This window comes from Vicugna pacos, chromosome 10 (assembly GCF_048564905.1).
Source record: "Vicugna pacos chromosome 10, VicPac4, whole genome shotgun sequence".
Lineage (NCBI taxonomy): Eukaryota > Metazoa > Chordata > Mammalia > Artiodactyla > Camelidae > Vicugna > Vicugna pacos.
The window spans coordinates 33,942,004-34,057,183 of record NC_132996.1 but is presented as its reverse complement, the minus strand read 5'-3'; the positions used below and the strand labels follow the sequence as shown (position 1 = coordinate 34,057,183).

Here is a 115,180-nt window from a genome sequence, read left to right as displayed (position 1 = left end):
GACCCAGGAGAGCCCTCTTTACTGCAGCACAGCCCACCGTCCCAATTCAGATTGGTGACCCAGCAGGGGTGACAGAGAAGCCAGGAAGCTCTGAGGCATTGCACAGGGAGTCCTTCCAGTCTGCGCCAGAGGGGCAGCTTCTGGGTATGCACCCCGCCCCACTGCTTTCTGCCCCTCCAGGCTCTCTGCTGGAAGGTGAGCCGTCTCCATAAAAGGCCTTTCCTGCCCTGGAGAAGGCCCAGCGAGTGAGGAGTTGTCATGCTTCTGGCATTGCCGACCAAGTGGACTTAGAACTGGAAGGGAAGGAATTGACGTTCCTGACTGCCTTTTCTTGAGGCTAAGACTGCCCAGGGCGGCGGCTCCAAGGCAAGGCTTAGCTGGCTTTACATACACTGCTTCTTTGTTCCCCCTGATTTACCTTGGGCCTAAAGTAGCTTGAGGGAGCCCCAGAAATGGCAATGCAGTTTTCCCCCACAGAGATCTCCACTTATTGAGGGATGAGACAAACGTTGGGACTTTATTACTGAACAGGCTGATAAGGGAGGGTAGGGCTGAGGTATACGGCAAAGGACTTCCTCATACTAAAGTCCAGAAGTGAATGGACTGGCCACCCCAACCACTGCAGCACTGGACACCCCCAGACCCTCCCACTGAGCCCTGCCTTGTTCACCCCTAAGAGAAAAGGGGCAGAGCTGCACATACCCATTTCCTTGTCCCAAACACACCGGCCAAGGAAGAAGCCAGGAGGGTGGTACTGACTTGTCCTCTACGCAGAAGGGAACAACAAAAGTGGGGAATAAATGTTGCCTCCAACAGCCTCCTGCCTACTTTGCCAAATCCTACCCAGCCTTCCACACTCAGCTCCTGGGCCTTCCTTTGTGACTCTGGTGCATGTCAGTGGCTTGTGTTCCACTGAAGCATAAGATCTTCAGGGGCCACAGCAGTCTTCTTCATCTACACAGTGGCTCAGGGTGTAGGCACTGTGACTCTGCCATTTACTGGCTGTGTGGCTTTGTACAAGTTACTTAACCTCTGCTTATGGGCCTTAACTTCCTTTTCTGTTAACGGTGCAATAGTACTGCCTATCTCACAGGGGGCTGTAAAGGTTATTTGAGATAATTTTTGGAACTGTGCCAGGGCTATAGTTTTGATGATGATGATGATAATGGTGATGATGGTGATGGTTATGATGGTGGTGATGGTGGTGATAGTTATGATGAGGGTGAAGCAGAAAATGATGATGATGCTGATGATGAGGAGAAGGAGGAGGAGGATGGTGATGATGAGGATGGTGATGATGATGATGGTGTTGCCAATATTTGGCAAAGGCCCATTCACAGAAGGGGATAAAATGGAATAAAAGGTAATGCCCTGCCCTGGCTCCCTGACAGGAGCAGCCTGGCTCCCACAAGGGCTCTGAGAGCCTCCCACCCTCTTCTGCCTCCTTCCCTGATAGCAGGCCATACCAGGGCCCCGGGCTCACAAGGACTCATGTATCCCAGGGATCAGCAAACATGGCAATTAAAGATGAGGACATCTCAAAGGACATGGCCCCTGACCTGCTGGTCCACCTTTCCTGGACTAGAGATGAGCTTTGAGATCCCCATCACCTATGTGTGATGACATTGGCCAAGACACAGAGACCCAGAACGCCTATCCCAAAGTCCCAAAGTCTGCTCCCTGCTAAGAAGCCCCAGGGTCCCAGAATGGGATTGCTGAAACCCAGATCCCTCACTGATCTCAAGGACTGGGGGTCGCAGGGAGCCTCCTGTGGAAGCAGCTGTAATGGCAGCACATTTCCCTGACAGAGTCTGTGAAGTTGATTTCCACAACAGGAAAGCCGGAGACCTGGGAACCAAATGTGAGACACAGGCCGGCCTGGTCCCACCCTGGCCCCAACCCTAGACCAACCCAACCCAGGACCTCGCCTAGGCCTGAGGCTACTGAGCCAGGCCCAGTACCAAACTCCCTCCCTCTCAGGCTCAGGCAGACTCCTGGGCCTGAGGGGTGGTCAGGGATGGGTCCCACAAGCCCAGAATCACCAGGCGATTAAACTTGCTTCTTATGGTGGCCCCGAGAGTTATAAACAAGCAGCCCTGACATATGGGTCATTCCTGAGATTCCTGCTTCATTGCTTTTAAAGGCCCCTTGGTGGTAAAGAATTTCAAAGCTGCTAACTTCATAGTATATTAAAGTGGAATAAATTCCTCTGAATGGTCCTCCGGTGAGAACCAGTGCTTAGAAAATTCCTCTAGACTTCCTCTTGAAGGACCCAAGACTGACCTCTGGTGGTCTCTAAGACCAGCCGAAGCCCAGCCTTTCCCATGTCCATCCTTGAGACTCTTGCCTCTTTCTGGCTCCCTCTCTCCCTGTCTCTCTGTCTTTCTGTCTCTCTCTCTCTCAGTTTTGGTGCTTTGTTCTCTCCTTCTGTACATATCTGTTTATATGTGTCTTTCTCTCTGTGTCTCCCTCTCTTCTCCCCATGAGACTCCCAACCCCTTAGAAACATTGGTGTAATAGGATTTTAGAATAAGACTCTTGCCTTAGTTTCAGCCAAGGTACCAATATGTAAGGAAGTAAATCAGGAGATACCAGATACCAAAATGAGTGTAAGATAGAACTCCCCCAATATGCAAATTTACTAAGGAAATAGTCTCCAGAACTTGTTCCACAACCTTTTAGACTCCCTTAGTCAGTTTCAAAAGGAAGTTGTCCTCACTAACCTTTCCAGCTTCCTTTGCATTACACGCCCATTCTCCCTGTGTTGTACTGACGGCAGACCACTCACCTCTGCGCCCCAGCGGGCTGGAGGCTGTCAGGCCTCTGTGCCTGGGTTTATTCTGCCTTTTCTCCTTAGAATACCATCCTCTATCTTGCTTCTCGTAATCCTGTTTGTCCTTTAAAGCCAACCTCAAATGCCTGTCCTTCCTAAAGCCATCCCTGCTCCCCCGGGGATGAACTACCCTCCTCTGAGCTCCCACCTGGGCTTTTACCATAGTTCTGTTCTTCGCACCTGATATCAGAGGCTGTGTGTGCACACGTGTCTCCCCTATCAGCCTCTGAGATCCTCGGGCTTGGGCTTCCTCTGGGTCACGCCTAGCAGAGCATAAAGACATTGGTTGATGCTTGGTGAATGAGTTAGGGAGTGGATCCAATTGGCAGCAGTATTCCATAATATGTATGAACCACAGTTTTCTTAACCATTCACCTGTTGAATACTGGGTTGATTCTAGTTTTTGGCTATTACAATTAAAGCTGCTGTAAATATTTTGTGCACTGGCTTTTGGGAGAACATGTCTTCATTTCTCTGGGATAAATGCTCAAAGGTGCAATTGCTGAGTTGTGTACTAGTTGCATTTTATTTTTAAGAAGCTGTCAAACTGTTTTCCAGAGTGGTTGTACCATTATTTTGGCATTGTATGTATTCAAATTGGAGTATTTGATTTTTTTGATAATGCTGAACAATATTTATTTACATGGAGAGATGTTCTCAATACATATTGCTAAGTAAATAAGAAAATTAAGAAACCACGTGTATAGTGCAATTCTTTTTGTTCAGTTGTTTTTATTGAAGTATAGTCAGTTTACGATGTGTTAATTTCTGGTGTACCACTTAGTGATTCAGTTGTACATATATACATATATATATATTCCTTTTCATATTCTTTTTCATTATAGGTTATTACAAACTATTGAATATAGTTCCCTGTGCTATATAGTAGGTCCTTGTTGTCTATCTATTTTGTATATAGTAGTTAGTATCTTCAAATCCTGATTTTTTACTGTTGAGTTTTGAGAGCTCTTTATGTATTGTAGATACTAGTCTTTTGTCAGATATGTGGTTTGCAAATATCTTTTCCTAATCTATAGCTTCTTTTTTCATCCTCTTCACATAAGCTTTCATGGAAAAAAAGGTTTATAATTTTGATGAGGTCTAATTTATCCATTTTATCTTTTTTTTATGATTTTATTTTATTGAAGTATGTACAATATTATGTACGTTACAGGTGTAGAATAAAGTGATTCACAATTTTTAAAGGTTATACTTCCTTTAGAGCTAATTTATCCATTTTCAAATTATGCTTTTGGGGTGAAGTCTGAGAACTCTTTGCATAGCCCTAGATCCTCCAGATAGTCTCCTATGTTCCTTTCAAAAAGTTTTATAGTTTTATGTCCTACATTTGAGTTAGTTTTTTCCACTTTGAGTTAATTTTTGTATAAAGTATGAGACTGGTTGAGGTTCTTTTTTTTTTTTCGTCTATGGATGTCCAGTTGCTCCAGTACCATTCATTGAAAAGGCTATTTAACCTTTGTTCTAATCTAGGCTAAACTGAGGGTATTTGAGGTTTATAATCATCCCCCCATTTCTCTCCCGCCAACACATACAGGAATAAACAGCACAGATGTCAACAGTCAACACATATATTTATAGCTAGTTATTAGTCATCTAAATTAGTGACATTAAATCTTTTTTTCCAGAAAAAAAAAATTTGCAACACATGTCATAGTTAAAGGTCTAATATCCATAATACATAAGAAACTCTTAAAAATTGAGGACACAGGGACCCAACATCTGAGAGACAAATGGGCAAAATTCATGAACTGTTTACCCCCCCCCAAAAGATATACAATGGCCTTTAAACTTATGAGAAGTCATTCAACTCATAAAAAGAGAAATGCAAATTAAAACTACACTGAACTACCATTTATCATCTATCAAATTAGCAAAAATTTTGAAACTTGGCACCATATTGTGGTGGCAAGTCTAAGGAGAAATAAGCACTCTCACAGACTGCTGATAGGAAGGCAAAACGGTACAGCCTTAGGGAGGGGAATTTGGCAGTATTTAACAAAACTATATATGCATTTACCTTTCGTTGCAGAAATCCATTTCTAGGAATTTACTCTGAAAATATACCTTCAATAATACAAAGTGATATGTGCACAAGTTTATTTATTGCAACAGTATTCGTAATTGCAAAGTATTGGAAACAATTTAAATGTTCATACATAGGAGATGTATTGGATAAACTAAATTGTATCCACACAATGAAGTACTGTGCAATGGTAAAAGACAATAGTAATGGTCTTTACAAAGTGACATGGAGGGACTTCCAGAACTTATTTTATTAATTAAAAAAGTTGACTGCAAAAGGGCGTATATAGTCTTCTAACTTTCAGGGAGTAATAAGAGAGTAATACTTCAGTGAAAGTAACTTTTTATATAGTTTGGAGTTTGAAATCATGTTAACATTTTAAATACTTTTTAATAAAAATTAAGTCAAATCAATATAGATGTCAGTTTGAAAAGTCTAAAGTAGAATATAAACAGAAAAAAAATGAACCTAACTGTAATTTAAAAGAGTAACATACCTTAGTGAAGAGGGTAAAACGAGAACAAGCCCAAGTAACTTGAATGCAGTGCTTTGACTATGTGCCTTCAATATAAAGACCAAAGGGGTGGGGGGACCTGTGAATAAGTGATTCTCCTATAGGCTTGGTTCTTGCAGTGGTGCGGGTTAGCAATTCTGAAATCACTTTCTATGAAAAGTCGGATTGAGCAGATGTACAAATAGTTTGAAATGGTAGGAGCCAGGTCTCTCACTGTGAGATAGTTGTTACAAACATGGAGTGGGAGAAGTTTAGGCTGAACCCTATCATGTAGGATTGCAATTAGACGTATGAAATAGACAGACAGATAGCTCTATGTGTGTGTGTGTGTGTGTGTGTGTGTGTGTGTGTGTGTGTGTTCTAGATCTATAAGCTGAAAGGTCTTTGAAGCAATGAAAATGCCAGTAGCAATGAAAACACCAACTGCCCAAATCTTCTAAATATTATTTCTTATTGTAATATCAGGAACCAGAGTTCCTTGGAGAAATAACTGATTCTAAGATTGAGACCAGAAGAATCTAGAATATCTTGTCACAGAAAATAAGAAAGTGCTCAAAAAATTATAGAAACATATCAAAAAATATAGGAACCAACTTTAGGGGGCTCCCACTGGCCAAATGCAGGTCAATGTGAGCATCAAAATAAGTAGTGATAGCAATGACTTAGAACCCATTGAGTAAAATATGATCTATGAGTGTAGACTAGTATATTTCAATACATGACTAAATAAATGGGAGGTAAAGGAAAGAGCTCTTTTATAGAATCATGCTGACCAATTAATGTACAAAAAATGATGGAGTAAGAAAAAAGTCACCATTTTGCAATCATTAGGATAATAATAGATTCAAGTATCAATGGATACCAAAACTAGTGGGTGATAGTTTGATAAAGAATAGGGTGTGAGTGTGGGTAAGCTCAGTGATAGAGCACATGCTTAGCATGCACGAGGTCCTGGGTTCAATTCCCAGTACCACCATTAAAAAAAAAATAGAATAGGTATTTACATAGTTATAAAATATCTTTCTAAAAATTAATTACAAAGAGGAAAATGAGAACTTACAGTGAAGAAACCTAGAATACGCCACCTTCAGCAAGCAATGAAGGTTACCATCACCAATAAGGGAACAAAGCAACATCATGTCCCTTCCAGTACAAGGTTTGGAAAGGGACACAGATCATTTCTGTGACATTCAAGCTAAAAATGCATGATCTGAATCCTGTCACGAGGAAACACTATTCAAACCCAAATTGAAGGGTAGTTTACAAAATAACTGACCTGTACTCTTCAAAGATGTCAGGGTCATGAAAGATAAAAGACAAGGAAATATTCCAAATTAAGGAAGACTGGAGAGACATGACAAGTAAATGCTATGTGTGAATCTGGATCAGATCCTGGACCAGGAAATAAAAAGCTATAGACAATTGGCAAAATTTGAATTTGGACTGTGGATTGGATGACAGCATTTGTCCATGTTAAATTTCCCAATTTTGATAATTGTACTGTAGTACAAATGACAAATTACAAAATGTCCTTGTTCCTAAAAATATACACTGACCTATTAAGGGGTAAAGGAATGTAATTAATGCCTACTTACCCTCAGATATGTTTGTATTTAGAAAAAGAGAACAATGATTATGCAAATAGCGCAAAATGCTGACTCTTGGTGAATCTGGATGAAGGGTATATGGAAGTCCTTTGTACTATTGCAATTTTCTGTGGTTTAAAATTATATCAAAATTAAGAGTTTCAAAAAATATTTTTCCACCATTGGAATATTTTCTTAAATGAAATCCAATCTGGAAGCTCAATGTGTTCAATGTATAAACTCAGAGTTATTCTGAATGAAACAGGGATGTTGGATCCAGAGGTCTGCTCAGACCCCCTCCCACCCTGCATAGCATACTTGAAGTAAGACCTAGAGGCTTGGCTGTTCTCAGCCAGTCTGTCACCACCAGAGCACTGGATGTGCCTAAGGTGGCACCTCTGGTCTTATCCCTGTTCAGATTCTCTTCCCTGAGCACCTCTGCTCTCCAGCCTCCTCCAACCTGTGCTCTCCACGCTTATCTGCCTTTTCCTAATATTTATGCAAATATGTCACTTGCAGAGAATTCTCACCTCTGTGTCGATTACTGCCTACTGTCTGTGATGCTCAGAAATGGTCTTCCCCAACCCCACAGAGCTTCACTGCTGCTATTTCCACATCTGCCTCCAGCTGCAGCTGCCTGTGCCAAGGAGGAACTTCCGGAGGAAGGGAATGCCCTATGCTGACACCCTACCCCACCCCCAGCTCCCCTTGCCCCAGGAAAATAACTCTGACTGCTACAGTGGGACTCTCTGGCATCCAGCAAGGGAAAGATGTTTGCATTCGTTTCCTATGGCTGCTACACTAAATCACCACAAAGGTGGTGGCTTAAAACAACACAAATTTATTATTTTACAATTCTGGTAGTCAAAAATTCAAAATCAGTTTCACTGGACAGAAGTCAAGGTCCTGGCAGTGCTGTTTCCTTGGCTTGTGGTCCTGCCTTCAGTGTTCGAAGGGCATCACTCCAGTCTCTGTTTCCATCACCACCTCATCTTCTCTTCTGTCTAATCTCCCTCCTCCTCTCTTCTATAAAGCCACTTATGACTACCTTTAAGGCCCACCCAAAGAATCCAGGATACCTCTCCATCACAAGAGCCTTAACCAAGGCAAGGACCCTTTTGCCATGTAAGGTAACATTCACAGGTTCTAAGGATTGGGCTGTAGATAGCTTTGAGGGCCATTACTCAGCCTGCCACAGATACCTATATCACCACTATCCAGTAGCCTTTCCCTATTACTCAAATACCCCCAGTCTTCTTCCAGATTTATCGAGATATAATTGACATACAGCACTGTGTAAGTGTAAGGTGTACAACATAATGACTTGACTTACATTATGAAATGATTTCCACAATAAGTTCAGTAAATATCTATCATCTCATATAGATAACAACATTAAAGAAATAGAAAACATAAATGTTTTCCTAGTGATGGGAACTCTTAGGATTTACTCTCAATGACTTTCACATATAATGTACAGCAATGTTAATTATATTTATCATGTGTACATCGTATCCCCAGTACCCATTTATCTTATAACTGCAGGTTTGTACCTTTTGACTACCTTCATCCAATTCTCCCTTCCCTCACCTCCGCCTACCCCCGCCGCCAAAAATACCCCCAGTCTTAAGGATGATTTGCTATCTTTCGCTCAATTGTTTCCCCAAGTTTGCTGATTCAGGTTCAAAACTGCCCCTTTGCAATAGAGGCCGCCTTACTTTGACTGCTGGGCTCTGGTGCACCCCTTCCCTGTAGGTGAAGTTACAGAGCTTGTGTCTGCCCAGCTCTTGCAACACAACCTTTACGCACTGAACTGGGGAGCTGCCTTGGTCTCATACAGCAGTAGCCTGGGATGGAAGCCCCTGAAAGCAAAAGGAAAGAGGTTGAGCAGGAAGACTCTCTGCTAATTTTCCAGGGCTGTGGCTGGGGTGGGCTGAGGTCTCCCCCAGACACTCTCATCAGCAATAGCCACACATGTAAATCAAAAAGGCCCTGAGCCACGGTGTTCCTGGAGAATGAAAGGAGGAAAAGAACATCAGTTCATGCTTGGGCTCATTCTAAAATATATGGGAATGAAAACCTTTGGGGTGATGAATTTCCCTTTAATGCTGTCATATCTGTAGTCCTGAAGGTTTAACCTCTGAGTTTTGGCAATAAAACCGACATTATTTCTGCAAACTTGACACCAGATGCTTCCAGAGAGATATAGCTGAAGTGATAAAAATCTATTTAACAGATTTAGTGAAGCAAATACAAACTAATTAACAATTTTGGAATTGGGATTAAACACTAATTCTTTTAAACCATAAAAACTGGGATGAACAAAAGGAAAAACGTTCTCCCCCTGAATAACTCAAAGGAGCCATCTGTTTGTCATTGAGAAAATGGCCCAATTGATAGATTTTGAACAAATTCCGACATACTTTTATCTGGATTTGAATGCATGTGGACAGCCATCCCAGAAAGAAGGCACCTTACTTCCTGGCTAACATGACAATCTGGGCTTCCCCGAAGCTCCAGAAAACAAGTTATGTGCACTGACTCAGAAATGAGAAGATAAAGAATAAAGTGATATCTTTATAAATTCTGCTTGAGACGTTTGTTTCCAGCCATCAGGAAGGAAAGATGGCCTGAGGTTCCCTCTAACTTCACTGTGTGGCAGCCACTGATGGGACACAGCTCTCTGGCTGTGCCTTCAGAGCCGTCTTTCCACAAGGGTGAAGGGGCTTCACCTGCTGCTGTCCTGACACCTTCCAAATTAAATGAGGTCCCAGCTGAGACTGAACTTGCCATTCCTCCATCTCCCCACCGGGACACTCTCAGCCTCAGTAAGCAGGCTGATTCTAGATCATCGACCCTGTGTGCATCCCACCCTAATCGGGGTTGGGTGACAGGGGAGAATTCTGTTTGCTCTGGCCCCCAAATCACTGGATTAGTCTAACTGTTAACCCCACTGGGAGTGGCTCCTGAGAAGACCTCAGATCTGTTATGAACTACTTGAGGATGGGGAATTTGGGATTCTTTGTGCCTAGCCCAAAGGCATATTTAAGTACTCAATTAACAACAACAACAACAACAAGAAATTACAACTTACCGAGTGCCTATTATGTGCTGACACTGTGCTATCTCATTTAGTCCTCTCGACAGCATTATGAAATAGATACTATTATGATCCCTATTTTACAGATAAGAAAACTAAGTTCTAGAAAGATCGAGAAATTTATCTAAGGTCATACGACTCCTAAGTGTTAAGACAAAGTTAAAACTCAGGCTGTCTGATTCCAGAACTGACTACCACACATACCCTACTGTATGTGTGTACAAGAGCATTCATTCATTCACACCCCAATTCACGATAAAATATATTTGAGATTATTTTACAGAAATATAACCAGTGCAACTCAACTGCGACTACTGAGTTTCAGGAAAATAAGGATGGAAAAGTCACGCTGATAAGTGCATGGCGAGTTCAGATGAGGTTGGTAGCAGCACGTGGAGAGAAGTCTTAATTACCCCTTGAGGTTTGGTACTTGGACTCTTGGGGCAGGCAGAGCTATGAGAAACCAGCTCTGGGAAGCAAGACAAAGTCCGTCTTGGGCTATGGTTATGGTGACTACTGATGGGCTGGCCAAAGACTGTGGAGGGTGAGCTGCAGGTGAACAAACCCTGTCAATTAGACCTTGGGGATGGGCCGCATGGATCAGGTGTTACACTGCCTCAGTTTCTCCCAGGTGGGTCAGTGTTTGGAGGCTGAAAACAGCATGTCCAGTCACAACTCAGAATGCTTTACTGGGCTTGGGGGTTACCACTGCCAGTCACAGAGCAGTCCACATTCTTTTTCTGCCCATCTTGTAGAAGGCAACCAAGCTCACAGGTTTCTGGTAGTTGTTTGAAATTTCCTTGGTCAGAATTCCTTCCTGCCTCTGAAAGACCCTTTGTAACTAGAAACTATTCCAGAGGGCAGGTCTCTTGGGCCCTCCCCATGGCCGTTACCTAAAATTCTCCTGATGATGGACATACACATTCAAACACAGAAATGGTTGAAAAATTTTCAGACCAGGGTTTCCAGTCTACGTTTCTGGACAATGAGTGCCCAGATTCCACTGCATAAACCCCCTAATTCCGAGGCCCAGCACTCACTGTTAGAGGGGCCTGGCCGCACGCAGCCAGACACAGCATGATGGTCAAGGATCAAAACGCAAATGAGTCATTGAGCTGCCTCAGCTTCCCCAGGGAATCTGAGAGCAGACCTGCTTGGAGGATCTATTGATGAACGCAGACAGGAGCTGATTCGGACACCTGTGGCAGTCTAAGTCCCTGATTAGACTTCCCTCCATTTCCCACACTAGGGAGATAGTCATGCCATTGGGCTTTTCACGCTCGTGTTTCTCAAACAACAGCCTTGGGACACTTCCTCTGGGTTCATGAGTCTTGGACATTTTTTTTGTATTTTTATTTTGATGAAAATGTTTTAAAATAATCAATATGAGTATCTTGTGGATCAACTGGCTGACCAGCTCAAACCATAGAATGTCTATGTCAACAAGTAGGTTTGTGTCGATGACAGCATGGGGGTCAAATAGACCTGCTTTCACTGTCTCAGGCTAATGAAAAATGAGCAGGAGGGACTTCCACACAAATGATGTGGTCAGTGTCAAAATCAATATCCTCACTACATGCTGCAAAAACAAAGGTACCATGATGTTTATAATAGACAATATTTAGAATAGAGGAATGCTATCAGCTTTGTGGATTTATTTATACTTTATAAATTTGTAAAGGTTTATCTGAATGTTAATGTTCGTGCAGTGTTATTTATATTTAAATGTATATATTTTGGTTTTTAAGGAGATTATACCTAGGTTAATGTCTGTACATATTTAAGTTAATTATGATAATAAGATAATCTGTAGGCATTTTTTCTTTGAAGGGGATCTGTACATCATTTAAACTTGGAGCACTATTATTTTCTGAACACTACATTATTAATTTCTTTAATAGAGTGGACTTTTCCCTCTATTGGCCAGTGGATGTGGCAAATATTTTTGATTGGTCAGATTAATTTCTTTATTTTTTTATGGCCTCCTTGTTCACAGTCCTTTCCCCTGAAGAATGTATGGCTGAAGAAACTGCCCATCTGACCACTTTCACTGTTCTCAATAGGAACAGAAAGTTCTGAAAGGCCCTCAAGGCATGTCCTCATGGGCTAGTGTTTGGTCAGAGGTGCAGTGCAGAAGCCTTGCACCAGCTCTGGTAGGAGATCCAGCCAGGCAGCAGGACAGCCTTCACATGCATCCCCAGCCTTCATCCTCATCTCCTCCACCTGTACCACTGAAGACAGCACTGGCTCCGGAGCCAGGAGGCAGGAGGCTGGGAGGACAGACCCTGAAGCTGAGACTCCATTTACCCCAGCTCTGGAGGGATGAGGCCTGGGAGGCAGGAGCCAGACCAGTGAACTCACAGGTCAACAGCTGACTGCAGAGAAAACAAATTATTTCAGACATAATTGACTGTAGACAACAAAATACCAAGGCCATCTCAGTAAAACATCACATTGCCTCTGACTTGAGTTGACCTGAAGAAGAGAAGCAAGGATCCATTAGAAGAAATTGTTGAAATGTTGAGGCTTTGCCCTGAAGTCCCGTCCGTGGCCCTTTAAATGTGGGCAGCCTGCTCAGGGACAGTGCAGGGACCTGGGAAGGGGGTGCCAACAGGAAGGGGTGACAATCAAAGTCAGTAATGCCTATTCTGGGACACTTCTTAGGGCTGCTCCTGCTTATCTTGAAGCAAACACTCACAAGGTCCAAGAAGATACTGTGAGTGAAGGAGATGATCCAGCTCCAAGACACAGATACACTCGGTTTACGTATCAAACACACATGAATTTTTTTTTTAAATCTCACAAAGAAACATGCTTTCCACCATGTTGCATGAAACACACAACCCCTTTTTGGTCTACCTTTCATTAGTTTTGCTAAAGACATGGGTATAGGGAAATACCTCTCTATCACAAGGATAACAATAGTGCAAAAGTGATGCAAAAGATAATGGATACACAATTTAAAGTCAAGAGATGATTGGGAACGGGGATTGGGCTGAGCTGGAGAGCACGCGCTCTGTCTGCAGATAGCAGTAGTCTGTGAGGCTACCTTTTGCTTTGCTAAGGCAAATGTCAGTTCTGCTCAGCACAAGCTCCAGGAACCTTCAGAGGAACAAAGGATGATTGTTAAAGGGCCATCCATTCTTCAAATGTGGGCCAAGCACTGGCTGATTTAACCAGTTTGCTGCTGAGCTTTTTTTCTGTAATATGTTTACCAATTAACAACCTGTAACAGGTAATAGAGGAAGGTTCCTGATGCAGAACACTATTATGTGTCCAGCCACATGTAATGAGGCCATTCCCACATCTTGGCCAATGGCCCACACTAACACAGCCCTGCTGATGTGACTATAATGAATTCTATTAAATGAAAAACTCAACATAATGGCAACTATTAATACCTTCTAATATTAATAGAATGGCATTCATCTTATGTAATGGGATCTGTCTACTTAGCAGGCACTTCATTACACAGCTCTTCCCCAGTTTCTTTAAGTGTCTTCTCACCACACTGACCACTGACTGCTGGAGACGCTCCAGCTTGTCATCACTACTAAGGCGGGGACTGGAGGGCACGTGACAACACAGAAAAATTAGCCCCATTCAGGACTCTAGGGCTTTCCTCTTCTTACCTAGAACCTCATCCTTCAGATCTCAGTTTAGGTGCCACCTCCATCAGGAAGCCTGCCCTGCTTGTCTCCTGCACCTCAACAACAACAAGAACTGGATTAAGTGCTCTCCATCAAGGCTCCCCAGAACCGTTGGTTTGCCCATATCTGCCATCACCCTCTGTAGGCTCCTTCCAAGCAGGGTCCTGGCATCCCTGGACCAACGCATAGAAAGCATTCAAACAAATGTAAAAATAACTGAATGGATTATTAGATGGATTAATGGATAGAGTATGGGAAAGTGGGTGGATGGATGGATAAACAGAGGAACGGATGCCGTCTGACTTTTTAGAGGCTCTGCGTAGGGAAAGGCAGTTTTCCAATATATTTTAATACAGATCTCTCCACTAGGTGGCGCTCACAATTTTCCTAATTTTTGGTTTCTACAGAAAATTTTCAAAATCTCAGAATTGAAGCTGTCTTAGAATCATTATGCAGGTTTCACAGTCAATTTAACTTGTTTACCATGCTGTCTGTGTTTCTTGTTCCATCACATTTCACACAATTACAAACACATTCTTTCGCCTGGGACGTCAAGGCATTCTGTTTGGACATCGGATGGGCTGCTTTGTGGCTTGCCCGATCGCTGCAGGGTGTTAGGAACGAAGTGTGTCCCCAGATCGTGGAGGAAATGAAGGCATAGTTCTTCCATGACTCTATCCCCAACAACAAAGAGTCAGCAGAAAAATGAAACCTTGCCTTGAAACAGCCATTAACCTTTGGATCCATGAATTTTGGGCTTGGTAAAATAATCTCTTCCACTGTACAGTGCTTTATGCTATAAAAAGCAATTTCACATTACAGAAGCATTGTCTGAGCTCCTAAAAACTATGGCAGGCGCTTTAGGTGTATTATTCCCTTTTAACCCTCATACCAACCCTATGAGTTAGGTCTTAATACCTCCCACTTTACAGATAATAAAATGGAGGTTCAGAGGAGGGATGCCATTGGCCAGAATGATACAGGTGATAAGTGGGACCCTGGTTTGTCTTTACACTAATTTCCTCCCAATATTCCCTGGGACATAAGCCACTTCAGTGTCAAGGAAAGGGTATTAGGCAGAAAGGGGGAAATGGAATTGCACATATAACTCCCCAGGAGGTACGTATTATCCCCCTGTATTCAGGTGTGGACCTCCCCCTTGGAGCAGCTCCATAAGAAGAGTAATAATTACTATGTCCGTGTCCCCACAACAAGCCAGGCACAATGCCAAGTGCATTCTCATGCATCATTTCATTTCATCCCTATCTACTTCTGTGAAGAAGATATTATTATCCCATTTTACAGCAGAGGAAATTATAGCTCAGAGAGATTAAATGGGTCTATTTTATGTCACAGAGGACCCAAGGGCCGAGAATCAAACTCAGTTCTACCTGACTTCAAAGCTTTGTGGCACCCTGTGAAGTTGCCAAAGGCCACCTGAGTCGGGGCAGCTTGGGAATTCTAGGCAGAATTCTGGAGCTGCCTCTTTATCTGCTCCTATCCAACTGCCCATGTTCCCCAAACACTCTTCTGGGCCTTTGCACATTCTACTCCTCTGCCAAAAATGCCCTTCCCTACAGAGTCTACCTGGAAAGTTCCTACTCACTTTTCGAGACCTAGTTCAAATGTCATTTCTCCTATGGTGGCTTCTCAGCTGGCCTCCTCGCTAAACTTATATGCACATCCTCCTGCCAAGCCCACTGTCCTTCCTCTGAGCTCCACCACACACGCGCACACACACACGCACACACACACGTTCACCCTGTGGTTCTTTATAGAACAATACCCATCCCACTGCATGGTGTCAAGAACTGTGAAGGGGCTGAGATTTTCCCTACCAGCAAGCTAACTTGCTGTCCTCCACGTGCTCAGATGCTGGCAGAAGACATAGATTTTGTCTTCACCCTGCCTCCAGTATATCTAACAGGGACTTGCCTGTGGTAGGCGCCCCAGCAATGACTGCTGAATGACTGAAAGAATGAGTTCAAAGGAAGGCTTGAGGTCCAAATCTTTGAGGGTTTGTGGCATCATTGGCACATCTGTGTGGAAGTGAAGAAGGAAAGGGCAGTGAGGAGAAAGACATGCACAGCAACAGTGGATGGAGGCTGCAGATTTGGGAATGTTCCTGCACACAGACTAGTTAGAGGGCCATGTGTCTATGGGTAAGCACTGAAATTCCTAGCTAGAAATTCAGGAATCCCTGTGTATTCTTTAAAACACACACACACACACACACACACACACACACACACACACACACACACGGCTTACTCTATGCCAAACATAGGCTTGAAGAGCTTTCGGTACATTGACTATGGTCATTTTCATAGCCTTTGTGACTGCCTGGGGGAACTGAGTCAAATGTGGCAGGAGTGACCCTCCATGGCCTCAGAGGCCATGTGAGAAAAGGTCATGCAGCTTTGCCAGTTTCTCATGGGAAGCTTTGGAGCCTTTCGCCAGTAAGAAGCTTAACTACCCTGAGGCCACCAAGCGCACAGAGCACAGACAAAGAGAGATGCCTGAAAAACCCCTATTGTTTCAGATCCAGCTGCTGCGGTGCTCCCAGCCCCGACTTCAGACTGAGAGGAAGCTCCAGGGTGACCCCAGCTCCCTGCTGCCACCATGAGAGAAATTGGGAAGGGACCGTCCCGTGGAACCCTGTCTGCTCCCAGATTTCGAAGCAAAATAAATGACTCTTACTATTTTCTTAACCACTTTATTGAAATACCACTGACATACCAAAAGTGTAAATTCTTCATGTACACAGCTTGACATGTCCAGAAATAAGTATATACCCGTGAAACCGCCATCACAATCTACGCATAAATGTCTCCATCACTTTCCAAAGCTTCCTCCCACCCTCATTATTGTTATCAATCATTAGTGCGTAGTAAAAACACAACATAACACCTACCTTCCTAACAAACTTTTCAGTGCACAGTAATGTTAACTGTAGGCTAAAGTTACTCAGTAGATGCCTAGGGTTTATCCATCTCGTAAAGCTGGTGTGTGTCCTTTGACTAAAGCCTCCCTGCTTCCTCCAGCCGCCAGCCTCTGGCAGCCGTCACTTCAGTCTCTGCTTTCGTGAGTTTGACTGTTTTAGACTCCTCATACAGGTGGTTTCGTGGAACATTTGTCTTTCTGTCTTGGCTTATTTCATTTAGCATAACATCCTCCAGGTTTATCCGTGTCATTCCAAATTGCAAATCCACTCAGCATTATCTTTTTGAGATTTATGGAATTGATACATGTATCTGTAGTTCATCCACTTTAATTGCAGAATGGCATTTCATTTCACGAATAAACCACCGTTTATACAGCACAGTTACGTAAACAACCTAAAGAGGGACAATGTGGTGATTTCCACTTTTCCTCTATTCTTACCAGTGCTGTAATAGACAACCTGGTACACACCTCCTTGCCCACAAGTGTGTGAACTTGTCTAGGGTATGTTCTTAGGAGTGGAGTAGCTGGTCCAAGGGCAAACGTGTGATTAATTATCTTCTGTTCACCCTTCCAGATACCACCCTCCACCCTTCTCATTCCTGCTGTGGATCCCAGGAAGCTGAATTACGTGGACTAATCAGCAGGCCCCCTTGCCTTCTGCCTCCTGTTGCATTTGGCCAGTGAAGAAGACTAATGAGAAATTGGAGAGGGGTGGAAAGTGAGGTCAAGGTATTTGTTCCCCCAGGTCCCTCCCCTGTGGGATTGCAGCCGTCTGGCTAGAGGTCACAGGCTGCCTTCTCCTCAAAGCCATCTCTGTCTCCAGATTCCAATAACCACTCCCTTTCAGGCCTGGGGATGGTAAGTTCCCACTAAGACTAGTTCCTGGGCACTACACTATTCCTTGTCCTTTTCCCGCACCATGTCCTTAAGTTTCTAAATAGCCCCATCATTAAACTCTCCTCAAATTATCGAGTTGGAGTGTGCTACCTCTTTCCAGCCAGGACACTGGCTGATACAACATGCAGCTTCAATTTTACAATCTGTAAACTGTTCCCTCAAGTGGCTGCATTAATTTGCACCCTCACGGATTTGTGTACAGGGTCCTACTGCCCCCCTTTCTCTCCAAAACTTGATGTGATTTGCTTTACAATGTTTGCCAATGAGGACGGCCCAGAGCATCTTGCTACGTGTTTATTGGTCTATAAGTTTCTTCATCTATAAGTTGCTTGCTTGTATTCTTTTCCCGATTTTCTGGCTTTTTCTTTTTCTTACCAATTTAAATGAGTCTTTTTGATATACTGAATTTTTCAATTTTACCTTTATTTTATTTTTTATTGAAGTATAGCTGATTAACAATGTTGTGTTAATTCTGGTGTACAGCATAGGGATTCAGTTATACATGTATATTCCTCTTCGTATTCTTTTTCATTATAGGTTATTACGAGATACTGAATATAGTTCCCTGTGTTATACAGTGTGACCTTGTTGTTTGTCTATTTTATATATAGTGGTTAGTATCTACAATCTCCAACTCGCAATTTATCCCTCTCCACCCCCTTTGCCCTCTGGTAACCATGAGTTTGTTTTCTATGTCTGTGATGATATACTGAATGTTAATTCAACTTGGACTGAAGAAAATCTCCCAATCTAGGTCTTGTCATTGCATTTGACTTATGGTATGGCTTTCAGTTTTAAGGTGGTCAACCTCGGCAATCTTTTTCTGGTTTTGCTTTTTCTAATTTATATAAGATATTGCTACCTAACCAAAAAACCTCAAAGATATTCTCTTGTATTTTCTTCCAAAAGTATCATAGTTTTGCTTTTCCATTTATCTCTTTAGCCTATCTGGAATATATTTTTGCATTTGGTGAAAGGTGGGGATGTAACTTTATTTTCCTATGTAAATAACTAATTGATTTATTGGTGGTCTCTCCTATCCTCACCAGTTTATTATGCCACATCGGCCGTGTACGCGGGGCTGCTTCTGGGCTCTCCTGTTGGTCTGCTTTTCTATCCCTCTCCCAATAACACGTGGTTTTTTATAAAAAGTCTGGATATCTAGTCACGTAATCTATAGCTCCCCCACCAAACCTGCTTCTTCTCCAAAATTACCTTTGGTCTGCTTCCGCTTGCGCCCTTTGGGGCTTTGACACTCTGTATCAGATCATGATGATTTTCTTCCGTTTCTAATTTTCTAATAATTTTAATAATGGCAACAATAAATTGGTAATTTATATTATAAATAATAGGTACTCTATTATATATAATCATAAATGATTTATAAATACATTCATAGGATACTTTTCTGCATTAAGAAAATCATATGAATTTTCTTTTAATTTGTCAATGAGGTGAATTACACCAAAAAATTCTCTCATATTGAACATTTATATTCCAGAGATAAACCCGACCTGGGTGTAGTATCTTTCTTAACACAACTGGTTTACCCAGGATTTGTGCATCTGTGTGAATAAGAGAGGTTACTCCATAATCTGTTTCTTGTTTTCTCCTTCTCTGTTTTTTGTTAACTAGCTCACAATGGTAACTTTCTCTCTTTGTGTATTATCTGAATTAGTTTCAGAGGGATTATATGATTTTTGAAGACTTCCTAGAACTCTCCTGTAAAAACATCTACGCCCAGTAGATTTGAATTAGATTATTAATTATTATTCTAGTTCATTTCACAGTTACAGGCCGCATCACGTATCCCGATTCTTGCTGAGTCACTTTTGGCATCATGCATTTTTCTAATTAACTATTTCACCAAAGTTTTCAAAAGCATTTTGTAGAGGAGCAGCTCTGCCATGGCTGCACGATGACCTTGCACATTTCCACGTGGGCCATATAGGCAAGGCTTCCCCAGGGTCTGACCCCTATCTCTGCACAACACCCTGGCGTCCTCCCAGGAACATGGCCAAGATAGGCAGTCTTGTGAGGAACCATCCCCTTCACTATCTTGCAGAGCACACCCTATTTTGTGAGAGGTTGCTGTGAGACAAGTTTTGCTGAATGAATGAAACTCAGACCTTCCATCTTCAAATCCAGTAGGCTTCCCTCGGTCCCATGCTACCTCCCTGTCATCACAGGAAGGACCGAGCCCACCTGGAGTATCTCACACCACCCAACAGCTCCTGAATCCCTGATCCTCCTCCGAGGTCAGGGTCTAGCTGCGGCTTTCGTCTGGGGGGCAGGGATTAAGGCCACATACATTGCTGTGTCCCTCTGTAGGCTGGGCCCAGCATCTGGCACAGGGCCAGGCACATCCCAGTTGCTCAGAAAGCCTGGGTGATGGAAATGGATTGGCTTTTTGACTTAAGGAGCCTCAGACACGGAACAGTGCTGACTCGAAAAACCACGGCTCCCACAGTGACTCATACATCAGGACCCTTTAATGGGGAATTATGGAAATGTGCTGCCTGGAGCTGTCTTAATTAAGAACAACCTGATCTTGATTGCAGCCTCTGAGAGCACTCTCCTCCACATCCTCCCCTCTCCTTTTCTCCTTGACATCTAGAGGCAGAATCCGGCTGCCTTTGACAAGGCTTTCCTTCTCCCAATCACATTGCTGACAGGCTTGGTTTGGAAACAGCTGAGCTAGCTGGGGATGGCCGCCTTCAGCCAGCATGAGGCTCCCTGGCGGGAAGCCTAAATCAGTAGTTAATAGAGACCTTGCTGCACCCGTGCTGCCCTAGCTCTTGGGAAAGGCTGGGGCTGAGGCTGGAAATAGGCTGAGGACAATCAGATGGGATGTTCTTCCCGGCATCCACTCTCCCCACCCCTATCCAGAGCTAATGTATCCTGGGGCCTGTATCCTAACCAGAGAATAAGGAAGGACTCTCTCTAGCCCCACCACCTCTCAACTCCAGCCCTCAACATTACGGCAGGATTGACCTGAATCTCCCAAAAGAGGAAGGGGCCACATACAAGGGGGCCACAGCAGAGGACTGGACTGTAGGAGGGCCTGGCTTCCCAAGCCAAGTTCCAAACCCTAGCCCAGAACCAGACACCACGTGACAGCTTCCTGTCAGCCCAGATCCCCTTACCCGGCCTCTCACAGGGGTCTCCATCACCAAGCTTGGTCCATTTGTTACATCTTCATTCAATGAACATTTACTAATGTGCGAGGTCTTGACACTCTGTGATTCCTTTCCTCCCCTACCCTCTCTCCAAACACACACACACACACACACACACACACACACACTATAATTTTAAAGTCAAGTATTTATTGAACTAATAAGAATTTTCAAAGAAGCTTTATCACCAGTTATGACTCACCTCTTAGTTGGTGGCTTTAGGTTTCTTTAGTCCTTTGCTTCTCCAGGGAGTAATTAATAAAGTGTAAACAATATTTAAATCACTTGGGAGCTCACTATGTAAAAGTTTTAGGGGTAAGCTTCTTATAATGATGTGGCCACTCCTTAAATCCTCTGTGGGCAAAACCTTTCCAAACAGGGGGAGCCTTGAATAGAAGTTCTACTTGAATGAATAGTGCCACTTAACGTCACCTGGCAGGACAAGATGGGGAATATTATGTATCCACTGTCCTTGATACATTCAGCTGCTCTAACTGGTTCTCAAGGGATACTGGGGCGCCTAGTCCCAGGAAACAGATCCCTCTTACCTGGAGCCCTGGCTCCATTTCTCCTACCTAACCCTTCCCAGTGGCTTCCTATTACCCAGATCAGTAATTCTCAGAGTATGGGTTGGGCCAGGAGTGTTACTATCACTGGGAACATAAAAGAGATGCAAATTCATAGGTTCCACACCAAGCCTACTAAGTCAGAAACCCTAAGGGTAGGGCCTCAGAATCTCTGGGGTTTTTACTTCTCTTTTTTCTCTTTTTTTTTGGGGGGGGGAGACAAGTAATTAGGTTGATTGGTTTGTTTGTTTGTTTGTTTATTTATTTATTTATTTATTTTTGGATGGAGGTGCTGGGAATTGAACCCAGGATCTCGTGCACCTTAAGCACACACTCTACCACTGAGCTATACCCTCCCCCTCCCGATCTCTGTTTAAGGAGCCCTCCAGGTAATTCTGAGGCATAAAGTTTGAAAACCAGATAGAGGCACACCTTTAGCAAGATCTGCGCAGCCCTCCACAGACACTGCTGGCCCACAGGAGCCTTTTTGCAAACTAGGAGAGACTCCTCTGGGAGGATGTAGCTATAAGCACATGTTTGCCGTGTGGAGCCAGAGCTGTATTTCAGCACCTCACCACCTTGGCAGGTGCCCTCCTAAAGCGAACAGCCCACAGTCATGCATGGAGACCCTGCCCCTGGGACCAGATCCTCCAGTCTATATCCTACCACTGGCCTCCTCATCCGTATGCTCCAGCATTTTACGGCTCCCTGAACGCATCCTGGTATTTCATGCTTCCTTCCTGCCTTTGCCCAAGCTATTCTCTCTACCTGGAATGCCTTTCCCCATTTTTCCACCTAGAAAACTACCACAACCTTTTAGCCTCAGCTTGTTCCTCTCCTCTTCCAGGAAGTATTTGCTGACTGCAGGAGTCCAATTCCATGCCTCTAGGCTCCTGTATCGTGTTATGTTCACCTCTCACATTGCCTTTGCCTGGCTGTATTTTAATTGCTGGTTTTCCTTCCATCCTCCTATAGAGCAGGATCTATGATTCATCTTTGTAGCCCAGTGTAAAATTAATCAACAGTAACCTCAATTAAATAGAATCAGGAGACCAGAAGGGGGAGCTCTCATGCCCTGCAATGACAGCAGAGCCCAGCAGAAAGAAGACTCTTCTTTCCTGGCAAGGACTCAGCCAATGAAATGCCCTGGACTCTTTGTTTACATAGCCCTCTCAACTTCTTTTCAGCTCTATAAAAGAGTTCTCCTTCCTTTTATGTGTGGGGACTTGCAGGTGTCTCGCCATGGTTGTAGACACTGAAGTGCAATTCTCTGCTGATCTGGGATAAACCCATCTTTGCTGGAGAAATATCTGGTGGTCTGTTTATTTGGGGTCAACAACAGTTATCAATGAATACCTGGCATGTTCATACAATGACAAAATACCGAAGGTCAATTCTGGGAGCCAGGGTTACAGTGAAGATCACATCAGACAGCTCAACCTCATGGAACTAATTCATAATTAAGGGAGGGAAGGGAGACTCAGGGCCCTCGCAAAATGATGGGAGGCAATTGCTCTTCTAAATGATTTGAAATGATTCAGAAGCTGCCTCAAAAGCAGGGTGACTTTCCACAGCTCTGGGAGGATGAAATACTGTCCTTTGCAGATTTACTTGTGAAGAAAAAAAAAAGCCTAGATGAGTCCTAAGTAGAAAAACATCCCTCATAGGGAGACCTGTCAGCCCGTGGGGCTTGGTTCAGCCCCAGCCACTGAAGAGCCATCTTATAGTCCAGAATGTTCAGTGCCTTCCCCATGGCAGCTGCAGCCAGGAGTGTGAACAGGGATAAAACCAGATTAGGAGGCTTGATGCCTCTCCTCCTTGTAATTAAGGCTGTAATCACTGTGTCAAGTCTCAAATCAGGTTGGCATGCCCCTCCTCAATTAGCAGCTCATCTAATTATAAGACATGAATTGCAAGTTTCTGCTCACTACAGAAATGCAGCAATGGGGTTCCTTGTGGAAGCCATTTGATTTCTGGATTCATTTCTACACCCAGGGAGGAATGGAGGAATAAAATAGTTCAGTTTATATGCAGAAAACATGAATTTTCTCAATGAAAAGAATAGGCTTGAAGGTAGAAGGAAGGAGGTATTGAAGAGGATATTGTGATCAAAGGGGAAATGCACTAAGGCGAGGCAGTGGGGATGGAGAGATCCTTCTAGACAGAGAGCCATTTGAGATGTAGAACTGGATGTGGGAGAGAGGGTGAGAGGAAGCAGGAGGGAGGTTAAGGGGTCTAGTCTGGAATCTGAATGCGCTGCAGGAATAGCTAGGACAGACATTCTGATAGATTTTATTAGCACAGTCCCCAGCCTGAGCCCAGGTCTGCGTGGGTGAACACACATGTTCACATGCACACACACAAGCTCCATCACCTTTACTGACGTGACTGTGCTGTAAAAGCCTCCCCCTTGGAAAGCTCACCAAGCTCAAAGACCCTCTCTGTAGTCTCAGCTTCTTCAATTTCTCTCTGTGATGACAAATTGTGATCCTTTGCTCCCTGATGCCAAAGAGCCACTCCTGGGGCAAGAAAGCAGATAATGTGGCCAACAGAAAGGAGAGAAAAGAAGCTCAATTATGGTGCTTATCCATGTGCTGAGAGAGGTCAGTTCTCATATCCTCACTAAAATTTGGAATGAACTCAGACATTCAGAACAGAGATTCATCAATACATGCATATACACTATGTGTAGACATACACATAGACTCCAACATGCAACACACACTCACAAATACAACATACACTGTATACGTACACACATGTACAGAGGCACTACAACATGCAACACACACACAATACATGCATATACACTATACGTGTATACATACATATAAAGAGATTCCAACATGAAACACACACATGTGTGCGCACACACACAGGCTTCCTCACTCACACATTCACATACAAACACAAAGAGAACGTGAAATTGCATACACAGACCCATCACACAACAAACAGGCACTCTCTGACAAATGCACATAAATACATTTATTCACTTAAAATAAAAGTTTGGAAACAATTATTCAAAAAATTAAAGCAAAAAAATAATTTGGTGCCAATTACCTGGATTTTTTTTTTTTTTTTTTAGTGAAGACTGAATTGTTTCCTTGGAATGCCCCGCCCACAATTCTGAACCCTCTCCAGCTATAAAACACCTTATATTTGCATGGTACATTTTACTTGTCAAAGGAAATTCACAGATGTGTTCTCCTTCACATCACACTGGGCTTTTTGGTTTGCAAGTTTTTTGTGACTTCCAAGTTCGTTTTGTGCTGGTTGCTGACTGTTAGTTAACAACTGAGCACTATCCCAGCCCCTCTGAGCTCTTCCTGTATCACCAGAAGCTGGAAAGCTAAAGACTACATTTCCCAGATTCCCGTGCGGGCAGGGTTCTAGTTTTGATTCCACCAATAAGAGACATTCCCGTGAGATTTGGAAGGTGGAAGAGAGACAGAAGCCATTCTCTCTCCTCAGACCCAGGCCGGCGGCGAGGTTCTGCACGTGCAGGCAGCGGGTCCTGCAGCGGCGGTCCCACCGCGCCCCGGGAATCACCCACGGCAGGGCTCCGGGCAGCTGAGGCCACCGGTAGTGGGGGGTTTTGGTAGTTTTTATAACTGATTTAAAGTTGTTTCTATTTTTAAGCAAAAAATAAAGGCACATTTGTGAAGTAGCTCACAGAATTGAAGGAGATAAGGAAGTAAGCAGTTTCAGGAGCCGCCAGGAGCAGTGGTGGGCTGGGTTCCCCAGGAAGCGGACTCTTAGATGGATATTAGCGTGGAGGGCGTTTGTTCAGAAGAGCTGTGGGAGGCAAGGAAGCAGGCCTGGCCGGAGGGAGAACCCGAGGTGTGAACCTGCCGCAGTGACAGAAGCCCCAGGCCCGGAGAGAGTTCTGAAGCCGCATGATCCTCCGGTGCTGGGGAGAGGACGCCCAGCCTTTGTTTATCAGTGGTCCTGAGTGGAGCCAAGGAAGCACGGCGTTAATAACCCACAAGGCAGCTCTTCAGCTGAGGCAGTCCCTGCAGAAGACGGGCAGCTCAGCCCTTTCTGCCAGCAGCTCCCAGGCAGCTGGAGGTAAACAGTCCTTCCCTCCTGTTACGGACTGGAAGTGTGTGCCCCCTAGCATTCATATGTTGAAGCCCTAATGCCCAGTGTGACTGTATTTGGAGACAGGGCCTGTGAGGAGATAATTAAGGTTAAATGAGGTCACAAGGTCACCAGTACAGTAGGGCTGGTGTCCTAATATGAAGAAGAAACACCAGATCTAATCTCTCTCTCCCTCCCTCCCCCACCTCCCTCTCCCTCTCTCTCCCTCTCTCTCTGCCTTGTGTAGACACAGTGAGAATGTGTCCATCTGCAAGCCAAGAGAGCCCTCCCCAGAACCTGACCACGTCAGCACCTTGATCTTGGACTTTCCCATCTCCAGAACTGTAAGAAAATTAATTTCTGTTGTTTAAGCCACTCAGTCTATGGTATTTTGTTATGACAGATCAAGCTGAGTAATACGATTCCTGAAGGAGAGTGTGGGCAGAACATGACAGGGTCCAACACAGGAGCTGAACCAGGGACCCAGTTACCATCTTTCTCTCTTTCTCTCTCTTCACTTTCCCCACTTCTGCTCTTTTCCCCCAAGTGAGAGAGATCATAGGCACCTCCAGCCCCTGTCCCTTCCACAACCATGATCCAAGAAAGAAGAGAGCTCTCTCTTAGGCTCCAGTTTGGAAAATCCCAGGAAAGGGCTCTGGTTCACCCAGACCACACCATATGCACTTTTCTAGACCAATCCTGGGGCCAGTGTAGTGGGGTACTATGACTAACTTTGCCTTTAGCCATACAGGCTAGATTTGTTATCAAAAGGCAAAGGAGTAAATAGAGATGCTGAGCAGGGAAATAAACCAGAAAAGACATCCTTTATTTTTACCAATTATTTGCTCAATCACATTTCAGTAATGCATGTGGCATCCAGCAAGTCTCTTCACCTCTCTGAGCTCTGCTCTCCTCATCTGTCCAGGGGAGATGGCGGTGGCTGCAGTGAAAATGAAGGGGAAAATGCATGTGACAGGCCTGCCTGACACAAGGCTGGCACACAGTAAATATCCAAAAAAAGGTAGCTTCCATGAAGATCTAGACACTGCTATAAGTAAACAGCATTTTGCATCTCAAACTTCTGAGCCAATTTTCAAAACACGGAGGAAAAGCAAAATCCCATCGAGGGTGATTGTATGTGCCCCAGATCCAGAAGCTCTTCAAGTTACCTGGAATGTACATTTTTCAGATAGGAAAACTGAAGCCCTAAGAAGTTAATAACTAGCCCTAGGTCTCCCAAAGAGAAGAGAGAGGGCCAGGATCAAGAACCCTGAACTCTAGCAATATGCCCAGGTACCCCTCAGTCAGCTGCCGCTCCACCCTGCCAGTGTCCCCACATACACCCTCACCTGGGACCCCGACTCATCCCAGCCCAGGGCTGCAGCCTCCCTTTTCTTTCTCCCAGACACCCAACCTGTATGGTCAAGCCCAGGGCTGCTCAGCAAGCGTCACTGAGCTGGAATTGAAACCCCATGGGGTATCTGGAAAGCAAGTGGGATATCTGAAAGTAATAAAACTCCCGACTGCTTGTTCATTTGGCACCCAGTGGGGGTAGCACAGACTCCTCTCATCGCTCTTTCTTAAGAATCAATAAAACGTTAGTGATGCATTTAGTAGAGATCAAACAAATGAAATTAGGTTTCTTTTTAAAACTTTTAAGGAACTGATACTTTGGTGCCATTCCTAAAAGTCACTCCAGGTCACTCTGATCCAACTTTTTGGTAACTGCGTTGCAACTTTTAAAGAACGAGTCTTGGTGTACTGACCGGAAAGAGGAGTATTCTGTTGGCCAGGAGAGATGTATGCAACAAGGAGGAAATATCATCATTTGCTGAGGCTTAAAGGATGGATGACTTAAGTGGTGGGGGTAGTGGGTGGGGGGCAGTATTGTAGGCAGGAAGAACCAGCGTGAGCAAAGATGTGAAAAGAAAGAAATAGATTTGTTTGCAACTGGCGGGACTGGATGGGACTGGATGGGAGTTTGGGGATCATTTTGGTGAGCCTCAGAGCTGGCCGGGGTCGGGGTAGGGCTGATCATAATGGCTAGCACTGCTCACAGGCTAAGGCAGAGGTCATGAGGCTGCAGACAAGGGCGTTTCAGAGTCAGAAACAATAGATTGAGAGACAAATTGCCTTCCTTGCTGCAGGAAGACAGGCCCAAGTTCAAATCTTATTACCTCCATCAACTTGATGTGAGTTTTTTTTCTATTATTGAAGTATAGTGAATATACAATGTTGTGTTAGTTTCTGGTATACAGCAAAGTGATTCAGTTATACATATATATATTCTTTTTCGTATTCTTTTCCACTGTAGTTTATTACAAGATATTGAATATAGTTCCCTATGCTATTCAGTAGGTCCTTATTATTTATCTATTTTATATGTAGTAGTTAGTATCTGCTAATCCCAAGCTTCTTATTTATCCCTCCCTCCCCTGGCCCCTTTGGTAACCATAAGTTTTTTTTTTTCTGTGTCTATGAGTCTGTTTCTATTTTGTAAATAAGTTTATTTGAATTGTATTTTAAATAAGTGATATCATATGATATTTGTCTTTCTCTGTCTGATTTACTTCACTTAGTATGATAATCTCTAGGTCCATTCATGTTGCTGCAAATGGCTGAGTAGTATTCCATTGTATAAATATGCCACATCTTCTTTATCCAGTCATCTGTTGGTGGACATTTAGGTTGCTTCCATGTCTTGGCTATTGTAAATAATGCTGCTATGAACATTGGGGTGCATGGATCTTTTCAAATTAGAGTTTTCTCCAGATATATGCTCAGGAGTGGGACTGCTGGATCATGTGGTAACTTTATTTTTAGTTTTTTTAAGGGACCTCCATACTGTTCTCCATCGTGACTATACCAGTTCATATTCCCACCAACAGTGTAGGAGGGTTCCCTTTTCTCCACACCCTCTCTAGCACTTACAATTTGTAGACTTTTTGATTATTGGCCATTCTGATTGGTGTGAAGTGATACCTCATATAGTTTTGGGTTTGATGGTGGTGGGGTGGTAATTAGGTTTATTTATACACTTTTTTTTTATTTTAATGGAGGTATCAGGGATTGAACCCAGGACCCTGTGCATGCTAAGCATGTGCTCTACCTCTGAGCTATACCTTCCCCCTCTATACCTCAAATAGTTTTGATTTGCATTTCTCTAATAATTAGCCATGTTGAGCATTTTTTCATATGCTTATTGGCCATCTGTATATCTTCTTTGGAGAAATGTCTGTTTAGGTCTTCTACCCATTTGTTTTTTGTTTGTTTTTTTGTTATTGAGTTGTATGAACTATTTATATAGTCTGGAAATTAACCCCTTGTTGGTTGCATCGTTTGCAGATACTTTCTCCCATTCTATAGGTTGTCTTTTTGTTTGTTTATGCTTTCCTTTGCTGTGCAAAAGCTTATAAGTTTTATTAGGTCCCATTGTTTACTTTTGTTTTTATTTCTATTGCCTCAGTAAATTAACCTAAGAAAACATTGCTACAATTTATGCCAGAGAATGTTTTGCCTGTATTCTCTTCTAGGAGTTTTATGGTGTCCTGTCTTATATTTAAGTCTTTACGACAGTTTGAGTTTATTTTTGTGTGTGGTGTGAGGGGGTGTTCTAACATCATTGATTTACATGCTGCTATCCAGCTTTCCCAACACCACTTGCTGAAAAGACTGTCTTTTCTCCACTGTATATTCTCGCCTCCTTCGTCAAAGATTAATTGACTGTAGGTGTGCAGATGTGAGATTTTAAACACATGTTTTTAACCCCTTGGTGAACCTCTGTTTTCTCAGGGGCTGGAGACAATATTACTTCTCCCCTTCGAGTTTACAAACTCAGTGCCTAACGGTACCAGGCAAGGAAAATAAATGACGTCTGAGAATAAAATAGCAAGGGATTGCATTCAACTTCTAATGCTAGAGGTAGACAAGCTCAAAATATTTTTTAAAACATTGTGCAAGCTAAACAAAACACACTTTTCCAGCATTTAACCAGCATCTAAGTTATTTTTTTAATCTTTTTTTTTTTGTATTGAAGTATTGTCACCGGCATGTAAATTCTTATTCATCAGACTCTTGTGAGAATTAAGTGAGATAACACATATCAAGTGCTTTGCATAGCAGAGAAGCTAAACAAAAATAGACATTCATTTATACGAAGTTCAAGAACAAGCTAAACTAATCTACAGTGATAGGAATCAGAAGAGCGTTTACCTGGGAGGAGGACGGGCATTGACTGTGAAGCATATAAGGCAGCCTTTGTGGTGTGTTGGAAATTGTTCATACCTTGTTCTGGGTTGGGAACGTGTCTGTAAACACATAGGAAAATTCACTGAGCTGTACACTTAAGCTTTGTGAACTTTGTTGCATTAAAGGTACACTTCAATCCAAAAGGAAATTTTAAAAGAGGTCCTTCCCAGAGTAATAAGTACTTGGTTATAAACTGGTCAATGGTTGTTATAGTTGTTATTATCATTATTACTTTTACCATTATTATGATGATTATGCCACAAAGTCAGTAAGCCAACTAAATGAGCAACAAACATTCACTAAAGACCCACGGTGTGCTGGGTGCTTTATGTCAGATTATGTTTTCTAAAAATGACCACACCAGTGTTTCTGTATGTAAGTATGTCTCCTTCCCGCATGCTTGTGCTACGGTGTGAGAGGTGGGTCCTGTGTCCCTTGTCATTGAATCTGGCCTGGGCTTGTGACACTCTCATACATAGAATGCCACAGACATGATGCAAAGTGACTTCTGAGATTGGGTCGTAAGAAGCACACGGCTTCTGCCTGGCTCTCTCTTGGAACATGTGCCTTGGAAGCCCTTCATGTAAAAAGTCTGGCTACCCTGAAGGCGCCACGCTGGAGACGTCACGTGGAGAGAGCACACAGAGAACAACGCAGGAGTGCTGACTCTACCAGCCCCTGGCTGTTCAAGTCTTCTTGGCCCAGGCCCCAGACACAGGAGTCAGTCAGCTTTTAAAATGACCCCAGACACCACCTGATGGCAACGTCATGAGAGACCCTGAGCCAGGACCACTCAGCCAAGCTGCTTCTCGATTCCTGACCCTCAGAAATTATAAGAGATAATAAGTGACTGTCATTGCTGTGGCCAGTAAGTTTTGGGGTGTCTGATCTGTATGAGCAGCAACAGACAAGCAATGGAAACTTTGGGGTCTGAAAGGTGTATGACGCTGTAACAAAAAAAAATTAAACATGAAACAGTGGCTTTGAGGGTAGAAGTTGGAAGTGTATTGAAGAAACTGTGGGATTTGATGGCCTTCAAGGAGGCTGTCCATGAGGACTTAAAGGAAACTAAGGAAGACCAGATTGGAAGATGGAGGAACAGAGATCTTTGTTAGATAGTGTGTTAGTCCGCTCGGGTTGCCGTAACAAAACACCACAGACTGAGTAGCTTAAACCACAGAAGTTTATTTCTTATAGTTCTGGAGGCTGGGGAGTCCAAGATCAAGGGGCCAGCCAATGCAGTTCCTGGTGGGAGTTCTCCTCCTGGCTTGCAGGCGTCCACATTCTCACGTGGCAGAGAAAGACACTCTGGTGTCTCTTCCTCTTCTTATAAGGGCACCAGTCTACAGATTAGGGCCCCACCCTTATGACCTCAAACTACTGTTATCACCTCTGCATAAGCCTGATCTCCAAACATGGTCACGTTGGGGCTTAGAGCTTCAATATATAAATCTGGACAGACAGAAGCCTTCAGCTCATAACATATAGAAAGGAAAATTTTAGCAACACTGTCTTCTGCGGTAAAAAGGAAAACAGAAAATGTACCAAATGAATTGGATGATCTAGCAAAGGAGATTTCAAGGTAGAATGTCAAAGATGTCACCTGGCCTCTTCCAGAGGCTTATAATCAAATGTGAAAAGAGAGAAAACATGTCAAAGGAAGGACCATTGAGCACAAAGCAGTCAAAACTTGCTGGGTTTGAAAATTAAGGTGTCTTACTCCTAGATTCTCCTGACAGGAAATGATGCTAAAATTTTAAAATGACCTCCCGGCAAAGATCAAATCTAGGGTACTGTCAGGATGCTGTGGTCTGAAGATGCAGCTGAGGGATTGAACATAAAACCCTGTATTAAGACCTTGGAAATATGTTAAGGTGGTGATGAAACCAGAAAAAAAAAAAAGTCCCTCATAGAGCCTCACCAGTAAGCAATGGAGCTTCTGGTGATCTTAAGTGTGGTGTGCCCTAACAGCCTGACAGGGAACTCAAGTTAGAAAAGGGCTTATGTCATTGATGTTTGTGGTTGTGACTTTTCTCTAAGGGAGCAAACACCAATAAGATTTATAGAAAACTCACAATGATTTTAAGATGATTGCATTGTCTGAAACACTGCCTATTTGGACAAAGAGATGCAGAGACAGTACAAAATGAAAATGGGTCTTTGGCCCTATCCAAACTATGAAAGAAAGGATGGCTCTGAGAGCTTCTGCCTCTGAACCCAGAGGTGGAGCCAAGAGCCATGGAGAACCGTTCCCAAGCAGCAGGGAAATTACCCATGTGCCCAGCAGAATTTCAGAATTGCTAAGAATTCCTGTGTACTCCCCATCCTTTTTTTGCTTTGTTTTGTTTTTATTTTTAACGAGAGGACCTATAATGATTGTCCTACGCCTGTCCCACCTTTGTATATTGGGTAGCGTGGAGATAATTTGTTTGGACCAAGAGGAACTGTACAGAGGAGTTGTGTTTGAGAAATTCACCCAACGAGCCTCATCTGAACCTGAACCTGATTAGATGACAAGCTAGATTCAGACATTCAGGTTGATGCTGTGATAGAATTAGACTTAGGGGACCCTGGAAAGGGGTGAGTGTATGTTCATATGAGAAATGTATGGCTCACCAGGAGCAGAAGGTAGACTGAGGTAGCCAACCTCCAATGACCCCTGCCTCCTGGTATTCTTGTCCTGGTACAGTCCCCTCTCCGACTGCATCAGGGCTGTGTGACCAACACAATACAGAGGTGATGAGGCTAGGTCATAAAGGGCCTAAAAGCATCTTCCTTGGGCTCAGGTCTTGGGCTCTGAGGGAAGCCAGCCCCCATGGTGTGAGGCCACTCACACATGCTGTGGAGAGGAACCGAGGCCTTGCCAATAGCCAGCACCAACTTGTGTGAGTGCACTGGCTTGAGGGTAGATCCTGCCGGTCCAGGCAAGCTATCAGATGAGGGCTGCCCAGCTGACATCTGCCCACAGCCTCCTAAGAGATCCTGAGCCAGAACCTTCCAGCCACGCTGCTCCAGAATTTCTGTCCCAGAGAAAGCATGAGAGAGAAAAAAAATGATTATTGTTGTTTTAAGTCACTAAGTTCCGGTGTGATTTGTTACACACTCAGAGATGATGAACACAACTCTATAGGGTATAATAAAAAAGAATCCGATGTAATCACTGGCCAGAGTACAAAGAAAATATGTAGACACAGAAGGACACACAGTGTCAGGCAGCATGATGTATCTCTCTCGTGGGTGTTGGTGCTGGGGATCAGGGGGTGACGTGTCGGGGAACAGCGAGACTTGGGGAGACAGTTTCACGAGGCGAGCTGGCTGTTTTAGATGGGAGTCTCTCCTTTCCGCCCTAAACCCTCTCAGGCCCTGGCTTTGTTGTTGCCAGGGAGGTCTTTCCCATTACACAGCTCTTGTGCATCCATCCGTCACCACGCGACAGAGGCAGGTCAGGGATCTCCAGCCCTGTTCCCAGAGGACTAAACTGAGAGTCCCATTGGGTAACTGGCTTCTCTGGGCCCTGCGCACTTTCTGTTCCCATAACAGCTCTCAGCAACTCAAGGCTGCCTTTGGCTGCCAAAGGAATCAAAGACTCCGAAGAGCTTCAAGGCTGAACCAGAAACACACACTCAGGGACCACATATAGAGGGATGCAGGCCCTCTGTTCTGAAGGGGACTCTCAGTGAGTAGTAACTGCCTGGCTGCCTTAGAGCAATCTTTCACTTTAATCTTTCTATTAAAATCTAGGCCTCAGGATGCTGAAGCTGAACTAATATCATCACCCAGATTATGTCCTTTTTTCCATGTGGCCTCAGGACTTTCTGGGTCTCTGAGGCTCTTCCATATTATGTGGGGTTCAACTGGCCAGACTCAAGGCTCCATGTGGCTCTGACATTGTAGAATTCATGAGCGTTCGGTGGGACCTTCAATCCTGATGTCGGCATACTAATACCAGGCCATTCCCATTTCGAGTCTCCAGTGTACAAAATCAGTACCAAACAGGAAACTGCAGGCAGTAATTTATTCTGCATTTTCCCACTATAGGACTTGCTTTATATACATTGCTACATGGACTCTAATAAAATATTAACCAGACAAAGAAGGTTTCCACCAGCTTCCCCAGCCCCTGACATACTCTCCCCTTTCTGCCAGACACTCCTGGGTAGGGGACCTCCCTGGGACTGCAGCTGTGATTAAGAATAACTGCAGAGAGCCAGGCAGGAGGTCGGTTGCGAAAACAACCAAGCCCGTAAAAGAAAATGGAATGACATAAAGGAAAGTGACACAATAGGAAGTGAAATAATAAAATGGCCAAGCCAGATTAATGTCAGAGGACTCTGCCTAACACCCACCCTTGGTGGGTCTCTGGGTCTTGGTGGTCGATATATCTAAGAGGAGGGAGACAAATTGGAATACCTTCCTATCCAGCTCTCCCAGCTGACTCGGCTACCCAGGCCCTGGGGCAGTAGGGTGACCCTGGCAAAACAGGAAGATAGAGTGGAGTCTGCATCGGCCACAGTCAATGCTGGTGCCTGGTCCACTGGGCTCGGCTCCGGGGACCCAGACAAGCGCCAGGCTGGCACTTTGTAGCAGCCGTTACCCATGACCCAGGAAGAAGGAAACCTCCACTCTTTCCTCGTTACAGCATCTCTGCAGTAGCACATAGGACCAGGAATAGCTAAAAAAACCAGAAACACAGTAATGAAAACTTGGTCATTTGAAGGCTAAAGTTTGATCCCCCGAAGCAGGAATGCCCGAGAGCTTTGGGTGAGGGAGGCGTCTGCTCTGAAACCAGGAAAAGACCAGTGTGGAGCCATGCAGGTGGTGAGCTGGCATAGGAAACAGAAATGGGCTGGCAGAATCTGCAGAGTCAGGACAAGGCAGGCTGCAGGGAACTGGATGGTGCTTGGGTCGCTCGTGTCTAAAGAGGTCAATGTCACCCTGAGGAGCCAGGGATGGCAGTTAGCACATGGCCCTCTCTGAAGTGGAGCCTCATATTGTGTGTGGTTGTGAGTACAATTATGATGAGGATAACTGAGTAAACGAAATGCAATGACTCTCTTCTTAGCTAAGCTGTTTGTAAGCTTAGCTAAGCTTGTAAATTCCTAAATAAAGGGTGTCTGTTGGTACCTCTGTGGGCACAGGCGAGGTGCACAGTGGCCCCTTGATTCTCATCAGGGACAGACTCAGGAAGCAGGTCCCCTGTCCCTTCCCAACCAGAGGAAAGAGAGCGAGCCTCTTTCTGCTCAAATATGTGAGCCTCTCCTCTCCCTTTGAATCCCCTTCGCACTCAGTGAGAGGCAGACCCAAAACAAGATCTCTTGTCTTGACTCCTAGTCCAGTGCTCTTTCCCCTGGGCCGTGAAGAAGCAGGACTCAGGGCCTGGGCTCAGAAACAAACACCAAATCCCCATCAAATCGAAGTGGAACATTGTGCACCAGAAACCCCATTTTCTGTCTCGCATCCCAAGCCTTCCCACTCTAGAGAACCACACACACACTTAAGTGTGCACACACAAGCCCCGCCCACTGCTAGGCGTCAGCACCCAGTGTGGATTGTGAGGTGAAGGTGTGAGAACGGAGCTATGGATTGGCCCGGGTCCCAGGAAACACAGGTGGAGTGCAGGAGGTAGGCAGCCTGGGACTTGGCCTGCCTGCAGGACAACAGAGTAAGTGGACACTCTGCCCCCTCCCAGGGATGCAGACGGCCCAGCCAAGCGCACACCATTCCCTGCCAGCCCATGATAGCTGTGTGGACAAAACTGCCCTTACTTATCACTAACCTGCCTCCTCTCTGACCTCATCCCCATCACTACCCCCACCCCCATTCCGATTCTAGCCCTGGAGGTATTGCTTTTGTACAAGGACTGTGACATCAGAGCCTCACCTCTCCCCTGTGAGCCAAGCTTAGCTTATCCCAAAGACCTCAAGGCACCCAGTATCCTCATCCTGCTTCAGTCCTGAAGATACCAACTCAGATCCCAGCCCCTTGGCCAGTGTCTGTGCAGGCCCAGCCGCCCCAGGCAAGGTGAAGACAATGGGACACTCCTATCCCCAACCCTGCACCCAGAGGACTAGGAGGCTGCAGTCTGAATAGACATTTCTCCAAAGAAGACAGACCTATGGTCAGTAAGCATGAAAAGATGCTCAACATCATTAGTTATTAGGGAGACGCAAATCGGAACATCACAGAGACACCACTTGACACCCATTAGGATGGCTGCTCTCAATAAAATAGAAAATAAGTGTTGGGGAGGATGTGGAGATGTTAGAAGCCTCACACGTTGCTGGTGGGAATGTAAAATAGTGCAGTCACTGGGGAGAACAGTTTGACAGTTCCTCAAAAAATTAAACGTAGATTTGCTGTATAATCTAACAATTCTACTCCGAGGTATATACCCACCTCTCCCAAGAACGATTGGAGTAGGCTGTATTGAGGAGGTGTATTTGGTGAAGACTTGAGGGACGTAAAGTTTCAAGCCATAGAAGTATCTGTGTGAGGAGCAATCGGGACAAAGGAAACAGAGCAAAGGCTCTGAGCAGAGGGTGCCCGCCATGCTGGAGAAACAGCGGGGAGGCCAGTGTATGTGTCAGAGTGAGAAAGGGAATCACCACACAGAGAGGTGAGAGGGCGGCCAGGCAGGTCACAAAGGGCCTGGAAGGGGCTGTAAGTTCTCTCCATTAGATAAACTTGCTCCAAGGCCCCAGGGCTCCCAGCCCCGGGCAACCCCTCTTGATTTTCCTGGACCCTCGGTGGGAACATCAAGGCAGGAATGCCTGCCCAGCCTGTTCTGCCAAATGGGGGCCATGGCGCTGTCTCAGGAATGGCTGCCGTGTGCCCTGGCACTGAACTTGGCAGCCTAGACCCAGGCTGGCAGTGTGGCCCTCACACGTGTGCCCATGGCCTCTTCTGCTTGGTCCCATCCCTCAGCAGGGCTCACTCTCCCTCTAGCTCAGCGTATTTCCCCATTGCTGGGCACAAAGGAGATGTGAAGTAAGGCACTGACTGTGGTCTGGGTTGTTGATGCTTCTTTCCCAGCCAATGCCATTACTGCTAATTGACCTTTATTGGGCCCCCCATCACTTGGAAACCCATTTCAGTTCCCAGTTGCTCTCTGTGCCTCTGGAAGGTAAAACATCACAGGCTTCTAGCTGAACAATAATTATCTTGGCATTACGAGGCCAACCGGGCTCTTCAGCATAGCCCATTCCCTCTCTCCTCTTCCCAGCTTGGGAAAAAAAAAATATGTGAATCAATGTAAGAAAGTCATTTATTCTTCACTTTACGGGCTGCACACCAGCTAGTTTGTCAAGGGCTTTTAAAAGCCACTCACATTCTGCTCAGAAGGTTGCTTTGTCTTTTCCTCAGCCATTGATTTTTGCATCTTATTAGGATTGTTCTGTGCTCCTAAGGAATTAATAACAAATTAGTCTATGAGCTACAGCTCAGCCAGCTGGGCTCACCTGGACAGCCAGTCTGGGCTTTCTTCCTTTCTATTTGGCGCCAGGAGAACGGAGGTGTCCCCAGGGATGGTGTCTGGACTGGAGTGCAGCCATGGGGTGCCTGGTCTTACTCTGCATGGCCCAGAAGGAATGGGGGCTTCTCTGGGCTTGATCTTGGAATCCTGAGGATGGAGTGTAGACCTCTGGAGGTAACAAGGGAATCTGCAGAGAATAGTCAAAGGATGTGGTTTTGGAGCCAGATAAACTTGAGTTTGAATCCAAATTTAACTGGTGACTGGCTCTGTGGCCTGGGAAGTTGTCCTGGTGTTTCAGGGCTATGGGGATCCCAAGAATGTCATAATAGATGGGCCGCTTATGCTAGGTCTGCAGCTCATGCTGGGTCTCAGCAGCAGGAAGGGCTAAGGAGAGTGATAAAGGAAGCTAAGGAAGAGCAAGTCTGGAGTTGAGGGCAGAGCCTGACTAGAGGACAGAGCCTGGAGTGGGAGAGCCGGAAATCCATATCTCAATGTCCTGACTGGGGTACCTGAATAGTCAGGTCCCATCCAGGATGGCTTCAGCATCCAAGAAGTTCTACATGGGCCCTTGAGTTCAGAGAAGGACTCTACCGGGTGGGGCGGGGACACTGTACTACATACAAGACAAGAAACAGCACAGTGGCTAAGAGCATGAGCTGGGGGAAAGACTTCCAGGGTCCAAATCTTGACACTTAGGCAAGTCTCTTAACGGATTGTGCCTCAGTTTCCTCATCTGTAAAATGGGTCTAATCATTGACCACCACCCCCTCCAGGGAGTTATCATTAAGATGAAAGAGTTAATATATATTGAGGACTTAGAAAAGTATGTGGTCCCTAGTAAGTGCTATAGAGGGTTAACTTAAAAAGAAAAATGCAGGCTTGCCTATCACAGAAAATTTAATCCCAGTTTCCTCTTCCTATCTGCTTGTAGTATGAGTTAAAAATTATGGATGGCTTTGCAAGCCCAGGATTCATCTCTAGTGCTTCCTTCTCCCCCACCACCAGCCAAAGCAATCTCCAAGTCTTTCTGTCCCTCCCACCACCAGCCCAGGCATGCCACCACCTCTCCTCCTCTTAACCAGCACCAGTCCAAACTGCTATCTGGTATCCCTATGTCTGGTCTCGTGTTCCCCAATCTACTCATCACATCTCCAGGAGAATGATCTTTATAGATCAAAAATCTGGTCCTACAGCCTACTTAAGCCATTCCATTGTCTACAGGAGTCATTGAAACTCTTTAGCGCACAAGGTCCTCAAGAAATTCCTGCAGCTTCATTTACTGCCCTCAGCCCCATGGGTGATAGTCCACCAACACTGAATTGCCTGTTGTCATCCACACACCACACACACACAACCACACACACACACACTCCATGCTTCATTTGTTCTGTTCTCCCTGCCTAAAATATCCTCCGAGCTTCCCGCACTTCCCCCAACCCACCCCTCATCTCAGCACTGCCACACCCTAACCCCACTAGCTAAACCCAGCTAGCACCGAGGACCCAGAACCACTTCCTCCTGGAATCCTTCCCTGAAGGCACCAGTTGGATTAGACATCTGTGTCCATTAGGATAATCCTAGATAACAAATAAATTCCTAAATTTAAGTGACTTAACACAATCAAAGTTTGTTTCTCATTCCAGGATAGGCTAATGTAGGTGTCCCTGGTCAGTGGGCCACTTTCCCTCATGTGGAAATTAGGGGCAAGTCTTTTGGCTCTATGACCCCTGGGGTCTCAGAGACTTCTGCACCCAGCTGATGGCAGGGGTAAGAGCAGCTGTAAGAGGCACACCTGCTTCTTCAAATCCCTGGCCCAAAGTGGTGCAGCTCACTCCACTCATCCCAGTGTGAGAATGAGTCACAAGGTCAGTCCCTGATGGGATCTGTCCCCTTGCCACGTGGTGGACAGCTGGCCCTTGCCACCTCAGGGTGACTTCTTGGCTCTCCCTTAGCTCCCTAGCCCTACATCCACCTCAGTTATCAAAATGTGTGGCTGTGATCTGTGCCCAGGCCATCTCCCCCAGCAGGTTGTGAGCTCCTGAGGGCAGGGGCCTCGTTCCTTTGCCCCTGTGGGGCCAGCACCTGGCACGGGTGCTTCGTCTTGTGTTGGATAAACAGAGGAGGAGCTGAGTCAGAACCAGCTCCGTGGCTGGGCGGGTGACCCTGCAGACAAAAGGTCCTCCCAGCAAGCAGCAGAGCTAGGCTGGGGAAGGCAGGGGCTGCCAGGACAGAGACTGAAGGGAGATCTTGCCAGGAAAACATAAAAGACTGAGATTTGGACCTTTGAAAGGTTTGCATCTTCATCTCCGTGATATTTCTTAGGGCAAAAGGAGCTCAAACTCTGAGAGGTCTGAAATGTGTCCTCTGTAGCTAACACTTACATGGAGCCCATACTATATACCAAGCACTCTTCTAAGTGCTGTGCGTGCATTAATTCATACATCCTTGCAGTAATGCCATTTTACAGATGAGGAAACGGATGCTCAGCTCAGAGAGGTTCAACGACACGTGATACTCTCTCTGCCGCTTCTGGGATCCCCCAGAAGCCCTAGGACACGGACAGTTTCAGCCTATCTTCCAGCATTTCTTCCATGGGAATTAGATCTGGGGAGGTAGAGATATTTGACACCCTGGGGCTTTCTTACCCAGATCTGAACCTCAGGGCTCAGATAAGAGGCTAGAGGCCTGAGAGCACATTTCCAAGATTATTCTTCACTTTGAATGTTAAGCATTTTGCAAACTAAGGAAGACGAAACTTCCACGTTGTTTAACATCTTACAGTATCCTTCGGTCAAATTAAAAAATAGTAGAGGTTGAAACCAAATAACAAATTGCACGGCTCCAAGCCCATCTCAACAGGACACTTCTGCAGAATTAACAGGGATAACACTATGACAGGAGGCTTATCTCTTCATACAACACCAGGGCTGAATACCCAGGGGCCAGCAGTGCAGAAACACGGCTCCAATCAGCCGGGCTTCCCGTCCCAACACCGGGCATTTCCTCAGTCTTAACTGGATTACAACCACAGCCCCTCCGGGAAATCACTGCTTCAGAATTGTTTTACACTGATGACGAGAGAAACGGCTGTAATTTATCAGTGTAGGAATATCCAATGATGAGGCCACTGAGTGATGACTGCAGCCTCCCGTCCTCAGTGGCATCAGTCTGGGCTCCGAGCTACACATCTGTCATAGCCGGGGCCTGCCAGGTGACAGCCATGGAAGAGTTGGCTTCCCTCCCCATCACCTCGGGAGGGCCCAGCAGCCCCGACCTCTAGCAGAAGCAGGTGCCTCTGAGGCCTCCTCCTAATGTGGGTGCAGGAAGAGCAGAGTATGAGCAACAACACCTGCTGACCCACACCCCCTCCAAGACGGCCACAGAAGTCACTCTTCCTCCTCGCTTTTCCCACAAGTGGGTGGAGTGGCCTGTGACAAGGTAAGGTGCTCAGACTTTGAAGCCAGGCGGGCCCAAGTTCAATACATGACTCCAGGACATCCTGGCTATGTAACCTGTAAGACACACTGGGGACAGAACCTTCCACAAGTGGAATGTACCAGGGAAAAAGCTAATGAGTGGAAAACAGCTGAATCGGTACAATAGCCATAAACCAACACTTACAGGAACTAACTGTTTTATGTGTATATTCACTCATTTTGAAAACAAGCCGACACAACGGGTGCTGTTATTATATCTACTCTACAGTTAAGGAAACTATGGCAAAGTAAGGTTAAGGAATTTAACGAAGGCCACCAGGCTGTGACTGGCAGACGTGGGATTGGCCCCAGCAGTCTGGTTCAAGGGTTGTGTGCCTAATATTTTATACTCCTTTTAACAAGTAGGACTGTTATCTGTGTCCCAGGCACTGCACTGTGTTGAATTCTTTATACATATTACATCATTTTATCCACACAAGACATTATCCCCCGTGTGCAGATGAGTAAACTGAGGCACAGAAAACATATGCACTTACCCAAGTTCACACCAGTTCTAAGTAGCAGAGCCAGGACTCAAATCCAGGACTTCTGGCACTGTCTGTGTACTGAGCCACTGTCTATAAATACTATGCAGCGATTCTCTGCTTACTTTATATGCACACTTGCATTTAATTAACCCTCCCATCAGCTCCTAAGGAAGGCACTATTATTTTTTTTAATTTAATTTTTTGTTGAAGTGTAGTTGATTTACAATGTTAGTTTCAGGTGTACAGCAAAGCAATTCAGTTATACATATACACACATATATATGTTTTCTTTTCAGATTGTTTTCCTTTATATGTTATTACAAGAAATTGAATCTAGTTCCCTGTGCTATAGTGTAGGTCCTTGTAGGAAGGTACAATTATTAACTCCATTTTATACATTGGGAAGGTGAAGATTATAGAGTCCAAGCAAATTACAGTCAGTAATTGAGGATCCAGGATTCAAATCCAGATGTTTTCTGGAACCCTCTATTTAACCCCTATAATGCAATAACTTCCTACTCTGATCCAATGCCTGTTCAGATAAAGAATGTGTGAATTTGAATTCACTTGACCTAAAGCATAAATAGAACTGCTTACCACCCAGTTTAAGCACCACCTCCTCCGAGATGGCCTCCCTCAATCCCCTGGCAGATGTCTTCTTCTCTTCTTCCTCTGTTTAACCACTGGGTTTTTTTTTTTCCTGGCTTTTGCACCCAAAGTAGCTCTTGATCACTTCTATGGACAGTTCTGCTGTGACTGGGAGCGATTCCCTGTGCAGAGGAGCCTATGTGCTCTGGCCTGGCCCAGACCTCACTGCTGTGACCCTGGAGAGCAGGGTCAGTGAACAGAGGGAAGGCAGCCCAGGACCAGAGGCCTTGTGAGAAGCAAGAACCACGAGGACAGGAAAAATAGACAAGGGACCACAACAGCAACATGTGGAGGCATGGAAAGCAATTAAATGAGTGCTCCCTGACTTGGCAGAGCTGAGGAAATTGGCAGCAGAGAAACCTGAGAATTAGCACCATAGTAAAAGACACAGAATTGAGGCCTCTGGGATATGGGAGAAGGAAGTAAAACAAGTTATATTGGTTGAGAATTATTTAAGAAACAGTTAGAACCCTAGATATGGCTTGCTTTGTTCTCAAAAAAAGACACTTCTTGAAAGCGTAGTTTTTCTCAGTGTTCTAATTTTTTTAAATTTTATATGCATATTTCAATCAAATATTTCTTTGTGTGCAAAATATATGTTTTACCTCCTTAAAATACCTAAAAGTTAGTTAAAAGCTACTTTTGTTTAATCTATACATGATGATTACATGCATCTAACATTGGTAATTTAATGGAACACATTCCTTGCCCAATGGATGTATATATTTTTAAAGAATAAGCAGAATTATATGATATGAAATGCTATGTAAAGTTTCCTATGTAAAAATATTATGTATAATACTATTAAAATAAATATCCCGTGCTTTAATCCAGTGATAAATCAATAAAGTTTTAAAAGGTTAAAAAAAAAAAGCCCCAGGCGACTGCCTTGCCCAGTCTAGAGAAGACTAGCGCTTATTCTCTGGAGGGGACAAAACAGAGGGTGAAGGACAGCAGAACCATTTGAAGACCCTGACACTACAGTGAACAAAGTGAACACAATGTCCAGAACGTTCAGGCTTCCATGTTTCTTGCCACGCTGGACTCCCAGAGCATCAGCAACCAGGCCTTTGCCTTCCAGGCAGGGGAGTGAAAGAGCCTATAAGAAGAATCTGGCTGGTTCAAGAGGAAGGACTTGTAAAAATAGATACTGAGGTTCCCCCTCAACCAATGGCACAGTGGGGCTACCCTACTGAAGAGCTCCCAGTTGACAGGCACCAGCTACCAGGTTTTTAGTCCTCTTAGTCCTAAACGTGAGCTGATATCAGAGGATTACCAGGAACCTCAGGAAAGTCTCCAGCGTGAAGGATAGAGGCCAAAAGAAACAAGAGGGACAGGGGAGCAACCTGAAGGAAACAGACAATATTAAAAATAATCCGAATATCCTCAGAGACATTTAAAAAAATACTTTACATCCATAAAGCAAGAACAGGGTGCTATAAAACGAGTGTGGGGCATTCAGAGAACAAGGGAGAGCTCCAGGGAACTAGAAACATGAGAGCAGAAATGAGAAACTCAAAAGAGGGTTGAAGAGCTGAGGAAATCTCCCGGAAAGATGGAAAAAGAAGAAAATAAGCTGAGATCATTAAAGAACCAGTTCAGTGGGTCCCAACATCTGAGTAACAGGAATACCAGAAACAGAACATCAGAAATCCGACACCAATGCAACACTTTTCCAGCTTTGTAGTCTGCGTTTCCAGATGGAAAGGGCCACTAAGTGCCCGGAGACATGGATAAAAGTACCCTAACCAACTCATATCAATGCCGTATTTCAAAATGCAGGGAACAAAGAGAAGAGGCTACAAGTTTCCAGGAGGAAAAATAAAGAACTAGATTGCATACACAGAATTGGGAGTTAGAGATTTCAGACTTCTCAGAAATAACTCCAGTAGCTAGAAGGCAGTAGAATCATGCCTTCAAAACACTGAGGGAAAAGAATGTTCTGTTGGGCAAGGTCTCAAAAAATGTGTGTCCCACATCCCATTTCTCAGGAAGCTACTGACAATGTGGTTTTCCCAAATTAGAGCATAAACCCAAAAAGAGGAAGAATGGAATGCCAGAAACGGGAGACCCAGTGCAGGAGCGAGGCCAAAGGGGTGGAGAGAGATCTTAGGATGTCAGCTGAGCACCAGTCAGGGAAGGCAACCTGCACCAGCTGTTTGGAAGCCATGAAAACTCCTTAAAGGAGACAAATTGATGGAATATCTGGTGTGAATGAAAGGAATAGTGGACAACCTTTGGAGAGTTTGAGAGGACAGGAAGATGGAAGGGTGTATGTGTTTGGTGGCACAATAGAAAGAAAGTGGGCTAAATCCGCATTTTTTTTATAATGGGAAGTCAATCACTGATGCCTAAAACAAACCCACTCCCCAAAATTAAGAAACAGCAATACAAGTATATTGTTGGAAATAAGGTGATAAGGACCAGAAGACATATAGAGAAGATGAACATGGTTGCCTCTGTGGAGGGGGAAATGGAGAGGTGCCTGGAAGCTGATTTTTGCCTTAACAAACCTTGTAGAACTAGTTGAGTCTTTAAACGGTGTGCATTGTAATCCTGACAAAAATTAAAACTTAAAAAATTACAGTTTTCCCTGGCTTTGGAATGGAAACTGAAGAGAACAGAAGGGTGATGTCTGAAAGAACTCCAGCCCTTTCATGCTTTGATGATGAAATAAATAACTGTAATCATATTGCTGCACTTTTGCACCACCTTAGAATTTATTCACTCATTTATTCAACAAATATTGGTCAGGGTCCCACTGGATGAAAGCAGTTTTACAACCATTACCTCTGATGACCTGGCTTTGGAAATTAGATGGAAGTAACATGGGTTCCTAGCTCCCTCTTTCGTCAAGTTGATGCAGGGGCCACCCACTTCCCTGGGAGGAAGATGGTAGGTTCTGGACGTGTGATGCCAAGAAGTAGAAGAAACAGGCTCCTCTGAGCTGCTGTGGATGCTCCTCTGGTATGTCTAAAATGAGACATCTCACCACCCAAGGGTTAGCTTCCTTCCAAACTAATTCTTGTCCACAAGATAAACTCATATTTCTCCTATTAGTGGGGGGGGGGGGCATGAGAGAACAGAGTGGAATGAGGAAATGTGTCTGTTCTCCATTTTTCAGAATATTTGTGACTTAGAAAAGGGAATGTCATTGAAGTTCTACACCCTCTCTAGTGAGTAGAGAGGAACCTACACCATGTACATTTGGGTCATATGAAGTATGCCCTCCCTGAGCATCTTCTGCTCACTGTAAGCCACCAGAAATTTTGGAAAGCTCTCCCGTCCCCTCCACAGGGAGCCTGCATCACCTCCTCTACTTGGGAAGCAGCTGTGACTTCCTTGGCGATGTCATCTTCCATGGGAGAAGTGTCTAAGCTATTGGCCAAGGTGTGGCTTCAACTGCCTCAGGATTAAGGTGCATGAAGGCAAGACCAATGACTCCTCGTGCAAAGAAGGGTCACCAGGCAACAGAGTCAGCTCCTCTACCACAGAGGAAGAGAGGAAAGAAGGAAGGGAGAGTGGTAGGTTCGAAGTAAAGACAGTTAGGCGCTCTCCCTCTGCTGCCTATTTAATATCACGCTTGACTATCAGTCACTCCTCTTCATTATAGACTCCCAGAGCCACAGCCAAGACAGAGGGGGACTACAACACTTGCCCGTTGTAAAAGGTGCATTTCAGAGCCAAAAGATGCGCTTATATTCTATTTTAGCATCAGCAGTGAAAAGCAAATAACTTAGGGCATGACAACCAAGAAATAAGAAGAGAGATCTAATGTTTCCATAGAGAAGCAAATATGTGCACTTATTAATATCCTGAAACCAATGTTGCCATGAATAGTTCCTTCTCCTTTTATCCCACGCCTTTTGTCTAACACAGTGATATATTGCCACCCTTTCAAAACCCTGACACAGATGACATTGAAGCAAATTATTTACCTCGGCCAGATTTCTCAGTTGAAATGGAGATAGCTGATGTGTACATTTTTCCATCTAATTAACATTCCACGGTCTGAATAGCTCTTATCGTGCCCTGGGTCCCCTGTGAATGGGTGAATAGATAGAAAGATCCATAAACAGCTTGGCTTGCATAGAATGAGATTTTTCTTTGGACAAAGAGAAAATGGAATGAATCATTGTCATCTGGATGGGAGCAGTCATCAGAGACTAGCACACAAGCACTCTCTCCCCTGTGTACACAACACAAGTGTGTTACGTAGCACCAGCAGCCATCTCCAGGGGATCTTGGCCCACTCCCCATCTCTGCACTTGGCCATGTAATTTTTTTCACCCAGGTGTTTGTTGGTATTTGTTTGCTTGGTGTGGTAGTTTCCAAAATATGTGCCAGGTTGTTTTTTTTTTTTTTTGGATACTTCTCCACTCAAGAAGTGTAGATTAATTCTCCTCCCCTTAGACATAGTGACTCATTTTGAACAAATAGATGGTGTGTCACTTCTCAGACTAGATCAAAAAGTGCATTCCACTCTCACTGTCTCCCTCTCCAATCACTCACTCTGGGGAAGCCCAGTTGCCATTACAAGAAGCAATGCTATATAAGACTCATGCAGCCCTATAGAGGGAAACTGAGGCCTCTTGCCAACAGCCATGTGAGTAAACTATCCTGAAAGTGGATCGCCAGCCCCAGACGAGCCTTCAGATGAGACCACAGCCCTAGCTGACTTCGTGAGTGTAACGTTGGGAGAGACCCTGAGCCAGAACCACCAAGCAAAGCCATTCCCAATCACCTGACTCTCAGAAATTGTGTGATACAATAAATGTTTGTTGCTTCAAGCTGCTAAATTTTGGGGGTAATCTGCCATGAAGCAATAGTGAACTAATACACTCTGTGGCTTCTCTTGACTCTCATCACATATTTACAGGAAAAAAATTTTTCTTCCAAATATTCAAAGACCAAAATGACTGCAGCCTCCCCAGCAAGACTCCAAAGCCACTACAAAGTGAGGCTGAGGGGATCAGAAGTGTGCTCAGGCCTTCAAGAAGCTAGCCAGATCCCTGGAACTACACAGCTTGCTGGAGAAGGAAACAGAAGAACTGAAGGAAAATGTCAAGAACGTGCCTCAGGCCACCCATTACTCATGCCCTCCTTCCTCAGTGCATCCTCCAGGTACTGTCTTACCTCTCACGGAGTTCACTGTGCTCATCAGCTGTACACATACACATGTGCTTGGCCCCCTGCCTCGCTCCTTGTACACTGGGCTTCCCCCAGATACCAAAGCACCTGGCCACACTGCTGCTGACACCTGCAGACTCTGGCCCATGCCAGGTCCTGAGCCAACGCAGGACAGGCAGTGTCAGAGGTCCCTCAGTGCTTTCAAAGCAAGCTGGGCGTGGCAATCCCCATCAGCAGTGTGACTACAAATTAGCAGAATGGTTAAAGTTCTCTGTTTCAGAGCTAGACAGGAATGAGTTTGACTCCAGAATCCACTGTTGCCTACCTGATTGACCTTGTACAAAATAAGTAATACTTGGGTTCCTCCTCTGTCAAATGGGAGCATAATACTACCGATCTCCAATAGGATTACATGAAATCTACATAACCTCTTAATCCAGGGCCTGACATTTTGCTCAAAAAATGTTGCTATTAAGACCAGGAGTAGGAGGGTTGATATCACAGCTTAGAACCCCTTCCTAGCCCCATCAGTTACTTCCTTCCATCTCGTAAATTCTGGAGATTCCTCATACCTGATACGGGTGGCTTGTTTGGGGGTTTTCCCCTACTATTTTGCCCATTCTTTCCTGGTTTCTGTCAGCTCTGATCCTGGCTTCTGGCTTCTGGCTCCTGCCCGGACTCGCAGCCCGTTCCCAGGCCTCTGTCGTGCCTTGTCCTTGCTGGTATCTGCCCACATCCACCCTTGGACACCTTGCCTCACCCTGGCCAGCCCCAGCTAGTCTAGGGGAGATGAAGAAGAGCTCACCACCCAGACCACAGCACATTTCTACGCATCTTCAAGAGGCTTCCTGTCTGCTTTGTCTTTAGGAGGAAAGAAGGAATCTAGTCACCTCCCTTCGTGTAGGGCACTGCCTATTCTGGGGAAAGTCTGCTGAGGTCACTTAAATACCTGCTTAATTACTTCACTGCCACTCTCCCAGCTAAGCTGTCCTAGCAACGCCTAGCAACCAGTCCCTGTCATCAGCTGCTTCTGGAAGAGAATTCTTCTGTTTTATAAATAGTCTTTATTTGGTAGCCTTGGTTCAGAAAAGAGTAAGTTAAATAAAACTCCAAATGACAGGTAAGCCAATTCCATGTCATCCTCTTTACTTGGTTTTGCCTCCATTTTCCTGCGTGGGCCTAGTGGCACCCCTCCAGGGCCAAGTGTTCCCATTCAGAGACGGGTAGAGGCAGTACCAGGCAGTGTTTCAGAGCACATCTTTAGAGTCAGATGGACGTTCTAGCTCTGTGACATTGGACATATAATTTAACCTTGCTGGGCCTCAGTTTCTTCATCTGTAAAATGGGAGTGATCATGCACAGTGCCTGGCAGAGAGGACATCTTCCGTGCTGGGTGCTATGATTAAAAAGAATCTTAGATGTGAAAACAACAGCCATCTTTCCAGATGACACTACCGCAGAGCCAGTCAGTCTGGTTATCACGTGATTGTGAAATGCAGACAGTCTGCCTCTGGGGTTATGCAGACCGTGCCCCTCACCCTCCTGCCTGGTCCCCTAGCTGCCTCCCATCCTCTTGTGTGCTATCTCTGCTCCTTCCATGACCTCTATGAGAGCAAGAGTTTTTGTCTGTTCTTCACTACTGCATGCCAACACAGTGCTCGACGTGGAACAGTGTTCAGTAAATATTTGTCTGATGAATGAGTGTTTGCAGAGTACTATCTTATGCATACAGGTTCCCTTAGGAATTTCAAGTGCTAGTATGTGGGAATTCCTGGATCCCTAGCCTTATACATCTTAAATATACACCAGCCCCTAATAGCTGCCATGCTTTGTCTCTGTATACAGCCAGGACTAACCAAAACCCCAGATGTAGTATCTCAGACCGTCCTAAGTGCTGATTTCATTGCCAAGACTGTCTTCTGAGGATATAGATCACAAACTTGTTCCTCTGTAATTAAAGTTACAACCACAAGGAGAAAGCTAAAATGAAATGCAGATTGTCAAGACCTGGTGTGAACTATAAGGCAGGAGCGAAAGGAGGTGTCCTCAGCGTGCTGTCCTGACTTTGTTTCTTTCTCTAACCTGGTGGATCTGTCCTAAGCTGAGAGTCTAGTGGGAGAGAGGGAAGAGATGTCCAGACTGAGAGGAGGGAGCTTGTCCAGGGTGTGAAGAGGATGCAGGGCCAGGGCCAGAGCCTGCCAGCACCTGGGATCAAGAAACCAGGACTCTAAAGGAGGCCAGAGAATCTAAGCCATGTATTTGGAGGAAGCAGAGAGAAAAACCACAAGTGGGGGTAACAACAGATTTGTTGCCCAAGTGATCTGGATAGTGTAAGCGACTCCCTCCAGCAGATTCCAAGGATCTTCCAAACAGGCATGTTTGGAGGGCCCAAGCTCCATCTCCCCAGCCTGGGTCTTCTGCTAGAAATCAGAAGATTTTTATAAATACAGAGGCAGCTTATGAGCCCACCAGGGCCAACCTCTTGTGATCTAGCCCATGTCCTTCCAAACACTCATTTTGGAAGCAAAACTGAGAGGATCCCAGAGGGGTACACCAATTGGAAGGGCTGCCAGGGCCCCTGCACCACCTGAGGGTGATCCTCGCCGACCTCTACTAAGGGTCACGACACAGAGGGGAAGTTTGTTCTGCCATTCCCAGTACCTGGGTTCCTTGTACGTGGTCCAGGAAGCAGCCTCTCCCAGACGCAGGCAGAATGGAGACCCTGCCGCTCGAGGTCCATAGTAGACATGGATCAGGCTGAGCTGAACATCGAAGATTCTGCAGCACCTGTGCCCATCTTTTCTGCCAACCTCTTTAGAACCCAGGCTTTGTCTCCTAGAGTCACCACCTGTGAGACCATCCCGTGGAGAGCCTTATTTATAAAACTGTGAAACTGAGATTTAGAAAGGAGGCATGACTTCCATGTCACACATCAAATCCATGGGCAAGCTGGGACTAGGACACAGGGCTCCGGACTTCTGGTCCTAGGTTTTCTTTCCACTGCTTCCAGACCCCGACTAAGTCTCCCAGGACCTGACAAAGCATTCCCTGCTCTTAGTGACCAGGAATGTATTAGGTGCACGTCTACTCTCATCTGCAGCCTCTCCAGGGGCAGCTAGTAGAGTGGCGAAAGCGTGAGATTGTTGAAAGGCTTGATTTAGTGCCCAGCACAACATCTCACTAGCTGTGTGATGTAAGCCACTCACTTAACCTCTCTGATCCGCAGTGGGAATAACTGCAAAGTGGGAGCAACACTAACAGCTGTACTTCATGAAGTTGTTTAGAGGACTCAACGAAAACTGTATGAAAATGCTCTATATTTTCGAAAGTAATATACATGTCTCCTACAGTGTCGGTGGGAATGTAAATTGGTGCAGCCATTATGGAAAACAGTATGGTTATTCCTTAAAAAACTGAAAATAGACTTACCCTCTGATCCAGCAATCCCACTCCTGAGCATACATCTGGAGGAAACTAATTTGAAAAGTTACATGCACCCCAATATTCATAGAAGCACTATTTACAATAGCCAAGACATGGAAGCAACCTAAATGCCCATTGATAGATGACTGGATAAAGAAGTTGTAGTGTATGTGTATATATAATTGAATACTACTCAGCCATAAAAAAGAATAAAATAATGCATTTGCAGCAACATGGATGGACCTGGAGATTGTCATACTAAGTAAAGTAAGTCAGAAAGAAAAATAAAAATACCATATGATATCAATTATATGTGGAATCTTAAAAAAAAGGCACAAATGAACTTATTTACAAAGCAAAAACAGACTCACAGACATAGAAAACAAACTTACGGTTACCAGGAGGAAAAGGAGTGGGTAGAGGGCTAAAGTGGGAGTTCGGGATTTGCAGATACTAACTACTATATATTAAACAGATAAACAACAAAGTCTTACTGTGTAACACAGGGAACTATATTCAGTACCCTGTAATAGCCTATAATGAAAAAGAATATGAAAAGAATAACTGAATCACTACACTGTAAACCTGAAACTAACACATTGTAAACTATACTTCAATAAAAAATTAACATATATATAATTTTTCTTATTTTCTTCCCCATGTTTTTCAATGTTTTCCAGATTATCCACAATATTAATTTCAAAGGAAAAAATAAATTATATAGAGCTTTAAAAAAGAAAAAAATTTTTGAAGAAATGGTACATTTTACCTATCAAATTGGCAAAGCTTTCATTTCTCACTCTGACGTTGAAGGGTATATGGAGATGAGCACTGTCATGCACTGCTAGCAGGAGAACAAATTGGAGCTAGCTTTCTGGAAAATTATTTGGCAACAGGCATTGAGAGGCTTAAAAATAGTTTATACCTCTTGACCCAGTAAATCCACTTCTCAGCATCTAGGTAAAGGAAATTATTAGCTCGGCAGTTAAAAATAATAAGGCAGTCTGTAGCAGAATTTTTCTTTAACATACCTGAAAACTAGAAACAATCTAAATGTTGCCCAGTGAGAAATGATTAAATAACTTATGATACTCCTTACAATAAAATATCAGAAAGCCCCTAAAAGTCACCTTTTCAAAGAATCTTTAATGAACTGAGCAAATATTCATCATATATTAAAAAGTAAGTCAAACAGAATATTACACTGCATATGTCATAAAATTCCATTTTTTAAACACAGAGGGGAGACAGAGAAAGAAAAACTCACAAAAACATTAACAGCAATCTCTCTGGATGATGAGATATAAATATTTATAAATTTTTCTGCATTTTAAAATTAATTACAATGAGCTTGTTTTCTCTTACCACTAGAAAATGCTGTTACAAATCATTAAGTAAATATTTAAAGTTGTATGTTTTTGTCGCCATGGTAGCTACTGTTTACACTTACCTGTATCAGACCCTCTCTCGTTAGCGGTTAGAAGTTTTTGTTAACTTTGTGTGTCTAACTGGTTAGTGTGTTTGCTGCCGCTGCTTTCCACTCCCAAATTCCCCATCTTACATTTTTGTTTTGATTCATTTTTATGTAATTTGGAAAAAATTTTGGAGTCATTTTTATAGAAAAGGCACTCAAGTGGTACCTTTTCTTAGCCTTTGGAGATCAGGGAATGTTGTCGTGGATTGATGACAATGTGGCTGGGTGTCTTAGTTCTTCGGGTAGCTATAATAAAATATCATAGACAGGGTGGCTTATAAACAACAGAAATTTATTTCTCACAGCTCTGGAGGTAGGAAGTCCAAGATCAAGATTCCATGTCTGGTGAGGGCTCACTTCCTTGTTCATACACCCTCACATGGTAGAAGGTGGGAGGGAGCTCTCTGGGATCTCCTTATAAGGGCACAAATCTCATTCTTGAGGGCTCCACTCTCAGGACCTAAGTACCTTCCAAAGGTCCCACCTCCAAATACCACCACACTGAGGATTAGGTTTCAATATATGAATTGGGGGTGGAGGACCCACATGCAGTTTATAGCATTAGGTAAGAGTTCTCTATTTGTGTAGGCATTCTACCACTGACTTCTCAAAGTTATTGTTTCAGAGAAGAAATCTAACGTTAGTCAGATTCCTCTAAAAGTATCCCTAGTTTTTCAGCTTATTTGCTTCTGGGACTCCTACATCCTTGAAACTAAATTATTTTTACAACTGTTACTGACTCAGAAACACAGGTGTCGGGAATCAAAGCAACAGCCAAAGTCCAGCTCAAGTGAGTAAGCTTTCACTGAAGGGTTCTGCACCGTGCAGTCATCTACATTCCAGAGTTCAGACTCACCTCTTCTCGCCGAAACAGCCTCCATCCTACCGTTCCACTTACCCTCCTCCTACCCAACTCCTAGCAGAATCAAGGTTCAAAAACTGATGTGTGTCTTCACACTTTACTATCACACCCTGATGCAATTACACAGACACACACACACAGAGTTTGGGGATGTCAGCATTATTCTGCACACACAAAGAAAATGTGATTTTACAACATACCCGTCTCTACATCATGCTTTTCTCACCTATCTGAATCTCTCTAGGTCAACTGGCACAGAGAGAACTCACTTTTTTCTAGGCTGCATAATGATTCAGTTATGAGTATGTGACAATTTGGTCAACAATCCCTAGACTGATGGATATTTAGGTTATTCTTATTTGTAGCTTTGTTTTATCATTGTTGTTTCTTACCACAACAAGAATGCTGCAATAAACACACTTGTAGACACAATCTTATTTCTTGGGCTTCTCATTTCTACAAGATAGATCTCCAGAAATGAAACTGTTGCATCATGAGCATGTTTTTTTTCCCTTCTGTAAGTGCTTTTAGCAATTCACAATTCCACCAGTAATATAAGAGTGCCCTTTACCCAGCAAAAAACCTCTGCTAAGTATTCCCTCTGTTTTTTTCCCAGCATGGTGCTTGAGGTATTATCTCATTGTCCCTTCGATTTGCATTTCCCTAACATCTTTCACATTGTATTTAGATTTCTTCTTGGATGAGTTATCTATTTATATCCTTTGCCTATTTTCCAACTGGGATATTTATCAGTTTGTAGAGGTATTTAAATATTTTAACATTAATCCTTTATCTGTTTTATATGCTGCAGCTTTTTCCCAGTCTGTCAATCGTCTTTTGTCTTCCTTAATGAAATATTTCCCCACATAATTTTCTAAAGTTTATGCAAGTAAATATGAATTTTTTTCCATTATAGCATCTGCATTTATTGTCTTGGTTTAAGATCTCCCAAGCCACCATTTTATAAGGATGTGGTCCTAAATTTTGTTCTTGTATTGTCTTGTCCATCTTTTACATTTAAATGCTGAATCCATCTGGAATTGATTTTAGTATGTGGAAGGAGTTAAAGTTCTCTCCATTTTCTTCTGGATGGGTAGGGTCAGTTGAACCAGCGCTGGCTTCAAAAGTGTGTTACATGTATAGTCACATAGGGCCTCACATTCATGACCCTGTGTGTCTAGTTTAATACTCAGTCCTTGCCATCTTGAAATTCTTGATAATTTGATCTTTCAGCTTGTGTTTTATAAGTGAATTCCAGTGGGGCAATGAGCAGGAGGTGTGGATCCCCAAGAGAGGGCACCCCTGCTCCACCCTCCCCCACTGATCTTCCTCATACCCCATCTGTTGGTAAAAGGCATGGTCGTCAGACAACAAGTTCTGGGCTCAGCATTCACCAATAATGCTGGGCAAATTTTATAACCAAACTAAGTTGCTTCATCTTCATCTGTAAAATGGGAAAATAATAGTACCTGCTTCCTAGGATTGTTGTGAGGAATAAGTGAGATAATGCATGTAAGTAGGATAAGTGGCAAGCACAGTCCATGACACACAATAAGCACTAAATATATATAAATTTATATATATATAAGTGTATGTATATATGGGCGTGGGTATACACCTCACATAAAAATGAGCTTGTGAGTGAAGTGAGCATTGTCTGCAGGACAGAACCCAGTAAGTCTTAAAATCCCTCAGTCTGGCAGATTCCACACACCTATGGCACTTGAAGCCCCCAAAGACGTTGCTTCAAGTCTAGAAACCAGACAATCAACAAACAGGAGGCCTCTTTTTCCCAAATCAAAGGAGGCTGCTCATCTCATTACCAGAAGTTCTGGAAAAGGTGCCCTCTCGCTGCCTAGCTTACTTGGCCCCAACTAATTAAGGGTCTGGCTGCTGCCCCGCCTCCTTCCTGGGTGGTTTGAGGCGGGGCATGTCTCAAGGAGGCCTCTGCTTGCACCCCCTCCACCACCCACTCCTCCCACTGGAAACAGGAGATGCTGAAGGATGTGCATCCCCCCTGCAGAGCCCAGACAGCTCAGAGGCCCCGCCCCGCCTCACTGTGGCCTGAGGGAAGAGCACCTGCTGGAACAGAGCAAACCCTTGTGACTGTCCCATTAAACTCGGAGCCTCCCAACTGGCTCCCTGGGGGACAATTTTTCTGGGTTAACTGGGGCCAGAGAGCAGAGCAGCAGGGAGAGGTAAGGGCCTTGTCTTCTTAAATGAAGATGCTTAACTAAAACCTTTGCCTTTGCCATCAGCCTGTCCCGGCTTTCCACACCAGCTGGGATCTTTTCCCATGTTCTACATGCATTGGTCCAGATCAGTGGTTTCCAGAACATCAGAATAACTTGGGGAGCTTGGACAAAACGAAATGCTTGGGTTCCGCCCAGGACTAACGGAACCGCCACCTCCAGGGGATGGAACTCAGGGAATCTGTGCTTTTTAGAAGCTCGTGAGGTGATTCCAACGCACAGTGAGGGTTACAATCGACTGTTCTAGACATTTGCTCATAGGTTTGCTGGGTCTTTCTGAAGGAAAGGAGCTGCTGAGTCGCAGACTGTCCCCACTCTTGGCCCTGCGTTCACGCACGCACACACTCGTGCACGCGCGCACCCAGTACAGGGAGCATAGGGAGGTACAGCTGAGCCAGGAGTTCAAGCCCCTCTTCCCAACCCCGCCCCACCCTGGTGAGTTTGGTCATGAGAACAAGAACTACCAGCTGTTCCAGTCCTTACTCTTTACTCAGCTCTCTTCAGAGAGACGAGTGCCTTTGATCTTCTCAGCTGCCTGTGAAGTCCTGATTACTATTCCCAGAAAACGTGAAAAGAGGCTCGTGAGGCTCGTGGTTGTCACAATGATGACACCTCCAAAGATGTCTGCATCTTAATCCCTAGAGTCTGGTGGTTTTGAAAATTCATATAAAACTTTTGAAAAACGTTTGCCATAAAAAGGCTTTGATTAAATAATTCCGTATCTGGGAGTCTATTCCAGGGGAAAAAATTTATAAGAACAAACATTAAAATCCTAATGAGCCAGAATATTTTTGTCACAGAGCTATTTATTTTAAGCAATTAAAACAAATTTCCAAAAATAAGAAAATGTTCAAGTATGGTATATATCCACTCAGTGGATCATGTAATCAATAAAAATGTTTGCTCAGACAATGTACTAATGTGGAAAATAGATTATGATATAATAATATCTAGTGAAAAACCAGGATTTCAAATTGTATAGACAGTATGATTGTAACTATGTAAAAACTTCCTTTAAAAAAGATGGACGTGCATTCATTATGTTTATCTTTCCATAGTTGAACCATGAGTTGTATTTTTCTTCTATTTATCTGAACTGTATTTTATTAATGCTTTATTAATGATATTATGGTGGGCTGAACAGTATAAATAAATATGATGGTAGACCCCCCCCAAAGATGTGCATGCCCTAATCCCCAGAATCTATGAATATGTTCTTACCTGATAAGAGGGACTTTGTGTGTGTGATTAAGGTAGGATCTAGATGTGGCATGTATTGTGGGTTATCCAGGTGAGCCCAGTGTAATCAGAAGTGTCCTTAAAAGAAAGAGGCAGGATCATCAGAGTCAGAAAAGGAGATGTGGTGGTGGAAGCAGGAATAAGAGCGATGTGCCTGGGAGCCAAGGATGCAAGCAGTCTCTAAAAGCGGGAAAAGGCAAGAAGTAGATGCTCCCCTAGCGCCTGCAGAAGGTACACAGCCTTTGATTTTAGCCCTGTAAGATCCATTTCAGACTTCTAACCTCCAAAATTATAAAATAATAAGCTTGTATTGGTTTAAGCCATGGGGTTTGTAGAAATTTGTTACAGCAGTAACAGGAAACTGATTCAAGACTGAAAGAGTTAAAAAAAAAAAAAACCCAAAGTTACACAGCTAGTCCCTGGAGGAGCTGAGACCAGAGCTCATTCTCCTCCTGCTCTAACATTCCAGGGGTCCCCAGAAGCCAAGAGCACCATACCAGGGGAGAAGGGACAGCTGCGCTGTGTGCGTGCACCCCTCCAGGGCGTGGACTGGTTGGTTATACCTCTGTCAGTCCTTGCTATTGGGTTGCCGCACTTCCTCCACAGCCCGCATCCTAGGGGTTGCGGGGTGCTGTATAGGGAAAAATAGAGGGACCAACTTGAATATAAGAGCATTTTCCTTTGGGATCCTCTGCTCCCCAGCCACCAATATCTTTACAGTAAATGACTATCCATAGCAACAAGGTCTGAATTCTAAAACAGATGAAAAGCTGACAATAAATATCTAAAAGCAGAGTGTGAGTTTTACCACTTTTAAAACTGCCTGCAATTGCTAAAAGGACTGAATTTCTTTTTAAAGAGAAACATTAGTCATGGAATTGTAGCATTTTAGAGCTGTGAACTTTGAATGCCTACTGCTTGGTGTTATTTATATATTTGGGTGCCCTACCATATTTCAGAAAGGTTTAACACACTCGTACTGCAAATGCCTTTCTAAGCAGCACTGTGTTGTGGATCAGAGGTGGAAACTGTAGATGTGCAGGGAAGAGTCCTTGCCTGGGAGAGAGAAACTCAGGACTCCAATTCCTAGCTCTGCTGCCAATTTGAGTATGATCTGAGTTCACTTCATTTCCTCCATGATGCTATAGTGGGAGGCACTACAGAGGAGAGGCTGAGTCAGAGATCTCGGCTACAAGCAACAGAAAGGACTCTGGCTAAATTAAGCAGAAGGGAATTTACTGCTCCTATTGAAGGATCAGAATCAAGGCAAGCTGGAATACCTGGCTTGAACTAGACCTGCTATGAACCTAAGGTAGCTAAGCCACCAAAACCCAAGCAACACTCCATACAGTGGCCCAGTCAGCAGGAGGCTGCTGTTGCCCCTAACAATCTCCCACCAATCCAGCTTATCCTTGCAACATTTGCTCCAGACTCTATGAAAATAATCAATCCCATTGGCTGAGCAAAGATTACGGCACATCCCACCTAACCCCCACCCGTCACCCGCTACCCACCCCCCAACATGGGCACCCAGTGGAAGAATTTAAGCTCTTTGGATTTTGGCTTTTAAAATGGGAGAGTACACCCAAATGTTCATAGCAGCACTATTTACAATAGCCAAGACATGGAGACAGCCTAAATTTTCCATCAATGGATGAATGGATAAAGAAGAGGTGGTATATTTATACAATGGAATACTACTCAGCCATAAAAACTGACAACATAACGCCATTTGCAGCAACATTGATGCTCCTGGAGAATGTCATTCCAAGTGAAGTAAGCCAGAAAGAGAAGGAAAAATACCATATGAGATCGCTCATATGTGGAATCTAAAAACGAAAACAAAAACAAACAAACAAAGCATAAATACAAAACAGAAACAGACTCATAGACATAGAATACAAACTTGTGGTTGCCAAGGGGGTGGAGGGTGGGAAGGGATAGACAGGATTTCAAAATTGTAGAATAGATAAACAAGATTATACTGTATACCACAGGGAAATATACACAAGATCTTATGGTAGCTCGCAGAAGAAAAAATGTGACAATGAATATATATATGTTCATGTATAACTGAAAAATTGTGCTCTACGCTGGAATTTGACACAACATTGTAAAGTGATTATAAATCAATAAAAAATGTTAAAATAAATAAATAAATAAATAAATAAATAAATAAATAATTATTTTAAAAATGGAAGAGTACAAGGGCAGACCATGTGAGGAAAGTAACACCTTTACAGTGCTGGTTCTCAAAGTGCGGTCTGGGGACCAGAAGCATCAGGGGCATCTGAGAACTTTTTAGAAACAGACATTTTCAGGCCCCATATCAGGTCTACTGAATCTGAAACTCTGGGGTGAGGCTCAGCAATCTGTTTCTACAAGCCCTCCAAGCAATCTTGATACACACCAGTTTGAGAACCATTGCCCTACAAGAGATCCAAATACTACATAAAAGGTTGAATGTTGGTCATCGTACCAAAAAATAACAATTGCTCAGTATATAGGTTAAAACCTAGAGTGTGGACCCAGATTGGCAAGGAAACTAAAGTAACATATTGGGGCAAAGGGCCACTTTAGCCTTTCTTCTTACTGATGTGTGATGTGGTGTGCTTGCAAACACAGCTTCAAAACAAATCCCCCACCCCTCCTTCCAACTGCATTGCTTCCCCTGTGCCCACCAACAAGAACTCTGGACCCTCCTGTTCTTCAGCCCCTACTCCAGCCTCCTTCCTGCCCTCCCTCACATTATTCAACCCAGGAAGAGACCCTCCTCTCTGCAAATCTAAAACCTTCCTGTCCCCTTCCTTCAGACAATCCTAATGAAATTTCAATGTCAGAACTGTACATTGGGACTCTTGGAAGCAAACAAACCACCATCCTCTGGCATTCTGTCCCCTCTGCCCTTCAGGCCATAGTGCACCTCTAGCTCCAGCAGCTAGAAGCTGGCTTTAGGGTCCTCTCAGCCAGGCAGAGACGGGAAGTCCGCGGTCTGGAAGGTTTAGACTGAGCTGGAGGGACACCATGTGGCCATACTCTGTATGACACATCAAGCCAGGAGGCTCTGTTCTGTATATGGTGTTTCGGAAGGACTATGAAACGATGACACTAAGGATATTCTTTTGAGAATAAAAAAAGACCGAAGTTCACCCACAGTCATGCTAACAAGATGATTTTTGTTTGTTCCTACTCTTAAGTATGTTCTGACGATTACAACCACAGCACCCACTCCATGAAGCATCCCTTTATTTTCCATAGATCTGATCATCAGCATTTTCCATGCTCATTCGAGGATTTTGCAGTCGTTCTCTTAAGTGACAGTCAATGTTAGTGCGACGAAATGGAATGAAAAGGCACTAAGTCGTCTGGTAGGCATGTGGTGAAGCGCCCCATGTCGGAGTGACACAGGCAGAGGTTCAAAACCCGGCTCTGCTGCTTACTGTGTGATCTCAGGCATGTTTCCTAACCCTTCTGTATCTCAATTTCCTCATCTCTGAAATGGGAGAGGTAGAGAATATTACCTACTGTATAGGGTTGTTATGAAAACGAAATAACAATGTGTGAGGAACACTTAACACGGGACCTGGCCACAGACTTGACATCAGCATCATTATCATTTTTAAATGTATCCCCATGGGAACCATCACAACTGAAATCAGCTGAAGACCTCTCTTGGCTGGGAGCCCTGAAATGGCAAGCCCATGAGTTGACTCATAGCTGGAAAACCATAAAATACGGCAGCCTAGACTTTAGAGACTAGAACCTTGGAGCAGGCAGATGGGATTCTGGGCTAGGTCCCAGGCCCTCACTCCTTAGCATCACTACCAAGCCACAAGTTCCTCGTCCGTCCCGCTTCTCCCAGTTGCTGCAGGCCCCAGGCGCCTCACCTACAAAGAAAAGAGGAGTTTACCTACCACCGCCTTGATCTAAAACACAATGTGCTCAGAAATGTAGAAACAAGCTTAGGATTCTCTCCAGGACACATTACCCTCATGAGGTCCTGGAGATTCATTTGAGGACAGCTTGACTTATAACTGCATAAAATCTGCCATGTTCCCCTGCCTAGAAATTTCTCGCTACAGGAAATCTTCTTGCTGCCAAGTGAGCCCCACTGAACAAAAGGAAACAGAAGGAAGAAAAACCCAGAGACCCTCTAGAAGAGGGTGTCAGGGGATTCTCTCTCGCCAGCATCCTCCAGGGCCAGAAAGCCATTTGGTGAACAAGTCTCCATGAGATCCCTACTGTGCATCAGGCCAGGGGCTAGAAGATAACTTCAATCCTGCCTCTCTCCTCCAGGACTCACTGTTTTGTAGGGCACAGGCAGTGGGGGAGACACAGACACATACGGCAACAATTCTGATAGTCTTCATAAGTCCTAGAATCCAGGAATGTTCAAGGTGCAGTGGGAAGAGAAGTGAGCCATTAATTCTGCTCTGAACAATCAGGGAGGGCTTCACAGAGGAGATGTCTTTTAAAGGTGGATGAGGTTACAGGCCGTAAGACTAAAGCAGGGCTGGATCCATTAGAAAGCTGTTTATTATACTGCACACAAAAAGGCCTGCACTAGGACAGGGCCTTGAGCTAGTGTGGAGGGAAGAGGTGCGTCAGAACTGCCTGAGGGAGCAAGTTAAAATACAGATTCCCAAGCCCTGCCTGAAGACCCAGATCTAGTAAGTTTGAGGAGGGGCCCAAGAATCTGATTATTTAGCAAGCCCCACCCCCAGGGTGATGCTCTAGCAGGTAATCCACATTCCCACCACTCTCCTTAACCCCACAACCATCCTAGTCCCCCTCTTTCTCAGGGCCTCTGTGGCCACTGCCTGGGAGCTTCCTCCCATTCTGCTCCCTTGGCAAATGCCTGCTTCTCCTTTAAGACGCAGCAGCTCAAACACTAATAGGTAAACCCTTTCAGATTGCTCTGTCCAGGCACCAAATTAGTCATTTATACAGATGGTTTCATTTAATCCTCAAAACAACCCTAAAGAGCAGGTCTCCTAATAAACCCCACTTTCCAGATGAAGAAATTAAGGCACGGAGAAGTTAAGTAAATGTCCCCCCCCCCCCCCCGCCCCCGACCCTGGTTGTGCGGCTGGGATGTGTGTTTGGTCTGTATCCTCCACTTTCAATGAGTGGCTGAGGCCATGTCTCTGTGGCCCTGGAGCCTGGGGCAGTACTCAGCACATTGCAGTTGCTTAGTAAATATTTGCAGAATAAATAAAAGAATAAACAAACACTACCTCCTTCCGTCTGTGACCTTCAGCCTCTGCCCTCCCCACTCCCACATCCTCTGCTCCAGGCTTGCCACCTCCAGGAAGTACTCAACAGCCCCTGAGCACAGCCTGCCCAGTTGTTGACTAAGTAACCAGAGGACCAAGGAATGTGCTTCCCCTCTTTGCTGAGCCTTTTTATTCGGTGGTGTGGGAGAAGAAACTCTCTTTCTCTCAACTGCCAGACTGGCCTCAGTCTCCTCCTCCCTGGGCTGCGTCCAAGCCTCTCCCACTTGGCCTCTCCCACGCAACGGCCTCCCCTCCCTCTCTTCCTCTCCCTCTGGCTCTGGCTCCTCACCCCACCTGCCTTTTCTGCTCCCCTCCCTGCATTCTTCCCCCTTCCCTTACCCCTGGTCTCCCTCTCATTTCAGCTTGGATTCCCCCCATTTTCCTTCTCTCCCCTACCTCATCTCCTTCCTCCTCTTTCCTCCCCACCCGACTCCTCCCTCCCTCCCCCGTCTCTCCCTCTCAGTCTCTGTTTGTGTGTCTCTCTTTGTGTCTGTCTCTCTCTCTGCTTCCCTCTCTGTCTTTCTGTTTCTCTCTCCTCTCTTCCCCTCTCTTTCCCGTCCTCCTCTTCTCCCCTCCCTTCAGGGCCCTGCCTCTCTCCCCTCCCGATCCAGCACCATTTCCTCTCTGGCCTCTCCCACACTCCCTGAAGGAGGTCAGCTGGCTGCACGGGCTCCCTCCTCTCGGCAGAGCCTCCAGGCCTGGGGCCTCCGGGCCCTCCCGAAGCCTCTCCGCTGGCACCCCTCAGGCCCCCTTTTCCTCTGAGTCCTCATTAGGGCCCTCTCCCCTGAGACCATCCCCCGCTTCCTCCTGAGGGCCACCTCCCCAGCCTGCTGGGGACTGTCCTCCCCAAGCCGCCCCAGCTCTGCCCCCCCAGCTCCCTGCACTGGGGAAAAGAGGGGGTGTGCTATTCCCGGGGCTGGGCCCTGGGTCCTGCCAGGCTGGGCCCTAGGCCCATGGTCCCCTACTTGCCCCCTCTGCTGCATTCAAGGAAACTGTAGAAATCCTGGAGCAGGATCCAAAAGGGCTGGTCCTGACTGGGAGCCACCAAGTGAGGGGCCCAGGAGCCTCCACACCTCACGTAGCCACCTTGTCTACGCTGCTTAACAGCCCTTCACACAGGCATCTTTGAGCCGCAGCCTTAGGCCTTCCCTGGCTTGTGGAGGCCAGGGGAAGTCCTGCCCCCCTGAGCAGAGAGGGGTGAGAAGGAGCAGTGGGGTGCATCCTGACCCGACTTGGGCTGCGGGGGCCAGCCGGGCTCTCTGAGAAGGGCAGAGGTGCAGGGAGTTCAGGACTGTTCCTCGGTGTCCTCAGAGCTGCCGGCAGAATTTGTTCCCAGGGCAGAAGCTGTCATGGTGACTCCAGTCTTTGAGGTGATGGGGGGTGCCCAGAGCCAGAGAGCATAGAGAACCAGCTGCGAGGCAAGAGGAGAGCTCCTACAGCCAGTACCCTAAAACCTTCAAGCCGTTCACTCTGTTCTCTTCAGTAAACACTCTGCTGAGAGCCCGATGTGTGCCAGATTCTGGGTACCAGAGATAAGCAAGACGTTGTCCTTGCCCTCCAGGGGCTGGTGGGAGAGGAAAACAAGTCAGCAGCAAATACAGTGTGGTCAATGCAGTCATAGAAATGGATAATTATGAAAGGAAACATTTATTGAGCATATATTAAATGCTGTAAACTGGCCTAAGCATTTTACCTGTTATTTTATTTCACTCCTCATCTGCTCAAAAGATATTATTATCTCCATTTTACAGATGAGGAAACTGAGGCTCAGTTATATAACCTAATTGCACAGCTTACAAATAGTGGAGCTAGGATTCCTAGACTGCCTAGTTGTCCCCAGATGACTACTCCCTACTGATATCAGGTAGTATGGGTAAACAGTTACCACCAGAGGTTGTTGAGGGTTGGGGTACAAGTGAGTAGAGTGGATGGGAAGGCTTCAGAGAGAAGGTGAGGCCTGCTGGGGTTTTGAAGGATGAATAGGAGCTCCCCTGGCAGCCAAAGAACACAAAGGCAATCCAGGCCAATGAATGGTGTGTGCAGTCTCCTTTGATTTGTTGCAAATTTTTTCTCTATGAATTGTTTTAAAGCTATTCAAATTCCAACAGACATTTATTTACTAAGCCCCTACTATGTGGGAAGTGCTTTTTTTTAAATTGAACTATAGTTGATTTATGATGTTAGTTTCAGGTGTACAGCATAATGATTCAATATTTTTGTAGACTATACTCCATTTAAAGTTACTATAAAATATTGGCTATTTTCCCTTTGCTATACAATAGGTCATTGTGGCTTTTTTGTTATCTATGTAGTAGTTTGTACCTTTTAATCCTCTGTCCCTAGTTTGCCCCTCCCCTAATCTCTCTCCCCACTGGTAACCACTAGTTTGTTCTCTATATCTGTGAGTCTGTGTCTGTTTTGTTACATTCATTCATTTATTTTTTAGATTCCACATATAAGTGATAACATACAGTATGTCTTTCTCTGTCTGACTTATTTCACTAAGCATAATACACTCTAGGCAGAATTTCATTCTTTTTTATGGCTGAGTAATATTCTATTGTATATGTATACCACATCTTTATTCATTCATCTGTTGATGGACACTTAGGTTGTTTCCGTATCTTGGAAATTATAAATATGCCACTATGAACGTTGGGGTGCATGTATCTTTCCAAATTAGTGTTTTTGTTTTCTTCAGATAAATACCCAGCAGTGAATTGTTGGATCTGTGGTAGTCTATTTTTAGTTTTTTGAGTAATGTTCATATTGTTTTTTTCATAGTGGCTGCAGCAATTTACAGTCCCACCAACAGTGTACAAGGGTTCCCTTTCTTCCACATCCTCGCTAACATTTGTTATTTGTAGACTTTTTGATGATAGCCTGTTCTGACCCGAGTGAAATGATATTTCATTGTGGTTTTGATTTGCATTTCTCTGATGATTAGTGATTTTGAGCATCTTTTCATGTGCCTGTTGGCCATCTGTGTATCTCTTTTGGAAAAATGTCTATTCAGGTCTTCTGCTCACTTTTTAATCATGTTGGTTTGTTTTTCTTTTTTTATATTGAGCTGTATGATCTGTTTTATATTTTGGAAATTAGTCCCTTATCAGCCATTATTTGCAAATAGTTTCTCCCATTCAGTAGGTTGTCCTTTCATTTGTTGATGATTTCCTCTGCTGGACAAAAGCTTTTAAGCTTAATCAGGTCCCATTTATTTATTTTTGCTTTTGTTTCCTTTACTTAAGAGATATATCCAAAAAAATATATTGCTATGATTTATGACAAAGAGTGTTCTTCCTAGGTTTTCCTCTAGCTTTATGTTTTCTGGCCTTATTTTTAGATCTTTAATTCACTTTAAGTTTATTTTTGTATATGGTTTAAGAATATGTTCTCATTTCATTCTTTCACATGTGGCTGTCCAGTTTTTCTGGCATCACTTATTGAAGAGACTATCTTTTCTCCATTGTATATTCTTGCCTCCTTTGTCTTAGATTAAGTGACTATAGTGTGTGGGTTTACTTCTGAGCTCTCTAATCTGTTCCATTGAACTATGTGTCTGTTTTTGTGCCACTACCATACTGTTTTGATGACTATAACTTTGTAGTATAGTCTGAAATCAGGGAGTGGGATACCTCCAGTTTGTTCTTCTTTCTCAAGATTGTTTGGGTTATTCGGGGTCTTCTGTGGTTCCATATAAATTTTAGGATTATTTACTTGTTCTAGCTCTGTGAAAATTGTCATGGGTATTTTGATAGGGAGTGCATTAAATCTGTAGTTTGCTTTGGGCAGAATGGGCATATTAACAATGTTAATTCTTCCAATCCATCTAATGAACTTTTAAAATCTGAATTTCTTGTCACTAAAAATTGCAAGTAACTTAGTTAATATTCAATTCAGAAATTTTCTTAAGATCCCAACATGAGTGGGCTCATTAAAAAAAATGTCAATTAGAACTTAACAGTAATACTAAAGACAAGTCTAAAGAGGGAAAAAAAAATCCCCATAATGCCACCATCCTAACACAGCTTTTTTAGTCACTCTGTTTGCTCCCAATTCTTACCAATAAATGCCTAAGCATTTAACATGAACACAATGGAAGAGAGTACCACTAATTTGCTCCATTAATGTGGCCAAGCAAATGTCAGTCTTTGATGGGATTTACGAACATCCTCTGAGTCGCTGTTTGTTCGTTAGCAAAATTTCTCGAATTCTCTGAGTCACTGTTTTTATGTAGGAGAAACAGTCAATATCTGTATGGAAGTCATTCATTTCTTGCTTTACAAAGAAGACACAGCCAGGGTACATGCCCTTGCTCCCATAAGAGACTGAGTCTTTACCTGGTGGCCGAGGCCCCAGCCTCCTTCTTGCTCCCCAAAGCTTACGCTAGTGTCAGGTAACCATGCCTCCCAAAACAACCCACCAAGTACACTCCTATTTCTGGCTCTTTGCTCTTCCCCTTCCCCACTGCCTCCAGTATCTTTCCTCGTCTCTCTGCTTTCCTCAGATGTTTTCAGCCTCCATTCTTAGGATCCAAATGAAGTCCCAATTTGTCAGTGAAGCTTTTTTCAGAATCCTCAGGGGTTCCTCCTGCCTCTGAGTCCTTCTAGTTCCAGCAATCAACACCACTCATTGCTTTACGCTGTTTTATCCTTTACAAACATGCTCCGTCTCCTAGAATCTGAAGATCTTAAAGGCAAGGGCTATATCTGATTTCTCCTCCCCTGCCTTCTGCCCAGAGCTGACACTTCACAAAATGTGTGTTGATTATGATGATGCTATTCTTATGTTATACAAAACTCCAGAATTTCTAGCCATAAGAAAAGAGTGAGGATTTGAAGTCAGAATAAGCCAGGTTCAAATCCTAGTGCCTCCATTTATTAATGATGTGACCTCGGGAAAGCTGCTGAACCTCTCTGGGCCTTAGTTTTCTCATCTGTAAAATGGGGGCAGTAACAGAGCTACTGGAAGGGTCTAATGAGGTAATACTTCGCACAATGTAAAAAGTGCTTAGTACATCATAAGCACTGAATGCATAGTTGATGCTATTCTTTTTTTTAACTACTAATAACAATGAAAAATAACAGGAGACTAGAGTTTGCAAAGAGATTTCAAAGAGCATTAGTTTAATCAAAATCATTATCCACCAACATCATGAAATTATCCATCAAAGAATTTCACATTAAAAACTGGTGACAATTCATTGGTTTCTAGGGACTTTGCACTTGAGTTGAATTCCATAGCTCTGAGATTTCACTATCCAGTGCCAAATGTCTGTGACCCCTGCTCAGAGTTACCAAGGATACCCTAATTTGAATAGTCATTATGTTGTTTCCATATCTCTGAATGACCCCCAAGCTAATTCCGTCTCCTAGAAAGTTGGAACTGGGAGTAACTCCAGCGACTGCCCCTTGTTCTACAGACAAGGAGTGGCAGCCCACACAGAGCCACCTGGCAGGTATGTGACAGCCAGAATTTTGAACCCCAATATCCCAACCTCCAGTTCAGAGCTCAGCATTTGCCACATCATGCTGACTCCTTGGAGAAAGAGCAGCTCTGGGAGACTTGTGACCTATTCACTAGGGGCACTGGGATTTGATCTCAGTGAATTTATTCCCATGAGCTCCACTGAGCGGCCATAGCTACAGTGGCTACTACTTAATTATTCCATTTTCTGATAGTGAGAATAGTTCCTGCACAAAGATGCTGAACAATAGCTACAATGTGCGTCTTCTCTCAAGCGTTCATGCTCAGTATTTGAATACAGCCTCTATGTTGGAACTCAAGTAACCTCACTGCTTTAAAAGGTAGGTCTGGGGACTATAATAGAGTCACCAAACCTCCTGGGATTCATACGTAGAGTCACTTGTGTGAGTGGAAGAAAGCAGGATTAAAAAAAAAAAGTTAGCATAGATGCATGCCATGCTCCTGGCACACTGTGGGCCCAAATATGTGGTGTTTCACTGCTATGGGTTCACCAAGGAGGAAAGCAAAGTAGGGAAACAGTGTTTGTTGAGTGAGTAACTGATTACCAACGGTGTAATTCACTAATCAGATGACAGATTGTAGGAGGTGCTGGCATGGAGAACTCACAGTAAAATCTACCCAGGGCTGCACCTTGCCTGAATCAAATTTTATAGTCATGACAGCCTCGTAAGGGCATTGGGCAGGAAGTGTCCATCCCTCCTGAGCAGAAATATGCTTTTTTTTGTTTGGGTTTTTGGTTGTTGTTGTTGTTAGTGGAAGTACTAGGGATTGAACCCAGGACCTCATGCATGCTGCTAGGCATGTGCTCTCACTAAGCTATACCCTCCCCCCAGCCATAACTCTTATCCAGAGACTCTGGCTCAGTGTGGCTTTATCACAAGTCTAGCCCTGACCTCCTCCCCACCCAGGTGACCTCAGAGCCTTTTACTCATGATTCATAGCCGAAACACATGACAATAACCCTGAGTGCCAGCGCCCTACACTGGCTGCCATCACAGAGTCTGGAACCCACCATGAAGCCCCCTCTAGAAACAGCGGTGTGTGCAATTCCCCTCAGGCTAACTTTCTGGGTTAGCGTTGCATCTACAGATACAGAGAGTCCCAGACAGGCCCATGGAGCACTTCCTGTGCACCAGGGACTTGGCTGAATGTTTGATAGGCATTATCTTATTCTTCCAATAGCCAAATGAGGATTTCATTTATTCTATTGTGTATGTGATTTCATTACATCCTATTGTGTACGTGAGGAAATGGAAATCAAAGATCAAGTAGCTGGTCTGAGGTCACACAGTGAACAGGTGGCAGGCTAGGATTGGGGCCCAGATGTGTCTGACTCCAAGCTTCTAGGCTCTGTGCTCTCCAGCAGCCTTTGTCACATGGTCCTTCATTGCTGAGGGACAGCACTGGGCACCTGTGTATGAAGACCAGGCAGGCAGGACTAGCGGCAGATGGAGCTGCTCTTAGCTGAGCTTCATTCAGCCATCTGCTCGTCCATCCAGCAGAGGGTGGTAACTACTGCAGGCGGCGGGGGGGTGGTTGCTGTGGCAGGAATCAACAGCACAGAGGTCCACTCCTTGGCAGGAGGACTTTGAAGACAAACAAGGACTTACTTTGGAGGCTGCTCAGTCTGCAGCCCACATGTGTTCACTTTGACCTGCAGAGGTCATCTTTACCAGGAACCTCAGGGCTGGACCTAATTGGCTTTTGAGTCCCAGATCATGTAAAGTCCAGAGCACAAGGCCAAGTGCCAGTGCTGTTGATCCCAGGCTAGATGTTTGTCCCAGGGAAACTTCAAAGTACAGTGGAGGAATCCAAAACTTCTCCTTCCCACCTGTCTGGAATTGCTTCTCGGCTACACCCTTGCATGACTCACTAGTAGCAATATTTCTGAGCGCTTATAATTCAAGTGCAAGTGCTTGGTGTTTCAGTTACCAGCTTAACCTGATCGAGAAGGGCTGGAAGGGCCTGAACAAGTTCTGCTTAGTAGACCCAACCACCCTCCAACACTCCTCATACCATCAATGATATTTTCTTCCTTCTGATGGGAAACCATTGGGATTAGAACATCACGGCTGCCCCTTGTGCTGAAGTCACACCAAGTCTGTGGGCACCCTTTCAGAAGACTGTACTTCTTGTAACCAAAGGAACATGTGGTGGATGCAGGATTTCTGTAATAACCTCTCTGTGTCCAAAAATTGTATTCACTTGTACTTTAAATATTCTTGTTAAGGATGGAAAAATATTTATAATATTAAATTGACTTACAATATTAAAAAAAATGTTTAAACTTAATTTCCAAATAATAAGGAAAGGCTTAAGTAAAATATGGTATGTTCACTCAATGGAATATTATGTAGTCAACAAAGATGTTTGCTTAGGCTATGTACTAACATGGAAAATGAACTACGGTATAATATTTAGTGGAAAAACAAGGTTTCAAATTGTATACACAGTATGATTATAACTATCTAAAACTGTTCATTTTTAAAAAGATGGAAGGAAATATTCATTATGTTTATCTTTCAGTGGTCAAACCATGAATTACGTTTTTCTTCTTTCCATTTTTCTGAACGGTATTCTATTAATACTCATGAGTGAATATTATGGTAGGCCAAATAGTATAAATGAGTAGTATTGTAGACTCCCCAAAGATGTCTGTATCCTTATCCCCAGAGCTGGTGAATATGTTAGCTTATACAGTAAAAGGGGCATTGTACATGTGATTAAATTAAGGATCTCAAGACAGGCCTGAATTATCTGGCCCAATGCAATCATAAAGGTCTTTTTAATTTAATTTAATTATTTATTTTTTATTGAAGTTTAGTTGATATACAATGATTCAGGTGTACAGCAAAATGATTCAGCTATACATACTTATGTATATATATAAAATAAAAAATTATTTTTCAGATTCATTTCCATTATATGTTATTACAAGATATTGAATATAGTTCACTGTGCTATACAGTAGGTCCTTGTTGTTTATATAGTACTGTGTATCTGTTAATCACAAATTCCTAAATTATTTATTATTATTATTCCAAATTCCCTGCCTTTTTCCTGTGGTAACCATAGTTTGTTTTCTATGTCTGTGAGTCTATCTCTATTTTGTAAATAAGTTCATTCGGATCATTTTTTTAGATTCCACATATAAATGATATCATATGATACTTGTCTTCCTGTGTCTGACTTACTTCATTTAGTATGATAATCTCTAGGTCCATCCATGTTGCTGCAGGTGGCAGGCTTTCATTCTTTTTTATGGCTGAGTAGTATTCCTTTGTGTACATATACCACATCTTTTTTATCCATTCATCTGTTGATGGACATTCAGGTTGCTAATCACATAGGTCCCTTATAAGAGGAAGACAGGAGTGTTAGAGAAGAAGGCAATGTGATGACAGAAGCAGGGGCTATAGTCATATCTGAAGATGCTTCACTGCAGGCTTTGAAGAGGAGAGGAAGGGACCCTGAGCCAAAGAACACAGGCCACCTCTAGAAGCTGGAAAAGGCAAGGAAACAGATTTTCCCCTAGAGCCTCCAGAAAAAACACAGCCCTGCTAACACCTTGATTTTAGGACTTCTGATCTCCAGAGCTGTGAGATAATACATTTGTGTTGCCTTAAGCCACTAAGTTATAGTTATTAGTTATTGCAGCAACAGGAAACAAATACAAATATATACCATTATTATGGTGGAAAAAAACATTTTTGGGTTAAAACTGGCTTTATTTGATTAAAAGAAACTTTAAAGATAATGTGTGAGTTAATATTTGTAGTCCAGTAATATTACTTCATCATTTAGGTGTCACAAAATATAAAGTGCCATAGAGCTTTGTGTGTTTCTTATTAAGTTGTCTCAGTTTTCCACTCTCCCTGTCAACACGGAAATGCCTCACTACAGAGCAATAAACATTGGATTTGGGTTAAGTTGCTTAATAATGAAATCTAGTACACAAACGTCTGAGAAGCAGACAACAAGCAGCAGGAAGGAGCTGTTTAAAAAAAAAAGGAATGAAGTCAATGAATCATAAACAAAACACCTCCTGAGTTGAGCAACTTCAGATTTATGCAAACTCAACACTGCACAAAAATTTCCAAAAGGCACATAATACAATTTTAAAGAAAGAGAAACGTCTAATATAGTTAGTGGGCAATGGAAATACAGAACAGCTGTTATTATCTCCGCACTTGCTTCTGGCCTGTTCTCCCTTCAGTTCAGTGTCTTGTGCCATCTCAGCCTCCTGGTTTGATTTCATGTTGACCAGTCCTGCATCTGCTGCTCTGATCTTGGTGTTTCAGGTCACCCGGAGTGTCTGGTTCCTGGCCTTCGGCTCCCCCTTCAACATCCTCACCTTACACTCCAGATTTGCTCTGCCCATTTTCTACATTGGGCACTATTTCTGGTCTTAACCAGCTCACCTCTGAAGATCCAACCTCCAGTCTTGGGTTCTAGGAGACTATGTGGTGGGGGGTGGGTGTGAAGGGTGGATGAAGATGAGAAAGTGAACAACTTTAGACCAGTGGGCAAAATTATCTTTGAAATAGGGGAAGAAGAGAGAGGAATGAGGGAGAAGGGGAAGAAGAAATGGAAGGAGAGTAGGGAGGAGTGGGGGACACAGAAAGGGAAGAGAGAAGGAAAAATAGGGAACAGAACTGTATAACATAGAACAGTTACCAGTTACCTTAGGGGGAAAATACTGAGAAAGCTGTGGAAACCATTCCGTGACACACGATATGTTTTCATAAATCCTCATTTTAGGTAAATGGCTAACTAGCTGACTTGGCTTATGTGTGAACTGGCTTTCGTGAGTTGGCCTGTTTTCCAAGTGTGCCCTAGCACACACACACATGTACACCACGTGGCAGTTTCACACATCCCAAAGTGGGGGAACGGGCCTTGGGCCATCCTTGTGTGGAGACAGTCTGCTCAGATCCCCTAATTAGCTGGTTCTGCCGGCACTCATCAAGCTGCCTTCTCATTATAATGTGGCTTTTCGTGTAGATTTTCCCACCGGGAGAGGACAGGCTGACCCGCAAGTGGGCGTATTCTGGTCCCACTGGCAGTTACTCTGCATGGAAATTAACAAATCAGCGTTCTCTTGGGAATTTGACTTGCTTGTCCATTCTCCAGAGTCTAAAAAATATTTTTACTGCACTAAAAATAGCTGTGTCGGTGTTTTAGTTAAGGCAATTCAATGAAACCCAGTTTAGGTAGCATTAGCACGATGCAGGAATTTATTATAAGATGGTAGTGGTATGTCCCAGAACTCAAGGGCAGACAGGGCAGTTAGGACTAGACTCAGAAACAAGAAAGCAGTCAGACCCGAAGCTGCTGCCCTTGCTCTTGGTCTGCATCTCACATACCCGCAACTGCCCTCTTGTTCCTCACACTCTCAGGAAGCGTGGACCTCATTTCTGTTTTCCTCTTCACACCTGCTTCATTTTTTTTCGCTCTACAGATGGACTTCCTCCACGTCTCAGACATGCAGCAGAAGAAGGCTACCTCTCACCTGCCTCAGCACCAGCAACCAAAGGAGACAAGCATCTGTGAGTCCCAGTTCTAAATTCCTGTAAACAGAATCCAATTGGCCCAGTTCGGGTCAGGTATCCACACTGATCAAATCCTCTCTGACTGGTGAGGGGAGCTGGGAGCAGGAGGACAGGGTCTGCTCCATGAAGTTGAAAATAATTCCTAGAAGGAGAAGGAAAATTGTAGAATGGATGGGGCAAGCACCCCCAAACTGCCCCAAACTCACAGAATTTGGAATTTTTTATATTCTAAAATATGGCCATGTACCTCACATAACATCACACCCATAACCCACATCACACACACATGTAACACACAAAAATTCAAAACGTAAATGTAAGACCAGATACTCTTAAACTCTTAGAGGAAAACATTAGGCAGAAATTGCAGCAATATTTTTTTGGATCTGTCTCCTAGAGTAATGGAAATAAAAGCAAAAATAAACAAGTTGGACCTAATTAAACTTAAAAGTTTTGCACAGCAAAGGAAACCATAAACAAAAAGACAGCCTACAGAATGGGAGAAAGTATTTGCAATGTGACTGACAAGGGATTAATTTCCAAAATATACAAACAGCTCATACAGCTTAACGTCAGAAAAATAACCCAGTTAAAATGGGCAAAACACCCAAGTAGACATTTCCCCAAAGAAGACATACAGATGGCCAACAGGCATATGAAAAGATGCTCATCATCACTAATTACTAGAGAAATGCAAATCAAAACCACAGTAAGGTATCACCACACACCAGTCAGAATGGCCATCATTAAAAAGGCTACAAATAATAAACGCTGGAGAGGGTGTGGAGAAAAAAGAGCCTTCCTACACTGTTGGTGAGAATGTAAATTGGTGCAGCCAGTATGAAGAACAGTATGAAGGTTCTGTTAAAAACTAAAAACAGAGTTACTATATGATCCACTGATCCCACTCCTAGGCATAAATCAAGAGAAATCTCTAATTCAAAGAGATACATACACCCCAACGTTCATAGTAGCACTATTTACAACAGCCAACACATGGAAGCAACCTAAATGTCCATCAACAGATGAGTGGATAAAGAAAATGTGGTATGTATATACTATGAAATACTACTCAACCATAAAAAATGAAATAATGCAATTTACAGCTACATGAATGGACCTAGAAATTACCATACTAAGTGAAGTCAGAGAAAGACAAATATATGATCTCACTCATATGTGGAATCTTAAAAAAAAAATGAGACTAATGAACTTATTTATAAAACAGAAATAGACTCACAAATATAGAAAACAAACTTATGGTTATAAACAGGGAAAGGGGCAGGGGAAGGATAAATTAGAAGTTTAGTATTAACATATATGCACTACTATATAGAAAATAGATAAATAACAAGGACCTACTGTATAGCACGGGGAACTATATTCAATATCTTATAAACCTATAATGGAAAAGAATCTGAGAAACAATGTATATATATGTGTATGTACAAGAATGTATATATATGTATATATATACACATATATATATAACTGAATCACTTTGCTGTATACCTGAAACTAACACATTGTAAATCAACTATACTTCAATAAAAAAAAAATTACACCCCAGCACAGTTTAAAGCAGCTTCCCAGAATCAAATACATCAATATTTTTAGAATAAAAACATGAATATTCATACAAAATAGGAAAAGGATTGTAAATAGCCTCACACGAGTTCAGATTTTGCCTCCAAAGGAATTACAAAAGTGCTTTTAGTTTTCCGAGCTTCTGGATTTCAAAATTGCAGATGAGAGGTTCAGAATATACCACTCTGGGCTTGCAAAGCCAAGGACAGACCATAATGGTATCAAGGCACTTCCTCGTAGAGGCTCCCTAGGACCTTGCTCCTCCAGGTGTGGTCTCTGGACCAGCAGCATCAACGTCACCCGGGAGCTTGTTAGAAGTGCTAACTCTCAGGCCCCACCCCAGATCTACTGAATCAGAATTTGCATTTTAAAAAGATGCCCAGTGTCTTAGTTCATTCAGGCCACTATAACAAAGTACCATAAACTGGGGGGTTATAAACACCAGAAATTCATCACTCATAGTTCTGGAGTCTGGAAAGTCTAAGATCAAGGAACCAGCAAATTCATTGTCTGGTGATAGCCCACTTCCTGGTTCATAGACAGCTGTCTTTATGCTGTGTCCTGACATGCTGGAAGGGACCAGGGTGTTTTGTGGGGTCTCTTTTATAAGGGCATTGATCCCATTCATGAGGGTTTTACCCTCATGGCCTAAGAAACTCCAAAAGTCCCACTACATAATATCATCACCTTTGGGGTTAAGATTTCAGCATATGAATTTTAGAGGGACACCAACATTCAGCCCATAGCACCCCAGTACTTCACATGCATATTCAGGTTTGAGAAGCACTGCTCCAAGTGGCTGTCAGCCTCCCTAAGTCACCAGTCTTTGCATCTGTGCACATGAAGAGCGATTCACATTTGTGCAGTCATCCCTTCGTATGTGTTTTTTGAAAACAGCTTCATAGAAATATGTGCATCATTTTCACAGTTAACAAACCATGAGTTTTACAATAACAAAGAAGAAACAACCTTAACTCCAAATCTGGGCTGTACCACTCACCAGTCACCGGTCTCACTGGCTGCCACCCAACATCACTCAATGAACACTTCTCCCAGTGCTTGTATTTCAACACCTGGGTAGGAGCTTCTTTTTAACGAAACTGTACCGATCAGGGAATATTTGTATAATCCTTCATGACAGTGCGTCCAATACGATATGAAGCAGCTGGAGCTATAATTTAGAAATTACCCAATAAAGAGTGCAAGCAAGTGGGACACAGAGTAATGACCAGACATTCGTTCTCTTTGCTGCTGACACAGAGAATAGAACTTTCTAGAGGGGCATTCCATCCAGGGCCCACACCCAGAATGTTTTTGCAATTTGGTAACAGCTTTTCGACCTAATACCTTTTACCTTCGGCCCTATTGTTTCGGAATTCACAACAAAAATAAGAAAGGAGTGAGTAAATAGAATGATTTTCTCAAAAATAACAGATTTATTCATTAAATTTACTCTTAGGTTCTTTGGGAGTAGGAGGAACCTCCAAAACTCCAAAGAAAATTAGAAAGTTGTGAGCACAAAAATGCCCCTCGGACTATAACTGCTCCCTGCCTGCCAGAAGCAGCAAGAAGAAAATTATTATGGGAACAGGGGAGAGTACAGCCCAGCGGTAGAGCACGTGCTTAGCATGCACAAAGTCCTGGGTTCAATCCCCAGCACCTCCATTAAAAATAAATGAATAAAATAATAAATAAATAAGCCTAACTACCTACGCACTCCCAAAAAAGAATTCTTATAGGAACAAAATAGTAATATTGGCAGCTTTTAGGAAAACGCAGGCTGAATCATCTATTACCCAGATTATTTCAGCAACATCTTACATGAATTTCCTGCCTCCAGTATTATCTCCCTTAAACCCTTTCTTCACAATGCACCAAAAGTAATTTTCAGTCACTCCCTGCTTTACAATGAAACAAATGTATGTTTTTAAAAACCTCAATGCTCCCAATTCCCTACAAGAGAGATTCTTAATATGGACAAGGTTAAGGAATATATATAGGCTCTAAAATTATCTGTAAAATTTTGAGTGTATATATTTTTTTCACTAGGGAGTAGGTCCACGGCTTCCATTGGTTTTTCAAAGGAGTCTGTGAGCCCATAAAGAGTAAGGATTAATCTTCTGGTGATTCTGAACTATTTATAGTTTCCCAGGCCTTTTTGTGTGTGTGCTTATAACGTTTCCTCTGCTGAAATTTCTTTTATGAATGCACTGGATTGAATGTCTACCATGTGCTAGATGCTAGAAATACCACAGTGAACAAGCCAGAAGGACTCCTCTCACCATTTGGCATCGAGCTTTTGCTCATCCTTCAAGGCTTAGCTCAGCCTCACCGCCTCCAGGCAGGCTGAGGTATGCCTTCATTTTTGACCCCTTGACGTCCTGTACTTCTCTCTGACATTTTACAGGGACACCCTCTGTTTGCATGTCTTCTCCGCGGTTAACAACATGTGGGCTCAAGCTAGCTTTGAATAATACAGCTCCTGTGTACAATGAGAGTTCAATAAACATTTGTTGTACTGAAGAAAAAAAAAAAAGAGAGAGAGAAAGATAACGTTCAAGATTGATCCTTTTTCCCCTGGAATGGAAACAAATGGCCCATTCCCTACTGATTTCACAAGACTGTTGGAAAAGTCACAAAAAGTTAGAGACTATGATAAGACTCTATTCAGAATCAAGATGAATTTCACAGTTAATGCATCCTTCTACTAATCTCTGAGATCTGAGTCCACAGAAAAAAAGGCAAAGGTAATGGTTCTGCAAAACCATGTCAGTGGCTACAAAATGAGCCTTATCCTTGGAACCTGGTGTTGAAAAAGGACTGAAATCCCATATTTCCACACAATACAGATCCAAGAACAGTCTGGGATTCCGCAGAGTGTGTCCCTCCAGCTCCGTGGAGTGAGAACTCTGGGGCAAGACCTCTGCTTCCTTACTTCTCCCCTAGCCACGGCAGGTGACACTGTTCTTTAAAGGCACGGCATAGTAACCCTTAAACGACACTCGAGGTGCTTTCCTCTTTTGCATTTCCTTGTACTCTGTTTCTCCCCTGTGAGAATTGTGCGTGGCTCCAGAGAAGATTCGGATTGTTATACTGGAATACAAAGAGAAAGACTCCAAAATGGGTTGATGAAATCATTCAGGAGTAATAGCTGTGGGAACAACAACAAAAAAGCACTTTGCCAAAGCTAAGCTATTTGAGAGAAAAAAGGAGAGAAACTATTGAAATTCAAAAGGCAAACTGATAAGGGAATAAGTCATGATGGCTGTCCATTAACCAAAAAAAAAAAAGAAAGAAAAAAAAGGTGAGGATTCTACCGTAATTGTTAACCAAATATAATCAAGCTTTTAAAGTTAATTTCCAGCTTACAGGAAAAAAAAATATTAAAAAGGTAAGAGGGGTGAGGGTATAGCTCAGTGGTAGAGTGCATGGTCAACTAGATGAACCCAGGACCCCCATTAAAAAGACAAGTAAATAAACCTAATTACCTCCCCCAGCAAAAAAAAAAAAAAAAAAGTTAAATAACACCAAAAGGAAATGATCAGACAAATCAGAAGATGTGGCGTTCTACATGACAACTAGCCTGGCTCCTCAGATGCCAATGTAATTTAAAAGAAAAAAGTGAGGGAATTGCTTTAGAATAAGAGAGATTAAAAACCATGACAACAAAATGCAACACATTAACTCTGATTGGATCCTAGTTCTAAAGTATCAATTAAAAAGTCATGTTGGGGATAGTTGGGGAAATTTGAATATATAATTTAAATTAGATGCTATTAGCAAATTATTATTCATTTTCTTAGGTGTGATAATGGTATTATTATGTAGAAGAATAGCTTCTTAGGAGATGCATACTGAATACTGAAGTATTTAGGAGTGAAAAGTCTACAATTTGATGTGTCTCGTATATAAAACTTTCTATTAAAGTAAATATGGCAAAATGATAACAAGAGTTTAATCCAGATAATGAACATGCAAACATCACGGCTCTGCTCTCTCTCTTGTGAATGCTTGAAGATTTCTGTAACGAAGAGTTGAAAAATTCGATTGAAAAGAGAGCAGATGAAGCTCTAGTCCAACCAACCCCAAGGGTTGGAACTGGAATTTCCAATGGCTCAGGACACTTATAAACCCCACTGAGGGGAGGATAAGGATTTGAACAGGTCATACCCTCCAGTGCCTGTCCTTGAGTAGGGCTGAATGGAACCGTTCTGAGATTTCTCCTGAGATCAGGCATTGTTAAAACCCACCAACATGACTTGTAGAAATACCCAAACACGTTCCTGAAGGAAACTAACATAGAGCGGCTCAAAAACAGCCTGTCACTTCTGAGCAAACACCCTTCAGTTCCCAGCAGCCAAGGACAACAATGGATGGAACATTGAGAGAAGTAGAAACCGCTAGTAGTGCCGCCATTCAGAAGTGGGGATTGATTTGACAAACTTCCACGCAGAGAAGTTATGTACTACAGGCTTCGAGGCTCTCTTGAATCCCATTTTCTCAGTGTCTTTTTGTTTTCGGAAAACGTGACTAAATCCAGAAAGCAGAATATAATGATGATGATGTCATCTGTTCTCAAAGTCCCTGAGTTTCATAAACGAGCCAAAAGTTAAGAGGCATGGTCGGTCCGTACTAGTAAATTGTCGCTCTGCTGGAAACAAACATTTTAAATTAAGAGAGATTAATAAATTGGTAATTTGTTGGAATAAACCACATCATCATTCTGTTATTAACAGATCATGTGTAACCTGAAGGTTCCTGACCCTGGCCAGCCAGGAGGAACAATTAGGGCTGCATTTGCATTAATATCTGAATCCCATTGGCTTGGCTCCCCTCCTTCAGTCAGTCAAGAATTGCAGTGTCTTACAAAGTTCTCCTCAGGACTTTCCAAAGTCTCTCAGGAGGGCTTACAGATGAACAGGAATAAGCTCAGGCCTCCCGACTAAAGTGTTTAGTCAATCAGGTCTTCTAATTTTCACACCTATGTCTTCCTCCCAGGGTGCTCTGGAGTCTCAAAGCTGCTCCCCTCAGGTGCCCGGTCCCCACTGCTGGGGCTGGCTTACCTTGCCAGCCTACATCTTTCCCTTTCAGAGAATTCTCCCGGAAGGGGCCAAATTGCCTTCCTGAAACATGGCTTTTGTCCGAACCCCTCAAACTATCAGCTGTGATTCACAATGCCTGAAGCCCCTTAGTGGACCCGGTTTCTTTCTTTGGAGTTCTTCCCTCCCCAGGTAGAACATCAGATACAAATTAACACCCGGGAGGAAGGCTGTTGCCCAGCAACACACGTCAGATGTGGCATCTCGCTTAGCTCCTCCAAGCTGAGACCCAGACAAACATACACAGTGTGTTTTATTTCTTATTTGAGAAAGTAACTTTACAGCTATAAACAGCACAATCAAATAAGTGAATATGTCCATTCAGCCTTTCCTGCCTAATTTACAATAGTTTCTGGGAGAAAACGTTGTTTTGTTTTTTTTTTTAACTGTTGCTTAAAAGTTTCTGGAAATTTTCTCTCTCTGAAAAGAAGCAGACATGGATGAGCCTGAAGGACGTTATGCTAAGTGAAATTAGTCAGACACAAAAGGACAAATACTATGTGATTCTGCTTGTATGACGTACCTAGAGTCATCAAAGTCAACTTTTAGAAAGTAGAGCGATGGCTGTCGGGGGCTGGGGGAAGCGGGATGGGGAGATATTGCTCTACGAGCATAGAGTTTCAGTTTGGGAAGATGAAAAAATTCTGGAGGTGGATGATGACGATGGCTGCACAACAATGTGAATATATTTAATGCCACTGACACACCTAAAAATGGTTACGGTGGCAAATTTTGTGTTATATATATTTCACAACAATAAAAATAAAAGAACTTATACACCACTCTAAAAACAGCGATGCTAGAAATGGACTTAACGGGTTGGTCCAGCCTGGGGAGGCCAGAGTGAAATGATTTGCCTGAGATACTGAAGGCTGAAGAGAAGAAAAACTGATTTTTTTTAAAACACAGTGTATGGTAATAATGGTTATTCTCAGAAATGTAGCATTTTGGTTTTCTAAGCACTTCCAGGAGTGATCTAATCTGCTGTCATAACAAGTTGGGAGGCAAAGGATGAAGGGCAGAGGTTCAGACCCTGGCATCTGCCCAAGGGATGCTCACAGCTTCCTTGGGGAACTGACGCCCACGTTGCCAACAAGGGAACTGAAGCTCAGGGAGGTGGGCTGACTTGCCCCAAATCCCAGGAACAGACACGCTGAGCAGAGACTTGACTGAAGTCTCTTGACTTGCTCCCTAGGGCTCTTTCTGCAACCAAGTATGAATTAAAGCAGAAGGCAAATGGGAAAGTCAAAAATAATTCCTGGCTGCGTCAAAGAATGAAAGAATCCTGATTCTACATTAAAACCCAAAAGACAAAAGGAGATAATTGGGAGATATATTTTAAGCTTTATACAATCCTCCCACCCCGCCTCTGAGTAGGAAAGTCGGTAAAAACAGAATCTGGGGTGAGAAGTCATCTGACTCACTCATGATGTGGTGAAGAATCTGTAAGCAAACACCCTGCGTTTATTTCCAGCACTGTGTCTCTTTCTGCCAGCCTTGGCAGCAGGTCACAGCGTTTGCTTCAGGGGCCCTCCTTTGGAGACATGGTCAGAGCCTTATTTTAAGACCATAGAAGAAGCCTAGAGCCTGTGGCCATTAAGCTGGAATTTAAAAGGACGTGAAATATTGCCATTTGCAGCAGTATGGATTGACTTAGAGTTTATCATACTGAGTGAAGGAACTCAGACAGAAAAAGACAAACATTGTATCCCTTATAAGTGAGATCTAAAAAATAATACAAGTAAACTTACTGCAAAACAGAAACAGGCTCTCAGGCGTAGCAAACAAACTTATGGTTACCAAAGAGGAAGTGGGGAAGGATAAACTAGAAGTATGGGATTAACAGATATAAAATACTACATACAAAATAAACAAAAGGGTTTACTGTATAGCATAGGGAACTAGATTCAATATCTTATAATAACCTATAATGGAAAAGAATCAAATGTATACATACGTATGTGTAAACTGAATCACGTTGCTGCACACTTGAAAATAAAACAATAGTGTAAGTCAACTATACTTCAATTTAAAAAAAGAGAACTAAAAAATATATAAATAATAAAAGGACAGACACAAGCAGAGGACGGATTAAGCCATCAAGCTGCCATGGTAAACTAGGGGTTAAGCATCCAGATGTGTGTTCTAGGCCTTGCCGGCCACACACACAGCTTTATCCACAGAACATCATCCTTGTGTCCCAGCCTGTTCCAGGAAGCAGCCAGCAAAGTTCCCTGCAAGAAAAAGCACGTGGTCTCAGAGGTGAACCCAGGACATCCTATGAGGTGCCAAGGATTTATCTGAGCAGCCAAATGTACACTGACAGACAGGTCTATGTGTGCTGGAGAAGATCGTTCCATGGCTCAGATGAGCGACTCATTGTGGAATTCACCCACAAGGGGAAGTGAGTTAATGACTGGGGAGTTTCGCCTTCTGCCCAGATGCGTCATAAAATCAACTTGTAAAGCCTGGCGCTGAGAATACACTTGCTCACCCAATGTGGTTCTGTGGGGCTTTGAAACATTTCACAGGGTGAACGCTCACAGAGGAGAAAGTTCTTAGGCTCTCTGTATGCTAGGAATGGGGCCAGTGGCCTGAGCCTGACAGCTGGTCCAGGCGTGGTCAGATCTACTGACAAGCTGCTCAGAGCAGCCGGCAGCATCTGCTCCACATCTGGGACTTGTGACTCATCAGCCAGTCTCTCCCACAGGCCTGACACAGGCCCATCGACACTCTCATGCAGATCTGAGCATGCAGGCCTCAGGGTGCCCAGGGCCCAGCCGTCGGGATCAGTCCTGATCGCCAATGCTTTGCCTTCCTCTGCCCCATAGACTGCCCGGTCCGCCAGCTCCAGGTCCAAGGCAAACTGTACTAGATTGTCTCGGATCCAGGCTGAGCTATTATAAGAGGCTCCCAGGCTGAGACAGGTTCAAGGTCTCCTAGGCATTGGTGTCCGTTCTTGGCCCTTTAAATTTAGCAGCCCACGCTCCCACCGTCCCCAGCTGGCCCACCAAAGCAAGCCACCAGCAGCACCTGTTCCAGGCCAATCCTGTTTGCCCTGGACATACTATTTTTGCTCTTACCTCCCTGGTTCTCAGATTGCTGGCTCCATAGCCCAGCTGCCATAGCTGCTTCTGGCCCCTTCACTTTGGTGACCCTTCGGATTTCCCTTTTTAGACCGCAGCTTCTCGCGTGTTTCTGGCTCAGTTTGCTTCTGCAGCACTGGCTTGTCTCTTGGTTTCCAGTGAGGACCCATGATCTAGCCCCAGCCTCTGGGTACCCCCTCAGCTGGGATGGATCCCAGAAAAGGCAGAGGCTGAGAATTTGTTCCTAAGGTCCCTGCCTGTTTCTGACCACTCAACCTTGCTTTCCCCCTCCAATTCCAGCACTTGGAAGGGGGAGCTCCCCAATCATGCTGTTGGCCCCAACTTAGGTCCTGTCCCTGGAGTCCCTCCCTCACCCAGAACAGCTCTGTCCTGGACTCAGCATCAGATTTCATAGTGGCCTTGCTGGGTTACACCAGGCCTACCCCCAACCTCCCCACTATCTCACTGAGATCAGAGTTGGGGAGTCTCTTGGCGGGAGTGGGAGAGGAGAGGGAAACACTGCCTCGAGTGGAGCCTAGACAGGGCATAGCAACTGCAGGGAGTTTCACATCTGTCTGGGAACTTTTCTGTCTACGGATTAAGGGTTACTTACAGAAGAAGCCTCATGGGGCAGCAGAAGGCAAGGCACTTGCTATCTCAAGCTCTTGTTTCCTACTTTCTAAATTGGGGGTTGTTGGGGAGGGTAGCATGTTCCAGATCATAGCTCAGACAACTTTAAGTTGTAAGACCCTGGAAGTTAAGAGTGGCCTCATATGATTCAGACTCTTTTCCTTGTCTGCCCAATCCCATGTCATGTCTGTCATGGACGGTCTCCCTCCAGCCCCTCCACCAAAGAACAAGCAAATCCGCCCAGGGTTCCCCCCATTCCAATCTCTCCATCCCCTCCACTCCAGAAGGTGCCGAAGCCAGGGCCAGAACCAGCCCCTGCTCCCCCCCTTCCTTCTCTCCAGCCCTCATCACCCGTTCCCTGGAGGCCCAGGGACCCGAAGACGATTTTCCCAAAAAGGTCCTCCAGCCACTCAGTTTTGTTTTCCCCAAGCCCCACAGGTAGCAGCTTTGTTGCATGACCATGAGCTAGGGCAGAATGATGAGGAACGAGACTGGCACCGGGGCCCCGAGGCGATTACAGCTCTGCCGCTTACCAGCGATGTGACCCGAGACAAGTGATTTCATTTCTCTCTGCTTGTTTCCCCGTCTCCAAAATTGGGATACTAATAGTCCCTCCCTCACTGCATTGTTGTGAGGATTATATGAGGTCATTCATGCAGCAATGGTGCCTCTCATATAATAAATATTGATGCTACAAGCTCTTATTTATTGATTGCTCACTCTATGTCAAGTCTTATTCTAAATATCTTACATCCAATAATCCATGTTTCCTAAGCAAAGTAGAATGAGGACAGAAGGATCATTCCATAATTCTGACTGAAATTATCATTCGTGTTTATTGTGCCCATGAACAGGAGCTGAAGTGCATTATCAAAACTCATCATAATTCCTGTTACTCTAAAGAATCAAATTGTTTTTGTTTTTTAGTGTTCTCTCTAATGGCCTTGGTAAGGTTTATGTATGATAAATATTCACACCTGGTCAAAAAATAAACTAAGTTGTAAAAGGTTAGAGAATTTCCCCCATCTGACTATAAACCCAGTGTGTAAAGATGACAAAAAGAAGCACCTAGGGGACAGAGACTCCCAACAGTGCCCCCCTTGTATGGCTACAAGCCTGTGTCATACTATAGGTACAATTATGTATGTATCTTGTTTGTTTTGGGGTTTGTGGGTTTTTTTCTTTTTGGTGGGGGGAGGTAATTAGGTTTATTCATTTATATAATGGAGGTACTGGGGATTGAACCCAGGACCTCGTGCATGCTAGGCAGGCACTCTACCACTGAGCTATACCCTCCCCCTCAATTATGTATGTATCTTTTGATTTAACATTAAATCATAAACAGTTTCCATATTGTTGTATAGTCTTTGAAATTATCATTTTGATGACTGCAGAATAACTCATTTAGCTGAATTACCATAATTGAACTGACCTCATGACTGGATATTGGTAGATTTTTACCATTATAAATAATTCTGTAGTGAACATCTTAGCACAAGTGACTTTTTCTTTCTTTTAGAGTTCTTTTTTTTTTAATTGAAGTATAATTGATTTACAATATTGTGTTAGTTTCTCATGTATGGCATAGTGATTCAGTTATACATTTTATATATATATATATATTCTTTTTCATTACAGGTTATTACATGATATTGAATATAGTTCCTTATGCAATACAGTAGGACCTTGTTTATTTATTTTATATATAGTAGTTAATATCTGCAAATCCCAAACTCCTAATTTATCCCTCCTCCCCTCTTTAAGATTATTTCTTACACTAATTTTCAGAGATAGGGTTACTGAGTCAAAGAGGCAAACTGAGGCTATTTAAAGCTATAATTGCTTCTATCAGCTCATGCATCCCTTTTCAGTCCTTATCGAAGGATTCTATTTGAAGGACGAAACACTCTGGCAAGAGGAAAGCAGAAAAAAGGAGAAAGGAACTGACATTCGCTGTTGAGTGCCAGGCGTCTTGCTGGCTTCAAAATGAATCTTTGACGTGCTGCAATCCGGCCTGCCTAAATTTGTCATCATTGCTGTTGTTGTTTTGGCCATTTATGAAGACATTCTCCAGACAGCACATTAGAAGCTTTGTTCACTCAATCACATTCAATCCTCATAGCCATGCCCTGAGGAAGATGTTATTATCCCTGTTTTACAAAGGAAGAAGCAGGAACTTGGAGAGATTGATCCAAGGTCACACAGCTAACCAATGGAAGAAACTGGGTCCAGCCACACTCTGTTCCAGCCCTTCCCCCAGCCCTGAAATTACAGATGGGATTTACAACCCTTTGCTCAGTATGGATGGAGGGAATGCTAGCAATGGAGGCTGGGGGGAAGGGTAAGCTGCGGGTCTGCCCTGAAGAGGACTGGACCCTCCTGGCCCTCTGCCCCCACACCCTTTCCCTTTTCTTTCTTGCTGACGAAAAGCATAATATTATAGGTGACATTGTTTAATACACGCACATACACACACACACTTCATGGAGAAAGATCCCTGTAAACAGAGGATCCACCACCTATGAAAGATGCTGACCAAGTGTCTTTTGTTTTCCTATTTTTTGTGGGGGGAGGCAATTAGGTTTATTTTTATTTTTTATTATTTTTTAACAGAGGTACTGGGGATCGAACCCAGGACCTCATGTATGCTAAGCACGCACTCTACCACTGTGCTTTCCCCTTCTCCCCGTGTCGTTTGAGGCTAAGTATCTCTTAGAACAGATACTACTCAACCTGAGCACATGGACAGGGCCTAACTTATGTTAAAATAGCTCTCCCATAGAATTACTTGATCTGGCCCAACATTTACCAACTTTACCTACATTTGAATATCTGAATTAAATCACCTAACTTCAGAATATAGTCTTTCTAGCCTTTTTTTCCCCTACCCTGGGGGACCTGAATTATTTTTCCTTCGTATTTTGCAACGTTGCTTCTCCCAAATACATTAAATTCATGAAATTCCAGCTTTTGCTCAATGATGCATCTGGGCCGTTGATATCGTGGCTCTCTTGGTTACAGCTACCAAGGAACAGACTGCAGCTGGATAGGGTTATGAAAAGACAGGGGTTGGCACCTGCACAGACCAATGATCCCATGACTAGTGAAATGAAGGGGTTAGGAGCCACTGCTTGGGGTGGCAGGCAAGCATCTTGAAGGCTCCATGAGCTGAGTTCTGCAGGATACTGGACTATGCACACCATGCCTCCCTCAAGCTTCTTCCAGATGCAAGTGATGGAAACTTGACTGGCTGAAGTAGAGAAAAATTAGTGCCCCCTACCTGCAAATTCTAAGGGTAGTCTTCAAGTGTGACTGGATCCAAGTGCTTAAATATGTCATCAGGACTTGCCCCCCATCTCTTTGCTCTGCTTTCCTCTCTTTAGAAGGATGCCAAGATGACCACCAGCTCCAGGCTCATTTTTTACAGAAATCCCAGTGGATAGAGAGTACCTGTTACTCAATTGTTTCATTAAAAGTCCCAAGACTGACTCTCAATTGGCCAGAATTGGTTCATGTGCTGAACATCTTCAGCTTGACCTTGAAATCCACTCTCCATCCTTCTTCCTGCTCTGTAGCTGGAAGGCTGGCCTGTGCAGATGCTCCAGTGGCTCCTTCCCATGGGTCTTGTCAGTGGGAAGACCAGCAGGAGACTGAAGGAAGGGAAAAGAATGAGGTCATTTTCCCCAGATCCCTTTGCAAGGGTCTGCATTGGGTAGCTGAGTCTCTTGGCCAACAGTCACAGGACCTGCCTCAGCTCTCTCAACACATCTTTCCCTCTTTGAGTTCCAGTAGTGGCTCCTCAATCTCACCTCTACAATCTGTGGGTGGTGCCAGTGACCTACAAAGAGTAACCCCAAGAACTGCACTATCTCTTAGAGTTTTATTATACTCTGCGTACACTTCCTTGGGAAGGTTATTTGAGAGTTTCCATCTGTTTTCAGGATCCCGGCTGATACAGCTAACATACTCATCCCTAAATCAAATCCCTGTTTCTCATCGGACAGGCCTGAGTCACATGCCTACCCCTGAAACAAAGATCTGAAACAGCTCCATCCAAACCGCAGGTACTGAGAGTGGAGGAGGCAGTAGTTCCCTGAAGGGAAAGACAAAAACAACCTATGATCGCTACATTTAGCAACATAGATAAGAAGAAATTTTAATCATAAGTTAGTTTTAGAGTACCAGGCATTCTTCAGAAGCATTACTTACATATAAAGAAGGATGAGCTTCAGAGAACAGACGCACGCCGAAACAGCAATAATCCATGTACACTCAAACCAATGCCTCCAAAAGACCTGGCCACTCATTTTCTGAGCTCGGGGCTGCTGACAACTCTCTTCTGAAACAAGTTGAAATTTCTATCATCAATCCATTTTGAAATGTTATAAAACAAGTTAGGCCTTGGCTGGCTGAACAATAAAACAGGCCCTCTTGGCAGCTTAAATGAGCTGCCCCTGACAGTAGGAGAGGGGACAAGGCATTAAACATTGCCAAGGATGGACAATTTGGAAACCACCTAGTGGCAGAAATGACAAGGTCAAAATCGTAACCACTTAGCAAAAAAATGACATCATTTGAAGGATAAACAAAATGGGACAATAGCAACCTCATAACAGAGCTATAAATGCTTAGAAGAACATTCAGCTGGATGTCCTTATATCTTACCAGGGAATTCTTTTGATATTTGCTAACCTCCACCACAGTGAGTTGTTCTGCCATCGATGAGTCACTCTGCGGGGAAAACCATGGACCCCTACTCCAGGGAATCCCAGCCCTTAACCATTACCCAGAAAACTAGTAGTGCAGATTTTAGTTACCTCACCCTCCAACCCCATGTTTTAATGGAGCCTCCACTGTGCCTTTTTGATGGACAGGTTGACGTTCAATGACATTCTGAGGATATTTGGCATTCCTGGTTAGTTTTCCCAGTAAAGCTTCAGATACTGCTTTGGGTGGAGTTCAGGAATATGCATTTGCCAGGAGGACAGGCCTTCTGAGCTAGTTGTGTGCCTCTCCTAGTCCCACTGATAACTCCTTGGTATACAATTCCATAACTGTTCTCTTCACCTATAAAGAAAACACTTGGATGTCAGCTCATTGAGGAAAAGAGAGATCTAAAGGAACAGTTGGCTTCAGTGCCTCTAGAGTCTCATAAATGAAAAGTTTGAGGCCCAGAGAGAGAGGAAATCCAAGGACTCTAGCCAGTGGAATCCCTTAGCCACATCTGGGCTCTGTTAGTGTAATAGAAAGATTATGGGCATCAGAGGCAAACAGACCAAGTTCAAGTCAGTTTGTGACCTTGAGCAAGTCACATCTTTATGAGTTTGAGTTTTCTTCTCATCTAGTATTGTTTCCAAGACACTAATGATATGATAAGCATTAAAAGTAAAAAATGTGTTCTGTGAACCCAGGCAGCTCTGATCAGTATTTCCAAGGACATTCCTGCTTTGAAGGACCCATCTAAGCAAAAGTTATCAATAAATGTAGAGAACAGAATAGAGGAGTGGAAGCATGCCAGAATGGTTTTATCTCACCAGCCATCTCTGCTTGATTCACAGTAGCTCCCCGGAACACTGTATCCAAAAGGATTCTAAGGTCGTATCTAGGCTCATATTTGGGCTCGGTGGGAAAAAATGCCCTGATCAACAAGTAAAAGAGGAGAGTCTGGCACCATGCATGACACCCCTGTTGTGGTGATTGAGAAGACTGAGTTTGAAAGTCAATTCTTGGTGGAAGAAATGTGTATTAGCTCTTGCTTTAATAACAAACAACAAAAAGCACAATTCCCATAGCTTATAAATATAAACCCTTATTTCTCACTACACAGAGGGTCAGGCTGTGGGTTGGGTTGGGTCTGCTCCACATTTCTTCTCATTCCAGGACCCAGGCAGAAGAAACAGCCCTTATCTGGGACATGTTCTGCTCGTAGCAAAGAGCAGAAACTCAGCGGGGGAAGGGCATAGCTCAGCGGTAGGGTGCATGCCTAGCTCAGCTGTAGGATGTGTGCCTAGCACGTATGAGGTCCTGGGTTCAATCCTCAGTACCTTGATTTAAAAACAAACAAACAAACAAACAAACCTAATTACCTCCCCCGTCACACACACAAAAAAAATAAAAAATGTTTAAAAAGAGCCAAGCCAAATCAGACATTCATGTTTAAAACTTCTGCTCAGACATAGCATAAGTCATATCATTCACATTTCATTGGCCAAAGGCCAAAGGCAGCCCAAGTCAATAAAGAAAAAATATATAATCTTCTTACTGGAAAGGAGGAAGTGAAAAACTGTAATCAATGCAATCTACCAGATGATGTTTAAGAAAGCTACGTTCAGTATCAAGACACAATATCTGTTTTCTTATTTTTTCTTCAGTACACATATAATATACGTGTAATAAAAAAAATGAAAAGTTGTAAAATGCTAGGGTATCTTGTGGATATTGGGAATCCTTGAGGAGGGAGCAAGCTGATTCCTGGAAAGAGGAGGGCACCTATGCTGACAGAAGGAGGAGGAGAAAAGAATGCAAAAAGCAGGGAGCTCTTCAAAGAATACGTGAGTTTAAAGAAAGTGATGGCCAGGAAACTAAGTAGATGACAAGTACATCCACAATGGAAGCCCTAGAAAAGCATCAACAGCAGGTTGATGAGCAAGTGAGGTCGTACCCAGCATGTACCACTCGGATAATCAGATCAGCTCAAGACCTGCAGAAGGCACAGAGCTCTCAGAACAGGGGGATGGATGGATGGATGGATGGATGTTAAAGATATCTGAAAGGCAAGAACTGTGGAATACTGATAAAGAATATAGATGTCTTCTAAGATAGCCATTTCAACAGAGAGTCAAGCATTATTAAATCACTGAATATTTACTGAATACTTACTAGGCACAAGGTACCATGTCATGTGCTACAGGTAACTGGTGCACAACAAAAGAGACACAGTATCTGTACTCACAGAGCTCAGAGTTGAATGAGAAACAGATAACAATCAAATTTCAGATGGATATTCAGCCTTCTTTTAATCTGATATTTTCCTAGCATGCTCACTTTCTACCATCCAAAACAAGTTCCCTCTTTTTCTCCCTCTTCAAATCCATTACCCCAATACCACTGCCCCTATACACAGCATATAACCTCCTCTCATACCTCACAAAAAAAAAAAAAAGGCAACTAGCAGGTCTCCCTCATCTTTCCACCAACAAAATACCAACCTGTCCACTCAATGCACATCCTCTTTACTTCCTTTCTGTTACAATGGGCAATCCCTGGATCCCATCCTCTCTTGAGTTTAGTCTGCATTCTTGCAATTATCCCTTTTCTCTCCTGCATTTTCCCTCCCTACTAGATTATATGCATAGTTACACAAACAAGTTGTAGTAGGGAATGGGGAGAAGGCAGAATTTTCCCTTCTGAGAAGAATTTGGAAATGAATGAGAGTACATTCTGGTTGCCAGAGTGACCAAGGGGACCTAGTGGGATTTAGCAGGGGCTGGGGATGCTAGTTGTGGTCTGTCTTATTTGAAAAGGAAAACTCCCTTGACCTCACCATTTCTACCAACTATTACCAACTGATTCTCAAACCCTCCACAGGAAACTTCTTGATAGAGTTACCCATACACACCGTCCCTACTTCTTCATCTCACAATCTGTCATCCATCCACTCCAAGCACATTTCTGCCCTCTGAGACTGCTCTTTTCAGAATTATCAGTGACCTCCACATTGCCAATCCAGTGGTCACTTCTTGGTCCTCATCTTATTTGATGTCACACAAGATTTGACCCAACTGACCACTCTTTCCTTCTTGAAAGATTGTCTAAAATAGGCATTTCAAAATAACAACACCAAATAGAACACTTCTTTTTTTAACTGAAGTATAGTCAGTTACAATGTGTCAATTTCTGGTATACAGCACAATGTCCAAATCATACATATATATACATATATTCATTTTCATTAAAGGTTATTACAAGATATTGAATATAGTTCCCTGTGCTAGAAGAAATTTGTTTTTTTATCTATTTTTACATATAGTAGTTAATATTTGTAAATCTTGAACTCCCAAATTTATCCCTTCTTGCTTCAGCACAATTTCTATTCTAGTACTAAACAGGAACTTTAAAAAAATGTCTGCATGATACATCAAAGCACAAAAAGTGAATATGACACCACTATTAGGAACCAAATTAATATACCTTTTCTGAAAATCTTCCTAAAAGAAGAAACCCCTCTGACATCTGAATTTTTGACTTATTGTAGAAAACTTCAACCCTCAGAAGGAATCTTAGTGAACTTTATCTCTGCTAAAGTAAAAAATATCCAACATAAATACAATACAGAGGCTGATGTTCCCTGGTCTACAAGACCTTGATGAGTTGCTAATATTTTCACATGCACGAAAGCTGATTGTGAATGATGGCGTTATCCTGAATTCTGCATTGCTCAGTCAATTGAAGAAACATAGCTCCCTCTCCTTTATAGCCCCCCTTCCAATAAATATCTCTCCCACAAAAATCCTCATCCCATTTGTTTGATTTAGATTTTGGTGAAAAGAAAGATATTTTTATTTTAATTTCACGCCAGAAAATATGAAGTCATGAAAACTCACTGAAAAGGATACACATTTTTTCAACAGGACCTTAAGAGCCAGGCCCAATGGCTGTTGCCAAATTCAATGAAGAATTGTTTGGAGAAAGAACAGAACATTGCTTTGGGATAGAGCCAACTAGAAAGGCTGAAACATCATGACATCTCTGCCTTGTATAACCTCCCTGTCCTTGAAATGAACTCTGAAGGGAAGCAGCAAGGCCAAAGTTGACAATGAGATAAAATATCCACCTCCAAAAGTCATGAAGCACCCCCAAACCCCACAGTTTAAACCAACCTAGTCGGGGAAAGATCCACCTGAATTAGTGGAAAATCCAGATTCCCATTATTTCCAAGTGGAAGGAAGACCTCTGGATTTAAGAAATTAACCAATAGAATCAAAGTTTTTTTCCACTTCTCCTTCCAAAAATGCCATTAAAATAACAAAGATATAAAATGAAGAAGAAAGAAGAAAGGAGAAGGAGAAGGAGAAGAAGAACTAGAAAAATCAAGAGGAATGCTATTACCTCCAAAGAAATGTTGATGAATTCCTGAAAGATATGAAGCAAGTTGGGATAAATACAACTCGATGAACATTTAAAAAGTCTAAATATAAACATTTGACTCAGTGATCAAACTGATAAAGAGGCAGATGGTGATAAAGGTGAGCACCCAGCACAGGCAGAAGAGGAGAGGGAAGTAAGTGGGTAAGTTTTCCCCAAAACAATTGGAGGGGAAAAAAATGGATTCAGCACAGCAATGACATAAAGAAGAGTAGGCTTGGGGGGAGCTCCAGATAATCACAGTAAAAGACTTCAGTTTCAGAATTGTGTCACCGTCTCTTATGCTGGGCCTGCAGACGAGCAGTTCTCATTGTGAGACCCATGAGAAAAAGCTATTTTCAACATAAGACTGAGATGCTATTGGCCTTTTACATTGTGTTGACACTTGCCCTGATGGAACAAAAGTAATCGTGACACTGCTAATGCCTTAGGCACCTAACTGGTACCAGCATCCGTTGTATTCTGCATCACTAGAGACAGAAGTGGTGGTGGTGGGAGTCAGTTTCTCGTAAGAATGCCCTTGAAGAAGCAGTAAAAATGATTCATGTTATTACAATATCAACCTTTGGGTCTTTTTAATATTCCATGTGACAAAATGGGAAGTATATATAACTCACTTCTATTGAACATGAAAACATGATGGTTTTCTCTATAAAAAGCACTTGTACAATTGTCTGAGTTGCAAGCTGACTTAGCTGCTTTTTTCATGGAACTTCATTATTTCTTGAAAGAATAATAGGCAAACAGTAGTGATCCAGACTTGGCTATCTGGCAAACATCATCTCAAAAATGAGTGAAGTGAGCCTGTCACTGCAAGGAAAACAGCTGACAGTGTTCTTGCCAGTGATAACATTCTAGCTTTCAAGAGAAAATTAGAATTTTGGAAAACCTGAATATGCCACCACAAGCTTGACATCATCCTAATATAACGTTAAGATTTTTTTGATGAGACCAGTTGTTAAAAAAAAATAGAGAGAATGATTTTTCTATTGTATAATTAAATGTATCAACATTTGAAAGATCTTCATAATCAGTGAACCAATATTTTACAAATGACCAAAGAATGATGTTACAAAATCATGCGTGGGCAATTAAAAAGTTCAAAGTGGGAAATAGATCACTTGATTTTAATGGAATAGAATACAAAACATTCACTGCTAAGGTTTCAGAGTCCACATTTGAACCATCCTTAAGAAACTTGCACTGGTCAAGTTTCAGTGTAGTATCAAAGAAGATTATCCACATTTGTCTCAAAAAGTTACTAAAATACTCCTCCCTTTTCCAGTTATATATCTGTGTAATGCTGAATTTTCTTCATGGGCTTCAACCAAAACAATATATTTTAAGAGACTGACTGCAGAAGCAGATGTAGGAATCCAGCTGTCTTCTGTTAAGTAGTTATTAAAGAAATTTGTAAAAAAAATGTAAAAAATAATGCTACTCACTAATTTTTTTGGCTTTGAAAAAGTAATTTTTCATAAAACATGTTATTTACATTAACTTGTGATAGGTTTACTATTGTTATTTTTAAATAAATATCTTTTAATTTCTCTAATTTTAATTTCTAATATAATACAGTAACTATCAATAATAATAATAGAAAACTGTCACAAACAAAAGCTCTTCAGGGTCCTCAATAATTTTTTAAAGTGTAAAGTGATCTTGACACTGAAGTTTGGGAGAATCAGTGCTATATTCACTCTCATGGTTGCCATGTTTGGTTCCTAACTTGTGGGGTAAAAAGAAGATGGTGTGGCGGGAAAGTGAGCACAGACAGTGTCCCATCTGCAACCAAAGTGGACAGGAGGATGACAGCAGTGAGGCCCCTTAACTGTATCTGTCATTTGGATAGATTTCCTCATACTTTTCATGACGCTTAAAGTCCTGAGGGGACATGGGCACCCTAAGATCCATCAGCAGATGCTGGAAAAGTGACAGTTTGAGAGCAGCTTTGGGGAAGCAAATGAAAGGGTTTCCATACAACCCGTTTATACATGGAGCTGCTGGGGACCAAACGAATAAACTATAATGAAATGAAAGGAAAATCATCTGATTTCAGTTGGTGACTCCTTACCTTTAGGCAAACATGCTGTGAGTTTGTACACTGTGGCAGGCACTTTCTTCCTCTAGGAATTACAAGGTCAGGCCAAGAGCTAAGGTTATTAATCAATCAAGGCTTTGTGCACTTACAACCAAGAAAAGGTTAGTATCAGATTTTTTTTTTAATGTTTGGATATATATGCATCTGCTACCAGATATACCCTCCTTCAGACTATCACAATTTTTTTAAAGAAGTGATTTGTTATTCTCAGTCTAGTAAATTAATTATTACTAAATAGTGATAGAGTAAAGCTTTTCAGGTAATCTATAATGTTTCAATGATTCCGAGAATGCAGAGCTCATTCTACTAAAATTATCAGTGAAATGACTTCACTTTCCAAAAACATCCAATGTAGTTTCTTTGGAGAGTGATACAATTAACTGCTTTTTGTATCTCAATTGTGGTGACTTAATTTGAAATTTTAAAAAGCATCTCACTGACAGAGTTATGAGTCCTGGGAGAACTGGAAAATGGCTACAGCCCTAACTGATAACATACCATCTTAGTTTCCTACGTAATTGCCCCATTTCTAATTTTTATTTTTGGTAACTAAGAGTGAAGGTTTGAGAACACCTGGGCCCTGGTCTGCTATTAGCTTTGAAATTCCCACCCCTACTTACAGGGACTGGCCAGAGTTATACAGCAGTCAGTGGTAAAACTATTAAAGATCTGAAAAAAAGGAAGACACTAATGAACTCATCTACAAAACAGAAACAGACTCACAGACATAGTAAACAATCTTACGGTTGCCAGAGGGGAGACAGGGTGGGAAGGGATAAATTTGGAAATCTGAGATTTGCAAATGTTAACCACTATGTATAAAAATAGATTAAAAAAAAACAGATTTCTTCTGTATAGCACAGGAAATTATATTCAATATATTATAATAACCTTTGATGAGAAAGTATATGAAAGCGAATATAGGTATACATATGCAGGACTGGGACATTATGCTGTACACCAGAAATTGACACATTGTAACGGACTGTACCTCAATTTAAAAAAATACTAGAGATCTGGAATGCAAACACTTCTCACTTCCTTGAGCACTTTCAGGAAATTAAGACTACATATGTGTTCCCAGAGAGGAAGACTACATGTGTGTTTATGGGAGAATAAAAGACAGAGGGAGATAATTAAAAGGTGATCAAAAGGTGGCATTGTGTCCATTTCAGTACCTTATCTTCCACTCTCATTCTTGAGCTACAGAGGAGACACCATAGAGCTTGAAACAGATCCTTCTGTCTTCTTCACTAATGTATTTAATACTTAAGGGAAGGGAGGCTTTTCTGGGACCTCTCTGGAAATGTAAGAAGGAGGTAACACCAACTGAATAAGAAAAACTCCATTCTGTGTTTCTCCTTCACTCTCACACGACTACCACATTCACAACACTTCTGACACCGGAGGTGTGGGGGGATCCCATGCCAAGCAATTCGGCAACAGTACCTGGGTGTCCTATAATTTAACTCAATTCTGACACTATCTACCTGGCGTTAGATAGCATCAGATCCCACCACTTAATGGCTCAGTCCCACAAGACTGCCTGCCACAGCAGATGCCAACTGCAAGTAGTAGGTCCCCAGGTTACCTACAACTGCTGTCTGACTTGGCTACAAATCATAGTTTTCCATAACCTCTTCCCCTTTGGATTTGCTTATTTGCTAGAACAGCTCATAGAACTCAAGGAAATACTTAACATTTACCAGTTTATTATGTACTAAAAGCTATGACAAAGGATACAGATGAACAGCCAGATGAAGAGATACAAAGGGTGAAGTGTGAGAGGGTCCTAAGCTCAAGAGCTTCTGTCCCCGTGGGATTGAGGTGCATCACCCTCCCAGTACATGGATGTGTTCACCAACCTGGAAAGTTCTGAACCCCAGTCCTTTCAGGTTTTTATGGAAGCTTCATTACATAGGCATGATTGATTTAATCACTGGCCATTGGTTATTGAGCTTTATCTCCAGCCTGTCTCCCTTCCCTGGAGGTCAGGGGTGGGACTGAAATTTTCAACCCTCCGATCACATTGTTGTTTCCCCTGGCAACCAGCCCCCATTCCTAAGGGCTTTCCAAAAGTCATCTCGTTAACATAAACTCAGGTGTTGAAAGGGGTATGTTATAAATATCAAGACATTTTTCTTGAGTTTGTCACTTAGGAAACTCCAAGGATGTTAGGAGCTTTGTGCCAGAAATGGGGGCAAAGACCAACTACAGATCTTCCTTGACTTAGGATGGGGGTTACATCCCAATAAAACCATCATAAGTTGAAAATATCATTAAGTTGAAGATGTATTTAATACACCTAACATCATAGCTTAGTCTAGCCTACCTTAACCATGCTGAGAACACTTACATTAGTCTACAGTTAAGCAAAATCATCTAACACAAATCCAGCTTTATGGTGAAGTGTTGCATATCTCGTGTGAGTTATTGAATACTATACTGAAAGTGAAACACAGAATGGTTGTTAAGTGTTTGGGTTGTTTATCCTTATGATCCCATAGCTGACTGGAAGCTATGGCTCACAGCCACTTCCAGCATCATGAGACAGTCACACCACATGTCACTAGCCCAGGAAAAGATAAAAAATTGAAAATTCGAAGTGCGGTTTTTACTGAATGCATATTACTTTCCCTTCATGTTAAAGCCAAAACAATCGTAAGTCTAACCATCTTAAGTCAGGAATCATCTGTAAGCAAAACGAAAAGACAACCTGTGGGCTTAATTTCCAGAATATATAAACAGCTTGTACAACTTAATAATTAAGAAAAAAAAAAAACCCAGTCCAAAAATAGGCAGAAGACCTAAATAAGCAATTCTCCAATGAAGATGCCGTCTTTCAAATATACCAAAACTCGTAATTCTTGATTTTCTTTCTAGACAGAGCTGTTTGCCTATTTCTACATTAACAGTGTTATTTTATTTTTACTATTTATACAGCTGTATAGTCTATCCTGATTATCTGGTATCGAAAGTTCCCCCTCACCGTTGTTACTCACCTCAAATTGCAGGGCTATTATCTTGTGCATCTTTTTCTCCCATAATAACATTAGAATAACTCAATTCTGACACTATCTACCTGGCATTAGATAGCATCAGATATAAACTTTTCAGATTCTTTCAGTAATAATCTTGGGATTTTGACTGGGATTGAACTTAATTTATAGAGTAAGTGTAGGCAAGTTGGCATTTTTATAATATTGAGTTTTTTCATTCTGGAGCATTGTGTGTTTTTCATTTAGTATTTAGGCCCATTATTTAGGTCTTCTTTTAGGATTTTCAGTATATTTATATAGTTTTATTTATCTAAATCTTAACATTTCTTACAGTGTTTGCTATTCATGGTTATGTTTGCTATTACAAATAGAATTTTTTGTTCTATTTTCTAATTGTTTCTTATTGATAAGAGCAGAGTTATTTATTTATTTACTTATTTGGTTGACATGTTTATTGTCTCTCTGTTCTCTTTGTGTCTTTTATTTTCCTTTTATTAATGGAAGATTTCAAACATATAAAGAATAGACAGAATAATTATGAACCTCCATATACTCATCTCCAAGCTTCAACAATTACCTACATTCTGCCATTCTTTTTTATCTATTTATTTTTATTGAAGGATATAGTTGGTTTACAATGTTGTGTTAATTTCTGGTGTATAGCATGGTAATGTGGTTATATATATATATTCCTTTTCATATTATTTTTCATTATAGGCTATTATAAGATATTGAATACAGTTCCCTGTGCTATACAGTGGGACCTTGTTTTTTTAATCTATTTTATATACGATATTTAGTATCTATGAATCTCAAACTCCCAGTTTATCCCTCCCCACCCCACCCCTACTGGTAACCATAAGTTTTCCATGTCTATGAGTCTGCTTCTGTTTTGCAAATAAGTTCAGTTTTGTCATTTTTTAAATTCCACATATAAGTGATAACATATGTATTTTTCTTTCTCTTTCTGGCTTGCTTCACCTGGTATAACAATCTCCAGGTCCATCCATGTTGCTGCAGATGGCATTATTTTATTCTTTTTTATGGCTGAGTAGTAGTCCATTATATATATATATATATATTTAGTGTATACACACACACACACACACACACACACACATATTCAGTGTAAGGTAGTTGCATATCTAGTTTTTTAAGAAACTGCTAGACTGTTTTCCAGTTTAACTGTACCATTTTACATTTCCACTAGCAATGTGTGAGTTATCTAGTTTCTTTACATCCTCACTAACATTTAGTGTGGTCTTCATTTTATATTTTAGCCCTTCTGATAGGTGCACTGTAATGTCTCATTGTGGTTTTAATTTGTATTTCCCTAGTGGCCAGTGATGTTGAACATTTTTGCATGTGTTTAGTTGCCCTTTCTATACTCTTATTAATGTAATGTGTCTTTTTTTAGAAAAATATTATCGACTTTTGAGAGTTCCTTATATATTCTACACACTAGTCCTTTGACAAATAAGTGGTTTGCAAATATTTTCTCCCAGTATGTATCTCATCTTTTCATCCATTTCACATGGGGTTTCGCAGAGCAAAATTCTTAAATTTTGAAGACCAGTATAACAAGTTTTCCTTTTATGGATTATACCTTTGGGTTGCCTAAGAACTCTTTGCCTAGCCTTAGATCCCAAAGATTGTCTGCTATTTTTTCCTAAAGTGGTAAATAAGGGGAATGGGAAGGAGAGGAGGAGTTAAAATGAGATCACACCTATCTCCTTTTTGCTCAATTCTGCACTTAAAAAATTATAATAAGAACAATCTCTTGTGAAAAGTTTGTAATTACAGGTTTTTTAAGAATGCAAGCATCCAGCACCTCTCTGAGCAGTGCTACTGCATAAATTCAAGACACTGATATCACCATTGTTATTATCAACAGTGCCCTTACCCTTCACAACTATCAACACTGATGTGCCTTTCATCAGAGAAATTTAAACAAGATTTATAAATAGAGGTTCATTTATTCACAGAGAACACCTTTGATGCAAGGCTATAATTCGAAAATACAGACATAATAAATGACTTGCCCAGATTTTCAAACAAGCCAGGAAATGATCCAGAGCCAGAATTCCACTCTCATACGAATAAATATATATACTGGCTCACGGCACAGCACCATAAATAACCCCGTCCCCTGGCATTTTAGTCTCTCCCCAAGTAATTGAGTGTTTAAATGACTTGCAAACCTTCACTATGACTTTAAAAATTGCCTAAGTCTGGCATTCTTTTTAAAGGGATGGCTTTTAAAAGTTTAACATCAACCTTCCAAAGAAAAGAAGAGAGTAAGATTAGTTTTCACCTTCTGGAAGAGGACAACCCTAGAAGAACATAGTGCTTTTCCAAATGACAGTTCAGATCACATTATTCAGCCTAAAATCAATAACCTAGCAGGAATACTCTACAAGTGCATTAGCCTAACTTTCTAAAGAAGCCTGAAAGACACTGATCTGAATCGGGAAAACTGATTCAAGCCCTGCCTCTGCCGTAACTGTGTGTGTGGCCATGCATAACTCCTCTAAATCTCAGATTCCTCATTTGTAAAGTAGGAATAAGAACACCTCCCTGCTTAAGTAAATGGGTTGTCTCAAAGTTCAAATAAGAGAGATTGTGAAGGTGCTCTGTACAGTAAGAAGTTGCAGATAAATTACTATTAATGTATGAAACCCGAGTCCTTGATGCAAGCATACTACCTACCCTCTCCATCCACAAAGTGAGAAAACATCTGATTTGCCACGTTCAAGCCTCTCAGTGTGGGTCCCAGTAATTTGTATTTTCTAGACTAACTGGTCTCAACTGCAGTGTCTAGAAAAGGATCATGTGGCATTTCTTTGTGAAGTGTGTCATGCTTTAAAGTGACAAAGTGACTTAAGCTTTTATAAATTAAAGAGGATTCTGCTAGAGATGTTTCCCTCTGCAATATCTGCCGTAGTCCTGTTCTGAGGGAATGGCCCCCTCCTTCTGCTGCTCCCATGATCCTTCCTTAAACACAACCAGAGCTGGATTAAAAGGTGGACAGTTGGGCAGTTGCCCAGATCATAATTCTAAAAGAGGCACTGAAATATCACTGGAATAATTAGTAACTATACAAATAGTTAAGGCTTCCATAGTCAAAATCTTACACAGGTAGAGGAAGATAAATTTGCTCCCGCTTGAAATACAGCACAGGGAAGATGAAACTAAAAGTAATAGTGTTACTTTGACATTTATTGGATGCTTATTACAATGCCAGGCTGTATACCAAGTGCCTTACACACATGACCGCATTTTAACCCAGCAATTATTGTATGTTATCATTTTTAAACCTGTTTTCAGATGCAGAAATTGAGATCTCCCCAAGACTGCACAAGTAGCAGACAGTGAAGTGCAATTTGAAACCAGTCTTCTTCCAGCACCTGTACTCACTATGCCTCCTGGCCCTCCCCAAGTCTAGCTAAGTCTGACATATGTTTTTGTGTCTTGCATTTATGCAGGCACAATTAGATGAAATTCACCAGGCACATTAAATCTGAAACCCAATAATTCATGGATAGTGCTGCTGGCCAGAAATCAGTGATCGATTTTAAAATACAAATTTCAAACCTTTTGATACGTCTTCAAAGAATGTGTCTGGTTCAGAAAAATTACAAAAGTGAAGAGACAGTAGAAACTATTTTTTAAGCAAAATACATTGTCTACAGTTTTAATTGATTGAAAATTTTCTCATTGTCCCCATCAAATAATGGTTTAACAAATATTTAAAGGATACTTTTGAAAGGTGCATTAGAACTCAGTTCTAAATGACAGATTTCACTCTAGCTAATTTAAACAGAAAAGGATTTAGTAGGAAGAATTAGGGATTTATTAAATCACTAAAAGGGCTAGTAGAACTGAGGCTGCATTTTCAGGCAGGACTTCCAGAACACTATTACAGAGCTGGCCCAACATGGGCACCATGCTTCTGCCACACCCAAGAAGTAAGGAAGCCATCTCCATAGCTGCTGACTTTGACAAAGCTTGAGTCAGCAAAACGGACGGCCGGCTCCCTGTCTCTCATCACCCTTGAAATTTAGGGACTGAGTGGCTGAGATCTCTGCTAATGCTGTCCCCGAAAAACCAACAAGTGCCAATGGAAATAACAGAAATAGTAGAAATACAGCCTCCACCTCAGAATATTCACGTTTAACTTTCATATCTTGCTAAGGTACCTCTATTTTACAGAAACTAGGTATCATGAATCCAAGCCATAAGGACTTCTGGTAAATGCAGTCTCTTTACATTAAAGGTGACATGTTGGGGCAGGCATGGAGATGTGTCACTCAGATCCTTCTTCAAGAAAGGACTTGCTGCCCTGCTGAGGGGCTGTAGAGTGTTCAGCGGTGGCCTCCAGCTCTCAGCTCAGTCCACCTCCACTGCAGTCCTGCCCTTCCCAGGGCAGGGGTGTACTATGTGAGCGATGTGAGGGAGGGAGGAGTATAAAAAGCAGGGGTGAGACACTCTGACCAACAATACTGACTCTAGAGCTCACTGTTTCCTCATCTGCTCCTGGCAAACCCAACTGCAATGCAAATTAACTCACCATCTTAGAGCAACCAGGGCTGCAAATTTGTTGTATCAGTCAAAATTCTTGTTACTCCTTCCAGTGACGATTTTACTTGAGCCTCAGGTAACCAATTGAGTTCCTTTTTAACAGTGAAACTCTAATGCTTACCCAATATACCTACTGTAATCTTATTTGAAATCATTTCCTGCCTAATATAAATAAGCACATGCACACTCCACCCAGACATACATGGCTTGTAGTTCCCATAACCAGCATTGCACCTAATCTTGGCTCTGCCACCAACTAGCTGTGGGAACTTGGGTAATTTATTTACCAATCTATGCTCTATTTCCTTATCTGTAAAATAGGCATAGTCATCTGATAGTATTGTGGTAAAGAGTAAATGAGCTAATACGTTAAAAAATGTGTAGATAGAAAAGTCCCAGCTGATACTGTGTATTCAGTAAATGCTAGCTGTTACCATTATTGGTCTGAGTTCTGTCTGCATTGTCTACATGTATATTTTTTCTTATCTATCTCAGCAACTAACATTCTGCAATTATTGACTAAGCAATCACAGAAAAATTTCTTATGTTTCAAGCCCCTTAATTATCAGACTCTTCAGATTTTAGGACCTACATTAAATCCTACACTTGATTTCAATTGAATGTATTAGCTTAATGTTTTGGACTGTCTCAACTCACGACGATGTAAACCAGATGTGTGAAGATTAAACTGGGAGCATATATGTAAAAGGCTTTTCTGAAATGTAAAACGTGTGAAAAGACGGGTATTAGTCCAACATTATTATGAAGCCAGACAACTCCTGAAATTACAAAATGAAATTCTTGGCTCTTCAAATGATATTGCACCCCTTCCCACAAATTATTTATCCCCCTTGTGGTTAAAGCTTAAATGAAAGTGATTTAATTGGAATAATTTAAAAATAATAATGACGACATATGGATAGCCTGCCATAGGGCAAAGATTTGAAGATGCTGAAATGACTTTAAAACATTTAGGACCAAATGTCGGCATCTACTGTCAGTCCTAGGAAACTATCTATTTCAGTTCTCCTGAAAATTCTGTTAAATAAAGAGTTAGATGTCTTTCAACGCCAAAGTAATTTATTCACATATCCAAGAAGCATACTTAAGAAAAACAAAGGCTGCCCTAGCTTTTCACTGCAAGTTGGGAATTTTCTGTCATTGGTGCAGCGCTTGAAAACATCAAATTTTCATTCGGCTATTTCTGTGGGGCCTCGAAAAGCTAAAATACTGCAAACAATGGGACTCACTGTTTAATGCTACCTGTATTTTAACAAATTACCTTCAAGAAGTGTATATATTTTAAGATGCCAGTTTGGAAAAACAGACTGCAGGTTGCCAAGACGGATCTCACACACACACAAAATGAAATACACAGCCCGCGGCCTTTTGCTGTGCTGTTTTTAAAAAGAGGGGAGGGGCGTAGACGAATTAGGCTTAAAACACCCGAATGCTGCTCCTAGCAAACAGAATTCCAGAGCGCTGGGCATTCCTCTGGGGAGGGGGCCACCTGTGAGGTGCAAAGACACAGCAAGCGGACACTGTTGACACTGCGGAGACGCCGCTATCCCTACGTACTTCTTGGGTGAGTCCAGGTGGGGTCCAGGTGGCTCTCCGAACCCCATCTGGGCTCATCCAAGAACTCTGGCAAGAGCAGCGGTCCCCGCGAGGCCAGGCTCAGCTGCCAATTCGGCCCGCCAGGAGCCCCTGACACGCCAGCGTCCAGGAGGGGCGTGGAAGGGATTGGGCGTTTTCTGCCCCGATTCCAGTGGGAAAACAAGGAAAAGAGAAGGCGGTTGCGCAACCAGGGCCTGGGGTGCGGTTTGGGAAACAAAGAGGTCGTGAAAACACCAGCAGCCGAGGCTCTCCGAATATAGTCAACGCCGCCGGGCCAGAGCCCCAGTGTTTCTGGGCACGCAGATTTCTCGAAGCCAGTCCACCCCTAGGGAATCACAAATGCGATCTTGCAGCACTCAGGTATCTTCATTGTAAACAAGAGCCCAGGCTGCTTCCGGCCGGAGAAAGTTTGAAAACAATCGCTTCACGTCGGGAATCCGCTCAAGCTCCCTGAGCCAACGAATCCAGAGCCGCGGCGCTGATAGCTGGACCGCGCCTCAACCGAGCTTGGTCCTTCCCTTTAGTCCCGCCCCACTGCTCAGCGCGGATTGGCGGCGGGAAGCAGCTCTGGCGCTGATTGGGCGGCGGTGGAGTCGCTCGTGGAGACGGTAAGTTCGGGTGCCCCAGAGTGCTAAATTTATCTTCAGACAAGCGACCGCGCCAGCCGCGAATCGGATGGCTATGGAGGTGGCATAGGCGATATCCCTGAGCCGAGAGCATCACCCTGTCCCCGAATCCTTCTTTCCTCTGTTTTGTTTTTCATTTCCCCCCTTCCTTTCTCCCTCCTACCCCCCTCCAGTCCGCGACGACTGGCTCTTGACCCTGTTCAGGCCTCGGTGAAGGTGAGGACCAGAGCCGCCGCGGCGGCTGAGTGGTGCGCTCTGAAATGGCCGCTGCCTTGATCTTTGTAAAATGGCGGCCTCAGGCTCCGCTGGGACCCGCGGCGCTGCTCCGCAGCCCAGCCGCAGCCGAGACCGTTCTCTCCATCACTGATGGAGATGAAGGAGAAAGATAGTGTCGGGTGCTGAGACGTTTTCCTGTGGTTGTTAGCTGAGGCGACCGCCCGGGGACGCGAGAGGAGTTCCGTAGGCGAGGGTGGACTCCGACAGGAAGCCAGCCCCCAGCTGTCGCGGGCTGCGGGCAGCTCGCACCTGTGACAAGGAGAGGCCGAGGGATAGCTGGCCCCGGGCGCACAACGAGGTGACTGTTTAAAGAAGCATTTAGGTGCTGGACTGGGTGTCCGTGCCCACTTCTGCCGTTTTGAGTGGACTGCACTCTTACCCAGCCTTCCTGCCCCCAAGGGTATTGTTCAAAGCTGGAACCTCCTGAGGGTGGGGGTGAATGGATTGTGATACCTGTCAGTTTAACCGGAAGAGACAAAAGATGAGGATCCCCCCCCCTTCAGGCAGGCGAATAGAAACTTTAGAGAGTGCAATCTCTTTGTCCTCCAGAGATTCAGGGAAGCACCTCTAAAGAGGTGGTGATGAGACCCCTTCCCCTCCTGAAAACAAAGCATCCTACTCCGTTGCGTCCTTGTCTGGCAGCAAGCGAGGGATCCTAACCTTTGAGGTCACCCAGCAAACGGCTCCATGAAATTCTCTGTCGCTAGATTCCATTCTGGACTGTGGAAGGACAATCTCTTTTGCTCCCAGTAATGGAGAATTAGGGCTTGCTGCTGCTGCTTCCCGTCTAAGACCCTAGACTTTCTGGCAGTTGTAATCCTTTGTAGTTCATTTCTCTGCACCGTCCAATTGCTGGACCAGATTTTTTGAGTGCTTGGGAGTTAAGAGTATTAAGGGGCACACAGCAGTACTAGGCACGTGGGCTCTGCAGGCGAACTTTTTGAGTTCTGTTCTTAGTTCTTCACAGATGTGTTAACTTAGCAGGTGGCGTAACCTCTCTGCATCTATTTGTTCATCCCTACTGGAGGGAGCGATTAATGATAGTCTCTGACTCTCAGATTTGTTTTGAGGATTAAATGAGCTAATCTACAAAGGATTTAGCAGTTAACTGGCACGTAGTAAACAATGGTCACTCAAACATTAGTAACCTTAGGAACTTGGTTATTGAGACAAGGGTGGTTATAGCAAAAAGGCATAGTTTTTATAACATTTACATGTATAATTCCATTTTGGATTACTTTGAATGCTTAGTTAGTTTTAGAGACATTAAGGTGTGGCTGTACCGTAAAAAGTTAAGTTTAGTTTCTGAAAGTTTTTAATGTCTTTCTGTGAAGTCAGTGGATGGGGAGTATTTCAAAACAATGAAAGTACCTGGATATTAAACAGGACAAAAATATTAGCATTTCTCCTATGCTAGGCACCTTCTATTTCACTCTTAAGATCTGCATTGTGGTGAAGAATCATTTGTACCACCTGGCTCTAAAATAAATTGTTAAGGAATGGTCATCTGAGAGATTTATATTTAGTTCTGCTTTTGCAGTGTCTAATTTTAATTTTTCTCATTCTAGGCTTTTGGTTACTCCCCTTCCACCCTATCCCTTAATTTAATTTTTTCGAAGAATCTACATTTCAAGCTGCCAAGGTGGAGAGTGTGACTACAGAAGGGACTGCTCCTCATTTCAGGTATCTTACTCTCTAGCTGTTACTAGGAAAACCATTTTGATTCAGTATCTAATATGAGAACCCAGTGCTTACTCTGTAGCCAAATGATAAAGTTTAAATCAAAAGTAGCTTTATTTAGATAGATACTAAATTTGAATGCCTTAACTTATAAGCCAGTACTCTTCAGCGGTCGTAAAATTTGCATTACCGTTGCATTTAATTATGCTTTTTAAAAGCTATTATATGAAGAATATACCTATTAAAATGAGAGTTTATGTTTTCTTTAGGTCTTTGTTAAGCCTTCAGTAAAGAATAATAGGATGCAGAGTAATCAGTAAAATCTGTACATTACTTTGAATAGGTCTTATTTTGGATAATGTAAATATTTATGTAATTTTAAGTCCAGAGAAATAGTAACTAACTTTTGGTTTATAGTTTACTTTTCAATGTTAACACATGGTATTTAGGATGCAGCAGGATTCTGTGTCTTGCAAAACTTTGAACTATGTGTGTTTTTGACATAGCTCTTCAGAATAGTTGCTAGCTCTGAAAGGAGCCTTCAGATGTATAATAGTGTCAGCAATTAATGTGTCTAATGGCAGTAGGCACCAGAAAGCTAAAAGAGATTCCAGGATACTGTATCCATGAAAGGGGTTGGTAAATTATGGCCCCATCCTATTTTTGTAAATAGAGATTAGTTAGAATACAGCTGGGCCCGTTCTTTAAGGTATTGTCTATGGCTGCTGCTGTGCCACAAGTACAAACTTGAGTAGTGGCAACAGAGACCATGTGTCCCCATAAAGTAAAAAATATTTACCAAATGATCTTTATAGGAAAAGTTTGCCAGCCCCTCAAAGTCCCTTCCTTCAAAATACATTTATCAACTCTTCATTATTTCTTAGCCCAGTGGTTCCCAAATTGTCTTTTACAGGATGTTAATATTGTCTAAGTTTATAAGTGTTATGAGGAAAAGATCAATGCTAACAGTAGTTTTTTTCTTTGTAATTTATTTTAAAATATAAGTTTAAGACTACTAAACTCATTGCTATAGCTTTTATTTTTATGTGATAATCTACCTTTACGAAAAGGAGTGCCATACCTGAGAGCACCAGGAAGTCGAATGAGAGATCACCTGATACACGAACGTGTGATGTTCCATCTGCGCCTTGATGCATAGGCAGCACTTACAAATTAACTGATGAGTTGCTCTGTATCATCTCTTTGATGATTGCTCATCTTCTATGTGTCCTGTCTTATAATTTCAACACATTTGTGATACTCAATGTTTACTCTAAATTAACCATGTTTTGTACCACAAACACATTGCCTATGGATCTGTTGCTGAAACAAGGAAGTCTTAAACAAGAAGTAGAATCTTTTTGTTATCAAATTGTGTCTGAATCAAATGATCGAAAGGTTGGAATATTACAAAGTGAAGATGAGCAGTTGCAGCCTTCAGTTTCTAAAAATTCAGAAGGTGAGCTTTCCAGGGTCAAATTTATGTCCAATTCCAACAAAATAACAACATTTAGTAAGAAACCAAAAAGAAGAAAATATGATGAAAGTTACTTGTCTTTTGGATTTACTTACTTTGGAAATAGAGATGCACCTCATGCTCAGTGTGTGTTATGTAAGAAAATTCTATCAAATAGCTCTTTGGCCCCTAGTAAGCTTCGAAGACATTTGGAAACTAAACATGCTGCATATAAAGACAAAGATATTAGCTTTTTCAAGCAACATCTTGATTCACCTGAAAATAGTAAACCCCCAGCACCTAAAATTGTCAATACAGATAATGAAAGTGCTACAGAAGCATCATACAATGTAAGTTACCACATAGCCCTGAGCGGAGAGGCTCATACTATTGGAGAATTGCTTATCAAGCCTTGCGCGAAAGATGTCGTGATGCGGATGTTTGACGAACAGTATAGTAAAAAAATAGATGCAGTACAGCTGTCAAACAGTACTGTTGCACGTCGAATTAAGGATCTAGCTGCTGACATTGAAGAAGAGCTTGTTTGTAGACTGAAGATTTGTGATGGGTTTTCACTGCAGCTAGATGAATCAGCTGATGTTTCAGGACTTGCTGTGCTGCTTGTGTTTGTTCGTTACAGGTTTAATAAGTCTATTGAGGAAGACCTACTCTTATGTGAGTCTTTGCAGAGTAATGCCACTGGTGACGAAATTTTCAACTGCATCAACAGTTTTATGCAAAAACATGAAATTGAATGGGAAAAATGTGTTGATGTTTGTAGTGATGCTTCTAGGGCAATGGACGGGAAAATTGCCGAGGCTGTCACCTTGATAAAATATGTGGCTCCCGAAAGCACCAGTAGTCACTGCCTATTATATAGACATGCACTTGCAGTTAAAATAATGCCTACGTCTCTGAAAAATGTGCTCGATCAGGCAGTCCAAATCATCAATTATATTAAAGCTCGGCCACATCAGTCCAGACTACTAAAAATTTTATGTGAAGAAATGGGTGCCCAGCATACAGCACTGCTTCTAAATACAGAGGTGAGGTGGCTTTCCCGAGGTAAAGTTCTTGTAAGACTTTTTGAGCTTCGTCGTGAACTATTGGTTTTCATGGATTCTGCTTTTCGACTTTCTGATTGTTTAACAAATTCATCATGGCTGCTAAGACTTGCATATCTTGCAGATATTTTTACTAAATTAAATGAGGTTAATCTGTCGATGCAAGGGAAAAATGTGACAGTTTTTACAGTATTTGATAAAATGTCATCATTGTTAAGAAAATTAGAATTTTGGGCCTCATCTGTAGAAGAAGAAAACTTTGATTGTTTTCCTACACTCAGTGACTTTTTGACTGAAATTAATTCTACAGTTGATAAAGATATTTGCAGTGCCATTGTGCAGCACCTAAGGGGTTTGCGCTCTACTCTGTTAAAATATTTTCCTGTAACAAATGATAATAATGCTTGGGTTAGAAATCCATTTACAGTAACTGTTAAACCAGCCTCATTAGTGGCACGGGACTATGAGAGCCTGATTGATTTAACATCTGATTCCCAGGTGAAGCAAAATTTCAGTGAACTTTCACTTAATGATTTTTGGAGTAGCCTAATTCAGGAGTATCCAAGCGTTGCGAGGCGTGCCGTTCGTGTACTGCTTCCTTTTGCTACAATGCACCTGTGTGAAACAGGATTTTCCTATTATGCTGCAACAAAAACGAAATACAGGAAAAGACTTGATGCTGCACCTCATATGCGGATCCGACTTAGCAACATCACACCTAATATTAAGCGGATATGTGATAAAAAGACACAAAAACACTGTTCTCATTAAAATTGGAGGGTTCTGCATGCCTCTTGATAACCAAATATAAGATGAAAATAAAAAATGATTTGCTTCACCACTGGTATTTTGAGGTTTTAAATAAAATGATTCAAGTATATACCTCTTCGATTTTAAGAAAGGTAAAGAATCAAAAATGTGAACTTGTGTTACTGTTGGTGTTTCTTCATCACATTGTAATTTCAAAGGGTTCCAGGTCATGATTATGGGAAATATTGATTCACAAGATAAAGTCCCAGTTTCTTAGCATGACTACCTTTTCAGGATCTCATCACTGCCAATCTTTCTGGCCACGCCCACCCTCCAATCACAGGGAACTTCTTGCCTGAACATATCTGACTGTATCACGTTTTCAGGTCTCAAAAAATTGTTTCTTCACCTTGCTTCCTGACAAACTCCTGTTTGCTTTTCAGCCCTTTGACTTAGTTAATCTTAGATCCTGTCATTCTCTATATCTTTCTGTTTGGCTCTATTTTTTGTGTATGTCTCAACTGTGAACTGCTTGGTGATCTCAAAATTTCCAGTGGTACTGGACTGAGCTGTTAACTGGTCTTATCTAGCTCTGTGTCTCATTTATCTGGCAGAAGATCTTACTAAAGTAGGTGCTAAGTAAAGGAAAAAGTGTTGGTAAATGTGAACCAACAAAAAATTGGATAGGACATGTTAGCTTATATTTCTATGTTCTCGTGTGTAGAATGCTACTCTTTGTGTTTTGGGCTCCGTTATTCTATTAGAATTTAATGTGGCTGTTAGGCAGAAGTCACTGAGGGATGTCAGAGATCTGATTGGAGCTGAACTACTGGGGAGAGAGTATAAAGAACATTTTCAGATTCTCTCTGTTTCTCAGTTCCTATATAGATTATTGCAAATTCCGTATACTATAGTCTAATGAGGCTTTACCGTACTTGAAGATGATTAGACTTGAAACCTCTATCAGTTCATTCTTAGAATCCTGCAAAAGATTTCTGACTGACTGTCCTGCCTCTGGTCTCCTCTTAGCATGTCACATCACACAACGCAGCTCACTAACATTGTTAAGTTTTCTGTTACTCCTATAGCCAAGAGCTACTAGAGATAGCCATTATTTATTTAATCTCACTTATTCAAAACTATGCCCCGTTTTAGGGAGGAATACCTCCCCTCCCTACGGCAGAATGTGGTAGGATAACTAGGTTCCAGTACCTGCTGTACTACTTAACTAGCTAATCAACTTTAGACAGTTCGAGCCTTCCTGAACCTCAGTTATCTCGTTTGTAAAATTGTAATTATGCTGCCTTTGAAGAGTTACTAAGATGAAACGAGTATGTATACAAAACTCCTCTAACAATGGGTGGTCAGATGGTCAGGAATAGATTAAGTGACGTGTATTAGTTCCTTGCCATATCCAACCATGTCCCAGTTAAACTTTACTCCACAGTCAAACTTCCAGTCTGAGTTTTTATTCTCTGTGGAAACTCAGCAGATCTCAAGGCTGTAGGACCTGACCTAATCTGACGCTGCAAGATTAAGTATTTTTAGTCCAGGTTTTTTTCTCCTTTGTCACATTATTAAGCACCTATTTGCCAGTTACCCTACTAGATGCTTGTATGTCATCAATAATCTTTATAACAATCATGGAACTAGGTAATTTTTGAATTTGCGCAAAGTCACACAATAAATAGCAGAACTTAGTTTAAAGTGGGTCTTTTCTGATGGTATTTTATGCCATCTTTGCCTTTCAGATTTTTCTAAGAGTATCAATGACTTGGGAGTATAGCTAAAACTCCCTACTAAAATGTGAACATTTCTTTGAAATCCTCTGTTTTCTTCTCTAAGTTCATCCAAAATAACCATCTACTTCAAAGTACGACTGTTTTAATATAAAAATATGTAAAATAGGGATTAAATTGCTACCAAGTAAAATTATTTCTCCAAAAAGATTCATCACACGTACTCATACATGCAGTACTTTTTGTCAGCTAATCCTGGAATTAAGTCTACCCAAGTTTGAGAAGTAGGTACAAAGCCTTAATGTCTACATCTGGCTCATACCTCAAGTTTGATAACCAGACTCCCTATGTGATTGCTGAAACAGAGCTTCTGCTTAGGTCATCTGTCCAGGATATCACCTCTTGAAATACAAGACCTCTCTTGCTTTCTAGTCCTTTACCCCTAACCACTTCCTCTGAGAATCTACTCTTCTGCATTTAAACCCAAGTCTATTGACTGGGGCCACTAACTGCTACTAGACCTCTTTAATGGTTCTTAATGGCAACTGCATACCTGTTCTATAACCTATCAGGACTAACCTATGGGTACCATGTATGGCTAGTGAGAATAGACTTTTAGCACCGAAAGGTGGGTCTCATACCTGCTGGATGATGGTTAAGTCTAGCTCCAGACAGCAACTTCTGTATTACCCTAACCTACTGTGGTTACTGTGACTGAATCCCGAGAGAAGATTCTTTTCCTTTATGTTTAAACTCTACCTATGCTTCAGAATCAGCCTTCCTTAAGTAAAACCCAAGCAAAGAAAGTCTTGAGCACTGTCAAATTCCCTTTCTATTGTACCTCTAAAGCCCTTTGGTTAGCCTGCCATTACTCCTTAAGTCTCCAGATACTAGAAGCTCCGTCTGGAACTAGAGGGAAACCTGAAAACCCCATCGCACAAAAGAGAAAACAACTCTAAAGGAAGAAGTGGGTGGCATTCTGCTTAGTGCTCGAGATATTTGGGGGCTAAACAATACAGCAACCTCAAATGACAGCTACCCTTCCTATTCCTGAAGCAATAAATCTCCCATAACATTTCCATTCCAAAAGGACTTTCCCGCCTTTTTTTTTTTTGCTTTTTCTGAAATTAATTTAATTGGATTCATATTTTCCTTAAAAATATTAACCACAAATGTTTCTTGTATTAGTCAGAGTTCTCAACTGTAATTTATACTAACCCAAATCAAGCTTACTCAAGTCAGAAAGTGTACTTACTGATCAATGTTTGCAGTAGCTTCAGGGATGACTGGGTCTGTGTTAAGATGGTGTTATCAAGAACCTCTTTTCATCACTTTGGTATTTTTGTTTTGAGATATAGTTAATGTACAATGTCATATGGGCTTTGTTACTTTTAATCCCTATATTTCAAGTACAGTTGACCCTTGAACAACACAGGTTTGAACTGCATGGGTCCACTCGTACCCAGATTTTTTCAATAGTAAGTTATACCGTATTTATAGCATCTGTGGTTAGTTACGTCTGCAGAGGAGGGCTGCACCATAAGTTATATATGAATCCTCATGAAGGATTGGCTTCCCTGACCCCCATGTTGTGCAAAGGTCAATTATAATTGAAATTGCTTTCATTTCTTAATCAGGATTGTTTCCTGTGTTTCCAGTCTTGCCCTAGTACCACACATACATAAATACACAATTGTAATCTCTTAGAGCTAAGACTTCTTTTGGATTATTCATAGAACTTAGCAAATTTCTAATCATACTAACAGTCCTCAGTGAATTGAATCCCCTAGCTTAAAAAGTAAAGTATTAAGGTGAAATACAATTCATACTATAATGTTATGAGAATTAGCTTTAAAATCTTTGGCCTCACTTAAACAGATAAGGCAGCAAATATTCTTTACCTTTCAGACTTCAAAAGCAGCATTTTTTTTCACTCTGTATAGTTTTTTTTTTTTAATTGTAGGAAGACATAACCCAAAACTTACTATTTTTACCACTTTTAAGAAGATGGTTCAGTGGCATTAAGGACATTCACAGTGTTGTACAATCATCACCACCATCCATCTCCAGAACTTTTTCATCTTCCCAGACTGAAACTCTGTCCCCATTAAACACTAACCCCCACTCCCTCCGTTAGTCCCTGACACTCATCATTCTTACTTTCTGTCTCTATGAATTTGGATACCCTAGGGACCTCATAGTGAAATCAATCATACATCATTTGTCCTTTTATGTCTGGCTTATTTCACTCGGCATGTCTTCTAGGTTCATCCATGTTATAGCGTGTGTCAGAATTTCCTTTCTTTTTAAGGATGAATAATACTCCAATGTATATATATATGTGTGTGTATATATATACACACATTTTGTTTATCCATTCATCCATCAGTGGACATTTGGGTTATATGCATATTTTGGCTACTGTGAATAATACTGCTGTGAATATGGGAGTACAGATATCTTTTTGACTCCCCAAGGCAGCATTTCTTTAATAAGCTCCTCTGTTTCCTTAAAAACGCAATTTTACTCTCCAAAATATAATTCACCTACAACTCCTGAAAGAATGTATCAGCTCTATAAATCTAAATGCCTTTGGAACTTACGCATGTTGTTTACTTTCATTTTTTAAAGTTGGTATAACTGCACTGTTAATTAGTACAATGGAAAGAATTCTAAAGCAACTGTCAACAGACTTGTGTTCTGCAACTAATTAACTGTCTTAGATAAGTTCATCCTCCTGTCTTGACCTTAGTTTTTCAGTTATCAAATGAAAGGGGTTGAACTAGAATGAGCTCTAATGTTCTTGTCAAATAAGATAAAAATTTTAACCCAAACATAGATTGGGTGATAATAAGATGTGCTCAGTTATTTGAGATTTGTGAGTTTTTTTTTTCTTAGAAGCCAAGCTTTAAAATGAGTCTTTTACCATGTTTCCCAGCAACCAAATTATAAAATTTATAAATTGCCCCATCATGGATACTTAGTGGATGGAAGGAATGAAGTGCTTTTTTGGAAGGGAGATGTACTTTGAAATTTAGAAAACATTGGAAAAACTAAAATATGTTTTGTTATGGCTATATTGGAACCTAGTGTAGATTAAAGAATAACTCAAGCATCAGGCAGGTTGCAGGGGAAATTGTTGACTGATCTCAGCATCTATTTTTCTTTCCCAAACTGTACTCTGATTTGCTTTCAGGTATCCACTTTCCCCTACATGATCCATATATTTAAATAAAAGCTGACCCCACTCTAGCTTTAGGAATAGACTTGTTTTGTCTAAGATAATAGCTTTCAAATGTTTTTTGAGCCCAATTCACAATAGGAAACAAATTTTACATTATGATCCAGGTATATGTATGTGTGAGCACCAAAGTTTCATGAAATAGCGCTAATCTCTCATATGTGTAGTATAATTCCAAAATATGTTTAATTTTTTAAATGATGAGGACTCAAAGATTATTTCATGATCTGTTCTTAGGCAACAGTACTCCGTCTGAAAGACGCTGGTGAGTGTAATGCCATTGGCCTTACAAAAACTGTTCAATGAACCTGGCTGTAAGCCTATTAAGGCTTAGTATTCCTCTGGCCACAGGAATTGGCCCAGAAGTAGCATGTGACCCAATACAGGCAAGTGAAAAGCAAAGGCAGTATTAATATGGGCTTTGACAAAAGATGTTTCCTCACTCTTAAGGAAGAGATAAATGTCCTGTGTCCTTGGCAGGCCTGGAATCGCTGCAGCTCTCTAGCTACCAGCATGGGGATAAAACCAATGCAGAGAGGAGGGCACAGCCAAAATACCAGAAATTAAACCAGAGCCCTGCCTGAACCACACTTGATCACTGACTTTACTGACTAATTTTTTTTGTTACCTAGGCCAATAAAACCCTTATTGTCCAAGACCATTTACATTGGGTTTTCTATTACCATAGGCAAAATCATCTTAACTAATACAGTGGCCTAAAAGGAAAGCAATATAAAACTAGGATAGATTGGTAAATTCAGCTGCAATGATGAGGGCCTTCTCAAAAAAACTAAGCCTGATCTCGTTATTCCACCATCTACCGTAGTGTTACCCTTCAAAAGTCTGCTGCTGGTAATATTTTATAGACCAGAAACTAAATCAGTACATATATGACATCATTAGATATTATCAAATGCCATTTCTCTTAGTGGGACAACTTGATAATAAGTGAATTTTACTTAGTAGCTTAGGCAGGGCTAGTTAAGAATCAACTATATAATTCAAATTAGAAATTAACCTTGAAAACAAATCTGTTCATTTTTTCTTTAATTTTTTTGAAGACTCTGGTGGGATAAAAAT

At 42.6% G+C, this 115,180-nt stretch overlaps 1 protein-coding gene, 2 long non-coding RNA genes and 1 other non-coding gene across 7 annotated transcripts; 1 reads left to right on the top strand and 3 right to left on the bottom strand.

Moving 5' to 3' along the window:
• Positions 1–21,599: 21,599 nt before the first annotated feature.
• Positions 21,600–21,672, bottom strand: TRNAL-AAG (transfer RNA leucine (anticodon AAG)). The gene has a single exon. It is a non-coding gene; the product is annotated as a tRNA-Leu (tRNA).
• A 3,928-nt stretch (positions 21,673–25,600) lies between these two features.
• ZBED5 (zinc finger BED-type containing 5) lies at positions 25,601–109,208 on the top strand. 4 transcript variants are annotated; one of them, XM_072969507.1, is made up of 5 exons: positions 25,601–25,742; positions 72,334–72,421; positions 103,622–103,876; positions 105,739–105,853; positions 106,921–109,208. In XM_072969507.1, exon 5 carries the CDS (start codon positions 107,057–107,059, stop codon positions 109,139–109,141), a length of 2,085 nt encoding a protein of 694 aa, XP_072825608.1. In that variant the 5' UTR covers positions 25,601–25,742; positions 72,334–72,421; positions 103,622–103,876; positions 105,739–105,853; positions 106,921–107,056; the 3' UTR covers positions 109,142–109,208. The 4 variants fall into 4 exon arrangements, with proteins under 4 accessions (XP_072825608.1, XP_031537059.1, XP_006203594.1 ...); XM_031681199.2 differs by lacking the exons at positions 25,601–25,742; positions 72,334–72,421 and having other exon boundaries at positions 103,367–103,876; XM_006203532.4 differs by lacking the exons at positions 25,601–25,742; positions 72,334–72,421; positions 103,622–103,876 and adding an exon at positions 103,891–104,110.
• Positions 30,881–47,014, bottom strand: LOC140698972 (uncharacterized). The gene is made up of 4 exons (XR_012076981.1): positions 46,866–47,014; positions 45,668–45,770; positions 37,104–37,304; positions 30,881–32,666 (listed from the first exon to the last, which is right to left on the bottom strand). It is a non-coding gene; the product is annotated as an uncharacterized lncRNA (long non-coding RNA).
• LOC140698717 (uncharacterized) lies at positions 86,363–103,369 on the bottom strand. Its single transcript, XR_012076577.1, has 3 exons — positions 102,934–103,369; positions 87,036–87,165; positions 86,363–86,476 (listed from the first exon to the last, which is right to left on the bottom strand). It is a non-coding gene; the product is annotated as an uncharacterized lncRNA (long non-coding RNA).
• Positions 109,209–115,180: the final 5,972 nt, after the last annotated feature.

Bases quoted from the DNA above. Each gene is read 5' to 3' on its own strand.
- ZBED5 (XM_072969507.1), top strand. From the start codon at position 107,057: ATGATTGCTCATCTTCTATGTGTCCTGTCTTATAATTTCAACACATTT.